A 142,865-nucleotide genomic window follows, 5' to 3' on the forward strand; every position below is an offset into this window, starting at 1 on the left:
CGCCAAGAAGTACTTCCCAGAACTTCTGCTGCCAGTGTCCTTGTCCCCATGGTGAGCCACAGCCACCCCCCTGCCTCTGCAGGAGACCCTCCAACACTAGCAGGTAGGTCTGGCTCAGTCTCCTATGGGGTCACTGCTCCTTCCCATGGGTCCCAGTGCACACACTACTTTGTGTGTGCCCTCCAAGAGTGGAGTCTCTGTTTCCCCCAGTCCTATCGAAGTCCTGCAATCAAATCCCTCTAGCCTTCAAAGTCTGATTCTCTAGGAATTCCTCCTCCCGTTACCAGACCCCCAGGTTGGGAAGCCTGATGTGGGGCTCAGAACCTTTACTGCAGTGGGTAGACTTCTGTGGTATAATTGTTCTCCAGTTTGTGAGTCACCCACCCAGTGGTTATGGGATTTGATTTTACTGTGATTGCACCCCTCCTACCATCTCATTGAGGCTTCTCCTTTGTCTTTGGATGTGAGGTATCTTTTTTGGTGAGTTCCAGTGTCTTCCTCTCGATCATGGTTCAGCAGTTAGTTGTGATTCTCGTGCTCTCGCAAGAGGGAGTGAGCGCATGTCCTTCTACTCCACCACCTTGAACCAATCTGTTCTTCCTGTGTTTGTCCCTTAATACTGGTGTATCCCAAGACTCAGGACTAGGATCAAACTACAAACTCTTCCTGCGTGATCCCCTTCATTCTCTAGGCTTCAATCACTATCTGTATGTTTCTCAAATCTTTTATTTCCAATTTTTACTCTCTCCTGAGCCCCAGATTCTAGTATCCACAGCTGAAAAGAACTGAGTTCTACAGACAAGTAGGACATGAAAGAAAGCTTCCATGGTCAAATAAGTTTGGAAAATGCTGGGTTAAATAGAATGAAATTGACTTTTTTGCTGAGGTGCTCCTAGAACTGTGAATGTGCTATTATGCATTGCAAGTGTTTAAGAGGGAGTGTGGGACTTCCCTGGTGGGGCATTGGTTAAGAGTCTCCCTGCCAATGCAGGGGACATGGGTTCAAGCCCTGGTCCGGGAAGATCCCACATGCCGTGGAGCAACTAAGCCCGTGCACCACAACTACTGAGCCTGCACTCTAGAGCCCGCAAGCCACAAGTACTGAAGCCCGCGTGCCTAGAGCCCGTGCTCTGCAACAAGAGAAGCCACCGCGATGTGAAGCCCACACACTACAACAAAGAGTATCCCCCACTTGCCGCAACTAGAGAAAGCCCGTGTGCTGCAACAAAGACCCAATGCAGCAATAATAAAATATAAAATGAATAAATAAATCTTTTAAAAATAGAGGGAGTGTGTAATACCTTGTATTTCTTAAACTTATTTGACATCTGTATTGAACATAATCAATACATTTCCTCAGATTCTCTCACCCCTGCCTGAGACCTGGATTCTTGACTTTTTGTTTTTCCTTAACTGTTTAACTGTAGCCAGTGGTGTAGTTCTGTGGCCAACCAACTGCTGCTGCCTGCATCTTGCATTGCTTTTCATCCCTCCATGCCTCCTGTCTTCCCTTTTATATCATTCTTTCTTTCTTTTTTTTTTTTTTTGCGATATGCGGGCCTCTCACCATTGTGGCCGCTCCCGTTGTGTAGCACAGGCTCCGGATGCGCAGGCCCAGCGGCCATGGCTCACGGGCCCAGCTGCTCCGTGGCATGTGGGATCCTCCCGGACTGGGGCACTAACCCGTGTCCCCTGCATCGGCAGGTGGACTCTCAACCACTGCGCCACCAGGGAAGCCCTATATCATTCTTGAGGCTTTGGTTTTGTGCCTCCATAAAAAGCCTGAGCATATAATCTTTGCCTCAGGTTCTGTTTTCTAGGGAACCTGGGCTAGTAAAACCTGCAACAGACCCCCCCACCTTTTCCTGGAATATTAACATCTCCTGGAACTTGGGGTTCCTAGAACACACTTTGGAAATGTGGCATTGGTTATTTTATTTTTCCTTGGATATCTGCGGGCACCTGAGACTCAGCGTGTCCAAGTCCGAATCAATCTGTTTTCCTTTATATCTGTTCCTCGTTTGGCCTTTCCTGTCTTAGTGACTGCATCACATTTGCTCATCACCCAAGTGACCTGGGTGTTGTTCCTGACTCCTCCTTTTCCTCTTCCATTCAATCTGTCACCCCCTCTTGCTTCCTCCTTTCTTCTTCTCATCTAATTAACAATTATTCATTCTTAAAGAGACAGTGTAGATATCATCTTTTTACCCTGTCTCCTCAGTCTGTTGGGGTCTGGGTGATATACCACTCTGAGTTCTCATAGGCCCTTAAATTGTCTCTCTTACAGCACTTATAACACTGTATGTTAATTGATCTTTTAAAAATGAATCTGTTTCCCCCACCACCTTTGGTGTCTTATTCAGTTCTTAATCCCCAGCACCTAGGATAGAGAATTTACTGATTTATTGATTGATGGGAGTGGGTGAGGCAGGTGGGAGAGAGAGAACTCCAATTTGTAAGTCCTCAAAGGGAGGAAAAATAATTTCCCCTCTAACTTTCTGAGTTCTTTGCTGAGACCTCCATAATAAAAACACAGATTAACAAGAGAAAAGCAAAGAGAAATCATAAACATGTATACCTTATGCATACATGGGATATCCCCGAGGGAAAATAAGTGATTCCCTGAGGCGGCTTAGAATTCAGGGTTATATACCAGCTTAATAGAGAAAAAAGAGGGGGAATGTAGGACTCTCAGCGAAGAGGAAATGATTTTTAGGAAAGATGAATGGGCCCTTAGAAGAGTAGAAGGGAGGTATGATAGTTTGTGACCAAGTTTGTCAGCATGTTGTATCAACTTTTAGCCTCCTTTCCTGTGATAAGACTCAATCTTCCCTTGTCGATGATGCCTCTAGGGAGGGTATTTTTGACAAATGAGTTTCTTTTGGAGGATCAATCTTTAGACAGACAAGGGGGGTTCAGAGAAAGCTCTACCTGCATTTGCCATTTTTTCAAGTGCCTACAGCTCAAAATAATCAGTATACCAAAGCACTATATTTTGGGGTGGCATGTCCTGAACTCCTGCAGTCATATTTTGGGGCAGCATATTCTGCTACCCTCATTCCCCACCTTTGAAAATTCCTCAAGAAATTTCACAGTCTGGAAGCTGAGTTGGTAGATCTCATTGAACCAGTCTCTTAGTCCTGAGAATAGGTCAGTTCAATTAAACAACTGTGCCTCATTCCAGGAGGTGGTATTGCAGGTGGGATACCAGCAGGTATTTGATAAGAGGCATATCTTTGGAAACAAAACAAATAATAGTTGGAGCATACTATAAGTCAGTTTCTGAGTCCAGAAGGCAGCCATGAGAAGATTTCTAGATATTGGGCTAGAAGCACCTTTCACAGTTTAAATGCTTCTGATGATGTCATTGGGTGTTCCAGTGAACTTTCTGAGTGATCCAGACAGCAACAGACATGAAGGTTGTCCATACATGATCTGTTGTGGTGATATCTCTGTGGTTTATATCAAGTTGTCCAGTTTCAGCTTCCAGGGCTTTTGGAAAAGGGAAGTTTTTGTTCTTAGTGACTCCAAGTCAGAAGGGTGAAAGAAAATTGCAAGCATTAGTTTGGAGAGTTTTAACCAGATATTAGAGAAAACTAGAATTCAAGATCCAGCCCAGTTTGCAGGTAGATAACAAAACTTCAAAGACAATGCACAGGGCTAGAATCTCATACCCACAAGGATGTGTTATAATTTTCTATTGAAACATAATTTTTCTCTGTACAATCACCCCCATTTCTAGCAAAGGTAATCACGGTAAGATGAATCTGTTTGCAAAATAAGTCTAGTCTCACTAAACTTGGCCTGATTATTTACATAAGTGCAGCAAGAATAGCAATTGACCATATAGGCTCTTTTAAAATCTGCTTTGTTGGAACTTTCATAAGGAATCTCAGATTGGTCTTTTAAAAGACTTTCAAGGCTAGGAAGCCAAACCAAAAACTCGTCATCAGACTTCACATGCATATCAATGCATTTGGGTGATTTCTTCTGTGCTCCAAGTCACCAAAATATCCTGAGGTTCCTGGGTCTGCCAGGAATTGATCTTCCTTACTCACCTGGTACGGCTGGAAACCCTGAAATCAAGGAACCAGGAAGTTTCTCAGAAGGGGGCTTAATAAGCATTGGCTCCTTAAAGTCAACCTTATTTCCATAAAGCTGTCTGGCCATATCTGATTCTATGTACATCATTCTCAAATTTGATATCTTAGTCAAAGCCTTAGTAATATAACCAATGTTTCCAATTGTGTCCTATCACAAGGAGAACAGATTCTTATCAAACTTACACAAATAGTTATATTGCCATGAAAATAAGAATACTCAGTAAGAGTCTGAATTCTGGAGGGATCAGGTAGGGAGAAAAGATAAATGCCTCAATTCTGTTTACAAAGGTACACTTTACCAAATTGCCATAAATCATAGATAGCTTAAGAGAAAAGAGAAAAGTTTTCTTAAATCTAGAAAACAAAACATTAAAGAACTAGCAATGTTTCAAACAAAAAGTCATAATTATTGTAATCATTCTCAACAGTTTATTCAGTCCCAGGTAATTAATTCTTGTTTGCTTGATCTTGAGCTAGTAGTTTTATGAATCATTCTGTTTTTCTATTAGAGTTCTGGAAATTCTTACCCAGTTCAATGGTATGATCTCAAAGTTATTGGAAACTGATATTCTAGAGTACTTATCAAAGTCCTTTCTGTGAATCTGAAGACAAAGTGTTTTTGGATCATAGCTACTTGCAAAAGCTTTCAGGAAACATCAGACTAAAACAATAACTGTCTGTGACTGACCAAAAGACTTAAAAATGGCCATGGTTAAAAACCTGATGAGAGTTCATTTAAACACAATTGACAAGGAAATTTGGTTATTTCTGTGTCATACAACAGTTTAAGATGATAGCTAGAGTTATGACTCATAACATTATACCAGGACATATCAGATTCTAGGAATTTCATATAATTTCTGGAACACCTATATTGATAATATAACACCCATACAAATATAACTTAAGAAGGTTAAACATTATTACTTTTTAAAAAATAAATTTATTTATTTATTTTTGGCTGCTTTGGGTCTTTGTTGCTGCATACAGGCTTTCTCTGGTTGCGGCAAGCGGGGGCTACTCTTCGTTGCGGTGTGTGGGCTTCTCATTGCAGTGGCTTCTTTGTTGTGGAGCACAGGCTCTAGGCACATGGGCTCTGTAGTTGTGGCTCGCGGGCTCTAGAGCGCAGGCTCAGTAGTTATAAGCCCAGCACTTATTTTTCTTTAAGCTAATTAAATAGAGCTCTTTTACAAATCAATTTTGGCACCACCATCCAGAGGTGGAAAAATATCACATATACATAACATACATGTATAGGCATACATAAACATACAGACAAATGCAAACTGAGATCTTACAGCTTTCATTTAAAAATTTTAGCCATATGTCAGGTACATTAATTCAAAACTCACTAGTACATGAAAGAACAGTTGGATCCAAATTGTGTTTCTGGCAGATGAATATGTTATAGTTACCCACTAGATGGCTAAAGTTTTCACTTGTATTTGTGGATAAGACTTTAAAGAGTTTTCACTTTCCCAACTTCCAAAAGCTCCTGTTTCCTTTTTAGCCCCAAGTAGTTGCTTTTGTAGGTCTTTGAGCCCCTTGAGAGCCCCTGATGGAGGGTATGGGGGCCTAAAGTTCAAGTGACTGTAGGGAGTTGAGGGTCTGAAGTGGGAAGGGAAAGGTCTGGCAGGGTGGACAGAGGGCTGGAGGAGGTAGGAGTTTGAGGGGGAACATAGCAAAGGATTCAAGGGAGCTGAATGGAAGATGGAAGGCAGCAAAAGGAGGAAGGAGGAGCAGGGGATATGGGAAGGAAGAGGTCTTAGAGGAGCCAGTCTGGGGAGATCTTAAGTTTTCCCAGTGAAGTTTCAAATCATCCTTAGCAAAAATCATGTCAACAAAAAGGAAGTAGACACAACTGGCAGGGAATGCAGTCAGCAGGGGTTCGAGAAGAGGATTTCAGTTGGGACTTCCCTGGTGGCGCAGTGGTTAGGACTCTGCACTCCCAACGCAGGCGGCCCAGGTTCAATCCCTGGTCAGGGAACTAGATCCCACATGCATGCCACAACTAAGAGTTCACATGCCACAACTAAGATTTCACATGCCACAACTAAGGAGCCAACAAACCACAACTGAGGAGCCCTCAAGCTGCAGCTAAGGAGCCCACGTGCCACAACTAAGACCCAACACAACCAAATTAAAAAATAAATAAATAATAGAGTAAGAGGTTGCTAAAAAAATAAAAAAAAAAAAGGTTTCGGTTGACCAGAAAGTCCTCGTGGGAGGAACACGATCAAATAGAGAGAACAGAGAAGTTTTTTTAAAAAAAACTTCTCAGCTGCATCTCACAGGGAGATCAGCTTGGTGCTTTGTGACCACGTAGGGGGTTGGGATAGGGAGGGTGGAAGGGAGATGCAAGAGGGAGGGGATATGGGGATATATATATATATGGGGATATATATATACATATAGCTGATTCACTAACACAACATTGTAAAGCAATTATACTCCAATAAAGACATTTAAAAAATTTAAAAAGCTTCTATCAGGCTCTGAATATCAGCTTCCAATTAGGCCATCTTCTGACCATAGAACTCTTAAAAAAAAGTCCTTTCGATATTATATCAGATTTCAGCCAGGACAAACAGTAAATATTTCTGACAATATTGAACTTCTTTTTAAAACTTATCTCTTTCCCTTTTCTTTTATACCAAAGGTATAACTATCAAGTGACTCAAAACCAAAACTTTTATGAGTTAACTATGGATGCAAGAGCTGTCCTGAAAAAGGGTGCAAAAGATGCAACTCTCCCAAGATCCAGAACTACTCACAGATATCGCTGGAAAAAAAAAGGCTTAGCTCCCCTGCAACAGGAGGCTAGCTGCAAATGGGGTGTGACCCACAGTCTTGTCTGGCCACATTCTTGGGGCCCCCAAACTGATGTTTGAGCCACTTGTACACACAAGAACAAACAGCCTGCCTGCAAGCCAAGGTCTCAGGACACAAAGTAGACAAAAAGGAAAGCAGTAGTTGTTTCTGGGAGGGAAAGGATAGATAACCAAAGGGTACTCCAAAAACCAAATTCATAAGAGTCACAATTCAAAGAACTAATCCTTAATAATGTTTTTCTCCTGCTAATCTGACATTGGAAAGGAAGGGACCACACGAAATTTTACCTTCCTCCCTTTATTGGGCGATCCAGATGGAGATCCAGGAGTGCCAACTTTGGTAAGAATTCTCACCCTTCTGCCAGTGTTCCCAGGATTCCATCTGAGTAGGGTGTCTCAATGGTCCCATCTCATCCCCAGAAACTGTAGGAGAGGAAAAATGATTTTCTCTGTACCCTTCTGAGTTCTGGTCTGAGACTCACGTAATACAACACAGATTAACAAGAGCAAAGCAAACAGAAGTTTATTAACGTGTCTACCTCATGCATATGTGGGAGATACCGAGGGAAAAATGAATAATTCCCTAAGGTGGCTTAGAAGTCAGGATTAAATACCATCTTAATAGTGAAGGTAAAAGGGGATTTAGGCCTAAGAGGAGAGGAAATGATTTTTAGGAAAGATGAATGGGCCCTTAGAAGAATAGATGGGAGGTATGATAATTTGTGACAAAGTGTGTCTGGATGATTTATGGCCTCCTCTCCTCTGATAAGAGTCAGTCTTCACTAGCTGATGCTACCCCTGGGGAATAGATTTATGCCAACTGAGTTCATTTCGGAGTTTCTGTCTTCAGACAGATAAGGGGAGTTCAGAGAAAGCCTCTCCTTGCATTTGTTGTTTTTCAAGTGCTTATAGCCCCAAATAATATATCAAAGCAGCATATTTTGGAGTGGCATGTCCTGAACTCCTACAGCCACATTTTGGGGTGGCATATTCTGCTACCCTTCAACCTCCATCTTAAGCAAAACAGAAGTATTCTGAGATGGTGAGAAGTACATGTTTGCTCTACCCTGGGTTAAGGTGGCTAGAAACTACATTTTATAATTAGCTCCAAAGTACCATTCAAAGATTTTAAATAAAGCGTTCAAGCAGGACTACTGCCACACACTCTGACATAGCCAGAGGTGCCCAGCTCTCAAGGAGGCACCCACTGTAAGGATTGGCCCTTGCAGGAACTTGAGAGTGATTGCATCCAGAAATGGTGGGCCCTGGCACCTTATGTGTCTCACCCTATTCCTTGGGCCTGTTAGCAGTTAAGCTGGGAGATTCACTGACTCATGATGAAGATCAGAAATTCATGCCTGTTGTAAAATAAAGTTCCATTTAGGGGAGCGTATTAGTTTCCTCGGGTTGCCATAACAATGTTTCACAAACCAGCTGGCTTAAAACTGAAGAAATTTATTTTCTCATGGCGGTGGAGGCTAGAAGTCTGAAATCAAGGTGAGGGTAGGATTAGTTCCATTTGAGGCTCTGAGGAGGAATCTGTTCCATGCCTCTCTCCTAGCTTCCCATGATAGCCAGCAATCCTGGCGTTCCTTGGCTTGTAGATGCATCACTGCAATCTCTGCCTGCGTTTTCATGTGGCCTTGTCCCTGTGTCTTTCTGTCTTCACATGACTGTCTTCTTCTAAGGGCACCAGTCATATTAGATTAGGGGCCAGTCCTACTCCAATGTGACCTCATCTTAACTAATTACATCTGCAATGACCCTATTTCCAAATAAGCTCATATTGTTGGGGTTAAGACCTCTACTTTTCTTTTCTTTTTTTTTTTTTTTTTGAGAGGGGATGACACAATTGAACCCATAACGGGGGGGGGGGGAAGAATTTTATTTTACATCAATTTTTGAGAGCTGCTTTGTTCTAATTACCCTTATTTTTGTTTAGAGCAGGGGTCACAGGCTGGTGACCCAGGGCCAAATTTGGCTTCCAAGAGTGTTCATTAGGTCAGGGTCTCCACTATTCCCTAGTGTCTTAAGCTGACCACTTCACAAATTTGCATTACCTGAGGGGCCCTTGAAGGCATCTGCATAAGTGACCGTTAGTTTAGAATTTGCTATCTCAGAACATCTTCGTTGTTTTACCACCTTAGCCTCAGAACTACGCTGAGAGGCAGAACAAATGTGTTCTCATTTCACTGACCAGGAAACAAATGTGTTCCCATTTCACTGACCAGGAAACAGTCTCAGAAAGTAAAGGTGATCTGCCTGGATCACACTGATCACAGTTGGAAGTAGCGGAGCTGAGTCTCCAACCCAAGTCTTCAGCCTCCCAACGCAGCTTGAACACTGATCAGGCCCACATCTCCACATCTCCAGCCCTGGCAAGGCAGCAGTGGGCTCTCAGGACCCGCCTTCCACCCCATTTCCCCAGCTAGATTTTCAGAGTAGCAAATGCCAATAGCATTCTTGAGTCTTAGAGACTTTTTAAAAAGCAGGCACATTCCTGGAGGAAAACCTCTGTAGATGTTCCTCTCAGAGAGAAGAAAATATAATAATGTGCTGTCTGAGTTAAGGGCAGTCTGGTTTTGAGCTTGGTCAAACTTTCCTTGTGCAGGTATGCAAGAAAAAGGAGTGAAAGGGACCACACCCTCTCTTCTCTTATTCTGGAATTCCTATTAAACAGGATGGCAGACCTTCTGGATCTATCCTCCATGCTTCCTAACCGTTTTTTTTTTTCTTTTTTTCCCCTATGGCAGCATGAGGTTTTTTTTTTTTTTTTAAGTAAAGATCCAGATGTGGAACAACCTTTGGGGGAGGGTGTCACTTAGGGGTCAAGCCCCGTTTCACCAGCGCCCCTGTTTGGAGAAGTTGCCTTCACAGAGGCCGGTGGTTTTTCGATTTCCTTTTTGGTTGTTCTTTTGAGAACTTGATACTTGTTCTGGGCCCCCTTCCTAGAAATATGCACTTACAAATGTAAGGAGATGGAACAAAACTTCTTGGAATTTCCCTTATGCTCGGTATTTTGAAATTTCATCATAATTAATCCAGGTGTAGGTCTTTTTAAAAAAAATTATTCTTGGTGCTCAGTGTGCCATTTTACTGTGAAAGCTTACTCCTTTCTTCACCTCTAGGAAGTAGGACATAATTTACTTCTTTTTCTCCCCCCCTCCATTCCCTCTGTTCTCTCATTATGGAATTCCTATAAAACAGGATGGTAGGACTTCTGGATCCATCCTCCATGCCTCCTTCTTCCCCCTCCCCCAACTTTTTTTCTATGCCAACATGAGGTATTTTTATTAAGAAATAAAAATAACTAAATGAAATCCTTTAAGTCCCTTTAAGACTTGGCCCTGCTGTGTGCACAGTAGTGCTGAATAAACATGACCTCCTTCTTCTTCATTCTCAGCACCCACATGAACAAGCACATCAGCGACAACAATAGCTAACATTTATTGGCACCTTAGTGTGTGTAAGGCAATGAGCAAAGTACTTGACACATTACTGTATTTAATTCCCAGAACAACCCTATGAAGTAGGTATAATTATTGTCCCTATCTTACAAATGAGGGCACTGAAAGCCATAAAGCAGAAGTTGGCAGACTACAGCCAGTGGGCCAAACTGGCTGCTGCCTCTTTTCTTTTTATTATTATTATTTTTAAAATTATTATTATTATTTTATTTTTTTGGCCATGCCATGTGGCTTGCAGGATCTTAGTTCCCAGACCAGGCATCGAACCCAGGCCCCAGCAGTGAAAGCACCAAGTCCTAACCACTGGACTAGCAAGGAATTCCTATCTAAATTTTCTTTTATACTTCCCACCTCTGGTCTTTTGAACTGCATTTTGAGAGAATTTCTCCACTTGATCTTTCAACTTTGTTTTTCACTCTTCAGCCATATCTATTTTGTGATCAGTCCATTGAATTTTTATTTGGAAAACTGAGTTCTTAAATTTCCAAAATCTCCACTTGATTCTTTTTAATATGTGAAATATCCTTTCACATTTCTTGTGAACCTATTAATTACACTTAATCTGAAGGCTTGTTTTTTAGTAGTTATTAATTCTGTTTCTTGATGTTAGTTTTTCTGATGGTGGATTTTGATGGCCCTCTTTCATAGTCTTGACTTTACTCAAATGTGTAGTTTTCTAGACGTTTGTCCATGTTTTAATTGTGCATTCTTGTTCTGTTTGTTTACTGAGTTTGTTTACTGTTTACATGTCTGTTCTGTTTACTGAGTCTGCATGTAGCAACTTGGTGGGAGGAGTGGAACGTGCTGGTTGGGTATCGATGGGGTATGTAAGGAAGAAGAGGATCTGCCTTGTCTTTTGGGTACGACAATCCTTTCCCTTCCTGGGCATTAGTTTTTTGGGACAAGACCTTGCCTCTGGTCCAAGAGCCTATGCTCAGTGTTTTGGTTTGGGGTGAATCCCCCCGGCAGCTGGCTGATTAGTACAAATGTGAGAAGAAGGGGATAATTTCATTAGATACTCCAAATTCAGTTTCCAAATTAACCATCCCAAGGAATGGCCCAGGGCCCATTAAATCTGAAAGTCTGATATTGAAGTTCTTTCTTAATATTTCTACTTTTGTACCAGGCTTCTTGTGCATGATTTTTTAAAAAATTATTTATTTTTTGGCTGCATTGGGTTTTCATTGCTGTGCATGGGCTTTCTCTAGTTGTGGAGAGCAGGGGCTACTCCTTGTTGCAGTGTGCTGACTTCTCACTACAGTGGCTTCCCTTGTGGAGGAGAAGGGGCCCTAGAGTGCGCGGGCTTCAGTAGTTGTGGCACGTGGGCTCCATAGTTGTGGCTTGTGGGCTGTAGGCCGCAGGCTCAGTAGTTGTGGCACACGGTATTAGTTGCTCCACGGCATGTGAGATCTTCCCGGACCAGGGCTTGAACCCTTGTCCCCTGCATTGGCAGGTGGATTCTCAACCACTGCGCCATGAGGGAAGCCCCGATTTTTTTTTAACCGATGTCAATCTTCTCTTTATTATCTGCCTTTGGTGTTAAACTTCTGTACTCCCCTTCACCTTCAAAATAATAAATATTCATCTATCTTCTTCTTTTACTATTTTTATGATTTTATGTTTTACATTCAAAGCTTTTAGCCATCTGGAATTTATTCTAACATCAGCCATGACTTAATTTTTTTCCTAATGGTGACCAAGTTGTACCCACCATGCTTTCCATGTGTGGGCTTTTCAAAGGCAGCTCAACCCCCAGAGCTCCATAAAAGCTTAAGAGCTAAGAATAGAAAAGCTAGGACTATAACTCAGTAAGATCCTAATCTCTGCTCCATTACTGCTCACTCTGGGACTCTGGCAGAGCTCCATTCTCCTTAGGGAAAAAGCTCTGGCCAATGATGTAAGGCCGAGAGGGCTGAGGCAGTGAGAGAAGGATTTGCAAAGTACCCTCTAGAGGAGATTAATAGTTGCTGCGTCCCTGCCACTGGGCATGGCTTCATGGGAAACAGTTGCTCAGCCTTGCCAACTATTGCAAGGGACCCCAAGCTCTACCCCTTAACTGTATTTTCTTTCTTTAACCCCCATGTCCTTTCCTGACTCAAAGCCCATCTCATGCTGCTCTTCTGTGAAGCATAAGTGCTCCTTCTCCGGGTCCCCACTGCATTTTCCACAGATCTCTAGTGCAACTTTTGCAATTGTTTGTTGATATGTCTATTAGTTAACAAATAAACTAACTTACCAGGTATGAAGGATGCTACCTGCCACGTACAGGAGACAAAACCCAAAACACCAGAAGATAGAAGGTGCTGCTGTCCCTGTAGTATTTGCTGAGGCCCCAGGTGTTTGTGGCACCATGGTTGGGACCATGGAGTGGCTGTGACTTTGATTAGGCTACCTGAAGCTAAGGAGTCCATTCTTTTTGACAAGTGTCAGGTCCTAGAGAGAGCAAGAAGAATCAACTTTTTCTCTTTCCTCAGGGAACTGATAACCTGGTGTCTAAAGTGTGTAGAGAGAATCTTGGAAGAAACTTCAGGAAAGGAAGAAACAAGGCCATCAAAACCTTCAAAGTGAATAAGGAATAAAGTTGAGTTGGAGAATGCTCCCTCATCTATAAAATATGTGCACCAGCCGTTCTTGTGTGCTGAGTGTGTGTGAGGCACCAGACTCTTAACACACCTTATCTCATTTGATCTTCATGAAACCGGGTGGCATTATCAGTTGCATTTTGTCGATGAGGAAGCTGACTCTCAGAGAGATGAGATGATTTACCTGTGGTCACTGCGAGGAGGCCACAATCAGAAGCCCAGGTAAGGAGGGGGTTAACTTCAGAGAGGAGAAGGACCCACCTTGGCTGTTTGTACTCCCTCTTCCTCTCCTTCTCCTTCTGCTTGGAAGAACCTGGTGGGGCTGAACAGAATTTTCAGTTTTGTTCTCTGGACCTTTGCTCGGTGGTTTCCTCTGCCTGCACTGCCCTTCACAGCACTTCTCCTCTGGTGAAATCTTAGCTTTCTCTTAGAGGCCACCTCTAATGTCCTGGTCCTGGTAGGGCCTCTTCCCCCTCCTCCTCCCCTTCCTGTAGCCCTTCAGGCAGGGTCCAGCTGGGCTCTGGTTCATGAGGTACATATCTCCCCAAAGCCTGCCTTCCCCTAGGCTGTCCTCACTGAGGAGAGACAGACTCAATACTTTTTGGTCTCTCCAGGGCCTAATACAGGGCCTGGCACACATGCTTGTTGACTAAGGGCAGGAAGAAAACCAACATTTTTTTGAGCAGTGTCAATGTGTCATTCTCAGAGCTTGTGCTGTTCAGAATTTACCCCTCTAAATCCTCCCCTGGAGATTATGTGAAACTTAGACAATAACCACAGAAATACTCATGCTTTTGACTTGTCTTTTGCACTATTTCCTTGGGAATTATCCTTTTTTTTTTTTTCTCCAAAAGATATTTTACACTTTGAGAATTAACTAAGAGAAAGTTTCTTAAAATACGTATAATATAAAATTTACCATCTCAACCGTTTTCAAATGTACAGTTCAGTAGTGTTTAGTATATTCACATTACTGTGCAAAATATAAGATGAACTTTTTCATTTTGCAAAACTGAAAGTCTATACCCATTAAACAGCTCCCCATTCCCCCCTCGTCCCAGCCCCTGGAAACGACCGTTACATGTTGTTTCCAATGTGGTGTGTTAATTTGACCGCTCCAGATACCTCAAGTAAGTGGAATCATACAGTATTTGTCTTTTTGTGTCTGGCTTATTTCACTTAGCATAATGTCTTCAAGGTTCATTCATGTCTTGGCATAGGTCAGAATTGCCTTCATTTTCAAGACTGAATAATATTCCATTTAGGTGTAGTTTTTTGTTTGTTTCTTTTTGTTTAATTTTCAACTTTTCTATTGCTCTTCAGTTTCTGTTTTTGCTATTACTTTTTAGTTTTACTGCATTGTGATTAGAGAATGTTATCTGTATTCATCCTACTTTTTGAAATGTATTGAGATTTTGTTTGTTTTTTGTGGCCTTTCATGTGGTCACTTGTGAATGATCTCATAAAGAGTATATTCTAGGTTTTCAAGGTACAGAGCTTGATATCTTTTAATTTGATCTACCTTACTAAGTTAACAAATCAAGTCCTCCATATCCTTACTTATTGTATGATTTATTGATCAGTCATGGGCTAAAAGAGGTGAGTTAGAATTTTCTACTATTACTGTATTTCTGTCCATTTCTCCATGTACTTCCTAATTGTTTTTGCATTATAAGTTCTGATACTATATTTTTGGTGCGTAAATATTGATGCCAGATCTTCATCGTGGCTCTCAGCCTTTATCATTACAACATTTTCTCCTGTATCTTGTTCTCTGATTTTCTGTGAATTCAACCATGTCTGATGTTAATACTATAACCCTTGGGGATTTTTTGTTGTTGTTGTCGTTGCTTGTATTTGCATATGTGGTATTTGTTTTGTTTTCTATTTTTTCCTTCTCTTTTACTTTCAGTCTTTCTGAGGAGCAATATTTTAGATGTGTCTCTCACACATGGCACTAGTTAGGTTTTATTTTATGAGTCCATGAGCTATTTCTAAAGAGTGAGGTGATCAGGTCAAAGAAAGCTTTTAAAGCTCTTGACCCTCATGGCCAAATAATTTTTTCACTGGTTGGACCACTTTGTCCTGTCGCCAGCATTTAGAAGCAAACCATCTCCCCACCACTGCCAGCATGACTATTACACAGCTGCTTAGATATTTAATAGGTGAAAATGGGACCTCATTGTTCTTTCATGCTTTTCTTGGCTTCATCTAATTCTACTTTAAGTAAATAAAGATGGAAGAAAAAAGAAGTTAAAATGAAACATTCCTTTTCAGATATCTTCAGTGAGATTAAGATGGGTGGTGGTGTTTCTTATTGCAGATTTCCATGACATTGGACCAATCACTTTCCACAAGCTCCTCAGCTCAGGCCTTGGATCTCCCCAGGAGAAATTGTGTAGGTTTCTTCCTCAGAGCCCTACACCTTGCTTTCTCACCTTCTGTAGTGAATAGGCAATATAACAGAACAGGAAGATATAGGGTCTGGAGCTAGATTGAGTAAATTTAAATCTCAGCTCCATCTTTGCTGTTTACTAGCTGTGTGTTCTATGGCAGTTACTCAACCTCTCTGTGCTTTGGTTTCCCGAGGTAATAATTCTCAAGGGTAACAATGATTACAATATTAACATAGTAACACCTGTTGGGGTTGTTGTGAGGAACAGTTAATTTATGCAAAGCACTCAGACAGGATTATTACTGTTGTCTCTTCCTCTGGGAAATACCCATTTACCACTTCAGCTAAGGTGGTTTTGGTGGAAGCATTTCTTTCTTCCATGGCCCTGCTTCCGGGTTAGCCACTGCATTTAGTCTTAGGCCAGGGGCAGGCTCCTGACAGAAGCAGAAGCAATCAGAGTCCTTTCCTGGGAGCTCTGAAGTTGGGACATGAGAAAAGAAGCCTTTGGTGCCTTTCTGGTGGGGAAGCTCCCTGAGGTGAGACCCAGGCTCCTGGCAGCCATGTTTCCAGCCTGTGAAAGGAGCCCAGCTTCGAGAGTGAGGCTGACTGACCAGTGGAGAAAAGCTGACATTAGAAATGGCAAGAGTCTGACATTACTGGAACCCTTAGTTTTGGCTGTCTCCAAAGGCACCGTATGAGCCAATGAATGTCCTATTTTCTCTAAGATTGCTTGCATTGAGCTTCTGTCACTGCAATCAAAAGAGTTTTAATACATTTCCTAAGGCACCTTAGGACAGTACAGATCATGGGGTCTCCTGTCCACCTGTCTCTGAAAAGCCCTCCCTGAGACATATGCGCACACGCACACACACTCTCACAGAGTCATGGCGATTGCCAGCTCCTAGGAGTGAGCTGTAGTTCCTTCCCCGCCTGCACTGCCCGCGCAGTCCTCTACTTCTCCACACACACCAAAAGACAGCTGCGCCAGTGCCCAGACACGAGGAAGTGCACTTGCTAAACAGGGTGTTATCCCGGAAATCTGTGCCCTTCTCTGTACGCTCCTTGTCCTTTTCTTCACTGCCCTATTCAGTAACTTTGCAAATGTATAAGGAGCACCTGCCAAGAACCAAGTCAGGCCTGGGGCCCCAGAGAGGCAGTTCCTGCTGTCAAGGAACCCGCAGGCTGTGGGGGCCATCAGACCATCAAAAGACTGCTCTGAGAGAGACAGTGGGGTGAATGTTGAACAGATGTGCTCGCCAAGTGCCGCAGGAGCTTAGAGGAGGCTCTGTCGCTGGTTGCCTGGGATGGTCATCTGGCTGATCTACCCGCCTCGAGGTTCTCCCCACCCCCGACCCATCCTGCCCACTGCCGCTGGAATGTCTCCCCGAACAGATGTGCGACTGCCTCTGCCCCCTGCAGGCCTGAGCCCACATGCCTTAGCCTGGCAAAACCCTAAACCAGATATTGCCTCAACTTACTTTCTCAGCCATGTCGTCCACTGTTCCCCATTCACAAACCTTACCCGTGAGTCTAACTGCGCCACTCACCTTCATCAGATGCATTCAGTGTTTTCCCACCATGGTGCCTGTCCTCACTCTCTTCCCTCTGTCTCCCATTCCTGTATGTCCCGGCTGTACACACCTTCCGAGGTGTGGGATGGCAAATGCGTTTTGTGTGCCTGCTCTGATCGTCTGGCTGTGTTTCTGTGTTCAGAAGGATTCTGTAGACATACTTGGGCTCAGTGAAAGAGTAAGGGATCAGTCAGCAAAATCTACCATGGCCACCAAATTGGGTGTGTGCTGGGGATGGGCGTGGGAGGCAGTGGGTGGTGAGGAACAGCACACTTGGGATGCATGTGTGCTTTGTTCCAGGTCCAGGTCTTATGCATCTCCCCATCCCCATAAAGACTTCCTTGCTCCTACAAGTGAAATTAACTTCTTTCTCTTCTGAACTTTTATAGCCTTCTCTCTGTGCCACTGTAAGAGCACTGGTTTCTCCTACCTTTTTATGGGTACATCTGCTATTGTTCTATTTGAGGGGACAGATGGTACCCTATGGAGTATGGTACAAGGGAGAGATTCAAAGCACATTAACTGAATGGATGGAACCATGTGGAGCACTAAGATGGATGTACAAAGGGCTGCGAGGGGCCCATCCTGACGAGCTGGCCTTCCCCATGGGCCTTGGCTGACTCTGGGGATGGTGTTGTTACAGATAAGTTCTCACTCCTGAACCAACTTCCTGCACTGCTGCTTCTGTCTGACCTGCCGTCTGCTGTCGTCTTGTGCGTCTGTGACCATGAGGTCTGAGCTCCCAGCTTCTCTAATTCATTCCTTTACTCACTAAACCACAGTGATGCCTCCTGGGTGGCCAGTTCTGTGCTTGCTGTTAGGGGCCCAGGGACGATGTCCTGCCTTTAATCCTATCACTGACTTGGGGAGAGTGGGGCAGAGGTGGTGGAAATACGGAGACCTGAGTCCTGGGATTCAAGGAGAAGAAATGTGGGTCCTATGACAGGAGTAGGGAGGGTGCTGTGGGAGAAAAACAGAGGCTTCTGGGGCAGGGTCGGGGTGGAGGTTGTTGATACATCCACATCCACCAAATTACCTCTTTCTCTATGCTCCTCAGCACCTCATGACTGGGTTGCCTGATTGTCACTGCAAGCTCTGTGCTCCCAAGTTTCAGGGCCCGTATAGATGGAGTCAGGAAAAAAAAATTTTTTTTAACGTTTACTTATTTATTTATCTGGTTGTGCTGGGTGTTAGTTGCGGCAGGTGGGCTCCTTAGTTGTGGCTCATGGGTTCCTTAGTTATGGTTCACTGGCTTCTTAGTTGCAACACGTAGGCTCCTTAGCTGTGGCATGTGAACTCTCAGTTATGACATGCATGTGGGATCTAGTTCCCTGACCAGGGATCGAACCCAGGCCCTCTGCATTGGGAGCGTGGAGTCTTATCCACTGCACCACCAGGGAAGTCCCAGCGTCAGGAGAAATTTAAACAGCCTCAGTGCATCCTACCACTCCCCATCCCACACAAACACTCAGACCTCAAGAGCCCAGCGCTGATTACCATTCCAGGCCTGAGATCCTCATGCCACCCCTTGGACTCCCTTGAATCTCCTTTGCTGCTGTTCACACCTGGGACTCTGGGCCCAGGTAACCACCCGGGCTCCTGAGCTGCATGGGGGCCCTGGTGTGCCTGTGCCCTGGTGACCACCATGGGCATCTGTGATGTCCCCAAATTATTATAGGGGCTCCAGAATGATTGGCAGATTCACTCAGGCTGCTCTGTCACTCTGGGTTTCTGGTGCCCACCTCCCTCACCCTCCTACCCACTTCCCCTGCTCCTCAACCCACAAATGTGTTTAGGCTGCAGAGCCAGCTGCAGAGCTGTATAGCACTGTTGGCAGGAGATGGGCTGGCTCGAGAGCTGCCTGGAGGGGAACGTGGCAGATCACATTTCTTCAGCTCGTGCCAAATATTATTCAGATGCAGCTTTTCAGACAGACACAAATTGCTCATCCAATAAACACAGAAGGGCTAATCCCAAGACATTTATCAGAGTGGGGAAAGATGAGAGAAAAGATAGACACGAGAGGCCTTTGAGAGCTGGCCTGGTGTGGCTGGCCTGAGGGGAGGTGGGGAGACCTCCAGGCACTCCTGGGGTTTTCTTCTTAAGGGCCTGAAACCCAGCACCAGGGCTTTGGGATTTGCTTTCATTGTGACATACAAAGCCGGCGTTGGTGCAAACACTTCCCCATGGTGAACAGAGTAGAAGAAATGAACACAGGCCAGGGTGCCTCTGTGGGTAGTCAGCTCCCACCTCCAGTTGTCAGTGGTTATGGGGATTAGCTGTCTGCAGAGGCTCCATACACTACCCGACCATGCACACAGAGAAAGTCCTCAAGCCATGCTGTGATTGTTCGCAGAGTTCTCAGGAGACAATGCTCCTGGCCTGGAATCTCTTACTTCTGCCTGACAAGTGTGAGGGCACAGCTGCTGAGAAACAGGTTGAGGGACGCAGCTGACCACGATGGCAGGGGACCAGAGACATGGGGGCCCCCCATCCATACCAGAGCGCTGACCAAGCCATTGAGGTCCTTTGCGCATCCCTTTCTGCTAGGACCTTCTAACGGGCCCCATGAGCGTTCCTCCTCAAGGATTCTGCCCAGAAATGAAAGAAATCAGGCCCTCCTCTGAGGCCCCATCTCAGAGCCCAGGGAGAGGAGGACCAGGTGAAGCCTCTAGAGTCAGGCTGGTCCTCCCACTGTCTGTGCCAGGGTCTGTGCCAAATGTGCCCAGCGGAGAGGTGGGAGTGCCCATTGGAGGGAAGAGGCACTGACTAGATCAGGGTGAGGGCATGGGAATAGTTGCCAACATTTGTATAGTCAGGGACTATTCTCACTTTTCTCACAGCAACACGATGAGCTAGCTGTACTATTATTGGTACGACTTTCCAGCGGGGCACTGAGAGGTTAGATAGCTGCCTAAGCTCACCCAGTTAGGAAGGCCTCAGAATCTGTGCACTTAACTTGCCATACTGCCTGCAGGCCTATGGAGAGATGCGGTGGTTTCAGAAATGCCAGTTGTATGGGAATCCTTAGGAGAGTAGGATTTGGAGGCTGGAGACCCCAGACCTGGGATGGTGCCTTTGAGGCACAATGCTAAGGCAGGCTTCCACTGAGGACCTGGGGGCTCTATTATTAGGCTGATTAACTCTCCTGGTTTTCCCACAACTGAGAGGGGTCCTGGGCTGTGGATTTTCAGTTTTAAAACTGGGGCCACTGTGGGCTAACAGGGGTAAGTTGATCATCCTACCTGTAACGAAAGGGCTGGGCTTGGATCATCGTCTTCAGGACCAACCTGCAGGCCAACTTCCTCCTCACACTCCCGGGCTAGAGACAGACAGAGTGACGTGCTGATGGGGAAGGTGAGCAGAATAACCACCAGCTGGCAGCAGCTCTTTCCAGACACTTAGGAGGAGAGGACTACAATATCAGGTGGCAACAAAGCAGGGACACTGTAGCCCTCAGAACCTAGTGGGAACAGGTGCCTTCTGGCGTGGCCAGTCTTACACAACTAGAGAAACTGGGAAATTCCCAGGTGAGGATTGGCAGGCAGGCCAGGTGACTTCCAAGGAAGTCTGGGCAGGGCCCAGCTCGCTCTGCTTGTCGGGAGCAAGTTTCTATTCTGGTTCCTGAAACTTCGTTCCTGCCAGGATGGCCTCTCCTCTACTCACCTGCTTGGTGACCCACGTTGACCTGCATTCCTAGGCTCAGCAGCCCTTACCTTTCACCCTCTCCGATTTGTCCCCACCTGTTATATGACCATGGCTCTTTATCAGTCTCTTTGATTGTAAAGATCTGAAGTTCACTCGTGCAATACCTGGAAGATTCCAGTAGAAGGAGAATGGATCCTGAGGCACAGAATCCATGGGCAGAAATGCTATTAGGTCTCAGGAGGGACAAATGGGGCAAGAAGCCTCGGGAACTTGGGCAGCAATCACTCTTCACTTCTGGGCCCACTTCTCTTTGTGGTCTGTATAAAGCTGGAAGACATTGCAAGAGATTGTCCAACTGCTCAAAATAAATTTGTTTCCTGGCCAAATGAAGTCAATCCAAGGCACTAAGAGAACTTCCAAATGAGATTGCTCAATCCCTGTCAGAGATTTTGGAGGATGAGTGCAGTAGAAGAAGTCTGGAACATTGGTCATGTGCAAATGATCTTCCAGTTTTGAAAAAGTAGGGGTGGTATTTAGTTTCTTTCTGTTACTTCAAACAGACTTAAGGGGAAAAAGGGAAAGGGGATTTGCCAGTTCACATAACCGATCAGTCCAGGGAGAGTCTGATATGGGCATAGCAGGGCACATCCCCCTACCTCCTTTTTGGCTTCTTAGGCAGGCTCTTTCTGCATGGTAGCTGTAGGGGGCTGAATAGTGAACCTCCCAAATTCATGTCTACCCAAAACCTCAGAATCGATTTTATTTGGAAAGAGGGTCTTTGCAGATGTAATTAGTTAAGGCAAGATGAGGTCATACTGGATTAAGGTGGGCCCTATTTACAGTGATTTGTGCCCTAATAAGAAGAGGACGCATCAACAGAAGAAAAAGATACACGCAGAGAAGGCCGTATGAAGACAGAGGCAGATTGGAGTGACGCAGCTAGAAGCCAAGGAATGCCAAGGCTGCTGGGAGCCACTGAAGATAAAAGAGGCAAGGAAGGATTTTTTTTCCCTAGAGCTTTCAGAAGGAGCATGGCCCTGCTGACATCTTGTGTTTGGACTTCTAGCTTTCAGAACTGTGAGAGAGTAAATTTCTGTTGTTTTAAGCCAACAAGCATGTGGCAGTTTGTTAGGGAGTCCTAGGAAACTAATACGATACCCTCAGCAACTCCAGGCTGGCCACCCTAGAGGAAAGGAAGAGGCTTTTTTCTCAACACATACAGAAATTTTGGGGCAGAGGGGATCTTTGCTTCCTGAACGTATCACTGTGGCCGAAGGGAAACAGGCCAGATATGAGTCCCACATCCATTAAGGGGACCATGGTGAGGTTAGACTATCCCAACCACATGGGGAAGAGTGGACATCTTTTACCAGAATGAGGAGTGAATACAGGGAAGACAAAATTAACACCTGTCCATTACAGGGCGAAAAAGTTGATTCTGCAGACTATGCTCTCATCCAACAATAGATTTTTTTAAATATAAAGGAAGTAGAGGGACTTCCCTGGTGGTGCAGTAGGTAAGAATCTGCCTGCCAGTGCAGGGGACACAGATTCGATCCCTGGTCCAGGAAGATCCCACATGCTGGGGAGCAGCTAAGCCTGTGTGCCACAACTACTGAGCATGTGCTCTAGAGCCCCTGAACCACGACTACTGAGCCTGTGTGCCACAACTACTGAAGCCTGTGTGCCTGGAGCAACAAGAGCAACAAGCTCCTTAACAAGAGAAGCCACCACAATGAAAAGCCCGTGCACCGCAATGAAGAGTAGCCCCTACTCGCCGCAACTAGAGAAAGTCCACGTGCAGCAAAGAGGACGCAATGCAGCGAAAAAATAATAAATAAATTTTTAAAAAAATAAAGGAAGGAGAGTTTTCTCAGAACAATTTAGGGCAAGGACAATCAAATTGCTTTTTTACAGGTCCCTGAACTGACAGATCACAGAGCTGCATTTGATAGCCTGTCTGTTAGTAAACTGGGTCTTCAGTAAGGCTTTTAACAATCTCTGCCATGATATCCTTGTGTGGATAAAATGGGAAATATGGGTTAGATGACAGTATGATTAAGAGGAAAAGTAACCTGCTAAATGAGTGAACCTATGTCATTACATTTGTCCACTCAGCATGCAAACCCCTATCTTATTTTGCAAGAATTTTCTAATAATAATTCAGTACTACAGGGCTGTAGTGCCCTGGCTCCCACCATGGAAGCAGAAAGGGGAAGATTTTCCTTTTCACTTCCTTGCAGCCAGGGCTCAGTCATGTGAATTAGGCTCAGCCACTCCCACCAAGGACTTTTAATTTTTAGGAGGTGAATTTAAGGGGCAGATGTAGTGTAGGAATTATTCATGGCAACAGCAACAGCAGCTTGACCAGTCCTGAAGTGGTGATGTTGAGTGTTCCCTGGCAGTGGTGGCCGTGGCAGAGCAGTGGTGTAATTAACTGTTTATGCAATCAAAAACCTTGATTGGTACAAGGACTGTTTTTAAAAGGATTCAAGTTTCCACTGTTCCAGGATTTGTCTTCAGCTCTGTCTTTTTTTTTTTTTTTTTTTTTTGCCGTACGCGGGCCTCTCACTGCTGTGGCCTCACCCGTTGTGGAGCACAGACTCTGGACGCGCCGGCTCAGCGGCCATGGCTCACGGGCCCAGCTGCTCCGCGGCATGTGGGATCCTCCCGGACCGGGGCACGAACCCGTGTCCCCTGCATCGGCAGGCGGACTCTCAACCACTGCGCCACCAGGGAAGCCCCTTCAGCTCTGTCTTTAACATGAACATCAAAAAGTGAAAGTTGTGTTAGAAGGCATTGGTGAAAAAGTACAGTATTTGGGACTATGGAGGTGAGTGATGGTCCTGTTCTCTTCCGTTGCTGAGACCCCAGCTGGAATGTTGAATTCAGTCCTGGGCACTGCTCTTTTTTGGAGGAAAGTGACAAGCTAGAGCCTGGTCAAAGAAGAATGATCAAGACAGGGAAGGAACTCAACTATGAAGCATGAAGAACAGTAGAAATGATGGGTTTTAGTCAGCCTAGAGAGGAATTGTCTCTAGGTTGGGAGAAGGCATATGTCTGATCTTTTTAAATAAGTTAAAGACCATCAAGGGACTTCCCTGGTGGCACAGTGGTTAGGAATCTGCCTGCCAGTGCAGGGGACACAGGTTCGATCCCTGGTCCGGGAAGATCCCACATGCCGTGGAGCAACTAAGCCCGTGTGCCACAACTACTGAGCCTGCGCTCTAAAGCCTGCAAGCCACAACTACTGAGCCCACGTGCCACAACTACTGAAGCCCGCGCGCCTAGAGCCCACGTGCCTAGAGCCCGCGCACCACAATGAAGACTAGCCCCTGCTCCCTGCAACAAGAGAAAGCCTACACACAGCAACGAAGACCCAACGCAGAAAAAAATAAAATAAAAATAAAGACCATCAAGTGAAAGAGGATTCAGTTTATCCTCTGTGGCTTCATGGAACGTAGCTAGCATCACTGCTACTAGCGAGTTTCAGCTTAAAACGAGAAGGGTTTAATTGTTGGGTCTGTGATATCCACAACAGAGCAGGCTGCCTCATAATATAGTGAGTTCACTGTCGCTGGATGTGTGCACACAAAACTGGATGAACTCTCAGAGAGTATATTGTGTTGGGGGATCCTACTGTGTGGGGGTGAAGGAAGAGTTGGTGTCCTTCCAACTTCTCTCCAATTCTTAAATCTGATCAAGTCCATAGGACAGGTTGGGAAGGGCAGGAAACTGGAGGTGGGGAGACCAGAGGAATTGCAAATTGTGAGTTATTAAAAAAAAAAAAAGGAATGGAAGATTGCATTATTCTGAATTCTTCACCACTCCCTGTACCCAATCCTTTTGCCATGTGACTTTGAAGTCCCTCCCACTAGAGACAGAATACACTTTCTTGTCCTGCTAATGTTGGGTTGGCCAAGTGATTTGCTTTGGCTCACGGAGTGTGAGTAGAAGTGACCACTCCAAGCATAGTCTCTAAGAGGCAATGGATTTTTTGCTCACCCATCTTGTGCTTTTGCCATTACCATGTGAAAAACATGCCCTTGGTAAGTATCACAGAATAGAGACACATGGAGTAGACTCATCTAGCCAACTTACAGACCTATAGCCTTAAGCAGAGCTGCCCCAGCTAACACATGGACACATGAGAGAGAAATAAATGCTTTATTGTTGTATAGCACTTAGATTTGGTGGTTATTTGCTATGTAGCATCATTATGGCAATAAGACAGATCGGACATTCCAACAGACTTTCAGATACAGTATTGAAGGCAGTTCTCAGGCTTCTGCTGGCCTTTCTAGGATCTGAGGAAGTAGCACTTGAGGGAAGGAACTCATCCCAACAGATTGTGGGTATATCCTGTCCTGAGTATAGATGTTGCTGGGAATGGATAGCCAAGGTCACTTTGTGGGGCACAGACCCAGTGCTGGAGGCACTTTGTGGGTATGGGGTAAAGAGTGAGAGGAGGAAGCCAACCTCACTTCAGGTCATGGGAAGAAGTCCAGCTGGACACTCAAAAGAAAGTGTGGATGGGAGTACCATCCTGAGAAACAGTTTGTGTTGTGGTGGATTAAAGATGACCACAAATTCTTTACCACATCTCTCATCAAGAGGTGAAGTCTATTTCCCCTCCTCTTGTATCTGGGCTGGCTCTGTGACTTGTTCTGACTGATAGAATGTGGCATATGTGTCACTGAATAACTTCCAAGACTTGACCTTAACAGATCTTCCACTCCCTCCTATGCATTTGGAATATGCCTTCTTAGAGTCTAGCTGCCATGCTGTTAGGAAGCCCAAGCAGTCATGTGGAGAGGTCCACATGGAGGAAAACTGAGACCTTTGGCTAAGGGTTCCAGCTAAACACCCAGACAGCAACCAGCACTAACTTTTAGCCATGTGAATGAGGCCATCTATACCTTCCAGACATTCTATTACCCCAGCCAACACTATATGAAGCAGAAAACCACCTAGTTTTTCTAAGAAACCCCAATCAAGGTTTTTGACTGCAAAAACAGCTTACTTGGGTTTCCCTGGTGGCACAGTGGTTGAGAGTCTGCCTGCCGATGCAGGGGACACGGGTTTGTGCCCCGGTCCGGGAGGATCCCACATGCCGCGGAGTGGCTGGGCCCGTGAGCCATGGCCACTGAGCCAGCACGTCCGGGGCCTGTGCTCCACAACGGGAGAGGTCACAGTAGTGAGAGGCCCGCGTACCGCAAAAAAACCCCAAAAAAACAAAAAAACAAAAAACAGCTTACTCAAAGTAAACTAAAACCTAGAGAAAAGATTAATTCTAGGGCACTCCCAGTAAAGTTTGGATAAAGTCAAGAATGTGACTGTGACTCTTTACGATCTCATAGATTTCAAGCAGTGTCTTATAGACCTCTCAGTTAGACAAAAGTGCTTGTAAGAATCTTAAGGATTTGTCCCATAGTACCCCGACTCACAGCCTAAAGAAGGGAGGAACTTATCTTAAGATTTGGGGATATAGTTTTTGTCTAATGGAGTGAAACTCAATAAGGTTCATGGGAAATGCACAATATTTTTGTTTATTTTCTTCCCCTCCAAGGGAATTGTACCAGCATAAGTACCACTAGCTTGGACTAAAATAGGCAAAGACAGTTCAAATGAAATGAGGACACTGGGCACTTAGCGAAGCAGACTGAACAAATTACTCTGCTGCAAACAAGGGAAAGGAGCAATGACCAAGAGGATGGAGCCAAGAGCCCAGAGGGTGAAGAGCCACAGAGAATCACATTCCCTGCTCCTGGAGCAGGGGGAATTGGTGACATTTGCGCTATTGGCTCTCAGATTTCCTAAAGACCTAAGGACCGCTATGTACCTTTTATTACCCCTTTTTAAGTGGGAGTTTCTATTATGATTTTCCTGTCTCTGTCTTCCCATTGTATGTTGGATCTGTACGGGAAAAGATAACTTACAGGAAAGTTGCAAGTTTAGTACAAATACTTTTTTGGACTCTTGAGAGTAAATTTCTGACATGATGCCACATTACCCAAAACCTTACGTGCATATTTCCAACATAACCACAATCATCAAAATAAATAAACATTATATGTTACTATCATCTTTTTGTGTGTGTGTGATGGCCCAACAGGGCAAATACTTTTATTTTTTTTAATTAATTTTTATTGGAGTATCGTTGCTGTACAATGTTGTGTTCGTTTCTAATGTACAGCAAAGTGAATCAGCTATATGTATACATATATTCCCTCTTTTTGGATTCCCTTCCTGTTTAGGTCACCACAGAACACTGAGTAGAGTTCTCTGAGCTATACAGTAGTTTCTCATTAATTATCTATTTTACACATAGTGTCAATAGTGTGTATACGTCAATCCCAATCTCCCAATTCGTCCCATCCACCCGCTTCCTCCCTTGGTGTCCATTCATTTGTTCTCTACATCTGTGTCTCTATTTCTGTTTTGTAAATAAGATCATTTATACCATTTTTCTAGATTCCACATATATGCGTTAACATATGATATTTGTTTTTCTCTTTTTTTTTTTTTCTCGGTACGCGGGCCTCTCACTGTTGTGGCCTCTCCCATTGCGGAGCACAGGCTCAGGACGCGCAAGCTCAGCGGCCATGGCTCACGGGCCCAGCTGCTCCGCGGCATGTGGGATCTTCCCGAACCGGGGCACGAACCCGTGTCCCCTGCATCGGCAGGCGGACTCTCAACCACTGCGCCACCAGGGAAGCCCTCTCTTTCTTTCTTTTATATGTAACTCTTTTTTTATTCTTTCATTTTTAAATGGCAGTGAATTGCTTTTTTTTTTCTGTTCCTTTTATAATTTTTTTTAATTGGGATATAGTTGTTTTACAATGTTGTGTTAGTTTCTACTGTACAGCGAAGTGGAGTTCCCTGTGCTATACAGCAGGTTCTTATTAGTTATCTGTTTTATACATATTAGTGTATCTATGTCCATCCCAATCTCCCAATTCATCCCAGCCTCTTCCCCCATTGGTGTCCATACACTTGTTCTCTACATCTGTGTCTCTATTTCTGCCTTGCAAACCGGTTCATCTGTACCATTTTAATAGATTCCACATTGTTTTTCTCTTTCTGACTTACTTCATTCTGTATGACAGTCTAGGCATAGACTGTTGGGGCCAGCTTCACCCTCACCAGTTCCCTGGTGAACAACTCTTGAATTTGTGTTCTAACTACAATAGTTCTTCCCCTCTTCCCTTCCCACATTATCAAGATGATCATAAGCATTCATTAACAGGTATTTTAACAAATATCTATTCAGTGCCAACTACGTGTCCGGTTCATTTCTAGGAGCTGAGGATATAGTAGTGAACAAGAGAGAAAGTTCTTGCACTCATGCAGCTGATCTTCTATTGAGACAGACAGACAACAAACAATAAATTAAATGTATAATTCTGGGTAGTGATACCTACTCTGAAAAAAATCAAGCAGGTTAAGCAGCTTTGGTTGGGGGACTATTCTACATAGTGTAGTCTGAGAAGACCCCTCTCATAAGGTGACATTTGAGAGATCTGAATGAAGTATGGGACTAAGTATTTCATAAGTGTTTCAGGCTAAGTGAACAGCAAGTAAAAAGGTCCTGAGGCAGGAAGTAACAGGGCAAGTTCAAGGAATAGCAGCAGTTAGGTCAGTGTGGCTAAAGTTAGGTCAGTGTGGCTAAAGTACATAGAGCGTGGTAGAGGGTGTTAGGAGAAGAGGGTGGGGAATAGAGATAGAAACCAGATTAGACAGGGCTTCTACAAAGTTGGAGTTCGTTCTCAATAAAATGGCATGAATTGATTTACGCTTACAAAGATCTCCCTAGCTGCTGTTTGGAGAATAGACTGGGGAGGGGGCATGGTGGAGGTAGAAGCAGGGTGACCAAGTAGGAGGCTACCTTATAACCCAGGTCAACATGATGGTGGCTTGGTCTAGGACAGTTAGAGCAGAGTTAGCAAGTGGCTAATTCTGATAATTTGAAGGTAGCACTGACAAGACTTGCTGACGGATTGGAAATGGCATTTAAGAATAAGGAAAGCACATTGAGGACACCTTTTAGGTTCGGGGCTTGGGGGAAATGGATGAACAACAGTGCCATTCTCTGAGGTAAGTAAGAATGGGAGTGGAGTGTAGGGCGTAGGTGCTGAGTTTGAGATGCCAGTAAGAGGGAGTGGAATATGAGTTGGTTGGTCAGGGCTTGGAGATGGAAAATTTTGCAGTCATCAGCATACAGGTATTACTGAATATAAATCACACTCTCTTCTGTGTAGACAGAAAAGAGCATCATGGACTATGGCCTGGGGCCTTCAACAACCAGGAAAGAGAGAAGCCCAGAAAAGAGACAGAGGAGTGGCCAGTGAAATGAGGAAGATCAGAAAAGCCTGATGTTCAGGAAGCCAAGTGAAGAAAGTAGATTCTGTGTGATCACAACCACATGTCAACTCCTGAGCCTCAGTTTTCTCATCCATGAAATGGTGAGAGTAACAACTGCCCACTTCATGGTGTTGTTAGGATTGAGGCAATGTATGTAAAGCAGTTAACACTTGTGTCTGACTGGTATATAGGAAACTCTCAGTCTATGGTAGCATTGTTATTATTTCCTCCACTTCAGAGTAGGCTGCCACAGCCCTCAGCTTCCCCATCCACGTAAGTGACAGCACCTCCATGAGTCCTTCTCAGAAATGAGGTGTCCCTGCTCACTCAGGCAACCAGGTGGGCCTGACGAGTGGCCTCTGGGTCAAATTTGAACCAAGTGACTTCAGTGCCTAAACCTCTCACCCACACAGATTCCAGCCCTTACTTGGAAATCAGCAAGGGGTAAATAAAGGTTTTAGAGCCAGAATTCTGCCTCTGCCTCTCACCAGCTGTGGGATCCTAAGCAAGCTTCTTAACCTTCCTGAGCCTTGAATTCTATCTGTAAAATGGGAATAATTCCTACTTCATGACATTGTGTCCAGGCCCGCGCGGACTATAAATAAAGCCGGCTGATCTCCTCCTGCATGGCGGCGTGGGAGTCACTGGGGCTCTTTGACACCCTCCCACGCATCCCCACAACCTAGCTGGGCGGGTCTCTGGGATCCCCTAACCTGCGCTGTAGGACAGTTAGCTCAGAGAGGTGGAGACTCGTTCACTTTCTTTTCCGTAGGGCGCCGGATGAGCCGCACCTAGTTGCTGGGCCCCCACCTCGGTAGAGGGGCCTAGCTCGGCCAAGGGAGGGGGTTCCGAACGTCCCAGAGACTCCCTCTTCCGCTGTCCTACCTCCGGCTGGGCGTCGAAGCCGTTTGCTGGGCAACCCTTCTCCGCCCCTCTTCCTGACCCTCCCCCCAGGTCTACCGAGGTCCACCGTCAGGAAAGCCGCCGCGGCCCCCGACCCCTCAAGACCACGACCACTCTGCTCTGTTCTCCTCCCTCCTCTCTGACGCCGCACTGCAGGCCCAGGCGCATAACCCAGCCCTTCAGCACCGCAGGAAGTGGCGGCTCCTCTTGGGGGCAGCTCGGAGGAAGAGGAGGAGGAGGAGGAAGCATGGCTTAGTAGGGACCGAAGCCCCATGGGGCAGGCTGCGGAGGAGGGCGGCGTGAGGACCTGAGAGCTCAGCTCCAAGGCTGCGGGCTGCCAACTGCCGCCCCGAACGGCTCCGCCCCTACGGCCCACCCTCCACAGGCCCCGCCCCGCAGCTCGGCCCCGCCCCATAACGGCCCCGCCCCCAGCTCCTGTCCCGAAAACGCGGCTCCTACCGGCGGCCCTGCCCCCGCCCCGCTGGCGGCCTCGGCCTCGGCCCCGCCCCCGTCCGCGCCAGCCCCTGGTCCGCACTTTGCTTGCTGGGCTGCTGAGTCGGCCAGAGTCTGAGTTCCGCCGCCTGCCCGCTGGCGCCGCTCCCTCGCCCCCTCCCCCGATCCCTCCCCCAATCGCAGTCGTCTGGTAGTGTCTGGCCGGAGGCCCGCGGGCGGGCCGCCCTTCCCGCGGTAGCCCACCCCCCCTCTTAAAGCGACGGCGGGAAGATGAGGTTTCGGGAGCCGCTCCTGGGCGGCAGCGCCGCGATGCCGGGCGCGTCCCTGCAACGGGCCTGCCGCCTGCTCGTGGCTGTCTGCGCGCTGCATCTTGGCGTCACCCTCGTCTACTACCTGGTCGGCCGCGACCTGAGCCGCTTGCCTCAGCTGGTCGGAGTCCCCACACCGCTGCAGGGCAGCTCTAACGGCGCCGCCGCCATCGGGCAGCCCTCTGGGGAACTCCAGCCCCGAGGGGCCGCACCGCCACCGCCTTCGCGCACCTCTTCCAAGCCGCGCTTGGGTGGCGCCTCCAACCCCGACGCGGACTCTCGCCCCGGCCCCGGCCCCGGCCTCGGGAGCAACTTGACTTCGGCCCCAGTGCCCCCCGCCACAGCACTGTCGCTGCCCGCATGTCCTGAGGAGTCCCCGCTGCTCGGTAAGGTACCATGCACGTTCGCCCATGCCCTCTTCCTCGACAGCCAGTCTCCCTATTCCGGATCAGAGCCCCTAATCCCAAACAGGTTCCGGGCTGGATGGGGGTGAGAGGTTGGGAGGTGAGTCCCTTCGGATTCATGCTGGAGACTGGGTCGGGGACGGTTTAAGTAAGCCGTAGCCACCGCCACCCACCCACCCCCGATCCCAGAACCGGAGAAGGCCTTGGAGACTTCCCTGCTCTGGCCCAAGCCTCAAGAAGTTTTGGGAGTTTGAGTCTGCTTAGAACTCGGAGCAGCCTTCTCTCTGCTAACTCTGGTGGGGACTACGAGGCAGCTCAGAGTAACCCGCTCTCTCTAGTTTGGAACGCTGATGATGAGGCCTCCAGGAGGGAAGGGAGCAGACCTCCCAGGTCACATCTCCTGTCTTCACATAGAACCACTGTCTCCTGAGTGTGGGTTAACCCTTTTCCTAAGCTTTTGGGCAAGTGACTTGTCCCTAAACCTCTGGTTTTTCATCTATTAAATGGGAATAATAAGTGGTACCTGTTTGAGGGGGGTGTTTTGGAAGATTAGACCAAACAGTGTAAACAAGCATTTACAAGAATGAGGGTAACCCCTCAGTAAATTGTCACTATTGTGTTCAGTTCCTCCTCTGCTTAGATCCCTGCCTTGGGGCCCTCCTACCCTGCTTCCTGCCCTTGTAGCTTCCCAAGAGCAGGGCCCTCCCAGGGGCCGAGGGTATTTGTACCAGTATAATGTGTGTACCCTGGGGGCTGGAGGGCTAAAATATAATCAGTTAGCACCAAGTTGTCCCTTCCTGGTAGCAGCAGCCTGGAGTCTCAGGTATCTTGCCCAGATGTTCTGAACTGGAACTCCAGCCTCTGTTTCAGCACTAGCAGAGAGCTTGGGTCGGTGGGTTTGCATTCCTTATGTCACGAGGAGGCTGAGCCCATGCCCACCGGGACCTCCCCTTGACCTGTAATCCACAGGCAGTCAGGCCCAAGGCAGCCACAGGTTGCTCCCAAGATTACCAGACAGGTGGCTGCTCAGTTTCAATGCCAGGGTGTAGAGAATGTCGTTCTGAGTGAGGGGCCCTGGCAGGAGAGCAGGCATCCTGCCAGTAGGAACTCTGTCACTTTTTCACAGAGCCCAGACAGAGCAGGCCTCCTACCCACTCTTGCTCAATTTCTCCAATAATTACTTCAATATTTTCATATCAAGTTTGGGAGGATGCTCCTGGAACTGGTCAGACATGAATTGTGGTAATAAAGGGGACTTTTTTTTTTTTTAAAGCAGAAACTTGAATTCTTTTGGACTTGATGGTTAGTCTGGGAAGCAGACTGGTCCTGTAAAATGAAATGGAATCTTTGCCATGCTGCTAAGTGTCTGACCTCAGGCATGTTAGAACTCAGACTCTGAGTTCCTCAGAGTCTCTTTCTCTTGTGTAAAATGGGGTTGTCCATGCTTAACTCACAGAGTTATTTTCAGGACTAAATGAGATTGTGTATGTTAAGTACATGGCAAATAGGACCTGGGACTTGAAGTTTCATTTTTCTCAGACTCTGGAGATGGCTGTGAACAGCAGAGAAGGAGGAAGAGGGTTGGTGAGTTCTCAGACCCCAGAGAGGCCAGATTTTGATCTTTTGTTTTTAATTGTTGCCTGGATATTATGTAGAAGGAAAGAGAAATTAATTAGCAAATTAAAGGAAAGTACCCCAAAGTTCATTAGATTGGTGTTTGAGGTGTAGGATCTTCTCAATGAATCATGAGAGGCAGTGGTGGCCCACCTTGGTGTTGCCCAGTGACTGGGTGACGAGTTACTGCTGTTTCTGCGTTGACTCTGAACTGGAGGCACGAACAGACTTCCTGAGAGATACAGTTTTGGAGGGTAAGGGGAGAGGCCCTAGGCTTTCTGTAGCTTGTCCGCCTTTGTGTGACATGCATGGGACCGTGACGTTTCAGCTGCTGCAGAGGTAGCCCCGGAAGGTGAGGGTGGAGTGTTTTTCTTCACTTTTATTGAGCCCTTGGGTTTGAGGTTTGGGTGCTCTCTAAGTGGAGGCTCCTGGGTAGAAGAGAGCCTTGAGAAAGCTGAAAGTCTCCCAGGGAGTGTGTGGGCTGGGGGAGTCAAGCCCATCTGTTCAGCTGGCCAGGTGTCAGCCAAAGCCATTACGTGGTGGTTTCGAGGTTGGTGGGAGAAAGCATCCGTGGGGTTTAAAGCTGTGGCTTTTTCACTACTTGCAGTTCCTTTCCACAACTGGGCTGTACTTTCTGGTGTCCAAGGGTCTATGCCAGATGCTATGATCCCTCCGGGCTGGTAGGTGGTGGGTAACGGGCATGCCCTTCCCTGCAGGAGCCAGGCACCAGACTGGGCTGCCGACGGGTCACTGTTGGATCTGTCCTGGGTTGTTAGAGCCTCAGGATAGACTTCAGATAGACTTGGGTTTGAATCCTGCCTGTGTCTACACTGTGCATTAGGGCAGGTTGCAGTGTTTGGAGCCATAGTAGGCTCTGCCCCGGGACACCTGCTGGGCTGATGTGAGGCTTTCAGGAGTGAGGGCTGCAGGGGAAAGGTGGGTCTTTCCTGAGGATTCCTGCAAGTTCCCCAGGGAGTTCTCCCGGGGAGTCCAGGCCTGTAGGTGCTGTCGTCTTGGCCCTTGGGCTGTGCGGCGTCTCACTGACCATGGCAGTGAGGCTCCCTTTTCTGGCAGCCTGGGTGTTTGCCTGAGATGTAGTCAGCCTGGGAGGAGCAGCAGCCTTGCGTTGAGTTACTTTTCCCGGAATGAATGTTTATCTGTGCTTAGATTTGGCGGCAGCTCCACGTGACTTGACTAGCACTGGCGCTGCCCGCCCAGAGAGGGGCTGGCTGGGGGTGGGGCGGGGTCAGTATCTCAGGTAGGACTGGTTAGGGGAGGCTGGGCTGACCTGGACAGTTGGTACAGTCTATGGGTGGGAGGCAGGCGGTGGTGAGTATAAGACTGCCTAAACCTGAGGCGGCTCTTGCCCAGCTATGCTTTGAAGAGAGCCTCTTCCTTTGTTCAGAAAAGGACTCTGATCTAGAGGTGGGCACCAGAGAGTCATGGGCACTAGAGAGTCATGGGCACCTGGGCCAGCAAACAGCCACAGGTAGCCAGGGCCCTGGGAGAGCACTTATCCGTGAGCCGTTTTCCCCAGGTTTCATGGGGGGTGTCAGCCGAGCCTCTGCCGTGGTTTGTACCCTTGGCAGGACAGAGCACTTGCTGGGTGTCTGCCGGGCTCTCGGCTGTCAGGTGTTTCTCCACCAGCACACTGTTCCCGCTTCTCCCCCTTCCCCCATATGCACACATGTGGACACAAGCACGCTGCCTGGGACATAGTGTACTTTGAGGACATCTGTCTTGGCCTCAGCTCCGGAAGGGGCTCTCTATCTTCTTTGGGATGAGTCCTAGAGCCTCATCACCTTCTGGCTTGCGGTGGAGCCTCATCCTGAGGATTGGGGAGGCACCAGGAGCCTCCCCTGTGTCCAGATCTTTAAGCTTTGGGAGGTTAGGTAACTAGTTTTTTAAACCAGTTTTGTCCTGTTGCTTTTCCTGGGGAAAATAATTTCTTGACCTACACACAGACATGCCTTCTTGTCTAACAGTCTGAGGTGGAGAAATACCCTCCATGACTATTTGGCTCATTTTTTTCCACTCAGCCTGATGGTCGCAGAAGTGTCTCCAGCCTGTTGTAATTCGTCCCAGACTCTGAGCAAGCACGGGGGCCTCCACCTGATGAACCAGGTGCAAGTTCCTTGGGTTACAGGTTGCAAGAGCCACATGTGAGATTGGACTCAAGCTGCAGCATCTTGGAACCACAGCATCCCAGGATGGGTCTCTGTAGTTCCCTGGCCCCCATCCCACATTGTGCTAGAGGGGAAGGGTCTTGCCTCAGGCCATACAGCCAGGCAGTAGCCAGCTGGGGCTGCAAAAACCAGGTCTCCTGCTTCCCAGTCTAATGCTTTTCCTTAAAGTTATTGCCCAGTAGACACTTAGTGCAGAGGCTCAGGGTGGCCTAATGTGGCACTGAGTTTGGGAAGATCCCTGCTAGGTGTGTCTGTGGGTCCATCTGAGAGGTCTGATACGGTGACAGCTTTCCTGGATTCAACAATATGCCTGTCCTAGTCTGGGCGCTAGAGCTACAGAGAGGGAGATGACAAAATGCCTTCTCTTTTGGAACTCACAATTTAGGCAGAGGAGGCATAATTAAACCATGCCGATGTCATTTAAGGAAGCCAGAGTGTGTGTGTGTGTGTATGTTTAGTCTCTGCCTCCCTAGCCATCCCCTTCCCTTCCTTTCTTCCTTCTTTCTTTCCCTTATTCAGAAACCCAGAGTTGGTATTAAAGTTCTCCAGTTCCGGTTTTATCTGATTGTGTGAAAATGTTCCTCTAATTTCTGAAGCCGTGCATTAGCTCTGTGGATAATCTTTAACTTGCTGCTTTATAATGACTATAATGATACATCAGCAGCCATATGGTTGGGTATTACGGTCTTTGGATAGCAGCAGAGTAGGGGTTTCCAGGCTGGGGCTAGACTAATTTATGGTTTGGGAAAGACGGGACAGTTAATGCCCAGGTAGTCCCAGCCCTTCCGTGGATTCCACCCTGGGGACCTCCCAGACTTTGGGGGCAGGGCCAGGAGGCTCATACCCTTCGGGCTCAGCTGGGCTCTGGATGTGTGTGAAAGGGGCCCAGGCATCCTGGGGCCAAGCCAAACCTGGTGATTTCTTCACTGTCTGTTTACCCAGTGCCTCCTATGCCTTATTCCCTGCTCAGTGTTCCTTGCCTGTAGTTGATAAGAAGCAGAGACTGAAATTCTGCTTGAATCCATGTCCACCTGGAAATTCCAGTTATTCTTATCTGGTTAAGCAGTAGTCCAATTGTTTTAGGACAGATAGTCTAACTCCCTTGAGGGCCTCCGCTGTGGCCATTTTACCTTTGCCTCTGGTACTGCCCATGTGGCCCAGGTGATGAGGTCACTGTAAGACAGACCCTGACTCCTGGGGAGTTAGGAAGGCATGAGATTGGATTCGGTGATCTCCACAGGGTCCCTCCTGTCCCTTAACTTGGCGAGGGATCCTAAGAGCCAGACTGTGGCTGTGATGGCAAAAGCCTCAGTTGTGAGGCCCTCTGTGTTTACCTGGGCCTACGCAGGTCGCCGGCTTAGGGGAGAGATCTTGGATACTTTTCTAAAGGTCAGAGACCTCCAGGTTGGAAGGTTGTGGTGGCTTGGCGGGTAGGGGACAGGGTCTGGTGGGGAGCTGGTTCTGGGAGAACGTGGCCTAAGGGGATTCGTCCTTAGGCGGCAGAAGGGCTGAGTCACACTCTCAGTGTTTCAGGTTCTACTTTTCAGCCTGGCTCAGCCCGCCCCTTCCTTGCACAGATGAAGGCCAGGGGCTGTATTATTGGCTGTTGCTGAATTCTTGGGCAGTGATTTTAATGTCTGGTCTGGGTGTGTAATGTAGCTGCTTCTCTTTCCCCCTGCCGTCTCTCCAAGCCCCTCACAAAGCCCTGAGAGAAAGGAGGAGGATTTGTCTCCCCGGGATGCCAGGGAGGCCAGGGTTGTGGGTCTTTGCTTTTGCCTATTTTTTTGAGGAGTGGGTAATCTCTTCCTCCTTTTTGTAAAAAGTAATGCAGGCTCATTGAAAACCATTTGAGAAGTTAAAAGAGGTTGAAAAGCACATCTATATTCCTATCACCTAGAGGACACATGTTGGCAAATTTCCTGCTAGTTTTTTTTCTTGTACATGTTTCAGAATTTAGTTGATATCTTTATAAATGGATAGATAGATTGGTATAGATAGATATAGATAACCTGGTGTCCAGGATTTTTCCCTTAAGATTCTGTCACAGGCTTGGTCCTACACCTTTAAAAACAACAAAGGGTTTTATTATTCAACTGTTGCCAAACACATACAGATAGTTTTTGGTTTTTTGTTAGTGGTCCAGTGAGGCTCATGCCTAAAGCTTTAGGTACTTTTTGGATTGTTTCCATAGTAGAGTTTTTTAAAAAGGAAGAAAAGGGATGAATGCTTTTTGAGAAGGGCTTGGTTTTTAAACCAGTCTTTCTAAAGGATAGACTCATTGAAAATTTCAGGTTTGCTTATTGGTGGCAGATGAACATCATTTATTGCTGAATAAAAGATGTGTCTAGAATTCTGATTAAAAACTAGGTGCAGGGGCTTCCCTGGTGGTGCAGTGGTTTCCCTGGTGGCGCAGTGGTTGGGAGTCCGCCTGCCGACGTGGGGGGCACGGGTTCGTGCCCTGGTCTGGGGGGATCCCACGTGCCGCGGAGCGGCTGGGCCCCTGAGCCATGGCCGCTGAGCCTGTGCGTCCGGAGCCTGTGCTCTGCAACAGGAGAGGCCGCGATGGTGAGAGGCCTGCGTACTGCAAAAAAAAAAAAAAAAAAAAAAAAAACTAGGTACAGGAAGCGCTTGGGGCAGGGGCAGAGGGCCAGGCTGCAGGACCGACTGTGCAGCGGGGGTGATGCCCTAGGAGTCAGCTTCCTCAGGAATTGCTCCGTTTGTCTCCTTAGCAGCCAAGTCCCTGGGCAGGGCTTACGTGCATGGCCCTGGGGCCATGGTGCTGGGTGAGCACCAGTGCTAACCCAGTGCTGGTGATGTGACTGAGATGTGACCGTGTCCACAGGAGGTGTGGGAACAAGCTAGCAAACCAGGTTCTGAAACATACAGCACAGTTCTCCTACCTCCAGAGGGTCCAGAGATCTGGAGAAGGGCCAGGAGGTGAGAACCTGTAGGTTTCTGGGAATTCATTTCAGGAGAAGCCTCAGAGACCAGCAGAGCTGGCACTCAGGCTCTTCACAAGGCGCCTGTTTTGAAGTTATGCCACTTTGTCCTCACTGGAGCTAAATTCTCTTCTTCTGAGGGGCACTTTGGATTTGGGACTCTGCCGAGGATCACTGGCCCAGAGCCTGTGGGTCAAGGGGGAGGCTGCACTGCGGGAAGGGGCAGGGTATGTCAGACCAGCGTGACCAGTAGGGTGTGAGGTCAGGCTCCTTCCTGCCTCACCACGTGGGTCTCCAGGTCCTGGGGAGGGGCCCTGGCAGGGGTTTCAGTAACTACCTGGCCTCATGACAGGTTGCATTCTGAAAATGCCTTTAAACATTTCTTTAAAAGTTTCTTCCTGTTTTGCATAATGTCCTTTTGCCTTTGACGTTCCTGAAACTGAACTGCAGGGCTGTCGTTGTGTTTCAGGACACCACCAGCTTGAAAAAACAGGAAAGGACTCCCAGTTAGGGTGGACCTAGGGAAACTGGTATTTGCAACATAGGAACTCAGACACTCGGCATGGAGGTGTTAGGTAGCTCCTGTCATTCAGATGATTGCTTCAGGCAGCCTGGGCAGGGTGCCCCCCTGGCTGAGAATGGGTAGACTTGAATCTTCCCTCCAAAGTCAGAAGGGCACCCGCCCCCGAGGAAGAGGATGAATGGGGACTCATTTGCTCATTCAGCAAACTTTTCTTGGTAACTACACTATATGAAGCATAGGAGACAGACATGAGCAAGGGCTGGCCCCCACTCTCGGGGAGCCCCTCAGCGGTGGGCAGATCCTGGCAAAGAGAGGACGAAGCGTGGGTGTTCCCAGGGCATTAAGGAGGTCCAGGGAGCTGGATGGGTGGTCTGGGCGAGGGCCAGAGTCAAAATGAAGGGCCTTTCTTCCAAGCACTGATTTTTAGCATCCCTGTCTCTCAGCATGTTTGAACAGTCTCCCTGGTTGGGAGGGGCAGGGGTCTACTGCCTGTCATTTCCTCTAGTTGCTGTTACATGGGGAGACTGCCATAACCAAAGTCCCAGCTGTTGCATGCAGTTGCCGGCAGGGCAGGAGAGGACAGGAGGTAGAGGCGGCGTGAAGGAAAGATGATAAAAGAGAGAGAAGATGGTGTAGCTGGGACTGTGCTGGACGAGGGAAGGCCGAGGATAGCTAGACTGGGGACCAAAGGGAGGAAGGAGAAGGGAAGAGGTCAGAAGGAGGTGCTTGTGGTCTGCAGAGCATGGGGGCGAGCCTTGAGGGCCTCTGGAGCGAGGATTCTGAATTCTGGTTCTAGCTCATTATATCATATAGGGCAAACCCCGACTGCCTTGGTCCCTTCTCCCCTCTCTGAAGTTTGAGTCATGCTAAACCTGTTGGTCTTTAGTGCCCTTCCTCTTGTTCCTCCTGGAGTCTAGGCTGGGGTGGAGGGAAATCCTGGTCATATCTGCAACGTCAAAGCCCTCTGAGAGTTCCTGTGAGGCTCATTACCCACTACCCATTTCAGGGGCCTCGTGGTGAAGCTTCTGCTGAAGATTTTGTCATCTCTGTTTAAGCAGGCATAAAGATTTTTAGGTGGGTGACCTTTGAAATGGCGTGGGTAGTGTTTCTTTCTGTCATGCTGACTAGCTGTGTGATTTGGGAAAGCTGTTATCCTCCCTGTGCCTCACTGCTCTCACCTGTAAAATGAGGATAATAAAAGTACCTCATAGATGTTGTGAAGTTAATAGGCACAAAAGGGCCTGAAACAGTGCCTAACACAGAATAAGCTCCAAATATATGTTGTCTTTTATTGGTAGTACTAATAGTTCTTATTTGTGAAGATTTTGGCATTTGCTTTGTAGGATTTCTTCTTCTTCCGTTTTCGATTGAAAATGCAATGTCACCACATTAAATGTTTAAAAATGTATCATTTTACTCCCTACCATTGTAACAAAACATGCATCTATCACTGTAACAAAACTTGCCATTACTTTCCAAATGCATACATGTTTTACACTGTTGCAACCATAGTGTGAACTATTTTGCCTTCTGCTATATTTGTTCAACATTATCTTATAAACTGTTATGTTGCTTATAATTATCAGAATTATCTTTAGTAGCTGCTGTCTAAAATCCTTATGGCTATTCCCTTAGCGCTCAACATCACGTTTCACCATCACAGATCATCTTGAACATCTTTGCTGCATGTAGCTCCTTGCTTCAGTTGAATTATTTCCTGGGGATAAATTCCTAGAGGGGAATTTCCAGGCCAGAGGATATGGTCATCTTTAGGACACTGGTTCACACTGCCACTTTGCTTTCCTGGAGGGCTGGAATAATCCACAGGCCCTAAATTGTAAATTCCAGGGACAGGGATATGGGCTTTTAAAGAGTGTAGATTCCAAGAGAGAGTCAGATTTATCTGGAGTTTCACCCTTATACTCTCAGCTCTCTGTGTGTGAGCGTGTGTGAAGTTCCCTGTGTAGGACACTGCACCTGCTCTGGACATGAGGCTTTTCCTACAAGCCATTGCTTCTGGGCAGTTCCTGCTGAAGTTACTGGGTATCCACAAAGGAGCCTTACTGGTGGCTCTTTCTACACTTCACACACACACCTTTGCCCAAAATGTTGATTTACACAGCATAAGGACCTTTCCTTCTTCCTTTATTTGTGGAGTCAAACCTGTAGATTGTGGACAGATCCTAGCTTTAAAAGCCTGGCTTTAAAATGTTGTTGATCTAAAACTTTGCAGGTTGGTTGCTGGAAACACTGCATGCAGAACCCATGTTTGACTCTAATGGGTTAGCCTGGGCATCTGACCATTTACCCCATGCGGACGAACTCTGATCTGACAGCCCTGGTTTATGGGATCCAGACATGGGGCCCAAATGAAGAAAGGCCTTTAAATTATATTGGGTATAAATAAGTTGATCAGTAGCCCAAGGTCTGCAAACATGAATTGCCGTTTCTGTCCCTGCCACCCCCCATGCACATGCCTCTTTTGTAGACAAACAGGAGCCTGCTACTTGCATAAATGTAGGAATGGCTTTAGAGCTAGTGATTTCAGTGACCAAAGGTTTACAGACTCAATAGACGGAGTGCATTCAACCTGTGACAGCTGCTCCATTCATCTTGTAGCCCCTCCACGTGTCCTCTCTTCTGCTGCATTCCTCAGCAATCAGCTGTGACTTAACAGGGTACTCTCAGGGGTCCATTTGGAACTAGGCCAGAGCTGCTGTCAAGAAGCATCTTGTTCCTGGGGGACCCAGGGCAAGAATTCCTTCCTGTGTAAAGTGGAGAGATAATTCCTACCTCAGAGGTTTGATAAGAGGATTGGACGAGATGAGGTACTTGGTAATGGCAGTACTTGGTCTTTTGATCAATTCATCCCCTTGGGCAGCAAAGGTATACATTCAATACAGTAGACTGCAGGGTAAAAGTTTTTTCAAATGAAGTTTTTTTCCCCCGCTGCCCTGGGGCAGTGAAGAGGAGGAGGAAGAGGTCTGAGACTGTAACCACAGTTTAGGGACAGGGTTTAGCCTGGAGCCATAGTTTGGTAGAGATATTGGCCTGGCTTATCTGAGCAGACCCCAGGCCACAAGGAGAAGCCTCCATCTTGTTGAATCCACAACACTGGGAACTTGGAGTGCAGGTTGCTGTGTCTTAGGCATGCCAGGATTCTGTGGTCGTCCAGAGCCTTCCCTTCTCCATGTGGCCATTGTTCGTCAGCGTCCTGGGGAGAGGCCATCACAGATTATATGTAACTGAGTGGTCGGGGAGAGGAGCTGGAGGGAGCATTGGATATTTGGTGGAGTCTCAGGGGGTAAGAAAAGGGCTGTGTTAAAAAAAAAAAAAATGAGGGCTGGACATAGGTGGGCTTAGGCTGGGCTGCCCAGTGGCCTATACCAGTGTTGTTAGAAAACCTAAGACACAGGCCTGTAGATCACCTGTCTTTACTCTACCCAGGGGCTGGTGATGGAAGCCAGGATGCCAAGCCCTGAAGTTCAGTTTTGACATCAACCTACTGAGTGATCTGAAAGAAGTCACGTTCTCTCACTGGGCCTCACTTTGCGCATCTATAAAACGAGATGAGGGGGTTGGCCTGGATATTCTCCGGAGTCTTCCTGCCTGGGAATTCTGATGTAGCCTTGTACTCCTGCCTAATACAGCTTAATGTCTTGGCCGCAGGTGGGCCAGCCGTGTAGAGCTGGGTGACTGTCAGTGCACCCTGAGCCAGGATTGAGTCAGTTACTGGACAAATCCACACCCAGCTGACCCTTCCAGCAATTCCAGTTTCTAGGCCCCAAGTCACAAGTAAATTGGTCAGCTTGAAAACCCAATCAGTGGGAGCTGCTGTGAATCTTGGGTTCTAGGCTCCAGCAATAATCATACCAACCACTCCCACAACAGGTAATGCTTACTCGGCACTTACTGACATGCCAAGTGTGGGAAGAGTACTACATATGCATTATTTTCAGTAACTCTCACAGCAACTCTTTTTCTTGCCTAATTGACCTGGTTAGACCTTCCAGCACATAGTTGAATAGACGCAGTAAGAGAGGACATCCTTGTCTTGTTTCTGATCTTAGGGGGAAAACATTCAGTCTTTCACATTCAGTCTTTAAGTATGATGTTAGCAGTGGGATTTTTGCAGATGCTCTTTATCACATGAGGAAGTTCCCTTCTGTTCCTAGTTTGTTGAGTGTTTTTTATCTTGCATAGGTGTTGATGTGTTTTGTCACATGCTTTTCTGTGTCTGTTGAGATGGTCATGTGGTTTTTTGTCATTTGTCATTCTGTTGATAACGGTGTTTCTCAGGTATAAATCAAACTTGAATCCCTGGGATAAATCCCACTTGGTTGTGGTGTGTCATCCTTTTTATATGCTGCTTGCTTCAGTTTACTAATATTTTAGTTGAGAATTCTTATTCATAAGAGACATTGATCTATAGGGACTATTTTCCAAATTTATTGAGGTATAATTGGCAAATAAATCTGTAGTTTTCCTTCTCATCCTTCTTATGATGTCTTTGTCTGAATTTGGTATCAAGGTAACACAGCCTCACAGAATAAGTAGGGATGTGTTCCCTCCTCTTCAGTTTTGGGGAGAGTTTGTGAGGATTGTATTAATTCTTCTTTGAATTTCTGGTAGAATTCACTAGTGAGACCATCTGGGCCTGGGCTTTTATTTGTGGGAAGCTTTTTGACTACTGATTCAATTTCTTTATTTGTTATAGGTCTATTCAGATTTTCTTTTTATTCTTAAGTCAGTTTTGGTAGTTTGTGTCTTCCTAGGAATTTGTCTACTTCATCTAAGTCATCTAATTTGTTGGCATACAGTTATTCATAGTATTCCCTATAATCCTTTTTATTACTCTAAGTTTGTTAGGAATATTTCTGCTTTCATTCCCAACTTTGATAATTTGGTCTTCTCTCTTTTTTTTTTCTTGGTCAGTCTAGCCAAAAGTATGGCATTTTTGTTCATCTTTTCAAAGAACCAACTTTGGGTTCATGGATTTTCTCTATTTTTCTGTTCTCTATTTCATTACTTTCTGCTCTAATCTTTATTATCTTCTTCCTTCTGTTTTGCTTTAGCTTTGGGTGTAGTTTGCTTTTCTTTTTCTTAAAACCCTTTTTAAGGTGGAAGGTTAGGTTATTGATTTGGGATCTAAAGATCACATACTTTTAACATTTTAATACATACTATCAAATTGCCCTCCAATTTAGCCTCATCAGCAGTGTATGAGAGGTGCCTGTTTCCCACACAGGATGTTATCAGTCTTTTTACATTTGTCAATATGATGGTCAAATGTGGCATCTTGTTTTAGTTTGTTTCTCTGATTACTGACGGTGTTGAGCAAATTTCATGTGTTAGTTGGCCATTCGTATTTCTTCTGTAAATTACTTGTTAATATTTTTACCCATTTTTCTATTATTTTTTGAAATAAGTTTATAGGAGTTTTTAATACTATGGATATTACTCCATTTGCAAATATGAGCTCCATGTGTCACGTGTCTTTTAATTTTACCTGTGGTATCTTCGATCATACAAAAGTTTTATGTATTTAAGTCTGTCTTTTCCTTTATGACTTCAGGTTGTTTTGCACTTAGGAAGGTCTTCATCATCCCAAGATTGTAAAAATTTTCTTTTGTATTCTTTTCTTTTTTAAAAAATATTTATTTATTTTTGGCTGCGTTGGGTCTTCGTTTCTGTGCGCGGGTTTTCTCTAGTTGCGGTGAGCAGGGGCTACTCTTCATTGTGGTGTGCGGGCTTCTCATCGCGGTAGCTTCTCTTGTTGTGGAGCACGGGCTCTAAGCGTGTGGGCTTCAGTAGTTGTGGCCCATGGGTTCTAGAGCGCAGGCTCAGTAGTTGTGACGCACGGGCTTAGTTGCTCCGTGGCATGTGGGATCTTCCTGGACCAGGGCTCGAACCCGTGTCCCCTGTGTTGGCAGGCAGATTCTTAACCACTGCGCCACCAGGAAAGCCCTGTATTCTTTTCTAAGCTGGTTCTTTAACATTTTAGTACTTGTCCCTGACAGTAAAAGATGAACAGAATCACTCTTTAACCCTCATATGTTGTAAGAAGCCTTGTATCATACCCACAGGACCCTTTGAGGTCCTGGACTCTTTTTCCAAATCTATCACTTATGCTGGTGGCTTAGAATAGAAATGTGAAATTTTAGCTGCTTGTGATTATAGAGTTGTAATAATCTGTAGGCTTTGAAGTTCTAGGGAGTCAGGGGAGAAGGCGGAGTAATGCTTATTGAACATCTGTTAGTGCTAAGCACTGTGATAGGAATGTATATGTGTTATCTCATTTACCATGTAAAGAGAACACATTATTATCTCCATTCCTTAGAGGAAGAAATTGGAACTGGCTGCATTTAAAGAGGTCTTGATGCCAGAGAGGTATTGCTAGGAGTGCATGGCTGGCTGACTGCCCAGGTGGCCTATAGGGCAGCAGGCTTTCCACAGTGCAAGGTCTGGGTCTAGTGGGAGAGAGAAGGATGTACTTGGAACCAGCATTGCAGATCCAGAAATGCATTCAGGGCTCCAAAACTGATCAGAGGGTCAGCTGACTCAGTAATAAAACTTATTTGCATTCTGGAATGCTAAATCTCTGCACTACTGCAAGATTGGAACTGTCAGGTGGCTTAGAATTCTCTGGCTGCTGGCAGCACTATAAGGGAAGCCATAGTATAATCAGGGCAGCTGCTAAGTCAGAAGTCACAGCAGGGAGGTGAGTTGTACTCTAATGATGGATGGTGTCAGGCTGTCAGGCTGATGAACCCATCCCCACAGTGTTGCAGAACTCCTTCAGGGACCTTGGTCTGATCCAGAGGTCAGGGCTCCTTTCTCCCTTGTACACCCCTGGAAGGACACATCCAGCTCCAGCCTCCACCACTCCCCTGTTTATTTCCTTGTGTACTTTCTTCCTTCTTTTCTTCCTTTCCATCCAGCCATCCAACTTTTTATTTCATGCCTATTATCATCAAGGACTCTCTTGCCTTATTTTCTTGTGTTATTTTATCCTCATTCCCCCTTCCATTTCCCAACCCCACCATGGGCAGCGATTCTAAAGTGTTTAATGTGTATCTGTTTTTGCTCTTGCTAAATGGGAGCCACTGCTTCATATATATGCAATTTCTAATTTAAATTCAAGTTTTTAGATTAACATACAGTAAAATTGGCCCTTTTTTGGTTCTATGAATTTATATATATGTGTGTATATATACATATATATAAAACTACCGCCACAATCCAGATGCAGAATAGTTCTGTCACCCCCCAAAATCCCCCTGTAGTCACATTTTCCCCTCACCCTTCACCCCTGTTAACCACTGATCATTACTGTTGTTTTGTCTTTTTGAGAAGGCCATATAAATGGATCATACAGTATATGTATTTTTAACTTATGTAAATGGTATTTTTTATAGCTCATTTTGATTCTATTTCTTTTAACCCAGATCTGCTTTTTCTTTTTTCTTTTTTTTCAATTTTAAAAAATTTGACATAACGGAAAACTTACAGAAAAGTTGCTAGAATTATACAAAGAGTTTCTGGATATCCCTGGATCCCCCTAAATTCCCAAAACGTTAACATTTTACTGTATTTCCTTTTTCTTCTCTCTCTCCCTGGTTGTGCCTGTGTGATATTCCAAATCATGCCCCTTTACCCCTAATTATTCAGTATGTATTTCCTAAAAACAAGGATTTTTTATATAACCATAGTATAATGATCAAATCAGGAAATCAACATTGAAAATTTTCTATTATCTCATCTACAGACCTTATGAAGATTTTGTCAGTTGTCCCAAGAATGTCCTTGTAGTAAAAGAAAATTGAAGAGCACGCATTTTTTTCAGTCATCATGTCTCTTTCGGCTCTTAATCTGGAACAATGCCTGACACTTCTTTGTATTACACGACACTGAAAATATTGAAGAGTGTGGGCCAGTTGTTCTGTAAAGGCCCCTCAATCTGAGTCTGTCTGATGTTTCCTTGTGATGAGGTTCAGGTTATGCCTTGAATAAGAATACCAGTGAACGATGCTGAGTTCTTCTCGGTACATAATATCTGGAGGCACATGCTGTTAATTCGTTCCTTACTGGCCATGTGAACTTTGATCATTTCATTATGGTGGTGCCTGCTGTTTCTCCATTATCAAGTTTGCTATTTTACCCCCCCCCTTTTTTTTTTTTTTTTTGCGGTGCACGGGCCTCTCACTGCTGTGGCCTCTCTCGTTGCAGAGCACAGGCTCCAGATGCGCAGGCCCAGCGGCCATGGCTCACGGGCCCAGCCGCTCTGAGGCATGCGGGATCCCCCCGGACTGGGGCATGAACCCACGTCCCCTGCATCGGCAGGCGGACTCTCAACCACTGCGCCACCAGGGAAGCCCTATTTTACCCCTTTTAATTAAAATGTGTCTTATGGGCATTTACTTTGAGATTATGTAAATACCTTGTTATTCCTCATACTTTCATCCATTGATTTTTAGTGCCTATTGATGATTCTTACCTGAATTATTATTATCATGGTGGTTGGTGATCTATCATTGCTTCTACATTTATTAGTTGGCATTTTCCTGTGAGGAAGAGTTTTCCCATTTCCCTATTTTCATATATTAGTACAGAGTTGTGGATTCTTACTTTATTCAATAGTTCATAATCCTTTACTAACATTATTTATTTTGATGCTCAGACTGTCCCAGCTTTGGCCAATGAGATCCCCTTCGAGCTGGCTTCTGTGTCATTTTGGCATATCCCTTCATTCTTTGAGCATTTCCTTTCTTTTAGGCAAATCAAGATGTTCCGGGCTCCTCTTGTTAATTCTCTGACCCAGCCCTGGAATCAGCCACTTCTCCGATGAGCACTGCTTCTTTTTAGTAGATAATGGTATTTAGAAACTAAGAGCTGGGCTGCAGATGCTCACCCTTGATTATAAGGTCCATCCACATTGCTGTGTGTAATCTAGTGTCTGTGGTGTTCACACCAATTTTCTCTCTCCATTAATGGTAGACTCCCACACTGCCTTCAACACTGCCTTCACACATAATGCTGTAAGGAATGGCCTTCTACATGTCCTTTATGGACCTATGTGTGTATTTATGCTGCTTCGAGGGTGCCAGATATGGGTCCAGAATGGCTGCCCCCATTTATGTTTCCACCAGCAGAGCAAGAGCGACTCTACAAATACTTGGCATTAACCAACTTCCTAATTTTTGCCAAACGCGTAGATACAATGGGTGAGCTCTTTTTTAAAATAATTAATTAATTAATTAATTTACTTGACTGCGTTGAGTCTTAGTTGCAGCACACGGGATCTTTCATTGAGGTGCGCAGGCCTCTCTCTCTAGTTGTGGCACACGGGCTCTAGAGTGCGCGGGCTTAGTTGCCCAGCGGCATGTGGGATCTTAGTTCCCCGACCAGGGATCAAACCCGTGTTCCCTGCATGGGAAGGCAGATTCTTAACCACTGGACCACCAGGGAAGTCCCTGGGTAAGCTCTTGTTTTAACGTGGTTTTCTCTGATTTCAAATGAGCTGGAGCATCTTTTCATATGCTTGATGGCCTTTGGGATTCTTCTTTGGTAAATTGTTTATTCATAATAATTCTTTGGCTGTTTTTTCACAGGGACTCATATTTTTCTTGATGACATGGAAGGTTTCCTTATACATCCTGGATACTAAACTGCAGACCTCTTCTCTCAATCTGTCAGCTCTCTGTTTGCTTTGCCCACGCTATCTTTTGTTTGAACAGAAGACTTTTTTCCCCATTGTTTTGTGCATTCTCTCACCAGTACTCTTTTTGTGTAACTATGTTAATACCGTTAGTCCCTCTGCATTTTAAATGTGCTGGTATAATTTAACTCTGCTGATTCTCCTCAGCAGTCTGTCTTAAGACTTTTAGCCTCTATTAAATTCTATTAAGAATGACTTTGCCTCTTAGAGTGTAAGGCCCGCACGCAAGTATTATTCATATATTTACTCAGCAAATACATGTTGTAGACCTACTGTGTGTTAGGCACTGTGCTATATTACAGACAAGGTTTAGAGGTTATGAAACGTGCCTGTGGCTTTTCAGAGGTGGAGCCGGGATTTGAATCCTGGTCTGTAACCTTTCCTACCATGCTGCTTCCCTTGCAAATTGCATTTGGTTCATGTAGAGCTGTATGTCAAATTTCTACATCTTTTCTAACAAATGGCCTAAGAAGGTGCAGAGCAAAGTGTTCTCCCGCAGCATACTGAGGAGGGGAAAATCAGGCAAGGAATGGAGGTAAATGTGGCTCTGGCCATCCTGGGCCTGGCAGGCCCGGGGCCTACCTGCTGGTGACTGACCCCAGGCTGAGAGTGCAAGACCCGGAGGAGACTGGGAGGCTGCCTCAGCCTGCAGAGGAAGGTCTTTAAATAACGCCCAGGCCTGTATCATCTGATCCTTCCTGAGAAGCTCAAATCATCCTTTCCAGAAGTGCTTTAGTTCTAAGGGGTGAGAGATCCAGCACGATCATCCTGGGGCTAATTTCCAGGCAAGTTGGCCTCCCAAGCCTTTCCTGGTAGTGATAACTGTGGGCAGGCACAGTTTTCACAAATTCCAGTGGAGGGAGGGCAGCCAGTCAGGAGAAGTGCTGGGTGAGGAGGAAATCTGCGTTTGGGCCGGAACCAAACAAAGCAGAAATTCCTCCTGGGACAGTTTTTCCCCAGAGGACAAACACTGGGAAGCCTGTTTACTGGGCTTTAAAAGCCTTGATCCCTGGCCACTGCTTCTTGACCTCAGGCCTTGCATCTCTGTGGTTCCACTGCTGGTGGAAACCTCCTCGGGTCACCCCAGGACAGACGTGTACTGTTATGCCCTGAGTTCTGGGGTCTCCCAGGGTTTCCCAGTGCTCTATCCTTGTTTCTACTGCCCCCTTGAATTCTGAGCCATGACCATGTATGTATAGAAATGCACTTGAGAAGGGTTTAGATCAGTGATGTCACATCAGGTTCACTTTTAGGCTCCTTGGATCAGTTGGTGGCTTGCTGGAATCCCCACAGATTCTGAACCCTAGGATTCTGAGATGGAATCCCCATGGGCACAGTGGAGGGAGAGTGGAGGGGCACATGAGCTGTAATCTGTTGTCTGCTGTGTAGATGCATCCATGAACATCAGAACCCTAAAGGATTAATAAGGAAAAGATAAGGATGGCTTTTTTGCAAATCCAAGAGTGTCCTTGAGGAAGGCTGTTAGTCTCTCTGGCCTTCAGTTTCCCTTATGTGTAATGCTGGGGTTGAAATATAATTCTCGAGGTCCCTCCAGCCCTGGTCTGCCAGGATTATCCACAGGTCTGTTTCAAGGTGGATCCTGACCCTTCGAGGTGATGGAATCTGACCTTGACTTTGCTCCCTTAGGTTTAGGCCTTGGTACCCTTGGTAACAGGATCCTGGACTGAGTGACCACCCAAGGCTTTTCTGGTGATCTTAATGACCCATATTAGACTTTGAGCTTTGGGGTTATTCTCTCAAGGAACAAGTGGTATTTGGTGAAATGCCTGTTTGCTCTGGCAGTGTGAGGTTTAGGTGAGGAAATAGCAACATTTTCATTAGGAGGTTAGGCTGTCCACTGCCACAGTCTCAAATTATAGGTCTAGAATCTGGAGGAAACTCATTTAAAATTGAGGGCAGGGGATGTGCCTGTAGATCATGAATCAGGTGCTATACCTGGAAACCAAAGGCATCTTTGGAGCCCGGAAAGGAGAGTGTTCTTGCCCTTGGTCGCCTTGGGTGTAGGTGTGTACTTAGGACAGCACTCTAGATTCTCAAGCATCACGTAGGCAAGATGGTTCCCTACTCTGCTAATTCACATTCTTACCTCGTAGTTGAATAAGTGCTGTGGGGTCACCACATGTTTGTGCAGCCTGTTCTGCCAGAAACTGTCCCAAGTACAAAAAGGAATGGTGTACAACTCCTGCCCTCAAGGAGACGAGGGTCTGCTGGAAGAAGCAGGGAGGTAGACTGGCACCCGCCCCCTGTGGGGGGGGCTTGGATGCGTGCTTGTGAAGGTTGTGATGTTGGTACGTAAAGGGTGTTTGTAGGCATCTGGAGCAGGGACCAGTTGGCCTGAGGGAGTTGGGGCAAGCTTTGAAGTTCAAAGTTTGAACTTTGAAGGACTGTTCCCTTACCTACTTCACAAAGGTCTTTGAGGTAACTTATAAGAATACACACCATAAAAAGGGTCAACATAAATAAATTAAAACAAGAGAAAGAGAAAATGTGGCTTAAAAAGTTAAGATTCGGGAAGAGTTAAAATGTAGATATTCAGGCTCTGCAGCCCAGAATAGCTATTACATCTGTCCCTTTGCAAAAGCCAAAAGTGAAACATCGTCAGAGAGCAGCCGTACGCGGTAAGTTGTTTTTCTTGGTGCCTCACTCTTAAAGAGCTTCATGGGGGTGGGAGGGAGGTGGTGGTGAACAGGTGAGCCTGTAAACCAGCGTTTCTCAAAATATGCTCTAGGGACCTGCATTAAAGCTACATAGAGTAGTTGTAAAAAGGCAGAGTCCGGGACCCCAGCCCCAGACTTTGCACCTCAAAAGCTCTGGGGAGGAGGATCCAAGAATCTGCAGTTTTACACGCTTCCCCAGATGATTCTTTGTGTACTCCACAATTTGAGAACCTCTGCAATAGATGGAAACCTCAACAGTATCTTGAAAGCAAATGCAATAAAGCGAGTGAGGGTGCTTGGCCCTTGTTTGAAGGCTGGGTGAGAATTTAATGGGAGCGAGAGCAGTGCACAAGAAAAGGCAGTTCCCCTGAGGTTCATCCCTCGCCGGGTCACTTGCAGGTCATATTTTGGAAGACCTACACAGTGTGGCAGTCCAGGCACACGGCAGGGCCACGCCTTAGCACAGAGATGGACGGAGGAGCAGCTGGCCCCACTATGCCCTATTGGCCCAGCTTCCCCTTGGCCACCTGGGTTCTGCTCTGCAGCCTTCCTCTGGCAGGATCTTTTATTTTTTGAACAAATATTTTGTTTTTCTCTGCACCCCCAAATGCAGGGTTCTGAGACCACAAATATGCTCTGCTTCCTGTTGAAAAAGTGTTTTTCCCCCCAGGGTCTAATAGTGGCTTGGATGGTGAGTTGGCAGAAAGAACAGTGGGTGTTGAAATTGTATTCTGCACGCACTGTGCCCAAGACATATCAAGTCAGCCTTTGGAATAGATTATTCCTGTTTTCTGGTCACGGAGTTGTATGTTTTGAAGTCTTTATTTTGGAAGACACTTCTTTATTGAGAAAGGGATGAAGGAGGGGTCACAACTGTTGTCCTTGGGTTATATTTTTAAATATTTATTGTTCAATTTTAAAGATATACCGAAAGGTATAAAGAAAAATACCCTGAACATCTGGTTTAAGAAATAAATCATTTCCAGTATTTTTGAAGCCTTTGTGATTTAGATTTTAAAACCCAGTAAGACGTGGTGAACGTGAGCCTTGAGCAGTCCCAGCTGGTGGCTCTCTGTCCTGTGCTCCTCCATCAGGTTTTCTTGAGGTTTATTGAAATCCTCTTGGTTGCTTGTGTTGGTGGCAGGGAGAATAGCTGTGCACCATTCACTCAGCTCAGAGTTGTTGACATACTCCGTGTCCATGGCAGCCAAGTGGACACTCACAACTCTTCTCCCAGAGGGGAGCTGAGGGGTCCAGTGGAGTCAGCTGCTTCTCTGCAAAGCTTTTCTTGACTCTGTTCCCTGGCCCCGGAGTTGACTCCCCTTCCTTTGTGCCATTTCAGCTGTTCTCACCACTGTCACCCTCACCGTCATTGTTTGCTTTGCTGGTCTCCCCCCTGCCAAGGGCAAAGACCTCTTCTTAACCCAGCCCCACTGCTGCATGCCTGGCACCAACTGGCATGTGGTGTGTGCTAACCGGGTACATGGTTGAATGGATGTGGTGCTATGAGTGTTTAAAGAAGGCGGAGGAAAAGTAAGAACCAACCTTGAGTGGTCTGAGAAGGCTTCCTAGGGGAGGTGATGTTTGAGCTGAGGCCAGGCAGCTGTTAGATTGGTGATAAGGAAGTCCTTGGAGAATTCTGGAGAGCTTCTCTTCCCTGAAGGACTGGGGAGAAGATTTGGAATGAGCCCCATGCAGTGGACGGTGCTTCTCATTTTTAGTGTAAGGGGTTACAAGGGGCATCATGAGTTGGTGGCTTGAAGGGGGGCTCTGCCGTACTGTCAGGTCTGAGGCTTGACCAAGGAAGAGATTCCAACACCTCAGCTTGTTGAACCACAAAGCTAGTTCCCAAATCAGTGAATTTCATTGCTCAAGAAAAAAATTGTTTTTAAACTTGGAGGCCTGACCCATGGCTGCAAGTAAGGGTTTTTTAAAAAATTAAATTAAAAAAGATCAATCCAGCATCAAAATCCACTGTGATCATTTCATAAAAGAAAGGGAATTTTAACATTTAAAGAGTAAGAAGCACTTCATCTTGGAAGAATGGGCATTCTGATATATTGATTACCTTGAGCTTAATGAAGGACCACTTACATTATCTTTGACCATTTTGTCTCAGGCTCATGAAACATTGTCACCACTCCACAACAGGCCAAGGACTGTCTTGACCCATTGGTTGGTCCGTTGGGAAGCAGTGGCTAGACGTTCCAGCCTCTTTGGCTGAGGCTAGAGGAATGAACGAGTGGTTCAGCCAGCCTGGAAGTGAGGCAGGGAGTCTGTGCTGGGCTGGCTCTGGATTCACAGGGCTTTTGATGGAGGGGCATATGTGTGTTTGGGTTTGCCGTGCTGGGCGAGGGAGCAGTGGAATCTGTCTGAGTTGAGTTCACACATTGAAGTTATTGAGCGACTTACATGCAAGGCTGTGACCTAGACTCCCAGCTGAGAGGCCCACGTGGCAGGGCTTTAGTGGGGGGAGCCGAGGACAGGCTCACATCTGCTCATCTGCTTACGTAACCCTGCTTCCCAGCTCTTAGAGCCAAGAAAACACACAAGCCGGCCCAGCAGGGCCGAGGGCTTGTGGTAGCACGCGCCACGCGCTGCACAGCAAGGGGGCCTTGGCTCGGCCCGAGGACCGTCAGGAAGCCTCAGCCCTCTGCTTCCTCCCCCACGCCTCTCCCGAGGCCCCCGCGGTGGCTCTGAGACCTGCTGGCAGGTCAGTGTGGTTCTAGGCAGAGCTGGTCACTGCCCTCTTGGAGTCTGAGCTCTTTGGACTTTCTAATTAGGGCAAAGCCAGGTGTGCCACGAAGGACGTCCCCTGCCTCGTGGCAGGAGGTGTGCCGGGTATGCAGGGAGGCCTCCCGGCTAGTGCCGGCTCCAGGAAAACGTTCAGCCCCGGATCTGGAGCCACCACAGCTGCCAAGCACTGACCCATCTCTGGGGTGTGAACGGGGAGGGGCGGTCCTCAGAACAGTGGCAGCTTCAAGGAGAGAAGGCAGGGAAAAGAATTGCCAGATTGGGCCAGAAGGGGTGTCAAGGTGCTCTAGATGTGTGGGAGACAGGGCAGGGTTGTGAGAGGACACAGGGAGGAGTAGGGGAGTGAGAAAGGCTGTTTGGTGATCAAGCTCTGCATGGAGCCGCTGGGGCAGCAAGTCCCTCGGACAGCCTTGAACCAGGGTGGTTTTCACGTGGGTCCTGCCACGCTCAGCAGGGGGCTCCTTGAAGTCAGGAACTGTCCTGTCCATCCCATCACCTCCCACCTCCCTGACCTGGCACACAGTAGGTGTCCAGAAAGTATTGATTGAAACGAATTGAAAGTGGCCTTGACACACCACAGAAAGCGTTTATGTTAAACAAACTCTTCTGGCTTGATGGTTGAGTAGGCTCCCGTGGATGGACGGTCACATGCTGTTAACCCCTATGCGGGGGCTGAAGGAAGAGGAGGGGGATAGAAGATGGACCACCCAGGTTATCAGCTCCCATAATTGGGTAGACAGTGTTTTCAGTTGCTGAAGGAACTCTGGAGCAGAAGCGGATTGGCCATAGGTGGTGGTGGTGGTGGTGGTGGTGAGGTTAAATAAGTGTTCGTGTGAGTTCCAATCCCTGCAGTTTGCAAATGGAAGCCAGTATCCTGAGAGTGGCTGGCTGGTAGTTGCCCAAAGATCATCCAACAAGTCACTTGTAGAGCTGAACTAGGACCCAGGCAGCCTTTCTCCTGACCAGGAAACTACCTCAGGACCATCTTTCTGGAACTGCTGAAGGGGTGAAATTAAGACGCTTCTAGCGTGCAGGTGTCTGCTCCAGGGAGGGTGGGCAGACCAAGTGTGAATTCCTGTTTTCTGGTTTGGTTTCAGAAGTTGTGAGAAGTTTGGTAGGGTGACAGTCCAGATGCCTCTTGGGTTCCCAAAAATGGAGCGATGTTTAGCAGCATTTTCAGAACCAAAGGTGGGGCAGGCTGGGGATGGGGTGCAGATGTCATGGGGCCTTCTGAAGTGAGAAGAGCCCAATGACAGGTCTTCTTTTCATGTTTTTCACAAGCACCCTGTGCAGCAGGGTCCCCCAAAAGGCTTTGCCCAAGGTTGGGGAGTAGAGCAACCCAGGCCTGCTGGACCCTGTGGGAAAGGGCTCCCTCCATGAAAGCCCCAAGGCTTGTGAAGATGGGCGGTCCGGCTCCCCTCTGCCCATCTTGCCCAATAAGAATCCCTTGGGCTCCTTGTTATTTACGTGGGTCCTTCCCAAGATCTACCGAGTCAGTTTCTCTAGGGGAGAGGCCTGAGATTCCATATTTTTACTGATTACCTCACATGATTCTGATGATAGAATGTGTTCACACTCCTCACATTTTTCTGTAGAGACAATGGCCAGGCTGACCCCTTACTTGGTTCTGGGATATAGTACCTACTCACCTGAGGGCACCCTGGGAGGTTGGAGCTGGGTCAGCAGGCAGTCATGTGAGGGACTGATATGTGAGGCCTCTGTTCCTCCAGAGACCGAGGTGCACGGCCAGGCAGAGACTAGGGCTTTTGATCCCTGAAGACCTCCTTCCTGCCGCACGGGGTCTGCCGTCTGAGCTCTGGACAGGCCAGAGCAAAAGGACAAGGCCAGACTGGGGCTTTGATTTTAAGATCCTAGTCTCTCAATGACGTTAGAGGGAAGAGGGAAGAGCGTTTCTGGCAAAGGGAAAAGTGTGGGCATAGGCACAGTTTATTGGAACAGGAAGGAGGGTAGAGCTGAGACTGAAGGGCCTTGTTGCCAAGCTAAGAGGCTTAGCCCTACCTTGTCCAAGGCTATAGCCTTAGAGCCATCAGAGGGTTTTAGCAGGAAAGTGATAGGATCAGAGCTGTGTCTCAGAAGAAAATGAACTAATGTGAGCGGGTGCTGTGATGATAGAACTGGGTCAGCGTCAGAGGGAGGGAAGGTGTGAGGAGTCCTGGGGATCCAGGAGAGGGGAGAAGAGGAGGAGATGCAGGTCCATACCTGCTGACAGGCAAGGGGAGCGAGAGTCACAGCTTCCTTTTCTTGGGCTGCCTCATTTCAGGAGGGTGAGTGATCCCTGAAGACAAGAGGTGCTTGGAGAGCTACATACTATAGACAAACAAACAGGGCAACAGAGGGCTGCACACTGGACCCTGGGTGGTTCTCACCAGCATGTTTCAGGTGAACTTGCTCTGAGTTTGTGGTCTGGGTCTGGCTTCTGTTCTGTAGTGTTTAGGTTCCTTCCTTTGTTCCTGTGGATAGTTTACTCCATAGGTAAAGCTGGTTATGCTAGAGTAATGGTTCCTAAAGTATGTTCCCTGATAAAATGATTCTGTGGCCAAATAAGTTTAGGACGTGGTGAGATAGATAAAGTGAACTTCTTCACTGCACAGCTTCTCAGAGCTTTTGGTATGCATTATGACTTCCCAGAAGCAAGATTTAGTGTGCAGCGTCCCCAAACTTATTTGACCAGGGGACGTGTTCTTCCATTGAGCATCTCACTGGGACTAGTGTTTCCTGGAACCCACTTTGAGAAAGTCTGGCCTACAGGGAATACTGGGGACCTGGGTTCAAGTGTTGACTCTGTTCCCAATTCCCTGTGTGTCCCTAGGCTAGTCATTTTTCTCCTGCCCTCCCCATGTGTGCTGTGGCAGGGGTGGTTGTCAGACTTGGAGGAGTGAGGTCCTCTCTCAGCTCCACCTGTTTCTACTTAGGAGACGGGGACTTTTATGTCTGTATCTGGATCTTCACCCTTGCCTTTTCCTCTACTCCTAACCTGCCACTACCTCACAAGCCACCATCCACGTCTCATCAATTTGTCTTCTGAGCCCAGAGCTCTCTTACTAACTTAGTTCTCTCATTTGGAGCCATGTTCTTCTAGGCCAGAAACTTTGGAGTTGCCCCTGACTTTTCCTCCCTTCTTCATCCCCTGCTTATTCTAAGCACTCTTCTTTGATGTTTGTTCTGGCTGTTTCTTCTCTCTGTTTCCCCTTAGTTCCTCCAGTCCCTACCCGTTGAGTTTGTTTCATCTGTGCATCACTTCCCTTCCTGAGACATGGGTTACTCATGCCACTCTCTGCCGCTTGTAATTTCAGGCTCATTTTCTCCACAGGGACCTCCCCAACACACTTTCCCCCGACTAGGTTAGGTTCAGAGAGATGATGTGAGTCATTTGTCCAAGGCCACACAGCTGGGAGGTGGCAGAGTTTCAACCTCAGGATTTCTGACAAAGTGCTTTCTCAGCCATGCTTTCTGATCCTTACTACAGCTTGTCAGGAAGTCTGAGCAGGAATTACTCCATTTCCATTTTTCAGTTGAGCAACATAGTCTGAGAGGAGTGGGTCCTAGGAAGGTGAAGTGCTTCAGAGGGTGACCAGCTGTCTGGGTTTGCCTGATACTGAAGGGTTTCCTGGGATGGTCAGTCATGCTAGTTCTGGACATGGTACCCAGTGCTGGGCCTGAGTGCCTTTTCCACAGCCACACTGTCTCCCAGGAGGAGATGCTTCCAGCGGTAGCGGCCTGGCCACCTGCAGAGTCCTGTGGCCTGATATCTTCTCCTTCCCTCCACCTCTCTAGTTGGCCCCATGCTGATTGAGTTTAACAAAGCTGTGGACCTGAAGCTTGTGGAGGAACAGAACCCGAAGGTGAAGGTGGGTGGTCGCTATACCCCCAAGGACTGCGTCTCTCCTCACAAGGTGGCCATCATCATTCCGTTCCGCAACCGGCAGGAACACCTCAAGTACTGGCTGTATTATTTGCACCCAGTCCTACAGCGTCAGCAGTTGGACTATGGCATCTATGTTATCAACCAGGTGAGGTCTGGGAAGGTGGAGGGAGGGAGGGAAGGAGTGTACACGTGTGTGCATGTGTGTGCGTGTGTGTGTGCGCGCGTGCATGCGCGTGCTTCTGTACTCAAATATGTGAGTAATGAGGGGTGAAGGAATGGAAGTGATTTTTTAGACATCTGGCATTTTGCAACTCCACTACCACCCCCACCCCCCTCCTTATCTTGGTGCAAATGAGCTAAATGCCATAGTGTTGTTTTGTTTTGTTTTTTCCCAAGAGTATAACTTTGGTGTTTCAAGTTTATCCTGAATACCTAAATTCCTATCTTTAGACTATAACCTCCCAGTTGGAATAACACATCTAACTTATCTATATTCCAAATTCCCTTGAAATTCATCTGAAGAGACAGGCTGCATTTCCATTTCTAAAAGGTCCAATGTCCATTTCATTTCAAGTTAAACTCTGGGTCTGCTTGTAGTAAGTTAGCTTGAGTAGTAAGATTACTAGCAGTTGACAGCTTCCATCAAAGTTGAGAGACTTGGTGGGCCTTCCTTGGACCAGAAGACTTGCTTAAGAAAAACCCTGCCATCAAGGAACACTTGTCTGACGCCAGTGAGCACGTGTTGACCATGGCAAGATTCAGGAGCCTGTTATTAAAGCAACGGCAGTGAGCGCCTGGGAGAGGAAGCCACCAGCACCAGGGGCCAGCAGAGATTACGAGGAACAGGCCACGCCAGCTGCATCTCCTTTCCCTCTTTGACAGTTGTTTTACCAGTAGATGAATGATACACTGTAGACACCGTGTCAGATCTTATTCATCAAGGCATCTGGTGGCCTCCCACAAATCTGCCTGAGCAGAGGAGAGACAGCTGTGGTCTGGATGGCATATAAACTAGATTAAAATATATACTTGGGTAAAGAGTGTAAAAGATAGTTAGTGATGATGCCAAGTTTTTGAATTTAGGTGATTGTGGTCAAGGAAGACTTGGTGTGGGCGCCCGGGGGGGAGAATGCGAATGTATAGAAAGCTTGTATTTTAGGTGAATGTGAGATTTCCCTTCGATTATGAAGTCAAAACAAATATTGGACCAGTGAAATTTAGCCGCTATCTTAAATTCCTATGACATGCTTATATAGATATTCCCCACGTTTCCAATAACAGATTTCCAAATGTCCTATACCAGCTCTTTGCTCCTGCCCGCCCCAGTCCAAGCTGGCAGAACAACTAAGCAAGCCAGCTTGGACCAGTGGCCCCGCTGTGCCAGCTGACACTGGACACTGCCTGAGATGGGGCTTCTCCCACAGTGTGCTTTCCGAAATGGAGATCTGAGGCCAAACGCATCTGAGGAATGCTGGACTGAACAACACGAAGCAGGTTTCGTTCCTGCAGAGCCTTCAGTGTACTGGTGTACATTACAGCCTCCGGAAGGACTCCGCACATAGTGTTTCCCGAGCTCATCTGACTGGAGAGCCGTTTTCCAAGAACCACCTCAAGCGAAGAGTGTTCCGTGAATTGAACATTAGGGAAAGCAGGCCTACATTAACACCTCCTCCCCTCCCACCTTCTTACTTTCCCTAGGATACTGAGAAACACCCCCAATTCCTATCTTTTCCCACATGTATCTCAGCATCGGAAGTACTTTATTTTTCGTTTTTCAAACATTTACGTCTTTTTTTTTTCTTCTTCTTTATGCAGGTTTTTAATTGTAAAATACGATATGCCTACTGAGAAGTGCACAGAACAAAACTGTCAATGTAACAAATAAAAAGAGGATACTTACATAACCACTACTCGAATCTGAAAGTATTGATACTTGTCAGCATCTTAAAAACCTCCCATCTCCTTTTCTCATCACAAGCTCCTTCCCTCTTCCCGGTTAAACACCATCCTCACTTCTTGACAATCATTTCCTTTAACCTGCATGCATCCCTAACAAAAGAGTTTAGTTTTGTCAACATCTAACTTTATTATTATTTTTCACACACACACTGTATTTTATTTTTACAAGAGAAAAGCATTGTAACATTTACTTCTTTTTTTCCTTTAGTCTTGTCTGTATTGTCGTCTCTCCCCCACCCCATCCCCCCTACCCCTGCCCCCAGTGCGTGTCTTTTTGCTTCTTCATCTTTTCCTTCTCTTCCAAGGGTTAACTTTTCACCTTCGGTGAATAATTTCCTCTTTATCTCCCTCTCCCCCAGTTAATCTAGTTTGTTCTGCTCCAGCTCCGCCCTGATTATTTCTTTGGGAAAATATGATCTGACTTCCAGGTAACCAAGTCATAAAGAAACTTGAAGTCTGCTCTACCTTTCCAGTGAAGAATATCTTTGTATAAAGAACCCATAATAAAGTGATGATAGGAAACCTAAGCCTTGAGAAGAAAGAGGTGGGAGGGGAAACATTTGGAGCGTGCCCCGTCTACAAATTAGGACCTTCCTGTGTTCTCTGTTTTACTGTTATAGTAAGGGAAAGGGAGTTCATAGCATCTGGCTTGGGCTTTGTGTACCATTTGTTGAGCAAATAGGCTTCTCAGCGTCTTCCTGTCTCAGACACCCTGCTGTCATTTTGATGCTTCATTCACCACCACCCCCAACACATACCCCATTTAAGATGAGAAAGTGCTTAAAATAGGAGGGGCCCCTGAGACATCTAGTCCCGGGGTTCTCAGACAGGTTTTTAAGAACAAAACCTCTTCCTGCCACTTTAAAATCCTCCACAGCCCCCATCCACAGTGGGTCACAATGGTGCTATTCTACTTGAAGTGGGGGCCGTGTCCCCATCTCTGTCCCCTGACTTCCCCTTCAGTCTTTGCTGGGATTCATGTGTACCCCTGAGGCCAGATAGTGTGAAAACTGTTCTATTTTGCAGGTGAGGAAACTGAGGCTCAGAGAAGGGAAGTGACGGGTAGGAAGCCACATAAGCCACGGTAGGGCTGCAGCTCAGAGGCCAGTCCCCGTCTCCTAGTGCCCTCTCAGTGCATCAGCACTAACTCCCTCCTCAAGGCCATTTAGTTCCTCCTTCTCAAAGCTGGGTGTCCAGGGCTGGGAGTGAGCACCAGGTTCAGGCTGCCTGGGTTCCGGCTCTGCTCCTTGCCAGCTCAGTGACCTTGGGCTTGAGTCCTTCACACCTCGGTTTCCTCAGTAGTGGGAAGGCAAGGTTTTAGTCCTTAGCACACAGGGCTGTGACGCACCTGGCACACAGTGTACCCTTGGTAAACATTAGCTGATTTGAGTTCTTTCTCCACACCCCCCCCCCCCCCCCGCCCCATCCTGTCCCCTTCTTCCTGCCTATTTTCTCTGCCTAGGACTGTGGTGATAAACTCTTTACTGCTCTCTCCCCGCCTCCTGCTTCACCCCCACTCAATACCAGCGTTGAGACCCTCTCTCCCACTTGTGTGGCCTCCGTGGGGTCAGATAGTGGACTTAGGGACCACGGCAAGCCCACCAGCTTCTTCAGAGAAGGGTTGTGTCTCAAGCTCCACACACAGGGATGAGCTTTCCTGGGCTTTTGTGGCTCCTACCCTGTCCATACTAAGCTATTAACCACTTTCGTTTGGCTTAGTCCCCTCCAATCACCGTAATAACTTCCATCTCACAATAAGCGGGGTAGAGGTGGGTGGTGTGCTTTACTGGTTGAGTAAACCTGGAGAGGCAGCAGCATTGCTGTTGGTTCTGTGTCCAGCTCTCTTCCTGCCCTAGCCGGCTGGCATCTGAACATCTCATTAGCGTTCTGGCAGGTCCAGCCTCTCGGAGACAAGGGTACTTCTCTGAGGCACAGGTGTCCTGCCCAAGGTCCAGCACTGGGACCTTGGTGCGGAGGAGGACATCAAGACGTCGCAGCAGATGGGAGGTGGGGTGCACACTACACTCCTTCATACTTTAATTGGGAAAGGAAACCATAAAACCACCAAAGGTAAGGGGAAGGCAGGTTGTCACCCTGGCGGCACTAGCCCTAAATAAGAAATACAGGATGTTTGTGGGATTAGCTGCCATGGGAATTAACAAACAGGTGAGGAATGCAGGCCAGCTGGCCAGGTGGGCTCGTAATAACCATGGCAGCCCTTTGCCCCAGAAGCAGTGCCCAGGATCTGTCTCTCTGATTCTGTTTGTATATCCCCTGGTGCCTCTGATCTCACTCAGCTGCCTCCAATTTTTCTAGTTCCGGCCATGTCATGCCCTCTCTAAACTCTTTAGTATGTCCCTGCCGTCCACAGGCGAGGGTCTAAAGGGCCTGAAGGCCTGAGCTTGGCATCTGAGGGAGGCCCTCTGCAGCCCACCCTGACCGACCTCTGGCCACCTCCTCTCAGGCCTCCTTCACACCTTTAGGCCACAGCCACGCTGGACTCGCCATCATCCCCGAGACACGCCCAGCTGCCCTCCTTCCCCTTTGCTTATGCTGCACCGTCCACCTTCCCCCTGCATGCCTCCCCTTTCCTCCCCTGGTTGCTCTTTTTCTGGCCACTATGGGAGGCCCTCCCCAGCCTTATTAGCTCTGTGAAGGCCTGGAGTGGAGCCGACTTCTCCATCCGAGCTGTCCCAGGCCATGTTGTGCTTTCTAGTGAGGCGGGGAGAGTGGAGGGATGATTCCCTGTGTGCGTGCTCTCCCGGCCCAGCGGCCCCTAGACCGTCAGGTCTGACTTGCTCATCTCCCTGACCACGCAGCTCCATGCACGGTCCACCGCAGGGTCAGGGTTTGGAGCACGGAGTTGCTTCCTATGGCTCCTGCCCTTTTACTTACACCTGCTCTCAGGACCCCTTGCTCTGGGTTCTCTGGAGAGGTCTGTGTCTCTTAGAAGTCAAGCCTCCTTTCCCCTCCAGGCCAGGTCATGACCCTTGGGAACCTGCACAGCCTTCTCCCTCTGCTCCCTCGCCCGGGCCTCTCCCCAAAGCTTCCTGTCCCTGGTGGACCAGGGGTGACCTCCCTTTTCAGGAAAAATGTAGAGAACCTACTCTAAGCCCTGTGGTATTTGATGGTCATAAAACTTTGTGGTCTTTGGTACTGAACCTCTTTCACGGTCTCACTTTGAATTTTGACCCTAACAGCCCCTCAGTGAGGCAATGGGTACCCTCACTGTCCCTGCTGAGGGAAGGCTTCGGAGGCGAGCAGGTTGCTGGGGGTCCCGTGACGGCTGGGTGGCAGAGCTAAGATTTGGACAGAAATCACCCGAGGCCTAAGGAATGCCTCACCTTGCCACGTGTATTCCCCTCACTGGGGAACAGCTCCACATCCACTTGGCAATGCCCGCATGAGTGCCACTGGGTCACGAGAGGGGGGGCAGCAGCTTTGGAGTAGCAGCCTCAGAACCTTCTGAAAGGCTTGTGCAATTGTCATGCTTACAGGTAAAACCTGGCCTGAAAGGGAGCCCCAGCTCGCACCTGAGGAGTCTCCGTCTAGCTTTGGAATTTTTTCCCTCTTCCTTTTCATCTGTGCACAGTCGTGAGGTGATTCTAGGCTGCTTGTCTGAGACCAGGTTTGGGCAGGTTTGGAGACCACCCTTTGCACGCTCAGTGAGTGAGAGCATCTGTCACCACCCCTCAGCAGCTTACCTCTGTCACTGGGCCAGGCAGCTGGTTCCTAAATGAGGCCAAGACGAATTAGAGTGAAGCAGGCTCGTGAGGACAGCTGCCTGGTCCTGAGGCCCCCCTGGTTTGGTTTCATCTTGACTGTGTCTATTTACCATCACCCCTTCCATTTGCTGCCCGAGCTGGTAGCGCCCAGATTGATGTGTGCAGGAGTGGGGCTCTGGAGGGGTGAGGCCAGTCCTGTTCTGTAGCACCCCCTGCTGCGGATATCTGTACCCTACCTGCTTGCGTGCTGCCCCAGTGATTGGTCGTTTCCTTTGCTGTGTTTTTTCCCCTCTCTCTGTTGCGTGGCTCGCTCCAGTCTCCTGGGGAATGTGTAGAAGCACTTTCAGGTACTCGCAGAGCTGGGGAATTGCCTCCCTGGGCATTGTTCTGGGAAATGTCATTTTCTCTGTTCACCGTTGACTTCGTGACAGGGAATGACAGCTTATTAGGAATTTGCCTTTGCCCTGGAACAAGGGTGGTCACAGCCTAGATGTTTGCCTCTCCTCCTTACGTCTCTCCCTTGCAGCTATCTTTGTCTCTTTGTTCTTTTTCTTTTTTTTTCCTTCTAGTGGGGGCCTTTTGCTTTTATTTGTTAATCCTGTTTGTAGCAAAGCAAGCTGAAGGAGGACCTCCTCTCTGTGATCTGCTTCTTGCTCTCCACCTACTTCCTCTTCTGTGCCCTTCACCTCCTAGAGAGAGAAAGAAAGAGAGGAATGCCGACCTAACTACTGCTGTGACTGCTGCTGCTGCTGCCACCACTGCTGCCACCCTGGTAATGTCCACACGCCCCCAAATCCAACCCAGAGCCCAGGCCCTGCTGGTCAGGGGGAAGCTGTGTAAATAATCCTGAGAGGATGCCGTCTCGAGCCCTGGGGTCTCCTGGGCAAGGCCACGGCCTCTGTGGGCTCACTCAGAAATGCTGAGGCTGGTGGGAGCCAGCCTGTCGCGCAGAGGTCGAAGAGACTTTGCCTTAAAATCAAGCCACAGTTGTGCTCATACTGTATGTGGATATACTTTTGTATCTTGCTCTTTTTCTTAAATTCTATATCATCAGCATCTTCCCATGTTATTTCATAGTCTTCATAATCATCACTTTCCATGCCGTCATAGTAGTTGAACATGTAGTGCTACCATAATTAACATAGACATTCCTATATTAGAAGACATTTAGATAATTTCCACTTTCTCACTAGTGTAAATAATGCTGTAATGAACATCTTTCAGTCTGCAGCTTATTCTGTGTTTGCTTCTTCCACATTTAGATTCATTTCCCCAGGCTAGATTTCAGATACGAGACTATGGGTTCAGAAATAGTTTAAACATTTTTCTGGTTTGTAACATAAGTGGCCAAATTGCTTTCTGGAAAAGAAGTCTTTATTTTCTAAGTGTTTTTCTGCAGAAAATATCGTCTCAGTGCCTTGCGCCTTGGGAGAGAGGCAGGCATCCTGCTGTGGCTGCTGTTGAGCTGGGGTTTTAAAACTGTTCTCTGTGTTTACCTTGCCCAGAATCCCTGCTAAGCTGTTCTATTAGCTCAGTTCTCTCTGAAGGTACCTTATGGCTCTGACGTGTGTCCTAGTCCAGGAGAGGCCAAGGATGTGTTCACTCTTGTGACTAATTACTTTGGCAAACAGAGAACCACCCCCTCAGCACCCTGAACCTGAAAGGGCCCATTTCCTTCACTTGCTGGGAGAAGAGCTTAAGTCTCAGATCAGGTTTTACTGAGGGCCCCGTCCAAGCTCAGGGCTACCATATTATTATGGTTCAAAGCCAGAGACCCAACTGTTGTGAAATCCTGGGTGAGTGGATATTTGCCCTCCACAAACTCAGCATCTGTATAATCCCAGTAATTCTCTGGAGATCACCTCTCAGCCAGCCTGTCTACCATCCCAAGGCCTGCAGGTCAGTCCTGCCGCAGGGCTGCCCAGCCAGAGCTTCCTCTGCTTTCCTACCACCCATTCGGCCTAAGTCTTTCCTTTTGGCATCTGAGTGGGCACAGAAAAGTATGAAAGAGGGTATTTCTGCAAACATTTGCACTGCCTGCAGACCTGCCTCTGGATCTGTGGGCTTGAGAGCCTGTGGGTTACTGTCGGTGTTGCGGGGGTGGCTTTGTGATGGGCAGGGCACGTGTACAGCAGCAAAATTATCTCTCCCATCACATAGAAATTCTGATTCTTTGAGACCCTGGGCTTCCGGTTGATGTTTCCAACCTCACGCTGCTGTGTCTCTTGGTGGAGGAGGGGCCAGGTATAGTCAGCCCCCAAGCCATCATGGTCGGGGGATATGTGTGCTGGTGTACACACTGGGGCCTGACATCCAGGGAAGCCAGGGTGGTTTGGTGGATCTTCTAGAGACTGTTAGAATTTGCACAATTGGGGCTGTGGTTTTCTGTAGTTGGTCATCTGTCCCCTGTTGCAATCAGGGAAAGGCTGCTCTTGCCATAACCACAGGATTTGCCTGGGGATTAGACCAGATTCTGGTACCTTTTCTGAAAGCCCCACAAAGGCTGCTTGCAGGTGCAGTACACAGGCCGAGGGAGCAGGTGAGGCATGAAATGGGGAAGTGGAATCCTTGCCTTAGCCCTTCCAGGGAGGCGTTCTCTGCTTGCCCAATGCCATTGCCTCGTCTCCGATGTCTCTCGCATGAATCATGCAACAGCTTCCAAACTGCCCTCATTTGGGGAGTAGGGCACAAATCCCTCCTTGACGCACAAAGCATAATTCTTGTTTAAAACCTCAAGGGCTCCTGAATAAAAGATGAAACCTTGAGTATTTTAGCAGAGTTCCCAGCCTCCCTCTCCCCCACCATGTTTTGGTCCACGTCCACCTTCATGTCTTATTCTGGCTTTCCCAGTCTGTATTTCTTGTAGTTCCTTGAATGCTCTCTTTTCCTAACAGCCTTTACAAATGCTGCTCGCTCTTCTAGGAATATTCTTCTCATGCCACCCAACTAAACTTGGCTAACTTCTTCGAGGCCTTCTCTGATTTTCTAGAATTGGGTTTGTGTTTCCACCTCCACTTCTCCACATGTGCCGGGCTTCAGAGCTCCTTCTCTTCCCTCCCGGGTAACTGTCCACCCTAAAGAGCTCATTGCCTCATAACAATTGCCTGTTTAACTTGGAACTCCTCGAAAGCAAGGCTTGTGTCTTTTCTTTTTCTGTCTCCCTACTGCTAAGCATGGACTAGACACCCAATAAATGACAAGAATGATATATGAGAAAGAGGGAGAAACAGGACACTCTGGTCCTCTCCTGTCTCTGGAGCTGGCTTTTCTTTCTTTTTGATAATCACTTAATTGAGATATACCATACAATTTACCTATTTAAAGTATATAACTCGGTGGCTTTTTAGTATACTCAGAGTTGTGCATCTGTCACCACAATCAGTTTTAGAACATTTTCATTAAGCCAAAAAAAAAAAAAAACCACCCTGTACTTCTTAGCTACCAATTCCTCCATTCCTTCCAGCCCTAGTAGCCACTAATCTACATTCTGTCTCTATGGATTTGCCTATTGTGGACATTTCATATAAATGGAATCTTATATGTGATCCTTTGTGACTGGTTTCTTTCACTTAGCATGGTGTTTAAAATTTTTTGGTGGATGTGTTTTCATTTCTCTTGGGTATATACCTGAGAGTAGAATTGCTGGATCATATGGTGACTCTTTGTTTATCCATCTGAGGAAGTCCAGACTGTTTTCCAAGATGGCGGCACCATTTTATATTCCCACTAGCAGTGTATGAGGATTCTGTTTTCAGTGGACATACTACTTGCCTTCTCTTATGTTTAGTATAAATGAGGGCTCTAGGAAAAGGTTTTAATGCCCTGGAGAGCCATCTGATGCTTTTTAAAATTTTATTTGTTTATTTTTGGCTTCATTGGGTCTTCGTTGCTGCGCACGGGCTTTCTCTAGTTGCGGCGAGGGGGGGCTACTCTTCGTTGCGGTGCATGGACTTCTCATTGTGGTGGCTTCCCTTGTTGCGGAGCACGGGGTCTAGGCGCGTGGGCTTCAGTAGTTGTGGCTCATGGGCTCCAGAGCACAGGCTCAGTAGTTGTGGCACACGGGCTTTGTTGCTCCGTGGCATGTGGATCTTCCCAGACCAGGGCTCGAACCCCTGTCCCCTGCACTGGCAGGCAGATTCTTAACCACTGTGCCAACAGGGAAGCCCCATCTGATGCTTTTTAAGACATTTGTCCCTGCCGCCCAGATCTGCCAGAAGGGCACTGGGTTTGCTGCGTGAAGTGTCTAAGGGTGTAGACCCTGCCAGGCTTCCCACCTCACGTCTCCTCCCTCTACCCCAGGCCAGCACGCCTGACCAGGCCCAGGCTTCTGTCCTCTCTGGATTGATTGTTGTTGGCTTCGCTTGACTGATACACCCACTGTCAGGATTGTATGCCCTGTCATAAACAGTTTACAGGCTTTTCTGCGTGCTTTGGTCAGTGAGATAGTTGCCCTGTCCAGCTGTGGGAATGTTATATTGTTTTTTGGCCTTGCTTCTTTCTCCCTGTTCTCTCCCTCTGTTAAGCGGGGCCATTCCTAGAAGGAATGGATAAGTATAACTAACTCTTGTCTATCAGTGTAAGATGAAGCCTGCACTTAAAAAGCTCGGCCTTTCAGAGGGACATCTGCTCCCAGTGCACCAACTTCTCTATGCTGAGTATGACTTCCCAAGCTTATCACACATCTCTCAAGGTCTCTCTGACTTTTTTCTGCTGCTATAGAGGTCCTGATCATATGAGCCACAGGCTAACTCACTTGAGCCTTAATCGTTTTTAAAAACCCCTTCCTCCATCAGAGAAGCAGGATTTGGGAGGAATCTTGAAGCTGATTAGGAGGGACACATACAAACATGAGAGAAGGAGGAGTCTCCAGGTTGGATCTGAAAAGGCCTGACTGTTCAAGATGGATGGGAAAACCTACTCCTGTGATAATGAGAGTAGCTACCATTCGTTCATTGCCAGGCAGTGTGCTAAAGCCTTTTCGTGCATTGTCCCTTTGAACACAACTCATCTGTTTTCATCCCTGTGCCCAAATGAGGAAATGGAGGCCTAGTCCCAAAGTCATATAGCTAATAAGTGAAGAAGCTGGCATTCCTGGGATAAGAGTGCATGTGTCTCTCACAATTGTGTATTTGGCTTTGCCAGACAGTAGGTGCTTGACCAGTGTTTCCCTGAGTGCATAAAGGAGTGGATGCACTGGATGAACGTGCCCGATGAAGAGGGGCAAGAATGAGAGCTGGGTGTCTTCCTATTCCCTGGAGAGGAACGAGAACCTCCTGTTAATCGTGGTGATTGGCAGACTGCTCAGGGCCTTTCTTATCCAGGAAGTTACCCAAGGTGTTGTACCATTTCATCCAAAGAAGCCTAGAACTGACTTTTCTATAATCCCAGGGGAGGAAGAGAAACACACACACACACACACACACACACACACACACACTTTCCTAATCTACCATTCTGCTGCTCTGGTGTTCCTAGGGGCCCTGGTAGGTACACCTGCAAAAGTGTACCCTGCCCTTTCCAGCTCCCAGGATCACACAGGTGAGGCTAGGCTGAGAGGGAGGATGGGAGGAATGATGTATAGTTTTGGGTATTTTGGAAAACTGCCTCACTAGTTGTAAGTGTGGGACAGACACTGCGGCACCTTATTGAGTTGAAGGAGTTGTTACGCCACACACGTGGAAAGGGGTAGAACAGGTCTGCTCCTTGGGTTTCTCTTCCAGGCTTCCACTGGTCTTGTGGTTTGGCACCAGAGGTGCCCACTCATAGTTCCATATTTCTGGTTCCTGAGAGAGGAGAATGCTTAGTGTAGTCTCATTCAGGCATCTGCTTAGATCAAACAGTCGTGGCCAGTAGGCCAGGTCCTGTGGTTCAGACATGGCCACCAACACCCTGCTCCTGTTATTGGGGAGTGGACCAAGAGAAGGGAGCGTTGGGCAGCCACCCTTGGGGGCCTACTACACAGCTGGGAAAAGGCTTTGTTGGAATATTGCCTTTTCACTTGTTGGAAAAATGTTCAGTGGGGCTGAATTTTATCTCACAGTGTTAGAGAACGCTATCTCTTTTAGGGTCTTTATGGGGCAGGAGGAGGAAGATGGTACAGGCCTCTCTCCCATCAGTGGGAGGTAGAAGGGTGCGGGAGGCATGAAGTTAATCTGATTTGGGGTGAAGGTTGTTACAAGACTGTTGAGATGATTAAGTGATGCACCATGCTTGAAAAGTACTTACCTGTGCCTGGTGTATCATCTCCCCCAGAGAATATTAGCAATGTGTTATTGTAATAATTCCAACAACTTCATATTCTTCATATGCACTTCCTAAACTTTGGCTGTTTTTTTTTTTTGACCTCATGACTTACACAGAATTAGCTGAAGGCAGAATTCTAAATGATTCTTAACTGGTGAGGCAGCCAAAGAACACCCTGAGTGCCACAGGGCACAGCCTTCTCCCTTTACCACGCATGGTGACAAAGCTTTGTCACGGACTGAAGAAAGGAGCTCTTGTGTAAGATGTTTCATTTACTCTTCTGGGCTGCTTTTTCTGACTTTCTGGTACTTGTCTTTCTCAAGTGGTTTGTTTCCCTGAGTTGCCCTCCTGAGACAGGGGGCTGTGGCACTGTCTGTGCTCTCCGTACTCACACAGGCAGCCTGGTGGAGTCCTGGGGAGAGGATATTCAGCATTCTACCTTTGAGACTGTATAGCTACTGCAGGCCCTTCTGGGGCACATTTTTTCCCCAAAGTAGAGGGCCCTGATCTTGTTGATCCCAAGAGATATTGGGAACGAGCACTCAGTGAGGATTCCAGGGTGTTGGGCTCCAGCACCAGCTGTGTCATTTATGTGGCCTTAGTTTCTTCATGGCAACATTGGGAGAATTCTGGCCAGGATGAGAGCATGGGTATGGAAGGGCTTGTGAACTAAGTGTAAGGGTGGCTGTGTCAATGCTGTTACTATCCTTACTAACCTGGGGTCATGGGAATTGGTAATTGGTAAGAGCACAGACCCATGGTGGTGACCCTGAGGGGCCCCTTAGGTCGGAGTCTCCCAAAAGGATTGCCATCTGCCATTGTATGTTGAAGTCCATCTTTGGTCTACTTATCCATCCATCCATCCATCCATCCATCCATCCATCCATCCAGTGGTTATTTACTGAGATCTTATTATATGCCAGGCAGTATTCTAGGCAGTGGGTGAATAAAAAGTAAAAAATTCCAGCCTTCATTGACCTTATGTTCTAGTGGGGGGAGACTGGAAATTAGAGAAGTAAATAAAATGTGAAGTACCTTTGCACCAACACACTTGATTCTGGGGGACCCGATGGTTGGCACCCTGAAGCAGGTGTCCTCCTCGCTCATACACACTGTGTCTATCGTGCCGAGGATCACACTGCCCCCCACTCTGCACTTTGAGCACTGCGAGGGCAGAGATTGATTTGGGTTTGCCGTATTTCCCTGGTACCTAGTTTAGTGACAAACACCTGGAAGGCACACAATGTGGTGATCAAACCATAGTCAACCACACAAAGCAGGTAGAAGTGAAAAAGTCCCATGGTCACCAGTTACCTGAGTGACCCACAATTAGCTTATATATACTATATGAATAAATGACATGTATCTTTAAATGCCTTTCACCTAACAATACCATCTTGATGATCATTTCCTTTTAGAGCCTCCTTATTTTTTGTAAACAGCTCTATTCCATTGTATGGCTGTACCATGGTTTATTTAAGCAGTTTCCTGGTCATGCTTACGTCATTGCTTGCAATCTTTTGTGTTGGTGAACGTGTGATGAACAGAGTGAACACGTTCACCTGTCATTTGCACACTTGCAAGTCCTACAGGATAACTCCTAGAAGTGGGATTGCTGATTCAGGGAATGCCATTCGGTATTGAGTTGTAAAGTGAGGGCAGAAAATGAGGCCCAAGAATGGTCTAATGACCACGTGGAGTGGACAAGTCACCAGTCCCCATGAGCCTTCTGCTCAAAGGCCTTATAGCATCTGATACCACTTTTTTTGTTTCTGCACCAGGCTGGAGAATCCATGTTCAACCGTGCGAAGCTCCTCAACGTTGGCTTTAAAGAGGCCCTGAAGGACTATGGCTACAACTGCTTTGTGTTTAGTGACGTGGACCTCATTCCAATGAACGACCATAACACCTACAGGTGTTTTTCACAGCCACGGCACATTTCTGTAGCAATGGATAAGTTTGGATTTAGGTAAGAGATGTTCACCGGAATCTGCAGAAAACATATTTGTCTCTTATGTGACAACTAGGGAACGCAATTCCTCCAGCCCAGGAGGAGTGCCTCGTAGGCTCTGGAGGAGAACGCCTCCTCTGAGAATTAAGCCCATAGTCAGTTATTATTTAAGGAGGAAAATGGAGTCCAGAAACACCCATACCTCTGCACATCCAGGCAAGAAGAGTTTTTATATTTGGGATGGTGTTCGTCTTTAGGCTCCAAACAGCAGCTGTATTACCTCACTTTCTTCTCTCCCCTTCCCCACACAGTTTGGGAAACAAATTGGAATCATCTTCCCCCAGTAAATTCTTGGGCTTGGATACTTCAGTAGATGTTCCTTGGCACTTTAAGAAGGAACATGGTTCTGTGTCCCTGCAAAGCACAGGCTTCTGCTCAAACACTGGGGCTCAAACTTCTCCACCAAAATGCCCCTTGTGAGGAAGCTGGCTGAAGCCTGTCCCCAGGAGCAGCAGTGTTATCTAAAGCACATTGTCACAGGTGGAAAATAGCCTGGTAGTCCTTTTTTTTTTTTAATCTTAAAAAAGAAATTTGCGTTTTGTTCCGTAATTTAGCCACGTTTGTATCAACACAAAATTGTTTTAAGCCACCTCTCAGTTGAGAACCCTGAGCTCTCCCTCCCTGTTCTGAGTCAACATGGGAGCTCTAGGAAGCTGCGCTGCGGGTACCCGTGTTGGTGTAGATACAACAACTTCTTTCAGACTCATTTATTCTCATTGTTCCTTTCTGTCCTCCCTTGCTGGGAGCATGAGAGCTGTGAGATGAATGTAGGGATGCTCTGAAGTCCTTCCTCCAAATTAAAGGCATTCAGACCATAAACTTACTGCCTTAAAGGGGGGAAATTTGACTACAAACGGCACTCTGTACCCTCCTATCTTCCCTCTCTCCCTCCCTGTTTGTGTATCTTCTTCCCTTTGAGATACACCAGCTCTTCTGAGTCCTCCCTTGAAGCGTGGTGGTGCTTACCTAATTCTTTACCACAGCATCGTGTTTGTTTTACCCAGAACTAGTTAGGCTTGGGAGACGAGGCAGGTAGGTAAGAGAAAGCAGCAGAGACAAGAAAACCAAATATTGTCAAAATAACATATACTTCCCCCTTGAAGTGGCTAAGAGTCCATTTCTATAAGAACACTGATTATGAAGAAGCCTTAATGGCCTGGCTACCTCTGGTTCAAACCCTCACATTACAAGTGCAGACTGTAATGTGCGGTATGCCAAAGGGGGATGACTTGGCACTTAAATGATGACACCTATTTACAAGTAGATTATTTTTGATTTGTTAAAGCAGGCTCCCAGGGATCTTTGCTTGTGTATGCTTACAGTCAGAATTCCGGAACATATTTGAAAATAATAATTGCATCTTTTTTTCATATGTTCTATATGGTTTGGCTGACTTCCCCCTCAAAGTCTGAGTTAGAGTTTTCCTTCATTTGTGTGATGGGTTTTGGTCTCTTTGGATTACAGTAAGAGCCCAAGTGTGGTTTGGAGCTGCACACAGGGTTGTCACAAAACCGCAAGCTTTAAAAGACCCACAGGAAGGCTTTTGCTTGGCCTCTAGGCATGTCCACGTTCTTAACATGTCTCGTCAGTTCTTCCTCTGCATCCCTCAGGAGTCCCCAATTCATAACCACTAAAATATTGAAATACAAAAAGGTTTGGAAGGATGAGAGCCCAGATGCCCTACTCCTTGAAAATGTGTCAAAATAGATTCACCATTATACATTTTGCTAAGTCAGGATATGGTAGAATTTTCCAAGAAAATTTTATTTTAGCAAATTTTCAGAAATGCTGTCTTGACTGTTGGGGTCAGTGTTGAAGCCAGTATATCTCTGGAAGAATGAAAGCTAGACTGTAGATGGGCTGGGGGTGGAAAGGGGGGGTTGGCAGGGTGGGCACAGGAGACTCTAAAGCAGTTGCAGTTTCTAGGACCTTCTGGACAAGGATTTCCTGTGCAGGAACAAGCAAGACACATGGGAAGCAGGTTCCTGAGTGGTGCAACAGAACTGGGCTTATGTTCTTGTCATAGACTGATTTTCTAGATAACCACAGGGGTAACACAATGTTCTTAGAAAGAGCAAGATTCTACTTTCTGGTATCTGTGTCTTCTCTAAGATAATCTTGAGTCTGATCTGAAAACAAAACAAACAAGGAGAACCCGCATAAATCCCTAATTTAAAAGTTCCAGAGAATAAAAATAACTTTACAGGTGTTTATATTTTGAACAAGCTTTATTTCAAAAAGTCAAAACTTACTAACCACTGGTCGTGTGTGTGTGTGTGTGTGTGTGTGTGTGTGTGTTTTGGTTTTTGTTTTTTTCCCCCAGCCTACCTTATGTGCAGTATTTTGGAGGTGTCTCTGCTCTAAGTAAACAACAGTTTCTCACCATCAATGGATTTCCTAATAACTACTGGGGCTGGGGAGGTGAAGATGATGACATTTTTAACAGGTAATGGTCACGAATTAGATCTCTTTCTTCCGTGTCTCCCTTCACTTCTGGTCTCTCTACCAGTGCTTGGTTATTCTGCAAGGATTGACCCTCAGGAGGAATGCAGTTCCCACCAAGCCCAAATTCTTAGGTGTGCCCTGCTGTAGGTGCTATAGATGATAAAGAGTGTCTTTAGGTGGGACTTCCCTGGTGGCGCAGTGGTTAAGAATCTGCCTGCCGGGCTTCCCTGGTGGCGCAGTGGTTGAGAGTCCGCCTGCCGATGCAGGGGACACGGGTTTGTGCCCCGGTCCGGGAAGATCCCACATGCCGCAGAGCGGCTGGGCCCGTGAACCATGGCCGCTGAGCCTGCGCGTCTGGAGCCTGTGCTCCTCGACGGGAGAGGCCACAACACTGAGAGGCCCGCGTACCGCGCAAAAAAAAAAAAAAAAAATCCGCCTGCCAATGCAGGGAACACAGGTTCGAGCCTTGGTTCGGGAAGATCCCACATGCCGCAGAGCAACTAAGCCCGTGCGCCACAACTATTGAGCCTGCGCTCTAGAGCCTGCGAGCCACAACTACTGAAGCCCGCATGCCTAGAGCCCGTGCTCCACAACAAGAGAAGCCACCGCAATGAGAAGCCTGCGCACCGCAACGAAGAGTAGCCCCCGCTCTCCGCAATTAGAGAAAGCTCACGCCCAGCAATGAAAACCCAACGCAGCCAAAATAAATTGAAAAAGTGTCTTTAGGAAAAGGAGCTTCTGTGATTTTGGCATTACCCTTTTGGAAAATGTAAAATAAGAACCCTGTGAAGGGGTGAATTTACTTTTGACTCGTGCTGTGTGGCCGTCCACACCCTGGGCCTCTTTGTAAGCTGGTAAACCTTTATCATGTGAGTTGGCGTCACAGATGGTAAAAAGCCATTTGTCCGTGGCATTTGAATCCACATCCTGCTCACTTCTGCCCGGCAATGGAATTTCCAGCCCTGCTGGCTGCAGGCAGAAAGCACCTGCTCCCTCTGGGAGCCAGTCTGAACTTGTCACTGAGTTTGATATCAGAATACACTCTAGTGCCTTTCTGAATTGGAGTACGTTAATTGGATAATTAACGGAAGGTGTCTGTCAGAGCAGCACCCAAAGTCATTTAAGGTTAGCTTCGTGTGGGAACTTGACATCAACCCAAGTCTTTAATACAGGCCTTGAAGAAAACGTTTTAGAGTGTCCAGATTTGTTATCAGTATGCAGAGAACTGGGCCAGGAAGGCCCAGTGGGGAGGACACTGAAGCCCTGAGCAGGGAGTCCAGACAGAAACAAACCTGCTTTCACAGCACCACACCTGGCAGCTGGGCCCGTATGATGGTGTACAGGGCTGCTGTGATGCACAGACCTGAGTGATCAGGAAGGCTGGCAGGAGCGAGCCCCGAGGACGGACTTCCGAGGGTGGAGGGACTAGAAGATGAGTGGTCTGTGGGGGAACTTTCTTCTCTTTTTCAATTTTTTTTATTTTTTAAGTTGAGGTATAGTTGATGTACAGTGTATATGTTTCAGGTGTACCATAGTGATTCACAATTTTTTTTTTTCCGGTACGCGGGCCTCTCACTGTTGTGGCCTCTCCCGTTGCGGAGCGCAGGCTCCGGATGCGCAGGCTCAGCGGCCATGGCTCACGGGCCCAGCCGCTCCACGGCATGTGGGATCTTCCCGGACCGGGGCACGAACCCGTGTCCCCTGCATCGGCAGGTGGACTCTCAGCCACTGCGCCACCAGGGAATCCCCTGATTCACAATTTTTAAAGGTTAAACTCCATGTATAGTTCCTATAAAATATTGGCTATATTCCCTGTGCTGTACAGTATATCCTTGTAGCTTATTTATTTCATACATAGTAGTTTCTACCTCTTAATCCCCTACCCCTATCTTGCTCCTCCCCCTGGAGCAGCTTTCCTGAAAGATAAGGAACCTAACTCCTACTGTGTACCGACTGGCTGTGTGCCAGGCACTAGTTCAGCACTGAGGGAGGCCAGGCTGGGAACCTTGAAGTCATCTAGGACCGGCCATTCCTGCCTCTTAGCTTACTTTTGTATTCCTGCTGTCAAGGCTTTGGTTTTGGTCCTCATTCCTTTCTCCCCCAGAACCTACACAGAATCTTGCACCCCGTTCTGGCTGCCTCTAGTCTTGTTCCCAGCTCTCCATTCTGATACTGCTTATCAGAGAGACTTCCCTTTGGCCCAAAACCTTTGGGAAACACTGTATACAGTCACCTCTCCATATCTGCGGATTCCACATCCACAGATTCAACCAACCTTCAATCGAAAATATTTGGGAGAAAAGATTCCAGAAAGCTCTAAAAAGCAAAACTTGACTTTGTTGTGCACGGGCGACTATTCGCATAACATTTACATCGTATTTACAAATAGCTACGTATCATTTACATAGTATTAGGTTTTATTTTTAATTAATTAATTTATTTTTGGCTGCGTTGGGTCTTCGTTGCCGCACGCCGGCTTTCTCTAGTTGCAGTGAGCAGGAGCTACTCTTGGTTGTGGTGCACGGGCTCCTCATTGCGGTGGCTTCTCTTGTTGTGGAGCACAGGCTCTAGGTGCGCAGACTTCAGTAGTTGTGGCACGTGGGCTCAGTAGTTGTGGCTCACGGGCTCTAGGGTGCAGGCTCGGTAGTTGTGGCGCACGGGCTTAGTTGCTCCGCGGCATGTGGGATCTTCCCGGACCAGGGCTCAAACCCGTGTCCCCTGCATTGCCAGGCAGATTCTTAACCACTGCGCCACCAGATAAGTCCCTGTGTTAGGTATTATAAGTAATCTAGAGGTGATTTAAAGTAGATGGGAGCTATACCCCAATAAAAATTAAATAAATAAATAAGGCTTAAAGAAAAGTATATGGGAGGGTGAGGATGTGCATAGGTTATATGCAAATGCTACACCATTTTATATAAGGGACTTGAGCATCCACTGTGAAGGGGGGGTGTTGTCCTGGAACCAGTCCCCCGCGGATACCGAGGGATGACTGTGTTATGTCCCTGTCCGACACTGGCACTGTTCTTGGGGATGCTAAAAGCTCTAAGAAGGCCTCCATGATGTCATCTTTGCCCTTCCTTCCGGCTTCATCTCCGGCCACTTCCTATCCCAGACCCTGTTCACCAGTCCCCAGAAGCTTGTGGTACTCCCTGAGGGCACTGTGCTTGCTCTCGCCTCCCTGCCTTTGCCTGTGCTGTCCTGACTGCCCGAAATGCTCTGGCAAGAGCAGCCACTCATCTTCAAGATTTGGCTGTGCCTAGTCTTGTTCAGGTAGAGTCGGTTGCTTCTCCCTCTGTTGCGCGCATCGCCACCCTTCCCTCGTCCCCTCCGTACTGGCACCGATGGCCCTGTGTTCTAAGCACACCCACGTTATAAAGTCCGTGAGGGCAGACACCCCCAGTGCTTGGCACAGGGTGGTCACCAACACGATCTAGAACCAGTGGTAAAATGTTATGGGAAAGGCGTGTGAGTTTTAAGCAATGCCTGTACACTGGGCTGGGGTGTGGGCTGGGTGAGAACAGCTGGACAGGACAAGAGTCTTGCAGCTGGTCTATTTACAATAGCCAGGACATGGAAACAACCTAAGCGCCCATCATCGGATGAATGGATAAAGAAGATGTGGCACATATACACAATGGAATATTACTCAGCCTTAAAAAGAAATGAAATTGAGCTATTTGTAATGAGATGGATAGACCTAGAGTCTGTCATACAGAGTGAAGTAAGTCAGAAAGAAAAAGACAAATACCGTATGCTAACACATATATATGGAATTTAAGGGAAAAAAATGTCATGAAGAACCTAGGGGTAAGATAGGAATAAAGACGCAGACCTACCGGAGAACGGACTTGAGGATATGGGGAGGGGGAAGGGTGAGTTTTGACAGGGCGAGAGAGAGTCATGGACATATACACACTAACAAACGTAGTAAGGTAGATAGCTGGGGGGAAGCAGCCGCAAGGCACAGGGATATTAGCTCGGTGCTTTGTGACAGCCTGGAAGTGTGGGATGGGGAGAGTGGGAGGGAGGGAGACGCAAGAGGGAAGACATATGGGAACATATGTATATGTATAGCTGATTCACTTTGTTATAAAGCAGAAACTAACACACCATTGTAAAGCAATTATACCCCAATAAAGATGTTTAAAAAAAAAAAAAAAAAGTCTTGCAGCTGGGACTGTGGGACCCGAGACTTATGGAATCTCTGTGATGACGACTTGTCTCTTTACACCTTACAGATTAGCTTTTAAAGGCATGTCTGTATCTCGCCCAAGTGCAGTGATCGGCAAGTGTCGGATGATCCGCCACTCAAGAGACAAGAAAAATGAACCTAATCCTCAGAGGTGTGTTCTGTGTTTTATTCTCTCCCTTGTGTGTGTTTCCTTCTTTCCCCTTTCAGGTGGGGCAGGCTGTAGGAATGAAGCTCTGGAATGGGCTTCATGCCTTGAGGGTTCAATCCACGGGACAGGATTGGAGTAGAAGTGGGGAGGAGGGGCCAAAAAGTACAAATGTTTAAAGTTTTTTTTTTTTTTTTAAGATTTTTGTTTTGGCTTCAACCCTTTGCCCGTTTGTTCCTTGTAGGTTCGACCGAATTGCACACACAAAGGAGACAATGCTCTCTGACGGTTTGAACACACTCACCTACCTGGTGTTGGACGTGCAGAGATACCCGTTGTATACCAAAATCACAGTGGACATCGGGACACCGAGCTAGCATTTTGGTGCAATGATAAGAGACCTGAAAATGGCCAGGGACCTCTGCTGTGTGTCTCTGCCAATCTGCTGGGCTGGTCCCTCTCATTCTTACCAATCAGAGTGATAGACCCTCTCGGCTCCTCATTCAGACGCCTTTCCAGACAACCAGGACGAGTGGGATATTTTGCCCCCAACTTGGCTCGGCATGTGACTTCTTAGCCCCACGAGGTGTATGTAAGCATAGCAACTGTCAGCCTTTGGGGGGTTCTCAGCATGTTCACAGTGTCACCCCAAAGAATCAGAGCTGTACACAGCCCCAAATTTGGTGACTGTGGGACTCATTCCCTGCGAAAAACTGCTAATTTGTTGTGATATAGGTAAGGATTTTGCTTTAAATTGTGGTATTATTACTTTATGAAAATTGGAGAGTGCTGCTGAAATTGGATTGGTGTGATGTTTTTTCGGTGTCACATTATAACAGAAAAACACACGATTTCAACCATTCTCATTTTACCCCCTTCTCCCCACCCTCTTTCCGTGGTATGCAACTGTTACAATCACTGTGTGTGTGTGTGTGTGTGTCTTTCCTTAGCAAAAGAATTTTAAAACTTGAGCCTTGGACCTTTCACCCTGCTAACGTGTAAATTCCAAGGCGACTTTAGCCTCCAGAGCAAAAGCCTTGGGTGTTATCACATTCAGTGGCCTTTCTCCAGATTGTCTGATTTCTGAATGTACATCCTTTTTTTAAATAGCAGTTTGTAGTATTTTAAAGAAAGAACAAATCAGGTTCTAATTACGAGCTAGCTTGATTTTGTGTTGATCTGGAATTGCATAGTGTTTAGTCGTGGCAATTTATTTTTCTGAGCATGCTATATAAACTTGAATTTCCCATGTATTTTTATTGTGGTGTTTTAAATGTGGGGAGGGGACTGAGCATTTTTTAAGGGAAAAAATGATGTATGCTATAGTGGCCACGCATGGGCCTCTGATGTAGCTGGCAGGCCAGGTTTTCTGAAGAGCAGAGTCATCTTTGGACCCCTTGATGAGAGCTAGGCCTCCACATCAGCACTACTGAGCTGGACTCCTGGGGGAGACAGAAGCCTCGGCCTGCCTGGCTGACCTCTCCACCTCCCTTCCCTCCCCCCGGTGGGCAGGGCTGAGGGAACCCTCACCTCCTCAGACTGACCCCAAGACCTCCCGCTAGGGCCCTAGGCTGTGGAGCTGTAAATGACAGCCGTGAGGTTGTTCACTGGCCCTTAGCCAAGGCAGGAGGAGGAAGCCTCCCTCTGGCCCCTGGGTGCTGCCTCCTGGGCTCTGATGGCCACGCTGCCTGGCCCACCTTGCAGGACCGGTTCTCCTTCCTCTTTCTCCTTCCTCCCTTCTGCTGCCTCTCTCTTCCCTCCCTCCCCCTTTTTGTTCCTTTTCCTCTTGCCTGTTCCCTAAAACTGGCCTGTGGCGCTCAGGGTCAAACATTCATTCTCCAGCGTGAATGTGCCTTTTCATTAGAGATCTAGAAAGAAGTTCGGCTGAAACTACCCACAGTCCCCCACGACCACTCTGGTGCCTAAAGCCTCCCATTCCCCCTCAGGTTTTTAGCAGGTGCTCCCACTTCTGGGAGGCTGACCCACAGCGGTATCTTCCCCAAGCCCACCTCTGCTGCCAGAGGTTTTAGCCTGCCTGGGTTGAGATGCACAAGGCAGTTCCTGCCACTGGGTGCCCTTGCTGGGTCCAGCCTGGGCTGAGGGCTTAAAATTCAGCTTTCTAACCCCAGAGTGGACCTTACAGCTGGTGGCAGCCTGGAAACCAGCCCTCAGTGTAGAGGCTGAGCTGATGCCTGGCCCCAGTCTGAACCTGTGCCTTTATCACTTTGAGCATCTCAGATGCTAATGTGGTTCTTTTTCCAGAAGCCTTTGTATTGGTTACAAATTATTTTCCACTGCAGAAGCAGCTGGGCTATGCAAAGAGTATTCCTTCTGTCAGTTCCCCACTCCTTAACAGTGATGTTGATAAAGCCAGGAATGTACTGACAGGGAGTTTTGGGAAGTGCAAAGAATGAAGGCCTCTTTTTCTATCCCCAGATCCTGACTTTTCAAAAGTGCCTTAGAAGAGAGGAGACAAATATCCTGGGTGGTAACCTCTTTGTTACTTACTTTACTCTTAAAACAAAATTCTGACTTTTTTTCCTTTTTTGTTTTCCTATTGCATTTTCTTTCATGTTCCATCGTAATAGTCAAGTATGTGGTTCATTCTCAGGACCAAGGGAAATCCTGCTGCACCTCTTCCCCATTTGCTGATCTTCCGGTGCGCTAATGGGGTCCCAGGGTTAGGCCTGGACCTTGCCTGGTTCATGAGGTGCTGCAGGTCCTGTTTCCTCACTGGGGAGTTCAGGGCTGAGGGTTCAGGGACCATTTCCTTCACCTGGAAGTTGTCACCATGAAGTTGTCATGTGCTGTGACTTTCTCTATTTCTGTCCATTCTGTTGCTGGTCACCCTGTAAAGTGGCCTTTGGGAAAGATCGGAGGGCAGAGGTGGCATAAGAGGGTAAAGGAAATGCTGGTGCTGACTCAGCCTGGGCAGGGTCTCTGCTGACCTGAGGGCTGGATGTGGGGCACCCCACACGGCTGGGAGGGGAGCGTCCACCCCACACGGCTGGGAGGGGAGCGTCCCTGTCCTAGAGACCTGTTGTGCTGTGTATCTCAATTTCCCGTGTATGCAAATATATGTATTTACCATTGTAAGTGGGGGAATGTCTGACCTTGGTGTTCAAAACAGAACTGTATTTTTGCCTTTAAAAGCCAGTAATATAACGTGAATAAATGACCCTATCTTTGTAACAGCAGGTGGTTTCTCTTCTGACGTAAGGGGTTTGGGTTCTCCCAGAGCTGGAGGGCAGTGACTGGGGCTGCCTGCTGGGAGGATGTGAGGAAAGCAGAGGTCTGCCTCCTGTGCCTGCCTCATGTGGGAGGCTGGGGGATTGGGTGGGGGGAGGAGGTGGCGCCTCACCTGGCCACGCTCCACGGCCCTGCCTGGGATCACACAGGGTGCACGCACCTCACTGGGATCAGCCGTTTCCCCATCTGAGCCTCATATTCATATCTGTAAAATGGGAGTAATAACACGTAGAGACTTTTTGAGGCTTAAAAGGGATGATGTGTCTGAAACAGTGACTGACACCTCACAGGTACTCACTATGCTGCAGCTGGTGCCACTTCAGAGTAGAAGTTTCCCTAGCAGTTCTCTGGCCACATTCTGCTGTTTTCCACCAATGCCAGCATGGTTCTGAGATAGTTCTCAGAGCCATTTACACAAGGTATTCACAGGGTAGCTTAGATAAATAAGCTTTCTTGTCAGCCCCAGGAAATTTAACCAGACGCTCTCAAAGGTCTTAGCTGTGACCCAAGGACTTGAGACAGTAAGTACCCTGGGCACCACCTGCTCCTCCTCTGCAGCGCCCCTGGGGTCAGGCATCAGCAGCCTCTGACATGCTGCTTCGATTGAATTGGCATCTGGAAGAAATGGGCCGGAGGAAGCCAGTGTGTAGGAGAGGTCACTCCCGCCGTCCAGGCTGAGGGGGCTGCAGGCCCTGCTGGGATGGAGCTGTGCTTGTGGGACCGGTTGGGAAACAGAGCAGGAAGGGCAGCCCCTTGTAGCCCCACCAGGGCCATCTGGCTGTCTCCACCCATCCCTGTGACTGCTGGAAGGAGCCCTAGTGGCCTCAGGCTTGAGCAGAGGTGGCTAGTACTCAGATCTGACTTTCCAGCCAGGAGACTCCTTTGGACAAAGTGCTGCCTTACAGGGTTTTCCAAACTGTAAGGTCTGGGTTAAGTGGGGCACCCTTCCCTCCCCAGAGATGCACATATCCACGCAGATGCATATATGCTGACATGTGCCTAGGAGAGGCCAGAATGCTCGGGTTCAAATCCTATTGCTCCTTCTTCCTAGTTCCACGACCTTGAGTGAGTGATTTAGCCTCTCTGTGCCTCGCTTTGTTCATCTGTGTAATGGGGATAACAGTACTTCTTTCATAGGATTGTCAAGTGAATTAATCTTATAAAGCACTCAGACTGGCTCATAATAAGCATTATACATGTTACAAATATTTGTTAAATTTTTTAAAGTGCAGGTGAACACACGTGCTGAGATATACATAGAGACTGCTGTGCACACATTACCCACATATACACATGCACACACCAGGTGTTCTGGGGATCTTCCTTTTTTCCTCTTCTAGGGCACGTGTCTGTGGCAGATGGGTGAGTGGATCTCAGGGCAAGTGACCGCTCCTCTTCTGGAGACACCCAGGACCTCACCAGTGCTGCTTCCTCACCCCTTCCTGCCTCCCCTGAGTGAAGGTGTTTGGACTGGCGGCCTTGGTGATGGAGGGGGGCTTGAACCCCGCCTTGGTGGGCTCCAAAGTGCCAGGGAGGAAGGGGGCCAGGGCCAGGCTCTTGGGGTTGCCATTTCCTTGAGAAGTGCCCTTAGTCTCCCACTTCACCTGAGAACCAAACCAAGTCTGAGCCAGGCAGAGCCCAGTAGCCGTGGGTGAGGATTTGGTGGACACCAGACCCCCCCCCCCCCACCCAGTATAGTATCTCTTTTCCATGGGAGAATGTGACCTGGATGCCTAATCACTAATGTCCTTTGGAAGCAGGGCTGTGGTGCCCAGGCGGGTGGGTGCCCATGCAGGTATTGATATATGAGTAAAACCTCCCCAGGCAGGAGCATTTGCTGCTGGTGACAGAGGGAAGCTGTGTGTGGGAAGGATGGGGGAGAGGTTGAGGAAATGAGAAGATGGCTGAGTTCTAGGTTGCCAAGTCTCCACCACACTCCCAGACACACTCTCCTGTTTCTTCCAGGAGGTGGGAGTTCGGACATTCCTAGAGGCCAATTTCTTCTTAGAACTGGAACTTCTTCCCCCATCAGAAAGGAAATGAGGTTTGCCTGGCTGAGCCGGTTGTGCCAGACAAGCCTCATTTCCTTCTCTGGCACAGTCCCCGGGCAGGGAACGTGGCTGCTGCCTTCATCTGGGCTCCAGGACCTATACCCAGCTTGGGAGGCAGAGGAACCGGCGGTGTGTGGATGTCATGTGAAGTGATAGGCTCAATGGACCAGAAACCAGAGGACCGTGGCATTGCCAAGATAGCTGCCCTTGTGCAAGTTGTGTGCCAGGTCACCAGGGAGGGGGCCCGGGAAGAGGGCCAGGAAGAAGCCATACAAACAATGGTCATTATGTCTGGCCCTCCGCTTTCCCATTTGCTGTGTCACTCTGGGCAAGTCCACTCCCCTCTCTGAGCCTCAGTTTGCTCTTCTGTTTTATGAATCCACCTCTGGTCTCTCCCGCCAGAAGGAAGTGCCGTGGTCTTGGGTTTCCCCTTGTCCCTGAGGCTCACCCTTCATACTGCCTTGAAGAAAGTCATTTTATCTGAGTCTTCATTTGTAAAAATAGCAGGATCACCCCTGCCTTCCCCCCTCCTTTCCCAGGAAGGCCTTGAGCATCACAGGATAATCTGCTAAAGCTCTACCTGGTGGGGCAGGCTGAGATGCTGTGGCTTTGCCATCTCCCTCTTCTGTCAGTCCCCTCCAAGCTCTGGCAGACTCCTTTCACCTGCTCCCCCTTAGGTTTTCCAAACTCAGGCTTCCTGATTATCCCATCGGCCCTGAGGGAGAAGCGCGGGAGGGAGTGTTTGTTGCGTGCAGCAGTGTTCACCCTGCCATTCCTCGTAACACTGAAAACCTAGAAGCCACCATCAGTGGGGGACTGTGCTAAGTAAAATGAGGATCATCCAAACAATGAAGTACTAGGCGACCACTGAGAATGATGAAGTGGATCTATACTTACTGATTAGAAAGAGGTCTGAGGGAAAAAAGCAAACTACAGAATGGTATTTGCACATATGGCAGGAAAATGTCTGAATAATTTAGTGCAGAGATTATTCTGCAGTTGTTTGTGGGAGCAGATGCACAAGTGATAAAATGAAGAGACGATCTCCCTTCTCTGCACAGACAGTGTGGCCAGGCTCCCATTCTGGGGTAACAACCTTTAGTGTTTTGGGGGCTGCCTGAGGGCCGAGGCCTTTAACAAGTACTAGCCCCATTGAGAGAATGAGCTGGGCTGCTCCCCAGGGGAGTTGCATTCCATGAAAGTGCCCAGACTTGGAAGAGAGACGGGGGCTTCCTCCTATGGGGGGAATGATGGAGGTCTGTGCCCTATTCACATTGAGGGGGGACGTGGCATGCTCTGGGGATGTTCATGGAGGGTGGACGGGATCAATTCCGGCCGGAGAGCTTCTAGCAATTCTCTCGGATTTAGAAAAATAAAGTTAGGACAGTTTTGCCACTCTTTCCTGAGTTCCATTAAATATTCGTGCCTGTTATACTTGGGTAATAAAAATGTTAACCAACAGAAAAAATGGTGGGGAATGGGGGCACTGTGCCCTGGCTTTGGAGGGGCAAGATTGGCCTGAGGCACCTGATCAGGGCCCTGGGAGGACTATGAACCCAGCAGGAAGCCGAGGCGATCCCACTGCCTGTGGATCTCTGGCCCCGGAATCCAGGTGTCCTGCTGCTGAGGGAGGCCCTGACATCTGGATTTTGACACAGACCCAAGCCTGCAGCTATCGTAGATTCATTTCCGGGCCAGATGTGAGTGCCAGACAATTGGCGTGTCCTCCTGGCCCTTGTCCCTGCCTGGGAGGCATGTGCCACAGGAGGGAGGGTAGCAGGTTGTGACCAGTGAGAGTGCATGCCACTATCTTTGACGCTGTCTCTGGTGGGGTGCCAAGAGCTGGGTGCCGAGCCCTGCACCCCACCCCCTCACTCAGCTCCCCGGGGGCCCAGACAGCTGGAGCTTCCTGCACTGAGAGCCTTGGTCAGGGTGGGCCACCAGTGGTTATCCAGCCGGGGACTTGGGCCATTGGTGGGGCCTTCACAGTATTCCCTTTCTGTGAAATGTCCTGTTGCTTTGTGTTCAGCGACTTTGCTTTCCCCTGATGACAGCAGCGCAGGAGACAGGCCAGTTCCCAGGCCCCAGCTCTCTGGTTCCCCACTTCACCAAAGGCACGTCTATAATGAGGGAGGGAACAGGAGGACTTGGCGAACTGCTGCACCACTGTGATCCCTCACACGGCTTCTCCCCTTATGAGCACACCTGGCCCTTTTTGCACTGCGTTGCTCATTACAGTAATCCCCATCATGAGAATCATATACGTTCAGGGAGGTCATGTGACTTGCACAAGGTCACATAGAGTTAGTGTCTGATCCAGGAGTCCCAGCCCGGGGTTCTGGCCACAGAACCATGATCCAGCCACTCATCCAGCCTCAGCTGCTCTCCCTCCACAAAACAGTGTGAGAGCTGGAGGCCTGAGGCTGAGTGGTGCCCAGCCTCAGCCAGAAGACACGGCCCTCGCTTTGAGCCTGGCCTCAGCAGCGTTGCCAAGAGAAGTGCAGTGTAGACAGGGGGCTAGAACCAAGACCTGGTTTCTGTTTTGTGTTGTTTGGGTTTTGTTTGGTTTTCCTTTTACAGTTTTAGAGCACTTGGGAATCTGGCATACTTAGTGGCAGCAGCTCCCTATACCAGGGACATTAGTGCGGCCTCCATGTGGGAGACACATGGGAGTGGCAAACACTGAAATAATCCACGAGGATGCAGGGGGCCTGGGTCATGGGTACAGGGAGGAAGGGAGACCCCTGAGAGCTGAGGACCCACGTAGACCTGAAGAAGAAGCTGGGCTCCTTTTTGCCTGTGGAAGCGTCGCTCTGTGAGGCGAGAAGCAGCCCCTGGTTCACAGACAGTACAGCTCCTTCATCGCAGTGCTCAGCCCTGTCCCTTCCCTGGGCTGACACTTGGTGTCCAGGGGAGCTTGGCACAGTATTGTCCCAAGGCTGCTGGGGACATGGGGAGGACAGAGAGACAGGCAGCTCTGCTGAGGCCTGGACTCCTGCTCAGCTCTCCCTTTTCCTTCTAGGCACCTCTTCTCCCCCCTCCCCGTGCACCCTCTCCCCAAAGGAGGGCAGCGCAGCACCATTCCCAATCCTCCCAAAACTTCTTAGCCAATGGCGCTTTCCTAAATGAAACCAGGGGCTGTGTCTGATGATTCATGGTTTTTAGACAGGCTGAATCAAGAGTTCTAAAAAGCTCTGCTGGGTTTAACTTCATCAGACTCCAGACCTCAGTGATTTATGTTTCATGCGGTTTGCTCTGGATGGAAGCTGACCCAGCCACAATGAGACATGGAATGAGGAGAACTGACCATCTGATGCTGAGGAAGGAAGAAATCTCCACCGTGACCAATTTGTTGGGCAATGTCTCTCAGATGCTAGCCTGGGCCCTGCCTGCCAGCTCAGAACACTCTGTCTCTGACTCAGGTGCTGGGGCTCAACTTCGTCTCTCGCAGGCCCTGGGCTTGGTACCTGGTGGGCTTGGCTAATGACCTTGGCCCTGCTGGCTCCGTGGGGCCTGTGGGTACTCTCGTCACCTTGGGTCTGCCCTGCCTTGCAGGTTCACTGCCCACACTCTCCAGAAGACCTTTCCAGAGCTTTTCTTCATAGGAAACAAGGCCTGCTAGGTCTTTCCCTGGTCCTCCACCAACCCTGAGGTGAGCACACATCCTAGCACACTGCTGGGGGTGCCTGGCTTTGGGAGGATGAAGGCAGGAGAGAAACCTGAGGAAGCCCTGGACTGGAAGACCAGTGTTGACTGGCTAGGTGACCAAGACCAGATTATCTCTGATCCCCATCCAGAAACTGGGTGGGGAGGCTGTGAGAGCCTGCTGGGGCTGCCAGCTTGTGGTTCTAGGAAAACTCTTTAGGGTGCTTTATTCCGCCTGGCCCCTCTGCCTGTTTGAGGTTGCTGCTGGGGCACTTAAACTAGGACTCAAGGCCAGAAACAAAAGTTCTCTTTGTCAATCCTGGAAACCAGGGAGGGGGAGGGTGGAAGGAAGGGAAGCTCTGGGCAGTCCCGAGGCACCCCCAGGGGCATGGTCCAGAGTCCAAAGGGAATGAGCCTTTGCTGCAAGCCTTCCTGGAGAGTTCTATTGCTTTTCCTTCTTTTTTTAACATATTTATTGGAGTATAATTGCTTTACAATGGTGTGTTAGTTTCTGCTTCATAACAAGGTGAATCAGCTATACATATACATATATCCCCATATCCCCTCCTTCTTGTGTCTCCCTCCCACGCTCCCTATCCCACCCCTCTAGGTGGTTGCAAAACACCGAGCTGATCTCCCTGTTCCATGCTTCCCAGGTGGCGCAGTGGTTAAGAATCCCCCTCCCAACACAGGGGACGTGAGTTCGTAGCCCTGGTCTGGGAAGATCCCACATGCTGCGGAGCAAATAAGCCCATGAGCCACAACTACTGAGCCCGCGTGCCTAGAGCCCATGGTCCGCAACAAGAAAAGCCACCACAACGAAAAGCCACCGCAACGAAGAGTAGCGCTTGCTAGCTTTTTCTTTTTTATAGCTATTTTTTCTTCCCACTAGCTATCTGTTTTACATTTGGTAGTGTATATATGTCAATGCCACTCTCTCACTTCGTCCCAGCTTACCCTTCCCCCTCCCCGTGTCCTCAAGTCCATTCTCTACATCTGCGTCTTTATACCTGTCCTGCCCCTACCTTTTTTTTTTTTAGATTCCATATATGTGTGTTAGCATACAGTATTCGTTTTTCTCTTTCTGACTTACTTCACCCTGTATGACAGTCTCTTGCTTTTCCTTCTTCCGTCTGCTTTATCACCTGGACTGAAGCTGCAAGAACACAAAGTTCAGCTCACAAGGTGAAACACAAAACTTGTCCCCAGGGTCTCTGGTGGCATCAGATAAGACTGACAGCCAATAGGAACTCTCCAAATAAGTCATTTCAATATGTAATTTTCACAGCAGAGATTTCTTATCATTGTGCTGCAAATATATTTTAAAATTTATATAGGATGGCAATAAAATATTTTTTAAAAATAATCTTTATGAAATTCATTGATATCTTTACATTTGTCTCTACTAATTTAATAATGTATGGTTTAAAGTCTATTAAAGGACGTCTCAAATCGCCCTTTACACATTTGCATTTGGTTTCATTGTTTTTCCAGTAATTGTACCACTGCTGTGAAAACATTTTCAACTAAATACTTAGTTGGAAACGTTACAAGTAATTTAGCTCGTTCCAAGAATTGAGTATGCAAATCCTGAGTCCCCAACTTTTCATAATTAAACTGTGTTTTGGCTTCAAAATCTTTCATTTATTTATTTAACACTCAAGGAATTTTCCTGCAAATGTTGCCTAGTGGTCCACTGGTTTCCAATGTATTAATCAACCCTACCTTTAAATCTAGTCAACTAATTAAAAATTTAAAAAGCAAAATTTAGGGCTTCCCTGGTGGCGCAGTGGTTGAGAGTCCGCCTGCCGATGCAGGGGACACAGGTTCGTGCCGCGGTCCGGGAAGATCGCACATGCCGCGGAGCGGCTGGGCCCGTGAGCCATGGCCGCTGGGCCTGCGCATCCGGAGCCTGTGCTCCGCAACGGAAAGGCCACAACAGTGAGAAGCCCGCGCACCGCAGAAAAAACAAACAAAAAAACTAGTCCTTTAAAGGCAACTCTTCCTCTAGGGAGGAGAACGCAAAATTGTCTGCAGCAGGCGCCCAAGTTCCGACTTTTGACAGCCCCTCGAAGCTCCGCCTCTCAAAACCCCGCTCCTCACGCACTCCACGCCCCTCTTCCGTACAGACCGCCTCCAGAGCGGGCGTCGGACGTCGGACGTCGGACGTCGAACGGAAGTGACGTACGGGGGCCGCCGGAGGTGTCGCTGGTGCGTTCCGCCACTGGGCCTGAGAGTGCTGTGGCCCCTGCGCCAGGGAAGATAGCGCTATGTCGATCGAAATTGAGTCCTCCGAGTGAGTCCCGTGGTGGTGGATGTTCGCGAGGTTGCGGGGGCCGGGAGGCGAAGGGTGGGGTCGTAGGAGCTGCTCGGGGGAGGCGTTCGAGAGGCTGGGGAGTGGAGGGGCATTTCCTTTCCCTCAAAGAAGCTTCTTGGATCTGGCTACCTCGGAGGCGGGCCCACAAGAAAGTAGCGGACGGGAAGCCCAAAGCCCGGTGGGAGGCGGCGCGGGGTTGGGGGTAAGACATGCCTGGAAGACCTGAGTTCTAGCCCTCGCCGACTCCTGGTCTCTGTGACTGAGCAAATTAACCATCCAATCTGGACTCCGGTCTAATCTGCACAGGGGGGCCGCACTCGCGGCCTTCTTTCTCTTCCCGCCCCCAGTGAGCAGTGTTGTTTGTTTCCTCCCCTGTGCTTACAGGGCCCTCTGCTTTTTTCTGCCCAGCACTTAATCCAGTATTGTCACCGTTTGCCCTCCCTACTAGCCTGTGTAGGCGTCTAGGGGCTCCTTTTCATTACAGTCCCAGTTCCTAGCACATCGTCGAGGCTCAATGATTGTCTTTGGAATGAATGATTGTCTTTGGAATGAATGAGAGACTAGCTATTTTATGAAGTTCCATGTGGCGCTGAATTTTGGTTAGTCTGTGAGCTCTGTGTAGCCCAAAGGAGGGACAGAATGTGGAAATTGGGCCAGGAGAATGATAGACTTGGGGGAGAGGGGGGCTAATGAGTGACTGAAGGTCTTTAGTGAACTTTTCCAGGATTCCATCCTCTACCTTGCTCTTGCCAACACTTAATAATTAAATCAGCAGACGTATCATTTGTGTCCTGAGTGTAAGGGAGAGAGGACTTGTCCTCAAGGTCTGCCATAGGAAGAAGGGAGGTTTATTCATTCAACAAATATTGAAGTCTGCTGTGTACTTGTTTTAGACCCTGAGAATATAGTAGTGAACGAAGCAAACAAAAATCCGTGCCCTTATAGAAAGTACATTGTTATTGAGGAAGGCAAACAGCAGGCAAAAGCAGTAAGTAAAATAGGCTTAGCAAATGGTGGTAAGTGTTTTGGAGAAAAAGTAAAGCAAAGAAGGGTGATGGAGAGTGCTGGCGATGAAGACACCTAAGTCAGGGCAGGAGTTGGAAAGGATTCCACGCTTTGAGCCTGAATCAAAGTGGGAGCTAACCATTCTCCCAGCTGCATGTTTTCATTATCAATAATTGCTGCTTTTTACTAAGTATTTTCCATGCTAGTCACACTATAAGCAGTGTAGTCAACTCCTTGACCAACCCCTACAGAGTAGTTATTTTTCTTAACAGATGAGGAAACAGGCAAAGAGATGTTAACTGACTTGTCCATAGTCACAGTAAGTGACAGAACTCTGACTCAAATCCCAGCCTATCTCCAAAGCTTTTAGCTCTTTATGTATTACACTGTGTTTGAAGGACGTGAATTTGATTTTGGCTGTGTCAAATATGAGTTCTTTTCAAGCGTGGTGTTTCATTTGGGGAGTGTAAATGGAAGCGTGCTATGGAAGACAGTGTGATACTGGAACAGCAGGTATCTCTTAAAGGGGCCATGAGAGAAAAGACTACTGTAAGTAGCAGTAATCAGTTCCCTTCTGCAGGAAGGGAACCCTTTTTAAGAAGAGGGTGTTTGCTTTCCTGTCCAGGGTGTATGTTCACCTGCCACGCTGCCAGTTTGAATCTTCATTTTTCCACTTATCTCTGTTACCTGGTCAAATTCTCATCTGTAAAATGGATGTAAGAGTAATGCCTTCCTCATAGGGTTGTTTTGAGGAGTAAATGAATCCAAAATGCTTAGAACAGTACCTGATATATAGTGAACACATAGAAAACATTGGTTATTATTTTTTGATTATTATTTCTCTCCTGGGAAAGAGAATTGACTAAATTCCAGTCTGAAATCCCTTCCAACCAGGACAGTGTGACCCCTGATACTAGTGCTGTCCAGTAGAAATATCTTGTGTGCCACATATTTACTTTTAAGGCAAGAGAAGAACAGTGTAGTATAGCCTGTAAAGTGAACTTTTACTGTCTATATGAACAACATTCTTCACTAGACTCCTTAACACTAAGCCGAAGATCAAGAAGCTTTAATTATATCAGGCTTCCCTGGTGGCGCAGTGGTTGAGAGTCCGGCTGCCGGTGCAGGGGACACGGGTTCGTGCCCCGGTCCGGGAGGATCCCACATGCCGCGGAGCGGCTGGGCCCCTGAGCCATGGCCGCTGAGCCTGCGCATCCGGAGCCTGTGCTCCGCAACGGGAGAGGCCACAACAGTGAGAGGCCCGCGTACCGCAAAAAAAACAAAACAAAACAACAACAACAAAAAAAGAAGCTTTAATTATATATATTTAACTCGAAATGACGTGTCACATGCTGAAAACCGTTGCTTGTTCTCTGAGTATTTGGAGATTGTCTGGGTCCTCTTTTCCTTGGGAAACTGAATCCACATGTTTTTATTTCACTTGTCCTGAACATTTGGTAATAAAGGCGGTGGGTAGGTGTTATTTTTGCAAGTGAGGACACATAGCTTTGTTTTGCTTTTACATACAGTATAGCTCTGTTTATTTGTGTTCAACAAATCCCTTTTAAGAAGGTCTCAATTCATATTTTTTGTTGTCATTTGAAAAATGGACCAAATCATCCAATCACTTATTTTGTGTCAGTGACTAGACTTGGTTTAAAGTATTTTACTGTAGTGTGCAACAGTGTAATCATATGAATTAATAAGAAACTTGGCATAATAAAAAGATCTGTGACCATGGAAGTAAGAGAGTCTTCTTGGTACTAACTTGCTTTCTAGCTGACTGTGAGACATTGGGCAAATTATTTCCCTTCACTGAACCCCAGTTCTCCTATTTCTGAGTTGGAAGTAGGACTGGATGATATCTTGTAACTTAGGTTCTGTGATATTTTTTGGAAAGTTTTACTCACACAATAAAGAAACAGAAAGTAGGCAGTGAAAGGAGGATGGTTGTGTAGAAAAATAAACTGGGGTGGGATTTATTTTGTGACCTCTTTGGTGAGTGAGGATCCATGAGCTGAATGACTTGCTTTCTTCTTTCAGTGTGATCCGTCTTATCATGCAGTACCTAAAGGAGAACAGTTTACATCGGGCATTAGCCACCTTGCAGGAAGAGACTACTGTGTCTCTGAATACTGTGGACAGCATTGAGAGTTTTGTGGCTGACATTAATAGCGGCCATTGGGACACTGTTTTACAGGCTATACAATCTCTGAAATTGCCAGACAAAACCCTCATTGACCTCTATGAACAGGTAAGAGTGGGGGTGATGCTGATCCCTGTATGTTGGTTTATTGTGGGCCCCCTGACTGGAAAGCATCCGTGAACATTTCTTCAAGCATTATGGGGCTTTAACAGCCCTAAAATTTACACTGTCAAAGCTTGAGTGCTACTCTATTTTTTTTTTTTTGCGGTACACGGGCCTCTCACTGTTGTGGCCTCTCCCGTTGAGGAGCACAGGCTCCGGATGCGCAGGCTCAGTGGCCATGGCTCATGGGCCCAGCCGCTCCACGGCATGTGGGATCTTCCCGGACTGGAGCACAAACCCGTGTCCCCTGCATCAGCAGGCGGACTCTCAACCACTGCGCCACCAGGGAAGCCCAGCTACTCTGTATTTTTATCTCTCTTCTTGGAAAAGCCAAGATTTTCCCAAATTGAAATTCTTTCTTAAGTGACCATTGAATGATCTATTCTAACACCAACTGTTCTGACACCAAATAGTGTGCTGCAATTTAGTTCTGACACTAACCACCCAGAGTTAGTGCAGACCCCACTAGTTAAGGGCTCGGTCCTCTACAAGACTGTCTTTACTTCACACACCAGCCACACTTTGGGGTTTTGGGCCATCTATACTTCTGACCAACTGGCTACAAATTTGAGGGTCCCCACGACCCCCTCAGAGTTGATAATTAACTAGAATGACACAGACCTCAGGAAAGTGACATACTGATGATTGCAGTTTTATTATCAAGGGGAAAGATCAGTACCAGCTGAATGAAGAGACATATAGGGTGAAGTTTGGGAGGGTACTGAACCAGAATTTCCAGTGCCTTCCCCCCATGGAGTTAGGGTTTGTCTCTTACCTGGCACATTAAAGTATTCACCAACCAGGAAGCTCCATTGAGATTTTTCATTCAAATTCTAGTTCCTTGACCCTCTGCAGGGTTGGGCTGGCTCAGAGCATCAACCCTCTAATCATATGGTTGGTCCTTTTGATAGCCAGCCCTTGTCCTGAGCCATCTCCTTAGCACTAACTCAGGTGTGATGCAGAGGGCTTATGAATAACAAAGATATTTCTATCACTGGGGAAATGCCAAGGTTTTTAGAAGATGTGTGCCAGGAAACCAGGACATAGATCGTAAAATTACTTATTATATAACAGAACAGAGTGGATTTTCTGGAAATAAGAATGTCGTGTGGTTTGAAGTAAAAATAGGGAAATGGGTTTGTTTCTTAACAGTCCACGTGAGTTTAGTTAATTCCCTAAAGAAAATTTTGGTAATTGGAGAAAGGTTTCTCTGGAGCCTATAGAGATATTTCCATCTTTAGTTTTCTCTAGCATCTACATTCTGAGTAAGAGACCTAAGAGGAGAGGAGATTGGTAGAGGAGAGGAGATTGGTAGATAAAAATGAAGGACTGAAGTTATTACTTTATAATTACTGTAGTTGTCTGCCTGAAATTACTTGTGAAAAGGAGAAGGGGCATTTCCTGATTTGTGATTTGGAGATCATTTTGATAGGCCATTTCTATGTCAGAAATAGTACTGAAAAAGAAAAATTAATAAGCGAATGCATTGACAGCCATTTTCTTTCAATTATACAGGTTGTTTTGGAATTAATAGAGCTCCGTGAATTGGGTGCTGCCAGATCTCTTCTGAGACAGACTGATCCCATGATTATGTTAAAACAAACACAGCCAGAACGATATATTCATCTGGAAAACCTCTTGGCCAGGTCTTATTTCGATCCTCGAGAGGTATGACTGTGGTAATGAAAAGAAACTGTTGTTAACTTTGAGCAATAATGTGATCTTTTTAAAACATTTTATTGGATACTTTTCGTATTTTTGATTTAGTTTTTGAAAATGATACTTTTTTGTTTATTTACATTGGTTGAAATTTGCATATGTTAAAGAGAATAATCTTGTTTAGTATTTGAGGACCTTCCCTCCACCACACACCTCATCATATAGGATTGTGTGTTGATTAGTAAAAAAGTAGACAGTTTATTCTGGTATCATTTCCACATTAGCCCACGTACTTAACTGGCCCAGAAGTGCTGCTCTACTGCTGGTATGTTCACTGTGCATTTTTGTCCCTTTGGAAGTGCAGAGTCTTAACCACTGGACCACCAGGGAAGTCCTGGTTCTTTTAGTTCTTAAAAGCTTGTGTTTTTGCTTCTCAGCTGATTATGCTTACTGGAGCATGATGATTGTTATTCTTTTATTCTTCCAAAACCATATATATATAGTTTCATTCTTTTTCACCCAGCCTTTTACTAGAAGCTTGTCTAAATAGGAGGAAGAAGAATTTAATAGGCACTGGATAATGGGAAGTTGTTAGAGTAAACTCACAGAAACCGTGAGGATAAAGGAAGGAGTTTGGATTGCCAGGACAGGATTTAATTTAGAGGTGGTGAAGAATTTCTGGGCTGGGAGTCATTTGACTGAACAGAATTATTAAAGAATATAAAAGAATCCTTGGCTCTGCAGATTTTTCACAAATTGGAAAAACAACTCTGGCTTTGACATAGTTTACTTAGGCTCTTTTCAGAAATAATGGTGTGGATTGGCTGACCTCAGTTCTCTCTCAGCTCATACTTTTGAAATGCAAGTGGGTAGAATTGAGAAGTTGTTTTTAAAAACTAAATGGTTTGATTAATCTTCTGTTTAACTTTTTATGTTTTCTTTTTTGACTGTTTATGCTTGATTACTGTTACTTTTTAAAAAATAAGCACATTTATGTCTTTTGCCATTTCTTGGAAATGATGCTACTGCTGCTCCTTTTTCAGGCATACCCCGATGGAAGTAGCAAAGAGAAGAGAAGAGCAGCGATTGCCCAGGCCTTAGCTGGGGAAGTCAGCGTGGTGCCTCCATCTCGTCTCATGGCATTGCTGGGTCAGGTAATTACAGTCTGTGGAACTGAAATGACTCTGAACTCCTGGTAGTGTTTCCTGTACCATATAAAGTCTATGTATGAGCTAAAGAAATCAGACATCCTAAGAACTGGGAAATACCTGTAGAGCTGCTTGTACCAACAGCTGTGCCATGCCACATTCATCTTTCCTGGGAGTGGCAGTATAGATTAGTGGTTAAGGGCATACACTCTAGAGACAGAATTAAGGTAACAATAGAATTTATCATCCAATCTTGAGGGCATTGTTGACCATCGTGCCAGAACACTGTCTAAAACAAATTGGAACAAATGTTTACCATAGTTAGAATCTGAGCTCTCTCATTTACCAGCTATGTGGTCTTGGGCATATTACCTAACTTTTTTGATCCCAGTTACTCATCTTGGTGTTGTAGTAAGGATTAAATGAGATAAAATGTACTTAAAACAATTGTATTTTGCCTGGCACCTTGTAAACACACAGTAACTGGTAGCTGCTGGTGGTGTTTCTTTTTCTTTTCTTTTTTTTTAGTAGTAGTGTTACTAGCATTGTCATTACAATTTTAATGTGACCTAGAGTACAGACTCCTTTCTGACCTCATCTTCCCTGTGCTCTTGGTTGCTCTCAACCATGATAACCACTCGTCTTCATGAAACTCCTCTCTTGGTTTTTCTAACCCTTTTCTTCTTGGCTTCCCTTTTCATCTCTCAAGTTGTTCCTTTCTTGGTTGTTAAAGGAAGGAGATAGGGGTGATGTAGAGAGGGGTTTTCATTTTTGTTTTTTCCTTTTAAAGTTGAGAGTGATTTGAAGCTGCTGTAGACTAAGGGTAAAGAGCCTGTAGAGAGTACCTGTTGATTGGAGACAGGTCAAGTTCTCCAGTCATTAAAGTAAAATATGAAAAATAAGCAACATATGAATTTTGGAAAGAAATAAACAAAATTAATAGTATTTATAAACATTAAATATTTCAACTATAATCATAGAATTAATTTAAAAGTTTGGTAAAGTTGTGAGATATAAAATATACAAAAGTTGATTACATTTCTACATATCAGCACTGGCCAGTTCGAATATTGAGTGAAAAAAAGAGCTTTTGTTTATAGCTTTTGTTTATAGAATTCTTATATTGTATACAATATAAGCATACAATATAAGCATACAATATAAGAATTCTAGCATTAACTTTTGTGGGTAATACATGATTTATTTCCACCTTTTAAAAAAGCAAAAGCCTTTCAAAGCTTTCAAGAGAAATGAAAGAAGATTTGAGTAGATGGTGAAACATTGATTTTCCTGGATAAGACTGATGTTGATGCCAGTTCTTCTTAGATTTAAGGCAGTTTATAATAAAGATCACAATAGGATTAGAACTGTTTCACAGAAGAATTCTAGTGTTCACTTGAAAAAATAAACTTGGAAGTATATTCACCAAAGAAATTTTGGAAAGGAAGAATGTTGAGAGCATACTAGCCCTAGAAGTAGTGAAGCTTTTAACAGGTTTATAGTTTGAATCATTTTGGTACTTGGCATCCAGTGCAACAGCAGTGCAAGAAATTGATCCTGTTATTTATAAGAATTCAATAGATGTTAATGGGAATGTCACAGAACCTAGGAACAGGGAGGAATTATTAAGTATATGGTGTTGGGGCACCTACTTTAGAATGGGGGAGAAATGTCAGATTAGAGCCTTCTCTCATATTTTATAAGCATAATTTCAGATAGAGTGAAAGTTATGTATTTTAAGAATATAGAAAAACTTAGGCGGTGATACAATGTATCAAACCTCTTGATAGAGAAGGATTTCCTGTGAGTAGGGAGTAAACACCAAGGTAAAGGTCAACAAATTTCATTACTTGAGAGTTTAACTTAAGATAAAAAGAAAGCTTTAAAGCTATAATAAAAAAAATGGGTAGATTGGGAAAAAAATTCTTTTTGGTGAACATAAACAACAAATACAATGTCTTGATCACATTAAAAGCTCACAAATTGATAAGAAAAATAGTAAGACCACAATAGATGAGTGAGCGAAGAACATGAATAAACAGCTAACAGAAGAAATATATGTAGTTAATAAACATGCAGAAAAGCTCAAACTCTAATCAGAGAATTGACTAAAGTAGGGCGTAACTTTCCACTCATTAGAGTTTTTAAGTGACATCCAAAATTATTGTTTTCTTGATATAGTAAAGGGTAAAAGGAATCAACATTGATCATGTCCCTGTGTTATATAGACTTTACATATATTATTTTATTTTTTCCTTTCATCAGCTCTAGGAATTAGGCTTTTCCCCTGAATTTAGTTGGTGAAATTGGGAGTCAGAATAGCATAGTTGACAAACTAGGACCATTTGTCTTCAAAGTCCATGGTTTTTCTACTCCCCATAATGCAGTCGTGAATGCTATTGAAGTTGTGTCTTTTGGGGAAAACACTTTGGCAGTGTATATAAAGAGCCTTAACCATTTGTGTTCTTTTCTTGATTCAGTAAGTCCTCTTCTAGGAACCTATTGCAAATGGGGAATATGCTCATAATAGAAAAAGCCTTATGTCCAAAGGTGTTCACTGCAGCATTATTTAGATGAGTGCAAAAATTAGAAGCAGTATAAATGTCCATTAATATATTAAATAAACTGTGAAACATCCACTACATAGGATATATTGTACAGCCATTGAAATGTTAGTCATGTCATAGCATGATCTAATGATAGGTGAAAACAATATAAAATTTTACATATGGTATAATTACAGCTATATAAATTAAACATATATGTCAGGGGAAAAATACTACAAGGTAACATATGAAATGCTAACAGTAGCTGTGTTTGGATGTTGGAACTATGGGAGATTTCTGTTTTTCAAATTTTATTTAAAATAAGAGACACCTATAAGAAAATAGGTGTAAAAACATGGCCCTGTTGTCTCTCAGAGTCCTCTTCTACCCTGAGATCAGCCTGTGTTCCTAGGACACAGAATAGCCGAGCTTATGTTGTGTTTGGATGGCCAAAGATGGTTGGGTCTGGATGGCTCATAGTTTCAGGCTTTGTCTGAACAATCAGGACCAGATCTTAAAAGCACCCAAGTGGATTTCTTTTCTCATAGGCACTGAAGTGGCAGCAGCACCAGGGATTGCTTCCTCCTGGTATGACTATAGATTTGTTCCGAGGCAAAGCAGCTGTCAAAGATGTGGAAGAAGAAAAGTTTCCTACGCAGCTGAGCAGGCATATTAAGGTAGGATCCTTGGACACTCAGCCAGTTGGTAATCATTTGTTGGGGACTCAATGTATGCTTGCTTAGCCAGGCCCTGTGCCAGGAGCTTGGGTTGGGGAGCAGAACTCATTCTCCAGCTCTGACAACATTCATGGTTGCTGCCGGTGATCACTGAGGTCTCCCTGCAGCCAGGCAGTGGCACACCTCAGCTGTATTACCGAGTGGACATACATTGGACATCTGGCCCATCATCTGCCCTTGGACTTCCTCCAAGGAATCCTGCATTTGGAAGACTGCTTAGCTCTTTGGTTAAGCCTGGGACTAAGAACCATGAAATTTCTATATATTTGTCCTGTTCAACATTTGTGTTTTTGCTTGCTACATGTTAGGCAAAGTACCAGGCATGGATTGTAAAGTGGGCTTGAGTGGTGTTTGAGGAAAATAATTTTATCACCTTGATGGCTGGTTCTTGGTGTTTTTTGTTTTGTTTTTTGACTTTTCTAAGAAAAAGCATAATGAAATAATTGTTGCAGTCCTCAGAATTACAACCATATTTGCTACTTTAGCATCTCCTTTTTTTTTTTTTGCGGTATGCAGGCCTCTCACTGTTGTGGCCTCTCCCGTTGCGGAGCACAGGCTCCAGACGCGCAGGCTCAGTGGCCATGTCTCACGGGCCCAGCCGCTCCGCGGCATGTGAGATCTTCTTGGACCGGGGCACGAACCTGCGTCCCCTGCATCGGCAGGCGGACTCTCAACCACTGCGCCACCAGGGAAGCCCTAGCATCTCCTTTTTATTAGTTTCTTTCTGGGTTTGTGCTCTGATTGAATTTATAGATTTAAAAATAATTCATATTCCTCAAATCTTTGACTTTGGCTTAGTGTTTTGAATTTGTCTTTTCTGGATTATATGTTTTGCTTTGCATGTAAAGGTATTTTGGGGCAGCACTTTTATTTACCCTGGTTAAAACCTTGCGACAAATAGAAATCCATTATAATTATGCTGCTGGACTAAGATTTTGTTATAAACACTTCCTTTTTTGGCATTTAAAATGAAACTCATAATAGAGCTTTTCTCTGTTCCCATCTGTCTAACGTTCTGTAGTTTTTATCTGTTAATGGAAGCATCTTTGCTGGTAAATGCTCAGGATACATTTCCCAGGCAAACAATCTGTCAGCTCTAATCAGTTCTCCTAGAGTTAGTCAGCCACACATTATCACTTGATTAAATGAAGGTCATGAAAAGAAGCAGTGAATTCGTTTAAAAAATAGTGGAGGAAAATAGCCATTTATTTTGAAAAAAGAATTTTTTCCCCCAGATGAAAAAAAAATAGGAACATTTGCCATATTTAGTTGAGTGTGAAAGTCATGCCAACAGTGGCTGATTCTGGTAAAACTTTATTGCTTGAGTTAACAGGATTATTTGTTCTAAGTCCCTTGCTAAAATAGTTTTTTTGCTTTTCTTTGGAAATACCAACTTCATTTAAAAAAAAGAAACAACAAAAACAAGAACAAAAACTAGTTTCAGTGGAGAGCCTAGACGCTAAACTGTTTGGAGAAAATATATCTAGCATCTCTTGGTGTCTGGGTACAGAAACACCCCTCCCAAACTCCATGATACAGGCTAGCTATGGCTTTATGCTAGGACAGAGCTCTCAAAAGTTTAAAATGGGAATTGTTTTAAGGCCACTACATAAAAGTGCATCTGTTTCATTGTTTCATTTGAAACAGTTTGGTCAGAAATCACATGTGGAGTGTGCTCGATTTTCTCCAGATGGTCAGTATCTGGTTACTGGGTCTGTTGATGGATTCATTGAAGTATGGAATTTTACGACTGGAAAAATCAGGAAGGTAAAGTATTTTAAATACATTAATTTTTCTAGTGGGAGAATTATCTGTTACTGTTTTTAAATTATCTGTTATTTTTGCAATTTAAATTTACTTTTTGAATGGGTAATATGTACATCTGATAAAACATTTTATAAAATAGAACTGTTATTCAGTAAAGAGTCTTGTTCCCCACCTTGTCCCTCAGCCAGTCAGTTCCCTTCCTTCCTTGGTCCACTCAGGGTTACCAGTTTCTTATGTAACTTTTCTGGAATATTCTATGTGTATATGTAAGCAGTTGCTTATTGTTTCCACTCTAACCTTATTGTAGGACTAATTGTGTTTCATTCTGAATGAAGTGGAATATCTTTTTATATGTGAAAAGCCACCAGTATTTCCTATTCTGTGAAGTCTTTTCATATCCTTTGCCCATTTCTCTTTTGGATTGCTTCTGATTCAATATTTGTGTATATTGCAAAATGATCACCACAGTAAGTCTAATTAACATCCATCATCACACATAGTTGGAAGCTTTTTTTTTTTCTTGTGATGAGAACTTTTAAGATCTACTCTTTTGGCAACTTTCAAATATACATACAGTATTACTAACTGTAGTCACCATGCTGTACATTACATCCCCATGGCACTTATTTTACAACTGGAAGTTGGTACCTTTGGACTTCCTTCATTATGTTTCTTTTTATGTTTAATTTTTGATCCATCTGGCATTTGTTTAGGGTGCTAAAATTGGTGTAGATCCAACTTAACTTTTTCCCAAATAGCTACTTGTTGACTAACCCCTGATTTAAAATGTAATCTTGATCATAGAGTACTAAATTCCACTCCATGCTTAGTGGATTTATGAGTGATTTTCACTTTCTACATTGTATATTTCTTTATAATTTACCTTTTTTTTTAACCATGAAGCAGTCTCTTTCTGTACTTTAGAAAAAATATATTTCAGCAGAAACTAACCCACCATTGTAAAGCGATTATACTCCAATAAAGATGTAAAAAAAAATGTATATACAAATTTCAATATGAACAGTAATGGATGATAAAAGAAAAATAAATAAATAGATTAATCAATACATGGTTTTAGGAAAGGTAGCTGACAGTATGGACAAAACATTAATTTCTCATGTCATACCCTAAAAACAAATAAATTCAGATTTATTAAAGATGTACAATATGTACTGTAGGGAAATTTTGCTTAGAAAGGATCATAAGCAAAAGATGTAGGCTAATATGTTTGCATTTTTTATAATAGTTACTTGAATTGTGTAAAAACGTTATTCCCAGTATTATCAGTTGTTCATCAGAATAGTGTGCATGACACTATTTGCTTTGCAGATTTAGAGTTGGCATAGTCCAATTATCTTGCTTTTAGTGAGTTTGCAGAGACCTGGGGTAACTGGTGTTTTTGTGTTATTTTGATAACTGCTTATCATTGTTTCCTTTAGGATCTTAAGTACCAGGCCCAGGATAACTTTATGATGATGGATGATGCTGTCCTCTGCATGTGCTTCAGCAGAGATACAGAAATGTTAGCAACTGGTGCCCAAGATGGAAAAATCAAGGTATGAGTTAGTGGCATGAACTCTTGTATGTAGACATTTTGAGAGTTCTGTAATGAGTTAGTGTCCTACATAGGTTTTTTGCTTAATAACAGCTGCTCTTTATGGAGCATCAGCTTTATGCCAGTGACTTTAGTTTTTCTTGTTTAATCCTAATAATAACTCTGCCTAGGGAGGTCCAATAATTTAAGGTCACACAGTTGGTAAGTGACAGATCTGGGACTTCAGTCCAGATCTGCTTGTGCCCTTTCTGCTGTGCCACTGTGGCTCACCTTATGGTGTGTTGTGCTTAGGGGATGGGGTGGTCTGCAGGTGATTAGCAGTTGATTAGCTGTGGCTTGTATTTAATTGCTGTTAAAATCCCCTGGGCTAGATAAAATACAGAAATGGTCTCTGCTAAGTGAACTTAGAGTCTGAATTTTTGTTTTAATAATTTAAAAGGAAAGAGGCTTAAGTTTCAAAGGATTCTAGTTATCATTGTACTGTGTGAACCAGACATATCATATTCAGCTATTAGCATGCATTTTTAATGCTGTTTTTAGCATATTAGTGAGCACTGCATCTTGCTTGGCTCTGCAGAGTAGAGTGGGACAGTATTTACAGGTTTTCACTATTCTTTTTCTTTTTTAATAAAGGTATGGAAGATTCAGAGTGGACAGTGTTTAAGGAGATTTGAAAGAGCACACAGTAAAGGTGTCACCTGTCTAAGCTTTTCTAAGGATAGCAGTCAGATCCTTAGTGCCTCATTTGACCAGACAATTAGGTAAGTAAGAATCCCCAGGGGCTTCCCTGGTGGCTCAGTGGTTGAGAGTCCACCTGCCGATGCAGGGGACACGGGTTCATGCCCTGGTCCGGGAAGATCCCATATGCCACAGAGCTGCTGGGCCCGTGAGCCATGGCCTTTGAGCCTGCGTGTCCGGAGCCTGTGCGAGAGGCCCACGTACTGCAAAAAAAAAAAAAAAAAAAAAAAAAAAAGAATCCCCAAACTGCCCTCACTTGGGTTTAATATGGTGAAGCCTTACAGGGAGGTACTAGTGATTCCTTATGTTTTCACCAGGATGCTTTTATATGGAGAGTGAGGGTATGTGAGACCTTATTTCCCCAAAGTACAGCTGACACAGTGCTATTGTGTTGTCCATTTGGGTCTTTACCTAGAAGAGAGATTAGAAAGGGATTATAGCAGTACTTCATATTTCTCAAAGTGTGGTCTATGGACCCACCTGCCTCAGAGTCACCTTAGAGGACATGTGACAAATACAGATTCCTGGGACCCGGCAGAGACCTCGAAGTTTGTTGCTGAACAGAAGCTTGTGGTATTATTGGCATATTTTCTTCCAGTCTCGGTGCAAAGCTTTTGTTGTGGTTTTGTTTGATTGTTTGACATAATGAAAATAATACTGCATACATAATTGCATAGCCCTCATTCTTCATTTAATATTTTAACATGAGCTCTATAATTCATCTAAAATGCTTTCAACAGTTGGTCCCAACCATAATATATAGAATATTAATTGTTCTTTTCATTTGCTTTTATTTGTGATAGAATTCATGGTTTAAAATCTGGAAAAACCCTGAAGGAATTTCGTGGCCATTCCTCCTTCGTTAATGAAGCAACATTTACACAGGATGGGCATTATATTATTAGTGCATCCTCTGATGGCACTGTGAAGGTTAAGTATTTGCTACTGGTTTGTTTTGGGGTGTCTGTTCCACTTTTGCCCTTTGAGGAGTTTTCAGTGGTGATAATGGTGAGAATTGTGGTGGTTAAACCTCTTTACTAAGTATTTTAGCCATAATTGAGGTGAGTCTGTGACAATAGTAATATTCTGTGGTAATTCGTATTGGCCTAGGGACCTCAAATCTCAAAAGCATTTTACAGATGCTATCATGTGTAGGAAAAGAGGAAAGGTGTGGAGTTCTAAACTTAAGTCCACCCCCATTTACAGTGGTGAAATTCTATCTTGCCATAGGTACGGTCCACTGCAACAAGTTCACGAAGAGCTCAGTGGCTAAATAAATAGGTCAGCCTCATCCCACCTCGAGCCTCCACATTGGGGCCTTTCTAATAGCATTTAAAGAGGAGCAGGAGGGGCGTAGAGTAGAACCAAGTCCTCTCAGATACTTATTTATTGCCTTCAGCTCTCATCTGAAAGTAGTGGCTCTTTGGTACCTTAAGAGATTTAGTTATTTCAACAGAGGGCCTCATTTCCTAGAAAAGATGGGAAATCCAAATAGAAAATCGCTAGAGATCTTTGAGACACTCCATTTACATTCTGGATCTGCTTTTAAATTGCCTTATGTAAGTGAGTGTTACGTGGCAGAAGACCCTAAACATTCTAACACAAATCCCTAACAGTCAGACCACCTTCTGCAGTGGCTTCTTCTGGCTTGGGAATTGAACCAGAAACCTGAAGGTAGGAGATGTACTCTTCCTCAGGATAGGTGGCGAAATACACAGAGCTCTTAGTGCTTTAGTCATGCGGTTTGCCTTCTTTGTGCTATGTATCAATATATGGGCCTCACAACTTGTAAAAATACCATTGGGAGGTGGCTTGTGTAGGTCTCTTTGTTTTGTGGTCTTTTCGTTTAGTTCTGCAATAAGTGGGGTAAAGCATCTCACTGACCTTTTGGACAGAAAACCCTAGAAGTCTTAGAACTCTTGATCCCTGAAATGTTCATTTCTTTTCTAGGCTGCTGGGCTTTGGAGAGGAGATTGGGGTAGATGATACAGTATTTATTAAGAAAATAAATACTGGGACAACTAGTGGGGCAAATATTTCCTCCTCTCTATAGGTATTCATTCAACATCTGTTTTGTGCTGGGTTCCTTTGAAGGCACAGAAGAAACACAACATAGTCCATGCCTTTGAAGTTTTTATACCTCATGAAATGAGTGCTGTCCAGACGATGCCAGGCAATAGTTGGTCCATCCCTTCTCTAAGCACATTTCAGATTTTAATAACTGTGATGTCTGATTTAACCACTTCAGTTCATAGTAGCTCAGAAGGGCCAGGTGAAAAGCATTAGGGTGGAGAACTATTAGCAGAAGAAATGTTGGACTGGGAGAGGTCACACAAGTGGCCAAGAGTAGCTTCCGCTTCATGGATCCTCACGTGTGTCTGTTAACATTGTGACTTCTGCAGTGGTTCTCAGTACAAGGTGAGAATCACTTGTGGAGCTTTTAAAAAATGCACAGGGGCTTCCCTGGTGGTGCAGTGGTTAAGAATCCGCCTGACGATGCAGGAGACATGGGTTCGATCTTTGGTCCGGGAAGATCCCACATGCTCGCTCTAGAGTCCACGAGCCACAACTACTGAACTCTCACACCACAACTACTGAAGCCCGTGCGCACTAGGGTCCGCCTGCCGCAGCTACTGAAGCCTGCATGCCTAGAGCCCGTGCTCTGCAACAAGAGAAGCCACTGCAATAAGCCACTGCTATCACACTGCGATGAAGAGCAGCCCCTGCTCACCACAACTAGAGAAAGCCCGCGCACAGCAACAAAGACCCAACGCAGCCACATAATTAATTAAAAACAAAAAAAGATTAAAAAAATTGCACAAACCTACATCCCACTCCAGACCTACCAAGTCTGAATCTCAGGGTCCTGAGCATGTAAATCTAAAGAACCCTCATTTCATTTTGGTGTCCAGAGAAGGGTAGCTTTCTGGTTGTTTATGACAGTAGCAGTGTTGACACAAAGCTGATATTAAAGATAGGTAGCTTGTCAGCCAAGGAAAATTTTGTAGGAAAAGATCATAAGTTTTAAAAGGGTTTTATTATTTCACTTTCTGATTTTTATTTTGTTTATACCAGTTAATCAGCAAATGGGGAGCTCTTATGTATATGGCAATGCTAGGTATTTGGACTGTAAGAAGCTTTTTTTTCTGAGTCAATTTTTTTCTTTTTTAGTAATATAATTTTCAACTGCAAAACATTAGAAATTGTTAACCTTCCTCCTCCGCCCCCCAAATGTTTATGCCTTATATTTTTGTGTTGTAGATCTGGAACATGAAGACCACAGAATGTTCAAATACCTTTAAATCCTTGGGCAGCACTGCAGGGACAGACATCACTGTCAACAGTGTGATACTGCTTCCTAAAAACCCAGAGCACTTTGTGGTTTGCAACAGATCAAACACAGTGGTCATCATGAACATGCAGGGACAGGTGAGTGCTCAGAAAGTGCCTTTGCTCAAGCCCTGTGGGCTGTCCCCAAATCAGCGTGTCTTGGTCCTGGCACTTCAGTAACCAAATATGGGTTCACCACTTGGAAAACCATATACACTATATTTGTTTTTCAGACACATATTTAATATTTTAAATTCTATGTCTACAAAACATCTTTTTGGCATCTCAGTAGTTAATCTACTTTCCCCAGGATGTTTGTATACTGTTCCCTTTCTTTTGCATCCTTTGGATAAATGAGACCTTGATCTGTCTTTAAGCCTCCTGCAGAACCTCACTGAAGATTTTGATATAACAATCCCTGTGTGAGTGAGGGAGATACAGTGTATGGATTACCAGCTTGGGACATCTGCTAGCTACTATGTGATCTAAGGTGGAACTCGAATAGGAGAAGGGCAACAGTGTCTTTATGATGTGTATTTATAATCAGAACACCTGCTGGTTCCCAAGGAACCTCACTTTTATAGCACCAGGGACATTAGGAGTAGCAAGGTTGAGGTCTCAAGCCCTGGGAATGTGTTGTGATCCTACTGAAATGTTGGGCTGGGCACTTGGGGATCCTGCTGAGCATGGAGAAGACGCAGGGGCTGGATGGAACTCTCTCTCCATTGCTTGAGTCCCTGTAAATGATAAATTGGTAGTGACGAACCTATGGTTGAGATGGCTGGTCTGCAGTACCTGTTGGGACACTGCATAATAGCCATAGTTGCCCACTTCCTAGTTTTCTGCTTGGCTTTTCCAAAACTTAAAGTTCTTGTACACCCTTGACCTGCATCCCCCAATGATAACATCTTACATAAACATTGTACAGTTATCAAAACCAGGAAATTGACATCGGTACAACACTGTTAGCTCACATACAAACCTTATTCAGATTTTACGTCTTTACATGCATTCATTTTGAGGTGGGACATGAATAGTTCTGTGAAATTTCATCTCGTGTTGATTTATGTAACCACCACGATTAAGATACAGAACTGTTTCATCACTCCCAAAGAAACTCCCTTGTGCTACACTTTTATAGTTAAACCCTTCCCCCGCAGCTTTAGCCCCTGGCGGCCACTAATCTGTTTTCCATTATTACAGTTTTTCATTTTGAGAATAGTAATTAAATGGAATCATACAATATGTAGCCTTTTAACCTTTTGAGATTGGTTTCTCTCCATTGATTTATGGTGATCTTAATGGTATGTAAAATAGAGCAAGCAAGGTCTTGGAGACAGAGTTCCATCATGAATGGAGAGGGCATCTCATTCTGTTAGAAAGAGGAAACTGGGGAGCATGGGTCCACAGAGCATTGAGAACCAGTAGTATGTTGATTTAGGAAATTGTGTATGCTAACGAATTTGCTTCTGGGTAAAATGGCTCAGTAGACTAAAGAGTAGGATTGGTGACTTGGGACAAGTGAATTGTAAATGTCTGTCTGCCACTGACTTAGGATAGCTTATCCTTTGAATATTTCAGGACATGGTGAATGGAACTGGTAACCTAATTATAAATGACAGTAAACCAAAGTACAAAGTAACATAAAGATGTCAGTTTAAACTGCTGCAGTAGAACTGTTGCTAATCCAGGTGTTTTATTTTTACCTTGGGCTGTGTTAATGATCTAGATTGTCAGAAGCTTCAGCTCTGGTAAGAGAGAAGGTGGTGACTTTGTTTGCTGTGCCCTCTCTCCCCGTGGTGAATGGATCTACTGTGTAGGGGAGGACTTTGTGCTCTACTGTTTCAGCACAGTCACTGGCAAACTGGAGAGAACTTTGACAGTAAGTATTACTGACTTACGGCCATCTACAGAAATTGTTAATGCTTATGTCTTTCTGAACTCTGAAGTAAACCTTTTCCAGACTATCTGTGTGAACCTTGGTATAAAAAAATGTAAAAATGTTATCACTAAATAAAAAAAAGGCCCATAAGTAATTGTATGGAATTAACTCCTGTATCAGGAAAAGTCATCCTTTATAGTGAGCCTTCAGCTTCAAGTGGATAGGATGGGTGTACATAAAGCAGAGAAGAAGGAAGGGAACACGCCTGTCTAGCCAGCTAGATTGGTTAGACCTTATCCAGGGCGATTGGAGAGTGGCAGATATAGCTAGTCCTCTCCGTGTCCTTTCAAAGACAAATTACTTATATATTATCCTATCAGATTATGTTTTTTAAGCAGCTTTGTGTTGTAAGAGGGCTCAATCAGTAACAAGGAATAATTAATGCTAGCTGCTGTAACAAACAATCTTTAAATGTCAGTGGTCTAACACAGTGAAAGTTTCTTACTATGTCACAGTGTGATATAAATTGCATCGTCCTCCTCTTTTAGCTGTGCCATTTGGAATATGTGGCCCCCGAGATCTTAGAAGGAGAAAAGATAGTTGAAGGGGTATACTGGATGTTTTAAAGACCCACATCTGGAAGTGGTTTGTTTATATTACTTTGTCATTCTTTTTTGATTAGAATTAGTCACATGCCGCCCACAGCCCAAATGCAGAGGGGTGGCTGGGCAGGGAAAATGAAGTCGTCTGCAGTCGAGGAAAAAGAAATGGTCCGGTGAATGTATAAAAAATTATACACATAGCTCTGTTAGAGAATAACCTCATCTCAAACTGTTCTTGAGTGAACTGTTGGCACGTCTGCCTTGTGAAGCCTCCAGTATAGATCCAAGATGTGAACAAAACAAGATGAGGTGGAAGGTGTCCTCTAGTTGAGGAAAATACTAATAAGTTCACTGAGTTGAAGGAATTGTTTGGTCTCAGCCACTGTCTTGGCTTAATATTTATAAAATGGCTTAATATTTATAAAATGGTGATGATGAGCCACTGTAGTGCAGGAGTGGTTTGGCTCAAAGTGTTATTTATACATTATGAAGAAAAGTACAGAAAATGTCATCAGCCATGTGATAGCCTCGTTTGAGTTTTTGGTTTGTGTGTTTGGTTAGCACTCTTTGAGGCTGCCTTGGGCTTGATTCCTTTGGTGAGAAGTAGGAGCTTCACTCTTCTTCCCTCCCACTCAGCTCTGGAAGCTTCTTCAGAGTGATTTGTTAGAGACCTGTATACCCTAATCCTGTGCTTTACCTATTCCAGGTTCATGAGAAGGATGTGATTGGTATCGCACATCACCCTCATCAGAACCTGATTGCTACTTACAGTGAAGATGGACTCCTAAAACTCTGGAAACCCTAATTCAACTTTTCTTTTTAAACTAGCTTGAGAGCATGTACTTAAAATGAAGACATATTCATGTGTTGCTTTTTTTTTTTTAGGCCAGCTTTTCTAAGTAAATTGTCTGAATTAGGCACAAGAATAATTTTGTGAAAATTCATGTTTAAGTAGCAGTTACTCTTTTTTATATATTTTCAAGGTATTCGCTTATCCGTTTCTAACTGGGGCAGTCACTCAATGTTTTCAATAGTCTTTTACCTGGAGAGTGAAATACTGATATTTCTAGGGAAAAACTGTACTCCTTTGATTATGTGAAATGCTGATTAAAACAGGCCTCCTGCAGTAAAGCTTGTAAATAAGGAACTATCCCAAATTCAGTAGCTGTTTACTGTCCCATCTTTTTTTTAAAAGATGTTAATAAACTTTACACCTTTCTGGAGGCTTTGTTTTTAAATGTAAGTAAGTGCTCATCTAGTTAACATATCTACTTAGAATCAGATGAAGAGGGTGGGACACTACATTATTATTCCTGAATCTTAAGTACAGCCGGAAGTCAATTCCTGGGTAGGACAGACTGAATGTAAAGTCAGGTGTCACATAGGACGTCTCATTTCACTGCCCTCCCCCAGGCATTCATTTTTCTTAGCTGTGACTTTTCCAGGGAATATCGTCTTCATTTTATGGATAGAACTAGTTGCAGGATACATTATATGAGAATTCAGTTTTGGCATATTTGGAAATGCATGTGGGTGTCTCTTTTCTGTTTCAACCAAAGATGTATATGGAATGCCTATGTTGACGTGCGACAGTACTATGCTAGGTACCATTTCAAGAAAGTGAGCTTGTTTGCTTGTGTGGGCCTTTTATGCCCCCTTTTAATTTTCCCAATTAGTAGGTACAAACAAGTGGGGAAAGTTTTGTATAGTCTTATAAACCTTCGTCCCTTGAAATATAGCCTGATCCTGTATTTGGGATCAGCTAGCTGTTGCCTAGCACATAAAAATGCTTAATATTGGGTGAATAATTCTTAGCAGCACTATGAAATCCATCTTTCCCAGTCATATTCCCAACTGTCTTGCTGCCACAAAACCTGCAGCTTTTTCACAGAATGTCATTTGCTGCCGATTTGAGAGTTGAATAGCGGTGAGTCTATATGAATGTAGTCTGCCATTCCTCCCAGTGAAGAGGCTTTCACTTAAGTAAAAAAAGTTTAAGGTGCAAAGAGCTTATACTAAAATTCCTTAGAAAAATCTTCAAGAAACTGGAGTTTTGATTTAGCCCATGACCTTGTGAACTGGCAGTTGTGAGATGCACACTTTGTGCCAAGGCTCATGGAGAGCAAGAATCTTTTCAGCACATGTACACTTACTTATTCTAGGAATTTTTAGCAAACAACTCCTCTGCTCCTGCACCTAGTGCTCAGGATGGTTAAAAACACTAGTTTCTGTCACAGGATAGGGGAGAAAAACAAGTTAACAGGATTAATTAAAATAGTGCAATAACAGAAAATCTGGAGTTGTTTTTTTGATGATCTAGACCTAATGGGTTAGGAAAGGCTTTCTGGAGTTGACCATAAAAGGACCAACAGGAGCAGAAGGTAAAGGGCTTTGGTGATCCTAGGAGCACTGCAGTGTGCCATAGCTGCAAGGCATGTATGTGCTAGACATATGGTAGGATCTGGGGAGACCAGGCAAAGAGGAGAGGACTGGACTGAGAGCCATGAAGTTTATTTTCTTTTTTAATGAAGTAGTGCCTTGGTGTAACAAGTAAACAAAAAATGGGGGGAAAAAATGAATTTTCTGCTTTTCCTAGGTCACCCATGTTTATCGGTCCACAACTTCATTTTGCACAATGAAGACCTGTATTAGGTCTTCATTGCACAAACCTAAAAATTGTGTTGTTTAAAAGTGGAAATGAGCTTCCCTTACTCCGCGCCTAGTTTTTTTTTTCTTTTAGCCCCCATGGCCATCTCCAGTACAAAAGGCAGGGGGAGCCCCTGGGTAAGAGGCAGAGGTGGGAGAAGGGCTGTCTAGCTCCTGGACACCATGGCAACTGCCCAACACTTCCACTCCAGGAGGAGAGGTGGTGGAGGGTGTGCTGCCCAAACTCTGGGGTGGGGTGTGCCCGGTTGGGTGTGGCTGTGCAGCAGGGGAATGCGACAGGCATCCTGGGCCCTTGCCCCCCTTGGTTCTTAAGACAGCTGCTCTGTTGCTGCAGCCCACCTATTTAACTGATACTCCTCTAGCACTTAAAACCCAAAATACATGGCATTAAAGTTAACTCTGTGAGTTGTCCCATCCCCCACTGAGTTGCTGAATGGCTCTGGAAAACACTGAATGACCTGGTATTTCACACCAAAAAAAAATTTTTCTTTTAAATACAAGTCTCAGGTACAACTCAGTGTGTTCTCCACTAGTTACTAATAATAACAATTATTAATAACTGTTAATTAAAATAATTAACTAATAATAATAGTTACTACCATTAATAACATTGAGCCCTTCCTTACTATGTAAGCAGTGCTATTTAATTTTCAGAACTGCTTTATGAGCTCTAGCCTATTCTGAATCCTATCCCATGAAACAGATTTCAAGATTCCACACCTTGCTCCTGGAGCGCGACTGACTGAGGTGGGATTCTAAAACTCAGTTTCTTGACTCTTTCTTTGAAAGAGTTTTTCCACATTCTGTTAAGACTTACCAAAACCCCACAAAGGCAGACATGAGTAGAAAGAGCACCGAATTACAAGAATCTGGATTCCAGTCTTTGCTGTCATTTCTTTTACGAGGGCCAAGTCACCTGGTAACTTGTTTGAATGGCAGATCTCTCAGGTCCTACCCTAGGCCTACAGACTCCAAGTCCAGTGGGGCTCAGCAAGCATGCTCAGATTTGAGAACCAGTAAGTAGACTAGAGGTCATTTTCATCAACTGTAAGGTAGGTGTTTCAAATTCTTGTTCTGTTGGTCTCAGAAGGTTGCTGCGATAACCAAATTAAGTGATAAAGGCACAAGACTTCAGAAACCCTTGAAAGAGCATCTTTACTGCTATAACTTGCTACCATTTTTCATTCATTGTGCTTTTAGAGCCTATGCTTCATTTTCCCATAGTATTTCAAGAGAGGAAATTACCATAGTGTCTAAGATGGGAAGCAGCCTTGGTCTGAAACAAACTTGCCATAGTTAAGGGCTGCCATTGTTTGACCCTCCACACCAATTCTAACAATGGTGTTACTGTTCTGGTGATTTATATAACTGTCCCCATGGTGCTGGTGTAGAGCCTTGGCTATATGTAACCATCCTTTTGCTTATGCTACACTCAGTTCAACTACACCAAAATACCCAGAGGGTGAGACTCAAATCATGTTTTAAAGCTTCCGAGGTAACTTCAATTGTATCCAAGGTTGAGAGGCAGTACTATATGGAGAAAAAATGTGATGCTAATTTCACAAGGGAAGGTCTGCCACCATGTTCCACTAGGACCCTCATGGGGCCATAATCAGCTTCTATTTTTATTCCCTCCAAGTATGAACAGACAGGGGAGGCATCACAAAGAAAGCATTAGTGCTGGGGCGATGGAACTACACACTTCCACGGATGCACTTGTATTTCTGTGATGACCTTGGCCATAGTTCTAACAAGAATTTTTTTTTTAATACAGAATACAATCTTGTCAGTTTCTGCCTCTGCAGGTTGTAACTATTTTCATCTTCTATCTTAAGGATTTTTTTTTTTTTTTTACTGTGGTGAAACAAAAGTAAAGCTTACTCTCAACCATTTAAGTATACAATTCAGTAAGTAGCATTAATTATATTAACTCATGTGCAACCATCACTTTCAAAACTTTCATCACCCCAAACAGAAACAATTAAGCACGCACTAACTTACCGTTCCTCTTCCTCCCAGCCCTCGGTAATCTGTGCCTCTATGAATTTGCCTAAATATTTCATATAAATGAAGTCCTTTTCTGTCATACATACATATAACACATTTTGTTTATCCATCTGTTAAGACACATGGCTTGTTTCCTCTTCTGGTATTGTGAATAATGATACCATAAACATTGGCACACAATGTTCCTGAGTCAAGGAATGGAACTACTGGGTCATATGGTGAATTCCACGTTTGGCTTTTTGAGGAGCCTCTTACAGAAACTGCACCGTTTTAACATTTTCACCAACAAGGTACAGGGTTCTAGTTTCTCCATATTCTCATTTCCATTTGGGATTAGATTTTGGACTACTAGGTGTGAAGTTTTGTATCTCACTGTGATTTTCATTTTATTTTCCTCATGACTAATAATATTGAAAACCTCATGTAAGGATTTTTGTAATTTTTAAAATGTCTGAAAGTATTCTTAAATGTGTTACAATATAAGTTTATTGTAGAATTTAGACTCCCAATATAAATCCAGTGAAAACTAAAATTTGTTGAACCATTATGTTTAGTATTTTGATTTGTTTTCCTTTCCTGGACACCTGCTTCACTATCCAAATGTGACGGTAGCTGTCTGGCCACAAATTTAAAAAGAACCCAAGAATGATGTGGAGAGGCTATCAATTAAAACTGTCACTATGACAAGAAACCTGAAGGTTTGGGAAATGATGCACTTTACACCAAGTTTCAGTCTCTTTTTAACTCAAGTGTTCTGAGGGGAACTTAAGCTGTGGGTTACTTCCAGGTTAGAAATGTTTTAAGCCTCCTGATTACAATGATACAGAATCTGAGCAGAATTAAACAGTAAGCTCTCACATTCTCACTTCAGCGTTTGTAAAGATTTTAAAGCCCCCTTCTTTTGCTCATTACTCACCCCTCAACTTTCAGTCCCCACCCTTGTTTAATATTAAACATTTAACTATGGTTAAATAGTATTTTTTGGTATTACTCACTTTAGTTAAATGAAAAATTATGTATCTTAATTAGTGAAAAGCCAATACTTCAACCTGGGAAAAAAAAGCCTGTGGTGACACATTGGACATGCTTTTGAATCAGTATATTAAGGAGACATTCATACATTTCAATAATTGCTTAAATTCTGATATCCAGATTTAAGCTTGTGAACATATGACTTTAAACATACAATTAAAGCTATTCATAATCTGCTATTCTACTAACATTAAATTACAGTTACTTTGGAGCATAAGTTAAATGGTTTAAAGTAAGCCTGTAACATACCTGCAAAACACCTTCCTAACTCATACATGCAAAGTACTTCTCATCACTCTAACTTCTAAGTTACCCTGCTCCAGAAGTGACTACTCTAAACTATGGCTTACTGTGGTCCAAAGAGAAGGAAGAAAAAAAAAAAAGTAACCAGGACCAATAGCTAGATATATTAAAAAAAGATGGCACAGCAGAAGGGAATGCAATCCTACAAGCGCAAGCCCTCAAGAAGCAGCATGTTATATGATAAACCCCTTCTTTAGAAAGGTGTCATTTCTATCACTGATACCACAGGCTAAATTATATAGCATGCCATCTTCAAGTAACAGTTGAGGCAATAGAATAAATGCAGAGGCATCACAATGAATCCCACTTAATACAACTATACAGACCAACACTTCTCTACAAATTCTTCGTCTGACTGCCAGTTAAATACAATTTTAACTTCATAGCTTAACAATTAAGGGTCATACACTGAAGCCAATACATATACCTGGCATTTCAGTCTAAGCTAATCCATGTACATAGCTGAAATCAATTACAAAGTATGGCCTAACAACTGCTAGGGGAAATTTTTTTAAGTAGTTTTTACAAGTATTAAACTTATCTTGCACACTGAAGTCATCATACATACAGGGCAAAGTCAGAGCTTTTATATTCGAGTTTATTCTTCATTTAACTTTTAAAACACTACTATAATTGAATATTAAAACAAACAATAGCAAGTAGTGAGCATGTTATGATTATAGTCCTTCACTCAATCACTACTGCAAATAAAATGCCAGCAGTGAGTGTTATTCACTGGCCTCATTAGGAGGTCTGACACTGAACACCACCCCGAGGATGATGTTCATCATCCTCATATGCTTCTCCATTGTAATGGCGCCGTCTTTCCTGATTTGGATCAAAGTCCACTAGTTCTACCTGGTCCATTTCATCAGTCTCTTCTACTTCCTTCCTCTCAGGTAGGAGTTTTTCCAGCAAAGAGAGTTTATCCGGGGAGAGAAAGCCATTCTCAGGAAAGTTTACCTATAATAAGAAATTTCTACTTTAAGTTTAAATGACACTTCATCCTTAGCTCCTTAGACAAATACCACTGACCCATTTTCCCCAGGAAAAAAAACATGAAACCACACAATCTTTTGGTAAATCTGCCAATCCCAGGTTAGAACACATGTTCTAAGAAGGCATATATCATCTACTATTCTGAACTAGAGTTCAAGGTAAGGTCTTAAAAAAAAGATCCTAATAAAACTACACTGTAATGATCACTTCTATTCCGCAAATACATTTTAATAGGAGAACCCATCCTAAAACACATTCTCATTCCTTCTAATGGATAATTTAAACAAAGCTATTGTTACTCAAAGACAGTCCCACCCAAAGATGTTTTTAATAAATGTTAAATTTGTGGGTCTGAGGCCACTCAAATTTAGATTGAGGGAAATGGTTGGGTTACTTTAAGAACCAGAGCATTGCAGTATTTTGCCAAAAATCCACACCAGCTAACATGCTTCTGTTGAACTTTAAGATTCCAGTTATAGCCTTTCATTAGTAAATTACCCACCTGCCACCACCCCCCATCTTTAAATAGCCGATAATGATGCAAACAAACCAATACCAACTTGTTAACAAAAAATGTTCAACATAACAAGAGTAACATTAGATCTAGACAAGGGAGAATATAAACTTGGTTTCTGGCCATTCAGAAACTTAACTGCTACTGGATTTTAATAAACTAATCATTCTCAAACATTTCTACAGTACTGTATAGCTTACCTTAAATTCAATGATTAGGCGACCCTTTTCATATGGTCTACGATAAATTGGCATGCCTTCATTTAGCACACACTTGATATCTCCATGCTTGACAATCTGACCTAAAAACATTAAAGCCAAATTCCTTAAATACAGTCACACTTTTACGAGGCAGCGAAAATAAAGAACAGAGCAATGTCCTAGCTCACTGATAGAGGTAAATTTATATGAAATGATGCTGATACCTTTCATTTATAGGTTTTCTAGGGGCTTACAAGAGAGCCAAGAACGCATGATTTCAGCTCAGCTGAAGGACAGACATGTACCGAGCAACTTAAATGCCACTTTCCTCCGTGGCTATACTAGCTACGAGCAGACAATGAAAACACTAGAATAGAAACAGACGCTTATCTAGTTACTGTACCTGGATGAGAAGTGATGACTATGGTTCGGTTGTCAAGAGTAGATATTGGCTTTTGGAAGCCACACAATGCCTCAACCAGCTGTATGTCCATACACATGAAAAGGTCTTCTCCTCGTCTGTACAATGTAAGTACGGCATATACTTAGATCTTCAAACCAGCAATGATTACAACTACCAAAATAGGCAATTCTGTTCTCTTAAAAACAAATGGTATCTTTTAAAAGATGCCCTTTCTTCCCCATTCTTTTTTGTTTGTTTCCTTTGATAGGTACGAAGTGGATTTATTTAGAGAGAAACACACTCCAGAGTGTGGGCCATCTCAGAAGGTGAGGAAGGCCTCTTCCCCATTCTTAAGAGCTGAGAACTGGGTACAGCAAACATATGGAAACTGCCAGCACAGTTTCCTGGACAAGGCTTCAGAATCCCTCCACACACTCTAGGCAGTGGAACAAACCTCAGGCTGGGTCCTGGATAAGTTAGGGTCTATGAAATTAAATAAAAGGCATATGGCCAATTTCAAGGGGAAGTAATTTATTGATGTACATGAATTAAGTAATATAGTGCCTGGCACAGTATGAACACTATTTTTATGTTTAATAACAACCCACTTCTTCCTCCTCATTCTTACTTTCTTTTCCAATTCATATTAATGACATCTTTTCATCAGGCAGAATACTCTCCAGAAATACTCTTGTTGAGGATTCACCTCAAATGATAGCATCAAAATTCTGAGCTCGATAGCATTTCCCATTATTCTTGAGACACTATTAATCTAAAACCTGTTCCTTGAGATGTCATTCCCAACAGACTTACTGGAACCATACTCCAGTCTAATGTTTTAAAATTACCCATTGATACATTATTTAACACTGTTAACTTTCTTGTGCGTCACTATAAATTTATCATAAACACAAGATTATTTCCTAATAGACGTGAATTAATATATTACAGCTTCTTACACAGATGATTCTAGACTTTTATTTAAAATTAAAAGCAACCCAACTTACCATGAACTCAGGATTGAAGAAACTGGTGAAAGCTTTAGGGTACTTATTTCAAAACCAACTGCTTATAAAAAAAAACTGGGGGCAAAGTTTTGTCTAGGGATGTTTCCCCTACTCTATCTATTTATACTTATACAACACATCTCCTAACTGAAGTATATCCTTAAAAATCCAAATTAGGCAACAATTTACCTACATTTAGACCAAAAAAACCAATGATTTTTGTCTTTAGCTTCTTCTAAGATTGAAACAACGATTAACAATCATTTATAAAAGACATATATAGTCTAACTTTTCTGCTATACTTTTCTAGGTTATTTCTAGGAAATGTATTCTACAAGTAATGAAAAAGCTCACTTATATTTGAGGGGAAAAAAAAACCCCAAATATGCAAGATGTCGGTTTGAGTATTTGATAAAAATTTTTACCGAGTAAAAACAGCATGGTCCTTCTGATCTAAAACGATGATAATATCTCCTGGCTCCAGTCCTGGTTCTTGGTCTCCTTCACCATGGAATGTTATCTTCTGGCCATCTTTCATGCCTAAAAACAAAAGGCTAATTTTATACTCTTAACATCTAAGTAAGGTCAGAATCTCTACTGAAACACAAATGCATGTTTGTGCATGAAAAAAATGTTCAAGTCTTTGCGGATGCTAAAGTTTTACAGAATTTACCAAAAACGCCCACATGCTTATTAGATCAGTCCAATTTCTTACTGAAGAAAGCTATCATAGTGGAGAACACAGATTCTAGAGGCAAACAAGTCAGGCTTCGAATCTCAGAGCTGCTATTTACTACTAGGCCAGATTACCCTAGGGAAGCAAATTGCATAACCTTCCTAAGCATCAACTTTCCCACAGAGACCTATGTCCTCCACCAGGGCTCTTGTGGGGGACTAAAGAAAAAGGTCTATGCTGGCACCAAATCAGTGACTGGCAAACATTATAACCATAAATGTTTTTAACTATTTCATCACTTTAAAAAAACTTAAGTCAAATCATTTCTATTAAGTCTAACAGAAGCTTAAGTCAGATTTTCTTCCTTCTATTGTATTAGCAGTAATATAAAATCTAAAAATTTAAAAAATATGTAATATTTATATTGAATGATTTTAGTCTTTTTTTTTTTTTAAAGAGGATAATTATAGTTGAGTACTTTCAGACCATGTGGTTATCAGTGTCAAAAATAAAGAAGTTTTTCCAACAGGCAAATGCTTTAAAAAAAATTATTATTTTTGGCTGCTTTGGGCCTTTGTTGCTGTGCAGGCTTTCTCTAGTTGTGGCAAGCAGGGGCCACTCTTTGTTGCGGTGCGCAGGCTTCTCTTGTTGCGAAGCACGGGCTCTAGGGTCACAGGCTTCAGTAGTTGCAGCATGCAGGCTCAGTAGTTGTGGCTCGTGGGCTCTAGAGTGCAGGCTCAGCAGTTGTGGTGTATGGGCCTAGTTACTCCGCAGCAGGTGGTATCTTCCTGGACCAGGGCTTAAACCTGTGTCCCCTGCATTGGCAGGCGGATTCTTAACCATTGCGCCACCAGGGAAGTCCATCCAACAGGCAAACGCTTCTTAAAGGCCAACACTTTTACTGAGATTTCTTCCCTCTGGCCCATACACCTTAGTTCAGTAAGGGCTTACTTAAACCAACTAACACCTCTTTAAACAGAACTCGTGTGTTTGCAGATGATTTCTCTACAGCAGTAGTGCCAGATTTCCTGAATCAATGATCACTGAGGTCACCCAACAAGAGCAACTTTGTTTCACTTTCTATTACGGAAAGTATTAAACTTACATAAAGTAGCCAACAGTACAAGAAGTCCCTATATATCCATCAATATAGATCCAGTAATTACCAGGTCATGACTACTATTTCATGTATTACACACCTCCACCCACATTCCCTGCATATATTTCAATTAAAATCCAGACATACCAATTAACCCAAATACTTCAATATATACCTCTAAAAAGAGAAGGACTTAAACCAAAATATCAGTATTACACATTGACAAAGTAAACATTTTTTAAAAATGTATTTATTTTTGGCCGCATTGGGTCTTTGTTGCTGTGCGTGGGCTTTCTCTAGTTGTGGCGCACGGGCCTCTCATTGCGTGGCTTCTCTTGTTGTGGAGCACGGGTTCAAGGCAATTGGGCTTCAGTAGTTGTGGCTTGAAGGCTGTAGAGCACAGTCTCAGTAGTCGTGGCGCACGAGCTTAGCTGCTCCGTGGCATGTGGAATCTTCCAGGACCAGGGCTCAAACCTGTGCCCCCTGCATTGGCAGGCTGATTTTTAATCACTGTGCCACCAGGGAAGCCCAACAATCTGTCTTTAATCATTCACAAGGCAAAGTAACTATCTCACTACACTAGTGAAGCAATTAAACTCAGCTAAGTTTTGCTGGTTGTTCCATTAATGTTAAGAGTATGGGCAGGGACTTCCCTGGAGGTCCAGTGGTTAAAACCCCACGCTTCCACTGCATGGGGCAGGGGTTCAATCCCTGGTTGGGGAACTAAGATCCCATAGGCTGCAGTGTGGCCAAAAAAACGGGCAAGTACAGCATTCATAAATGGCTTCACTTACTACTAATGCCCTCCTGAGTACATACTGTTGGTAACAAGGGGGGAATCTTACCAGAGAGAAATTCAAACCCTACTCAACAGGGACCAATTTAGGGGAAAAAATGGAGGGAGGGGAGGTACCATGATTCACATGGGTGAATACTATTTCAGGAGCTTAAGTTAATGTAGATGTATATTTTCTAATAACAGTTTCATTTTAAAATAGCAAAGTCTGAAAAAGCCAACCATGCTGATTATTTCAGAGTAAGCAGCACCATTTATTCTGGGGCTATACACATTTCTAAAATTTCTACAATGAGTTTGTACTGCTGTAATACATTTTAAAGCATTTTTAAATAAACTGAAAAAATTAAGGAACTGGCAAAATAAAGTAAATCCTAATAATATTTAAAGGAAATTTTAAGTTATAACCCAAGAGGCAGAAACTGACATATGTTTACATAATCTGTAAAAACTATTAGAAAGTAACATTCATAGTCTAAGTTCTTACAAATAAGTTAATTAATCAAAATATACCTATTCCTTACTCCAACAGTAGTTTTAAACAACTATAAAATGTAACGTTAATATAATTTGCAATAGCACTCAAGAACTGAAAATAGAAAGTGGCTCAGAACTCACCTTTGTCAATATGAACTTCTAGAATTTTCTTCTCTCGAACTATCTTCCTTCCATTGCAGCTTTTACATCTATCTTTAGGACTGATCCGCTCCCCATGGCCCTGGCACTCCATGCAGACAGACTGAATTTGCTGAACCATTCCAGGTCCTATCTGATGAATTCTTATTTGCATTCCAGTACCTCGGCAATTGGGACAGCACTCTACTGCTCCTTTCTTACCACCTCGGCCTAAATAGTTCAAAAAGAAACTATGTTTGAATTTAGTACTGGACATGGTGACGAATGTTTTAATGAGACAGTTCCTAAACACTCCACTTCATTAATATTTTCAAGGTCTGATGGAATGCCGCATAAGACTACAATTCAGCCTTTTTATTTGATAAAATATCGCCACAATCAGCTTATCTATAAACATATTGACTGCTATTTTCCCAAGGAGTCATTTCAGAATTCTGGATTTTAAACATGTGCTCCCAAAGCACAATTCATTCATTCACTCATTCATTCATTCATGGCTGAGTTGGGTCTTTGTTGCGGTGTGCGGGCTCCTCATTGCAGTGGCTTCTCTTGTTGCGGAGCACAGGCTCTAGGCGTGCGGGCTTCAGTAGTTGCGGCTTGTGGGCTCAGTAGTTGTGGCGCATGGGCTTAGTTGCTCCATGGCATGTGGGATCTTCCCGGACCAGGGCTCAAACCCGTGTCCCCTGCATTGGCAGGTGGATTCTTAACCACTGTGCCACCAGGGAAGCCCCCAAAGCACAATTCTTAAAAGGCTACTTTAACTGTGAGATGAGAACATTTTAGAGTTTATTCTCTTTAGAAAATACCATATTTCCAACAAATAACTTGTATTTATTAGAAAAACACCTTAGAGGTTCATAGCCAATAATTTGACAGCTGCTGATACCCCGAAAGAGGAGACTGTCAAATCATATTACAGATTATGAAGCCACTGAAATGCCTCTGAAGTTCTAGAGGGGATAGAAAAGACTCATCTCTGAACAGTACTGAGAAAAACAGACACCGAATTAGATCAGTCCCACCTGCATTCAAAATAAATACATAAAAGTGCTGATAATTTGCTAATATTTCTCTAGGAGGTGGATTCAGGTGGTTTTCGTACTTGCACTCTTCAGAATTAGGTAGTGCAATATGTCAGTTTTATATATCCAGAACGGCTTCAGTTCCATTTTCAATTATATTATGAATGTTAAGACATACCTTCACATTTGTCACAAATCACGTTCTTTTGCAGAGCTAGTTTTCTTGTTGCACCATTATATAAATCTTCTAAGGTTACTGTGAGTTGATGCACGACATTTTTACCTAGAACAAAACATTGCACATTAAAAATCTAAGATGCTGAATCTTGTGTTCTACACTATAAAAACGGTAAAGGATAATGAAAGATGAGCCCTACAAGGGTACACACATAATCCTCTGTGGTGTAATTTCAAATAAGAAACATCCAGTGAGATTTAAGCAATTTGTATAAGGACGTAGTTACGGCCATCCTACATTTTACGGCAATCAAAAATGTTAACTGCAAAAATCACTTGAGAAAACTCATGTTATTTAAATAGACACATTTCACAGTAAATTAACCCAAACTGCTTTTCTGTCCTAATATATTCTTTGAATCGTTCACTTATTATATTGAGTAACATGACCAATTACATCATCCAAAAATTCTTCAGCACATTAAATTCCAAAAACTAATCAAGTTTGCCCAGGGAACCTGACATATTTATTCAGCACTAACTCTTTAAAGGCTAGATTTCTCGGGCTTCCCTGGTGACACAGTGGTTAAGAATCCGTCCACCAATGCAGCGGGCACAGGTTCGAGCCCTGGTCCAGGAAGATCCCACGTGCCGTGGAATGACTAAGCCCATGGGCCACAACTACTGAGCCTGCGCTCTAGAGCCCGTGAGCCACAACTACTGAGCCAGCACACCACAACAAGAGAAGCCACCACAATGAGAAGGCCGCACACCACAACGATGAGTAGCCCTCGCTCACTGCAACTAGAGAAAGCCTGCACGCACAGCAACAAAGATCCAACACAGCCTCCCCCCCAAAAAAGGCTAGATTTCTCATCCTTTACCATAGTGCTGTCCAACAGAACTTTCTGCAGTGATGGAGATGTTTTGTACCTTATGCTAGCCAACCCAACAGCCAGCAGTCACACATGGCTATCGAGCATATAATTATGGCTACTGCAGACTAAGTAACTAAATTTTTTTTTTCTTTGCAGTAATCTAAATTTGATGTGGCCAGTGGCTACAAAAGAGTGACCTATCTCATCTAGCTAGGAATGGGAAGTGGAAGGTGGAGATCATCTAAGAACAGAGGTTACAGAAATGTAGTCACCTGCCGATAGGTAATAAGTTCCTAGCTAGTGATTCTCCCAGGACTTTATCTACCATGAAATACTGCCTTACGCTTAAGTGAAAGAAGCTCTTGAACTTCCTATCTGCAGAACATGTCCAATGAACATTTTTAGTTACCAATCAAGCGTGACATGCCCTCAACTATAACCTGTTCCTAGATCCACTTTTCTGTTCTGCATCACTAATACTGTTCCATGTAATTGGTTCTGGAACGCTGAAAACTGCCCTTCTTACTTTAGCCTTATAGAGTTTACAGTATAGGGAAGAAATAAAGCTTCTAAAATTTAAGCAAATATTTTCCAATATCACACTAAAAAAATGACCTTACATTGATCTAAGCCACACAGTAGAGTTTGCCAATCAACTGACCTTGACTGAAAATTGTTTTAAGGTAAATTTCTTAAAAATAAATAAAATACACCCCCCTCTCCTTTTAAGAAAATCTGAATAAACAATTTCCAGTCCTTCTGAATCCAAAAAAGCTCAGAGAAAATTTAGTGGTTTGCCCATTCCTTCTAGAATGGGCTCTACCCATTAGTCCTTGTTTATATTAACTACACTGGGAACAAAGTAAGATAAACTCTGATCAGAACACTGTACTTCTATGAGCAGTATTTCCACAGCCCAGAAAACCATATTTCTATTAAATGTTAAGGGCACATATTTTCATATAATAAAACTGAAACAAGATTAAACAGATAGCATGCTATTTGGAGGCAATGAACCTGTGTTCCAATCAAGACTCTGATGCGTAGCAATATATGACCTTGACAAAAATTTACCATTCTGAACTGTAATTCACTTTTGCCTGTTTAAGGCCACTGTACCTCCCATTGAGGCTGAGGGGTGGGGGTGTGCAGATTGAGAATAAAATAAAACCTGTGAAAAGGGTTTTGAAAATTATGCTCCTATACTTCATTCCTTTAATGCTTGATAACATCACAGAAATCCTATGTACCCCAAGAGCTTTAGAAGCACTCACTTGTTAGCACTCGATTGGCTTAGCTATTTTTAGTCTCATCAAATCTCATTCTTAAACTCTTACCATAAATCAGTTTACAACATTATGCTAACAAGTAAACAAGCATTTAGTAGGTGAATTCTCAAGAATTTACTTTGACCAACGGCTAATTTTAATTTGCCACGTGTGAACTGTCATTCTTACCTCTCCTTTCTCTCTGCATCCTGCCTCCTCCTCCAAAAAACATATCGAAGATGTCCATGGGGGAGCCAAAACCGCCACCTGCTCCACCTTCTTTAATTGCCTGCTCTCCTCCTTTGTCATATAATTCCCTTTTCTTTGCATCAGAGAGCACTTCATAAGCTTGAGAAATCTGTTTAAACTGTTTCAGAAAAGGGGGGATAAATTTCACTCAAAAAACTCAACTGTTACAAAGCACAGCCACTACATTAGACATACTCAATTTCATGTTGTAATGGAAATACCGTACACCGGGCAAGAACTATTCAGCTATGTTATGAGTGTACTACTTGCCTTCTCTCCTTCATTTGGATTCTTATCAGGGTGGTACTTCAAGGCCAGTTTCCTGTAAGCCTTTTTCAATTCTTCTTGGGTGGCATTGGGTTTGACCCCCAAAACATCATAATAAGTGGTTTCTTTCACCATTTCCTACAGTCTAAAATAAGAAAGTTCAATTTTAGCCGACTTTCAACTGGTAGTTTTAATTAATAAAATTTAGGCATAGAAATCTGTTCTGAGAAACCTGATTGTAAGAACACCACCTTCCCTAAATTTCACAGAGAAGGTAACAATTCCTTTGGTAATTTAGCCATCAATTCTAAGACTAAATATAAGTTAATAATTATCAGGGGATAATTCAAAAGCCTCCTATAGCAGCTGGTTCCCACTCTCCCACCTGAAAACTCCCATAATAACGCGACTATTGTCTGGATTTTTCCTGTTTCCCTTCCCAACCAGCGACAGAGGGCAGTAAAAAAGAGGAGCACTAAGAGGTTCAATCCACTACCATTATTCTTAGTAAATCTGATAAATCATACACTTTCTAGAAAAAACATCTGGGCACAAAGCGGGGAGGCAGTGTTTTATGAAAGAAACTAAGAACACCAGCTCCAGAAAGCAAGCTCCCCTCCCCCTCAATCCTGAGGCTGTTTCTCAGTCACAGGACGTACAGCTCCTCTGCTTCGACCAACGAACCTCTTTCGCCCCCACAAGCCAGCGTAGTTTACACGCTATTAGGTTTTGCCCTGCACTCAATGCCGACCGTTAGGGGTTCCTTCCTTTCCCCTCCCACCCAGGATGAAAGGGGTGGGAGAAGCCCAGCACCCAACAAAGCGAAGGAGGAGAGGCCCGAGAAGCGAACGCCGCAGCCTCCGCCCGGCTCTTCCCGCAGCCCCTCGCCCCCCTAGCTCCTTCTGCGCGTGCGCGAAGGGTCGCCCCCCACCCCCACCCCCCCAGCCCGCCCGCCAGCGAGCGCGGGCGGAGGGAAAGACTGAGGCGGCAGGTCCTCGGAGAACCCTGGCTAGATAGATAGGGCATGGAGAAAGCTCCAGGAAGGGTCTCGGGCCCACTCGCTGCGCGCCGGCGAGGGTTGCCGGGGTACCCCCACCAGCCCTCCAGAAGGAGAATCGTGGGTACAGGAATCGACAACCCTCCCGCCCACGCGGAGCCAACCGCCTCACGACCGCGGCTCCATCCGGCTTCCCGGCGCAGCCAACAATGCCGGCCTTGGGACGAGGTGAAGCCCGAAGGTTGAAGCTCACCGGTGAGAGGGCCGATGCCGGTGTGGGGGAGCGGGAAGGAGCGCGTTGCCGTGCGCAGCTCGGGCAGCCGCCGCTCCTCCGCCTTTTCACCGAGCGTTCTGGAAAGTTCCGCCTGGAGCGCCGCAGCCGTTGTCTTTTGTAGCCGAGCGCAGGCGCGTCACCCGCCGGAAGTCCCGCCCTTCCCGCTGCTGCCACCGCCCGCGGTTGCCTGGGCAACGGCGCGGGGGCGCTCGGGCTGGGAGGGGCTGTGCGCAATCCTGGGTCTGGCGTTTGTGGAACTTTCTGGAGCCCTTTCCTCCACCCAGCGAGTGCGAGAGTGCAAAAGTCTCGAGCGGGAACTGGGATTACCTAAGAGCACTGCGATTTTGGGTCGGCAAGGGATTCCCAAATCTGTGGGGCCGCCGCCGCTTGCGGGAGCGCGGAAGACTCGGGAACTGGGCCCGGGCAGGGCCTGTGCGCTGAACAGGAGGAACCTCTCAGTACAAAGCCTTTTGCCGCACCTCTTCCCCGTCGGCGCCTCCTTCACCTCTTTTGGCGTCTCTACCCGGCTTAGTTTTTTAGCCTTGAGATTCTGGGAAGCCGCCGAGCGCGAAATGCTGAGCAAGACGGGCCTGGGCCCCAGAGCAATCACCCATGCAGTCCAAGGCCTCGTAGTTCGCCAAACTGCGAAGTTGGAAGAGCTCTTAGTGCAAGTCCAGACCCGTATACACACGTTATTTGCTTTGGGCCTTGCCATACGTCGGGCTCAGGCGGTGATCAGTGGGGAAACGTTTGCATTACCGTGGTGCAAACCGTGGGCCAGTAGTCTCTGTGGCCAGGCGTTCACCGGGTTTGGCTAGCGGGGGACACAGTAACAGTTACAAGAGTGGCTAACTGGCAAATAGTTTTAATTATTTGACCTAACGTTTAAGTCCTACTAGTCTGTGAATCTGGATCTAGAGTCTGCAGAATGAGTCCTTCAGGCTTTCAAATGTTGAGTTCAGGACATAATGGAAGATGGGGTCTGTCTTCCTTATTCAATAACAAAACAAACACAGGAGGACCTAGCACCAAGGAAGATGGACATGCAAAGCTGAAAAAGCCTGGTTCACTCAGACTTTAGTAGGGAGACAGGCAAGCCAAAGAACTGTAGGGGAACCCTGTTAATCTGATGAAACAGGGAAAGCTTCTCTGGGAAAGTGGCAGTTGAGCTGAGTTGTGAAGAAAGAAGAGTATTCCCAGCAAGGACAAAGTGCAAGGGAAGGCTATGATTAAGGTGTGAAAGAATATGATGTTTTTAGGAAATTGCAGGTACTTGAATATAGCCAGAGCTGAAAGCTGGAGTGACGGAAGGTGAGGCTTCAGAGCTAGTTGGCAAACACCTGTTGGTGTATGTTACTAAAGAATTTTGAACTTTACCCTGGAGGCATCCCATACTTATCAGTTCAGCCTTATCTCTTTAAATTGTAGCTTTGTGCATTTTCCCAAATGCAGTTTTTCACCTGTTTGTGCTTGTGGTACGGCTGAGAAACACCTAACTTTTTTTTTTAAATTTTATTTATGTAATTTTGCTGCGTCGGGTCTTCATTGCTGCACGCAGGCTTTCTTTACTTGTGGTGAGCAGGGGCTGCTCACTGTGGTGGTTTGTTGCGGAGCCCGGGCTCTAGGCATGCAGGCTTCAGTAGTTGTGGCTCGTGGGCTCTAGAGCGCAGGCTCAGTAGTTGTGGTGCACCGGCTTAGTTGATCCGTGGCATGTGGGGTCTTCCTGGACTCGGGGCTCGAAACTGTGTCTCCTGAGTTGGCAGGTGAATTCTTAACCACTGTGCCACTAGGGAAGTCCACACCTAATGTTTCTAATCTTAGACGTTACCTTCTCAATTATCACCTCAGGTATAAAGGGTTTTGTTTTGTTTTCTTAATCTTCAGTCACTAAAACTCCAGTGCTGCCAGGCAGCGAGCTAGGGCTTGATAATATAAAAATCACGAAAGTCGTTTTCCTTGCTGTCAAGGATAAATGTTGACAAAAAAGTATTGGGGTGCCAAGTAGGGGGAACCTTGCACCATCCAGATGAGTATCCCAGGCGGAGAGACCAACAGTTGTGAAAACATGAACAATTAAAAGAGAACAGTAAACAAACAGCTAATAAATATCGTCCATGTGTTATGTAGGCTTTGAAGTCCTCAAGTCCCTACTTTATTGTAACGTGAACTGTGCGTTTGTGAGTCTAACATTGGTTAAGCATATGAAATAAGCATCAATATGGTGTATATCAAATCACTTCAACGGAGAGTTTCCACAATAAATATTACCATGGCTAGTGTTTCTCAAGTATTACCATGTTTAGTGTTTCTTTTTGCCTGAGGAACCCAACTGAAATTCCCACACGTTTTAGAAAGGTGAAAGTGTGATACAAACATGAAGATACCATCTTGAGACTGAAACATTAAGACTGAAATATATTGAAAATACTTTTAAAATCTGCAAGCTCTTTAAGCTTAATTCCTTTTTTCCAGTTATATATATATATATTTCAGATTATTTTCGAGTATAGATTATTACAAGTTAATTCTTTATTAAGAATAAAATAAAGGGCATAAAATTTGGTTAAAAAAGAAAACTATGTACTCATTTGCTTGTATGTGTGTAGAATATTTCAGAAAGATACCCCAAAACTAGTAATATGGTTGCCCGTGGAGAGAGCTAGCTGCTTGGGGGAGGCAGATGGGAGGAAGAAATTTCACGATATACCGTTTGTAATTTTGGAATATTTAATCCATTTGAATGCAGTACTTATTTAAAAAACTTAAAAATGTATAAAATTCCCTCCTCCCAATTCAAGCTTTGAACTAGTAACTCATCACTCCCGAAGCAAGTTAGGTGATTTTTAGTTGCCTTAAAAAACATCATTACGGGGCTTCCCTGGTGGCGCAGTGGTTGAGAGTCCGCCTGCCGATGCAGGGGACACGGATTTGTGCCCCGGTTGGAGAGGATCCCACACGCCGCGGAGCGGCTGGTCCCGTGGGCCATGGCCGCTTAACCCGCGCGTCCGGAGCCTGTGCTCCACAATGGGAGAGGCCACAGCGGTGAGAGGCCCGCGTACCGCAAACAAAACAAAACAAAACATCATTACGTATGTTCTGTTTGACGGTTTTTCCTTCATAGAAGCTTATGTCAGTGGTGCTGAAAATATGTGCTGCTAAATATCCTGGTTTTTCAGTAATAGAAGTTAACACTTTTAAGAAGCATTATTTACGTAAAATATGAAAAGATTAGCAGTAATTTAGAATGTGATCTTTTTTGGTGCAGAAATAAGATCACATTATACATGCTGTTTGCAATTTGCCCTTTTGGCTTAATTTATTGTCATCTTACCATGTTAGGATAAATAGTCTAGCTTGTTATTTTTAACGAGTTTATAGTGTATAGCATGCAGGCACTATATTTAACCATTTCCCTATTGAGCATTTTGGTAGTTTCCACTGTTTCATGAACAATGTTGCTGAGATATTCTCAAATAACAGCTTTGGGCACTCATGAAAGTATTTCTGTAAGACAGACATCTGGAACTGAAATTGCTGTGTCAATGTGAATGCAAATTTAAAATTGAATAAATAACTTTCCATATCAGCTTGTACCTCTGTCAGCAGTGTATGAGTGGACCTTGCCAATGTGAGTTCTGTCTTTTTTTTTTTTTGTCTTGTCTAACCTTAAAGGTTAAAAAGTGATATCTATTGTTTTAATTTGACTTTCTTGAATTGTGTGGTTAGCATCTTTTAAATGTTTACTGACTCTTCTTCTGTCACCCTGTCTATCCCTCTCATTTGACCATTTTTCTGTGGTGTCCCTCCACTGTTTTAATGATACATAATAGCACCTTTATCTGTGATAGATAGTAGGTGTTAATGTGTCGTAGTTATTTTCTCTAGTGTTTTGTAGCTTTTGACTATATCTATATGTGTATATATTTGGACCATATAAAGTTTTAAATTTTTATGTAGATAAGTTTCAACTTTTTCTTTTGGCTTCTTATTTCTTTTCTTCTCCTCTCTTCTTTTTCCCTCCTACTTCTCCTTCATTTGCTATGTTTAAAAGACTTCACCAATCCAACATTATAAATATATTCTCCCAGGTGTTCTTCTAGCACTTTCATCGTTTAATTTTTCATATTTAAATCTTTATTCCACCTAGAAGTTCTTTTGGTGAAAGGACTGAGGGTTATTTGTAATTAACTGAGCTTTATCTTTCTGCAGATGGTGAGCTAGTTTGTCTAAATATTTTAATACTCCTAACTCGTGTGAGATGCCACTCTTATTGTGTACTAAATTTAATTAAATTTAATGTCTGGTAGGCCTCTTTCTCCTCATTGCTCCTTCTTTTTACAATTTTCCTGGCATTTTCTAGTATTTTTCTTCTTCCAGATGAGCTTAAGAATGTTTCTGGCAGATTACCCAAAATCCCAACATGATTTTTATTGTCATTACAGTGCTTTTATATATCAGTCAGTTTGGGAAGAACTAGCATGTTTATAATGTTGAATCTTCCTCTCTGTAAACAAGTTATATTGTGCATATAACTGTATATTCATTTTCTTTATTGTATTTTATGCTTTTTTTTACGTTGAAGTATAGTTGATTTACAATGCTGTGCCAATTGCTGCTGTACAGCAAAGTGCCTCAGTTATACACATAGAGACATTCTTTTTATAATTTTCTTTTCTATTACGGTTTATTGCAGGAGATTGGATATAGTTCCCTGTGCTATACAGTAGGACCTTGTTGTTTATCTGTTCTACACGTAATATTTTGCATTTACCAACCCAAATTCGCCGTCCATCACTCTCCCTCCCTCCTCTTGGCAACCTCAAGTCTGATCTCTATGTCTGTGAGTCTGTTTCTGTTTTGTAGATAAGTTTGTGTCATATTTTAGATTCCACATATAAGTGATATCATATGCTATTTGTCTTTCTCTTTCTGACTTACTTCATTTGGTATGATAATCTCTAGTTGTGTCCATGTTGCTGCAAATAGCATAATTTTGTTCTTTTAAGGCTGATTAGTATTCCATTGTATATTATGTACCATGTCTTCTTTATTCATTCATGTGTTGATGGACATTTAGGTTGTTTCCATGTTTTGGCTATTGTGAATAGTGCTGCTATGAACATAGGGGTGCATGTATCTTTTTAAATTATAATTTTGTCTGGGTATATGCCCAGGAGTGGGATTGCTGGATCATATGGTAATTCTATTTTGAGTTTTCTAAGGAACCGCCATAATGTTTTCCATAGTGGCTGCACCAACTTACATTCCCACCAACAGTGTGAAAGTGTTCCCTTTTCTCCTCACCCTCTCCAGCATTTGTTATTTGTAGATTTTTTAGTGATGGCCGTTCTGACTGATGTTGAGCATCTTTTCATGTGCCTACGAGCCATCTGTATGTCTTCTTTGGAGAAATGTCTATTAAGGTCTTCTGCCCATTTTTCAATTGGGTTTTTTTTTGCTGTTGAGTTGTATGAGCTGTTTGTATATTTTGGAGATTAAGCCCTTGTCTGTCTCATCATTTACAAATAGTTTCTCCCATTCTGTAAGTCGTCTTTTTTTTTTTTTTAATGGCTTCCTTTGCTGTGCAAAAGCTAGTAAGTTTGATTAGGTCCCATTGGTTTATTTTTGTTTTTATTTCTATTGCCTTGGGAGACTGACCTAAGAAAACGTTTGTAAGATTTATGTCAGAGGATGTTTTACCTATGCTCTCTTCTAGGAGTTTTATGGTGTCATGTCTTATGTTTAAGTCTTTAAGCCATTTTGAGCTTATTTTTGTGCATGGTGTGAGGGTGTGTTCTAGCTTCATTGGTTTGCATGCAGCTGTCCAACTTTCCCAGCACCACTTGCTGAAGGGACTTTTTCCCACTTTATATTCTTGCCTCCTTTGTTGAAGATTAATTCTTCAACAAAGAATTGTTGACTGTAGGTGTGTGGATTTATTTCTGGGCTCCCTATTCTGTTCCATTGATCCATATCTGTGTTTTTGTACCAATACCAAACTGTTTTGATTACTGTATGCTTTTTGTTTTAAACCAGGTCCTGATCATTTCTTCTTAAAGATGTTATTAGACATTGTCTTTTTGTTTCTATCACGAATGGTCTCTTTTCTTACCATTATATTTTACTTCAGTGGTGTGCTTTATAACTCTTGCCAGATCACAAGTATCCATGGAGATAGCTGGAGATGACTGGAGGCATGGTAGGAGCCAATTTCTTAAGGGCTTGAGAATTATGCTAGAAGCTTGAATTTTATCTTGAAAGCTCTTGAGAGATCCTGGAAGATTTTAGGGATGGGGTGATATAACATCTAACAGCTGACTTTTTTGGGGGGAGTGCCTGTCAGGTACTCTCTATAAATGTCATATTTTAATCATATCAACCTTGTTTTACAGATGATTTGATCATATTTACATTTTAGAACAACCATTTGGGTGCTATTGTGGAAGATGGATTCATAGGAAGCTTTTATGATGAGAGATTAGATTAGAATTGGTAAGGCCAGGACTTCCCTGGTGGTCCAGTGGTTAGGACTCCATGCTTCCATTGCAGGGGGCACAGGTTTGATCCCTGGTCCGGGAACTAGGATCCCGCAAGCCGCACAGCATGGCCAAAAACACAAAAACAAAAACAGAAACAAAAAAACCCCAAAACAAAACAAAAAAAGAATTGGTAAGGCCTACACAGTAGAAATGGAGAGGGAGGGAAATATAAGTATAGAGATAGAATCTACAGGTTGCATTGACTGTATGCAGAGTTGATGGAGAAGGAGTCATGGCTGACTTCCAGCTTTCTGGCCTAAGCAAGAGGTTGGAGATGCCCTTCCTGAGATGGGGAGACCTGAAAGAGGAGGAAGAGGAAGCTGTGGTGGGGGCAGAGTTGGAGGGGAGGAAAGATGAGTTGAGTTTTGGGTGTGTAGAATTACTGCTATACTTTTTTTCTTTAAAAAGGAAAGAAAAATTTTATTAGAAAGTACAAGATGGGAAGTAAATTCTAGCTAAAATTCTAGTTTAAATGCTTGTATGAATTAATTTAAATTTCTTGCAACATTTAGTTTTTAATTGACTGTGGGGCCTAGTGGGGCTGGAATATATATATATTTTTTGAGTGTCACCAATTTGTTTTGGTTCTCCTCTTATCTCTGTGACTACACATTGTCTCAGTCTTCTTTATGAACTGTTCTCCCTTTCAACCCCCAACCCCCAGTTGTTATTTTTTAATTTTATTTTATTTTTAAAAATTTATTTATTTTATTTATTTATTTTTGGCTGCGTTGGGTCTTCGTTGCTGTGTGCGGGCTTTCTCTAGTTGCGGTGAGCAGGGGCTACTCTTGGTTGTGGTGTGCGGGCTTCCCATTGTGGTGGCTTCTTTTCTTGCGGAGCATGGGCTCTAGGCGCCCCTGGGCTTCAGTAGTTGTGACTTGTGGGCTCAGTAGTTGTGGCTCGTGGGCTCTGGAGCACAGGGTCAGTAGTTGTGGTGCACAGGCTTAGTTGCTACGTGGCATGTGGGATTTTCCTGGACCAGGGCTCGAACCTGTGTCCCCTGCATTGGCAGGTGGATTCTTAACCACTGCGCCACCAGGGAAGCCCTGTTAGTTTTTAAGTAAACTTTTAATTTTAGAATAGTTTTACATTTACAGAAATGTTGCAAGGATAGTACAGGGAGTTCCTGTATACCTGGCACCCAGTTTTCCTTGTTGTCAGCTTCTTAATAAAAATGGTACAGTTGTCACAACTGATGAACTAAAATTGTTACATTATTATTAACAAAAGCCCATTCTTTTTTTAAATTGAGTATAGTTGACATATAATATTATATTAGTTTCAGGTGTACAACAGAATGATTTGATATTTGTATACACTGAAAAATGATCACCACAGTAAGTATAGTTACCATTCATCACCATACAAAGTTACAATTTTTTTTCCTTTTTAAAGTCCTTTCTTTATTCTGATTTCCTTAGTTTTTACTTAATGTCCCTTTTCTGTTCCAGGACCCCATCCAGAATACCACATTACTTTTAGTCATCATGTCTCTTTAGGCTTTTCTTGACTGTGACAGCGTCTCAGATTTTCCTTATTTTGGATAATCTTGACAGTTTTAAGGAGTACTGGCCAGGTGTTTTGTAGACTGTCCTTCAATATGGGTTTGTCTCATGTTTTTTTCATGGATAGGCTCGGTTTATGGGTTTTGGGGAGAAAGACCACAGAGGTAAAGTGCTAGTTTCATCATATATCCAAGGTACATACTGTGAACATGACTCATCACTGTTGATGTTGACCTTGATCACCTGGCTGAGGTAGCATTTGCCAGATTTCTCTGTATTGTGAAGTTACTCTCCCCCCACCCCCGCCACCTTTTTCCATCCTGTATGCTTCAGAAGGAAGTCGTATTCATCTTGATATCATCAACATGAAGGCATGGTCTGGCACAGAGTAGTGTTTGTTGAACTTAACTGGTTCCCTGTTATTTTGTGAGTCTCACTAAAGTCCTGACAGATAATTTTCTGTTTTATCAATATGAAATAAAAATTAGTGAATTTGAGTAACTTCCCGAAAGTCACACATTAAGTGGTCAAATTGGAATTTGAGCCCAGTCTTTCTGAATGCAAAGCCTGTGGTCTTTACCATTCTGGCTTCACAGAGTCTTGTATTTACTTTGGCCATCTTCCCTAAGTACTTGTAATACAAAAGTGTCTATAGATAATGTGGTTAGATCCTTGGTTATATGGAACTTTCATTCTTCTATAATTCATCTTTTCAATTTAAAGTTGTACTTTAGACTTCTTAGCCTCGAAAAGGGGAGACGTCTGTGCCCTGTATTGCTTGATCCAATTCCAATGGAATGTCTTCTTTTTAATTCCCTACAGAATTGTGGCGGGTGGGTTGCAGCAGGGCCATACTGGGAAAATGGATACCAGTTAGGATGCTATTACAGTAGTATGGGACCGGCTATATAATTTGTAAGACTCAGTGCAAAATGAAAACATAGGGTCCCTTGTCAAAAATTATTGAGATGGGAATTCCCTGGCAGTCCAGTGATTAGGTCTTGGTGCTCTCACTGCCAGGGCCCGGGTTCAGTCCCTGGTTGGGGAACTAAGATCCCGGAAGCCATGCAGCACAGCCAAAAAAAAGATTATTGAGGAATTCGAGACAGTGACAGCAGAGCATTAAACCTAGCATGGGGCTCTTCTAAGCGTGCGACGCTGTGTGACTGCACATCACACAGCCATGAATCTGGCCTTGCCGTAGAAGCAGTAGGCAAAGAGGGCCAATATTAAAGCTGTGGGAGTAGGATTGGAGAATAGTAACGTAAGATATTAAAGAGGTATACCTACAGGGATTGTTGATGATTAGATGTGATAGGTGAGTGGGTGGATAAAATATGGAATGTAAAGTTTCTGATGGGGTAATACTATTCACTGATACAGGAAATCAGAGGACCAGATTAGCTCTGAGGAGAAAATAATGAGTTCAGTTTTAAACATATTAACCGAGTGTGGATATTCAGGCAACACTTGGATATACAAGTATTCATAGAAAAAGAGCAGGAGGATACAATCAGAACTGATAGTACTTACTTATCTCTGATGTTGAGGACCAGGGTGGAGGGTGGCCACTGGGTGGGGACTTTAACCTTTTTTTTTTTTTTGCGGTATGCGGGCTTCTCACTGTTGTGGCCTCTCCCGTTGCGGAGCACAGGCTCCCGACGCGCAGGCTCAGCGGCCTTGGCTCACGGGCCTAGCCGCTCCGTGGCATGTGGGATCTTCCCAGACCGGGACACGAACCCGTGTCCCCTGCATTGGCAGGTGGACTCTCAACCACTGCGCCACCAGGGAAGCCCAACTTTAACCTTTTAAAGAGAGTATCCATGTATTTCTTGTATAACGGAGAAATAATATTTTTATTCATGAAAATCAAGTCACAAAGTATTATTGTGTTTGTAAGAGAAATGGATTGAATCTGAAAGCAAAAGTTTGCAGAAGTTTATACTAGTAAAAAAGAGGCATTTATGAAAGAAATAGATTTGCAGCTGCATATTTTCTGTTGCCAGTAATACCATACACATGATTCAAAATAGACTGTTAGTTTACTATTCTTTAATTTTTTTGTTGAGCACTCACAATCTATTGGTTGCTTTACAGGGTGTATAATTTAAAAAATTTACATAAAATTTTACTCTTAAGTTGTATCTCTGTATGATCTGAGGAAAATTACCAAGCTACTCTGAGTATAGTTTCTTTATTGGTAGAGACGAAACTAACTTTACTGGGAATGTGAGAATTAAATAGGATTATAAGTGAAAGTTCTTTGTAAACTCTAAATTTTGTAAATTCATACCCTTTAGCTCTGCAGCCTTCTTAGTGAGCCTCCCATCTCCTTCCCAGTTTCATCTCCAACAACCTACCTTCTCAACTGGTTTTCTCACCACCTCCTGAACATCCCTTGTACTTTTCTGCTTCCTTAACTTTGGTCTCATTCATTTGTGTAATCAACAAGTGTGTATTGAGCATCTCACCCGCCTCGAGGCTTTGTTTAAATATCACCTTCTCACTGAAGCCTACAATGTCTACCCTATTCAAAATCACAATCTGCTCTTCCTCTTTAGCACTCCCAATCCCCCTTAAGTTTTTTATATAACTTCTCACTCACGACATAACAAATTACTTACCTATTGTCTCTTCCCGCTATACCCTCTTCCCAATAGAAGTAAAATTTCATTTAGATAGAGATTTTTGTCTGTTTTGTTTTATGATGTATCCCAGGCATATAGAACACTGCCTGGTACAGAGTAGGTACTCAATACAAGTTTATGGAATGAGTGAATGAATGAATATGCATTGTGCCAGACTTTAAGCCAGGCACCAGGTAGATAGTTGTGAAGAAGCAGAGATGGTTCCTGCCCTCATGGAACATCCAGCCTAGCACTGTAGTGGTTTTTCTGCCTGCTTGGGCTGCCCTCCTGCCGGAAATGTCAGTGACTAATTGCTGAGTTCAGAGTAGCTTTTCTGCTCAGCAGTGAGCAATTTTCAGATAATTTTGCTTTTAAGTCTTAAAAAAAATTCTGATAGAAAGGAAGGGGGGGGAAATAGCAATGCATTTTCTTTAGTCATTCTAAGTTAAAAGTGAACAATTTTCCCCAATGCAAGGCAGAACAGTATCCTCTTTAAAGCGCTGGGCCTTATAGATTGTTGAAAGAGGTCATGGAGTGTAGCTAGTTTACTTTTTCGTTCTTTCTTTCTTTTTAACCTGAAGAAAGATGGTTGTAATTTTTCATGCCATTGAAAATGAAAAGATGTGCAGTAAACATGTTTATTGCTGTCTTTTTATAAATTGTGAAATGCTTCATCCATAAGATCTTGACCTATTTCTTCAGGTCCTCTATATGCAGTTGGTCAATATGAGTTTTTATATTGCTAGAACTCTTTTTTAAGAAAAGAGGGGAAAAAAGAGCTCAAATTGAGTGTATTTAAAAATAATCTGCTGACCCAGCACACATAAAACAATGTGTCAGCAGCTATTCTTTCTCTCACTCTGTTCTCATACAGGCAACCGCACAATCCATGGACCGTCCAAGGCTGGGGGGGCCTACCTGCAAGATGGAATAAAGAATTAAGGAATAATACTGCTGCACAGGTATGCAACTGAACTAAATGATTTTTAATATCCCTTCCACATGGAGACTATTGATCTTGATAATTTAAACTCCCAAATCCTGTTTGTCCTCATTTATTTGAATAATCCAGTCGATAACATTTTGTGTATATATGTCTTCTAAATAACTATTTTAATTCTTCACCTCACTTTGCTATCAAATATCTTCTAACTTAAGTTTGATATTCCACCTTAATTTCTTTCTCTGCATGTAAATTCTGATGTAGATATGAATTATTTTTGCCCATGATCTTTTTGTCAGAAAAAAATAGATGAAATGAAACTCTTGTGGAAGTAGCCTCAATCTATTGTAAAAAATTTCTGTGGTGTCCCATGAACCCATGATATGATGTAAAAAATTTACTCTGCCAGATTTTTATTATTGTCTTGCACTAGATAACAACTTAACTTTGTTTAACAATTGCCTCTTCCATTGCGGAGCACAGGCTCCGGATGCGCAGGCTCAGCGGCCATGGCTCATGGGCCCAGCCGCTCCACGGCATGTGGGATCTTGCCGGTCCGGGGCACGAACCCGTGTCCCCGGCATCGGCAGGCGGACTCTCAACCACTGCGCCACCAGGGAAGCCCTCCTCTAATGCTTTTGACTGATTTATAAGCCCTCTTGTGTGCTAACATCACCCTGTAGATACACTTCTATCATAGCATTTATGTAAATGTATATAATGTATTATAAACATTGATGCCAATGTCTTCTTTTAGAAAGTGTTCATAGACATTTCCAAGGATACAAGAAAAATCTCTGAAACAAAAAAAATCACACACACACACACACACACACACACACACACACGCTGCCATAAATTAAAAGTGCAGAGAATGAAGAAATAAAAACATGGCTAGAGACAAAATAGAGCCAGGGACAAAGCTAAAAATGCAGATAGGAATGACTTTCACTTTTGCTACAGCTGGGCCATGAATTTGTCTCTAAGCTGACAGCCTCATTGGTCCTACAATTCGTGGTGTCCATAGGTAAAAAACAAACCTGTTACTCTGGAGAAGTAAAACTATTCCCAGAATTGAGATCAGATTGGACTGTCTCCCAGGGATGCTTATGAAGAGAACATTGTGTTATATGAGGAGCAGTGCCCTTGACAGCATCCCTGACAGGGTGCCTAGTTCACAAGGATGCCTCTTACAGCCTGATGGCAGCACACCAAAAAGGGATTCATGGGCTAAAGCACTGTTTCTGAGGTGGAGCACTCTCAGTGATCATGGCTTCACAACATTTTATTTCTCACACCTAGTACAGTTATTGGCATATAGCAGGTGTCAAAAAGTATTTGTTGAGTGAATGTCAAATGGAGAAGACATAGTTCAAAGGCTCCCTCTAAAAGACCCCACTGATTACCAAGACCTAACGTCCTGCTCCCCAACTCTGCACCCTTTTTTAGCTATCAAGCGATACAGTTATGAAATATTTCTTCTACTATTGGGGTAAATTGCCATTTCAATTTTAATATTAAACTTATCATGTCTTCTCCAAATATGGGAGTGAGGCTGGGCCATTTGTGTGTGGGTGTACACCCTTGCTGGTGGTGGTAGTGGTAGTTTTGGGTCAAGAAAGTACTCATCAAACTGGGAGGTCAGTTTGCTAGTGACCTTCACAGTGCTACTGGCTTAGATCCAGACTCCCACATCCAGGCTGTTCTTCAGAGCAGAGGCAGAGTTGGTGATGGTGCCACATTGGGCCTCATTGGTCTGTGTGCTGAGCATAAGGAAGACCCAGTAACAAGTCACAGGGGCACTGGCATTAAAAGAGACTCAGCGCTGAGTTAGCAGCTCCTGACTTAGGGCTCCTTATAGTCCTGTAGGGTGACTGGGGTCGAGCTGAGCTCACGGGTTGGAGTTCAGTCACTTTAGCTGGCAGAGTTAGAGGCTTGGGTTAGGCCCTGGTATAAGGGTTTTTCTTCCTGGTGTGTGTCACCATCTCTCATTCCTGTCTGTCATCTTCTTGTTGTCATTGACGTTGTAAAGGTGTTTTAGGGCAGGAACGCAGTCCCTCTGTGCAGCTTTCCACCTGCATAATCACAGGGGTGTCTTCATCATGATGAGGGAACTCTTCATCTTCTGGTGTGAAACTTTTCCTTGTTCTTGCTTCAACAGCAATGACACTGCCAGGCCTAGAACAGGAAACTGGGAGGGGCAGTGCAGTGGCAAAGAATATGGGCTCTGGAAGCTGGCTCCCTGGGTTTGAATCCTGGCCTCGTGACAAACAAGTTACTTATTCTTTCTGTGCCTCAGTTTCCTCATCTGTAAAAAAGGATAATAATGGTACCAAGCTCATAGGGTTATTGTGAGGACTAAACTTGATGATACATGTAAATTGCTTAGAACAGTGTCTACATGTAGTAAACATTATATAATAATGTTTGCTCATAATAATAATAAAATAACAAGTATTACTGTCCTATTCAAACAAAAGAACTAATATAGCTAGTAAATCAACATAATATTGACTTACTAAAATATTGATTGAGTGCCTACTATGTGGTAGGGTCTTTTCTAGGTCATTGAAACAATGCTGACCATGATAGACATAACCCTCATGGAGATTACAGATGAATGGGGCCACAGACGTTAAACTGACAATTATACCAGTATAATTGTACACCAGCATCTCTCTTATTACGGAAGTTGAACCTTGACCCAGGGTTCAGGCATTTTAGTCTTAAGAATTCCAACATACAGTAGAAACAGCACCTCTTTTTTTTTTTTTAAAAAAAGAGTGTTCTTGTTATCTCATGCTGTATGACAAAATGCCCCCCACACTGGTGGCTTAAAATAATAATTTATTTGCTCAAAATTCTGCAATTAGAGCAAGGTTCATCAGAGATAGCTCATGTTTGTTCTGTGTGGTGACTACTGAGAGTGCTCAGCTAGGGCTGGAGGGTCCATCCAAGCTGGATCACTCACATACTGTCTGTTGGCTGGGAGCTTATCTGGGGCTGTTGACCAGGACCCCAGTACTCCTTCATAAGATCTCTTCATGTGGCTAAGTTGGGCTTCTCACAGCCTGGCAGCTGGGTTCTGAAGAGAAGCACCCCAAAAAGATAGGCCACAATGTGCAAGCACTTATCAAGGCTCTGCTCACATCCTACTTCTTAATGTCCCTTTGGCCAAAGCCAGTTCCTTGGCCAAGACCAGAGTCAGTGTGGGAGGGGACTATACAAGGGCAAGAATTCTGAGAGGAGAGAATCAATAGGGTCTAGAAAAGTAATAGACTACCATAGAGAGAAAGATTAAATCTATATTTTCTAAAAAATTTTTTTGTCCTTTTTTCTCCTTAATCACATATGCCATATCCCCTATCTCTGAGACATCAGGGAGAAGTCACATATGTGGGAAGTGAGGTTTCCTCTGTATCGAAAGTCCTTTGGAGAGTGGTTAAAAACTTCTGTTACAGGCCATATAATTTAGGCCAATATTATTCTGTGTTAAGTAGATGTTTTACTCATTGAAAGTATGGTGAAGAAAGAAAGTAAATTTAATTAAACTGTGTTAATTTGATATGCAGAGCTGGATCTTTGCTAGTGAAAAGAGTGACAAAGTAGGAGGGTCCCAGGGTTGTCTGAATAGTGTAAAAGTATAGACATACAAATTGGTTGTCAAGAGGAGCCAAACCACGGTCAGGAAAATGCCACTGGGCATCCAGTCTGAAGTATAGTGAGAAAGACAAATGGGAGAAATCGCAGGTAGGTCAGTATCTGAAGGGCACTGACAAGTTCAGGAGAGTAGAAGAGCTCAAAAGTGAGTCTGTGAAAGCTGAGTGTGTGCTGGAACTGAACTCCCAGCACTGAAAGTTCCTTAAAGGGAGGGGCTGGGTCTGGCTTGTTGCCTTCTCTGTCCTCAACACCTAGCTCACTGCCAAATACAGAGGAGGCACTCCAAGCGGTTGTTGAATGGATATAGACATTGAGGTTTGAAGAAACTGCAGGTTGTAAACCATTCCCTCTCTTTAAGATCCTGGTGCCATAAAATAATTAGAATGACTCTTTAAAAAATATGTACCCTTTAAAAAATATGTCACTCAGGGCTTCCCTGGTGGCGCAGTGGTTGAGAGTCTGCCTGCCGATGCAGGGGACACGGGTTCATGTCCTGGTCCGGCAAGATCCCACATGCCGCGGAGCGGCTAGGCCCGTGAGCCATGGCTGCTGAGCCTGCGTGTCCAGAGCGTGTGCTCCGCAGCGGGAGAGGCCACAACAGTGAGAGGCCCGCGTACCGCATTAAAAAAAAAAAAAATGTCACTCTGTGGTGGTTGGAGGTGGCAGGGCTCAAAAAGTCACTCCTCTGATTAAAATCCTTTGATGGCTTCCCTTCCCACCTAGATATCTACATGGCTTCCTTCCTTCTTTCAGGTCTGTACTCAAAAAAAGGCCTTCAACAATAAACAAAGTATCCTCATCACTTTCTATCCTGCTTTTTAATTTATCCCCACATGACCCGTATATTTCTTCTTTTTTTAAAAAATTTATTTATTTTTGACTGCGTTGCGTCTTCGTTGCTGCACGTGGGCTTTCTCTAGTTGCGGCGAGAGGGGGCTACTCTTCGTTGCGGTGCGCGGGCTTCTCATTGCAGTGGCTTCTCTTGTTGCGGAACACAGGCTCTAGGTGCGTGGGCTTCAGTAGTTGTGGCACGTGGGCTCAGTAGTTGTGGCTTACGGATTCTAGAGGGCAGGCTCAGTAGTTGTGTCACATGGGCTTAGTTACTCTGCACCTGAGGGATCTTCCTGGACCAGGGATTGAACCGTGTCCCATGCATTGGCAGGCGGATTCTTAACTACTACGCTACCAGGGAAGTCCCTATCCATATATTTCTTTTTTATGGTCTGCCTCTCCCCACTAGAATGTAAGCTCCTTGAAAGCAGGAGCTTTGTTTTGTTCACTGTGGTATAGGCCCTGGCACCTAAAACAATGCCTGACATGTAGAAGCTGCTCAAAAATACTTGAATGAATGAAAAAATGTACCAAGCAATGGAAAGCTAGAGCTTCTCTGATTTCATCTGGCTAGAGGCCAAGACCCTGGAGAATCTTGGCCTCTAGTGGGATGCAAGTATCCATGTGGGCTCCTAAATTCATGTCCTTCCTACTTGACCAGAGGGAAGAACTGATCTTGACAGTGCCAGAAGCCCAGGCC

General features: G+C 44.8%; 3 protein-coding genes across 7 annotated transcripts; 2 read left to right on the forward strand and 1 right to left on the reverse strand.

Annotated features, from left to right (window-relative positions):
• The first annotated feature begins 30,401 nt into the window (after window positions 1-30,401).
• On the forward strand, window positions 30,402-78,757 carry B4GALT1 (beta-1,4-galactosyltransferase 1). Of its 2 annotated transcripts, XM_065880005.1 has the most exons (6): window positions 30,402-31,011; window positions 57,237-57,472; window positions 71,036-71,223; window positions 73,589-73,711; window positions 77,952-78,056; window positions 78,295-78,757. In XM_065880005.1, the coding sequence occupies exons 1-6, from the start codon at window positions 30,588-30,590 to the stop codon at window positions 78,425-78,427; spliced, it is 1,209 nt and encodes a 402-aa protein (XP_065736077.1). In that variant the 5' UTR covers window positions 30,402-30,587; the 3' UTR covers window positions 78,428-78,757. The 2 variants fall into 2 exon arrangements, with proteins under 2 accessions (XP_065736077.1, XP_065736078.1); XM_065880006.1 differs by lacking the exon at window positions 73,589-73,711 and having other exon boundaries at window positions 30,564-31,011; window positions 78,295-78,427.
• Window positions 78,758-89,234: 10,477 nt separating this feature from the next.
• Window positions 89,235-109,812, forward strand: SMU1 (SMU1 DNA replication regulator and spliceosomal factor). Its single transcript, XM_065878893.1, has 12 exons — window positions 89,235-89,291; window positions 92,361-92,571; window positions 94,141-94,293; window positions 95,328-95,438; window positions 98,527-98,655; window positions 100,363-100,482; window positions 101,922-102,038; window positions 102,671-102,798; window positions 103,579-103,705; window positions 106,037-106,204; window positions 107,835-107,987; window positions 109,296-109,812. Exons 1-12 carry the CDS (start codon window positions 89,266-89,268, stop codon window positions 109,392-109,394), a joined length of 1,542 nt encoding a protein of 513 aa, XP_065734965.1. The 5' UTR covers window positions 89,235-89,265; the 3' UTR covers window positions 109,395-109,812.
• A 4,521-nt stretch (window positions 109,813-114,333) lies between these two features.
• Window positions 114,334-126,182, reverse strand: DNAJA1 (DnaJ heat shock protein family (Hsp40) member A1). 4 transcript variants are annotated; one of them, XM_065878400.1, is made up of 9 exons: window positions 126,040-126,182; window positions 124,793-124,934; window positions 124,463-124,640; window positions 122,129-122,233; window positions 120,911-121,138; window positions 118,147-118,261; window positions 116,715-116,830; window positions 116,312-116,412; window positions 114,334-115,561 (listed from the first exon to the last, which is right to left on the reverse strand). In XM_065878400.1, exons 2-9 carry the CDS (start codon window positions 124,922-124,924, stop codon window positions 115,343-115,345), a joined length of 1,194 nt encoding a protein of 397 aa, XP_065734472.1. In that variant the 5' UTR covers window positions 124,925-124,934; window positions 126,040-126,182; the 3' UTR covers window positions 114,334-115,342. The 4 variants fall into 4 exon arrangements, with proteins under 4 accessions (XP_065734472.1, XP_065734471.1, XP_065734473.1 ...); XM_065878399.1 differs by lacking the exon at window positions 126,040-126,182 and having other exon boundaries at window positions 115,343-115,561; window positions 124,463-124,669; window positions 124,789-124,924; XM_065878401.1 differs by lacking the exons at window positions 116,715-116,830; window positions 118,147-118,261; window positions 126,040-126,182 and having other exon boundaries at window positions 115,343-115,561; window positions 124,793-124,924.
• Window positions 126,183-142,865: the final 16,683 nt, after the last annotated feature.

The sequence above is a fragment of the Phocoena phocoena genome, chromosome 6 (genome assembly GCF_963924675.1).
Source record: "Phocoena phocoena chromosome 6, mPhoPho1.1, whole genome shotgun sequence".
NCBI classification, from domain to species: domain Eukaryota; kingdom Metazoa; phylum Chordata; class Mammalia; order Artiodactyla; family Phocoenidae; genus Phocoena; species Phocoena phocoena.

Bases quoted from the DNA above. Each gene is read 5' to 3' on its own strand.
- B4GALT1 (XM_065880005.1), top strand. From the start codon at position 30,588: ATGAGGTTTCGGGAGCCGCTCCTGGGCGGCAGCGCCGCGATGCCGGGC. The intron at 57,473-71,035 runs GTGAGGTCTGGG...TTTCTGCACCAG, and splicing joins GCATCTATGTTATCAACCAG to GCTGGAGAATCCATGTTCAA. The intron at 73,712-77,951 runs GTAATGGTCACG...TACACCTTACAG, and splicing joins GATGATGACATTTTTAACAG to ATTAGCTTTTAAAGGCATGT.
- SMU1 (XM_065878893.1), top strand. From the start codon at position 89,266: ATGTCGATCGAAATTGAGTCCTCCGA. The intron at 95,439-98,526 runs GTAATTACAGTC...CTTTTCTCATAG, and splicing joins TCATGGCATTGCTGGGTCAG to GCACTGAAGTGGCAGCAGCA. The intron at 100,483-101,921 runs GTAAAGTATTTT...TGTTTCCTTTAG, and splicing joins CGACTGGAAAAATCAGGAAG to GATCTTAAGTACCAGGCCCA.
- DNAJA1 (XM_065878399.1), bottom strand. From the start codon at position 124,924: ATGGTGAAAGAAACCACTTATTATGATGTTTTGGGGGTCAAACCCAAT. The intron at 118,262-120,910 runs GTGAGTTCTGAG...TTTTGTTTTTAG, and splicing joins AGAAGTTCATATTGACAAAG to GCATGAAAGATGGCCAGAAG. The intron at 116,831-118,146 runs GTAAAAATTTTT...TACATTGTACAG, and splicing joins GACCATGCTGTTTTTACTCG to ACGAGGAGAAGACCTTTTCA.